Source organism: Panulirus ornatus, chromosome 36, assembly GCF_036320965.1.
Source record: "Panulirus ornatus isolate Po-2019 chromosome 36, ASM3632096v1, whole genome shotgun sequence".
Classification (NCBI taxonomy): domain Eukaryota; kingdom Metazoa; phylum Arthropoda; class Malacostraca; order Decapoda; family Palinuridae; genus Panulirus; species Panulirus ornatus.
In genome coordinates this window covers 3843031-3987209 of record NC_092259.1, presented here as the reverse complement: position 1 = coordinate 3987209, position 144179 = coordinate 3843031, and the positions used below count along the sequence as shown (strand labels likewise).

At 40.8% G+C, this 144179-nt stretch overlaps 2 protein-coding genes across 15 annotated transcripts in view; one reads left to right on the top strand and one right to left on the bottom strand.

Moving 5' to 3' along the window:
* The first annotated feature begins 32938 nt into the window (after positions 1–32938).
* LOC139760262 (uncharacterized) lies at positions 32939–89165 on the top strand. Of its 2 annotated transcripts, none has more exons than XM_071683200.1 (7): positions 32939–33040; positions 35447–36899; positions 42060–42265; positions 58515–58637; positions 69669–69893; positions 79259–79396; positions 87051–88506. In XM_071683200.1, exons 1-7 carry the CDS (start codon positions 33029–33031, stop codon positions 88338–88340), a joined length of 3447 nt encoding a protein of 1148 aa, XP_071539301.1. In that variant the 5' UTR covers positions 32939–33028; the 3' UTR covers positions 88341–88506. The 2 variants fall into 2 exon arrangements, with proteins under 2 accessions (XP_071539301.1, XP_071539302.1); XM_071683201.1 differs by lacking the exon at positions 32939–33040 and adding an exon at positions 33292–33534 and having other exon boundaries at positions 87051–89165.
* Positions 89166–117172: 28007 nt separating this feature from the next.
* LOC139760264 (uncharacterized) overlaps positions 117173–144179 on the bottom strand; it is a 229306-nt gene continuing 202299 nt past the window's right edge. For 11 of the 13 annotated variants that reach the window (XR_011715285.1, XM_071683210.1, XM_071683212.1 and 8 more), the window contains 4 exons: positions 141698–141808; positions 137793–137907; positions 137405–137622; positions 117173–128933 (listed from right to left, as the gene is read on the bottom strand). Coding sequence is in view for 1 of the 13 variants with exons in the window: in XM_071683214.1 (XP_071539315.1) it covers positions 128907–128933; positions 137405–137622; positions 137793–137907 (360 nt within the window). In the remaining 12 variants the exon portion in view is untranslated. The remainder of the gene's footprint in view (positions 128934–137404; positions 137623–137792; positions 137908–141697; positions 141809–144179) is intronic. The other 2 variants (XM_071683214.1, XM_071683205.1) reach the window with 1 other exon arrangement.

Genomic DNA, 144179 nt, shown 5'->3' with positions numbered 1-144179 from the left:
ACGTGACTCGACGCGCATTCCACAAATTTGCATCAGCTAAAACAGGAATTCCTGGCGTGCGGCCCAGTGTGCGAGATTATCTACGTGCGAGATCCGAAAACTTGTCGAGAGCCAATCACGCGCGCTCTTGCTTTCCACACCGGCGAATAAAAAGATCGTTTCCTCTTGTTACAGTACACACACACACACACACACACACACACACACACACAGTGGAATGCTGGCCCCCACTGGACATAACCCTTATTCGCCATTTCCCGCGTGCGCGAGGTAGCGTTAAGAACAGAGGACTGAGTCTTGAGATATGAAATAAGATACGTATTTCAAGGCGATCTATGAAGATGCGTAACCCATCTTAACTACATATACTAACCAATGACAATCAGACGCTAGGGGGAGCGAATCACATGACATCATTGGGTGTGAGAGGGGCCTGAATCACCTCGTTTTGCTAACTACCCATTTGGACGAAAGACCTGAGAAACCTCAGCTCAAAAAGAAAAAAATATAAACGAACAAGTCAGGAGGTGGTCAAACGCCGGAAGCGCACGCGGGACTTGCGTCAACCTCCTAAACAGTCCAACAAGATCATGACACGTCACACCATTGGGCGGGGCTTAAAGCCCCCGAGCATGTGGATCAGCCAATAAGACCCAAAGACGTCGGAGGTGTGGGCGGGGCATAAGACACCACGGCACAGCCGCCACCACCACCACCACCACCTGTTGTCATGAGTAATTCATCAGCTGAAGCCAACGCTCGTGTCCAGCTGTCGACCCGTCTACTGTCCGTTGCCAGAGGCCGCTACCAAGCCAAGTGGCGGCACAAATCCCGGAGTTAATATAACTGTGGACCGAGTCGACCAGCCGTCATCATCAGTTCATCCCTTTGGAAATCCCTTTTGGAAATCAAGCCCTGTCATTCGACGGAGGTCGGAGGCCAACCAATGGGGTAGGAGAAATTAAGGGGTTGTTGGGTCGTAAGTGCATCGGGAAGGATTATGAATTACGTAACCACATCGCTACGTTGACGTCCAGCGATTAGAAAATTTAAGTATGATACTCAAACCATTATAAAGGTAAAGAAGGATGGGAGAAAAGAAAGACATGCTTATAATACGTAGATCTTATTATGAAATACGTAGGAATTCCAAATGGTCACTGAAATGTTATTATGGAGATAAATACGAAATATGCATGTACGACACAATATGAAACGTTTCGTGCATTAGATGGATTGAGATGGAATAAGATGAGTGAATCCTGTCAATAGCAATGTCAAAATGCACGAGATGGAAAGCGATGTCCTGGTATATTACTACGTTGATTTGACTTCAAGTTCTATTGTATTGTACTGAACAGATTCTGCAACGAGACTAGTTGATATTAAGCCAGAGGGAGAGGTGTGGGTATAGAGCCCGAATGAAACGTGCGGGCTGAGCCAGAGTGAGAGGTGTGGGTTGAGGTTGAGGTAGAGAGAGAGAGAGAGAGAGAGAGAGAGAGAGAGAGAGAGAGAGAGAGAGAGAGAGAGAGGCGCATCAATGCGACTAGAGAAAGAGAGAGGCGTAGGCTACACGGCTACAGTTCCCCAACCCTGCGCCTGGGGTACGACCCGAAGCTGAGTTAAACCCTCGTCAGAAAGGCTTAACCAGGGAACCCCCAGACATATCAAACCTCGGCCCAGGGTAGCACCAGATAAATGACAACTTGGCCTAGGGTAGACCCCCAGATACATCACAACTTGGCCCAGGGTAGCACCAGATAAATGACAACTTGGCCTAGGGTAGACCCCCAGATACATCACAACTTGGCCCAGGGTAGCACCAGATAAATGACAACTTGGCCTAGGGTAGACCCCCAGATACATCACAACTTGGCCCAGGGTAGCACCAGATAAATGACAACTTGGCCTAGGGTAGACCCCCAGATACATCACAACTTGGCCCAGGGTAGACCCCCAGATACATCACAACTTAGCCCAGGGTAGACCCCCAAATACATCAAAACTTGGCCCAGGGTAGGCCCCCAGATACATCACAACTTAGCCCAGGGTAGGACCCCAAATACATCACAACTTGGCCCAGGGTAGACCCCCAAATACATCAAAACTTGGCCCAGGGTAGACCCCCAAATACATCAAAACTTGGCCCAGGGTAGGACCCCAAATACATCAAAACTTGGCCCAGGGTAGACCCCCAGATACATCACAACTTAGCCCAGGGTAGACCCCCAAATACATCACAACTTGGCCCAGGGTAGCACCAGATAAATGACAACTTGGCCCAGGGTAGACCCCAAATACATCACAACTTGGCCCAGGGTAGCTCCTAGATACATCACAACTTAGACCAGGGTACAGGACCCAAGATACATCACAACTTGCCCAGTGTAGCGCGCCCCTCCCAGATATATCAATGCTCCACAACAATAGTGTCTATGTATCGGCGTCAATACATTCCATACACTGCCAATAACCAATGTCAGACGGGGAGGGGTAGTGGGTAGTAGTAGTAGTAGGCAGGCAGGCGGGTATTGGTTAAATTATCGGGGGAGGCCCCCAGCGATGGAAGACTCAATCAAGGCGAGAGGCGCGGGCGCGGGCACAGGCGCCGGGGAAAGATACGAATCTCGAATACACGTCAGGAACTTAAATACAGAGAGTGATGACGACAGCTCACACAGAGGGAGACCCAGAGTCTTCCCTTCATGTGAGAGTCACTTGTCATCTTCGTTAACACGGGGCGGATCACACGCACAAAGGAGGCTGGAATGGTAGATGTGTGACCCATTGGTACAATGGTGGTGCTCGTCACATCGCCATGGATTGTGTGGCCGCTAGAACTTATTTTGCCTACCCTGGATTTGGCTAAGACTTCCTTGTGGGGGTTTTGGGGGGAGGGTCACCTTAGAACCTCACAGGTCAGGTCACAGTGGCTCTGGGATCGTAACCCCAGCGCGGGAGTTCACCCCACGACTCAGGTCGTGATCTCAAAACTCATCTCAACCCCAGGACCCACGTCAAGACTGGTCCTAACCAACCCCAGGACCCACGTCAAGACTGGTCCTAACCAACCCCAGGGCCCACGTTAAGAATGGTCCTAACCAACCCCAGGACCCACGTCAAGACTGGTCCTAACCAACCACAGTACCCACGTTAAGACTGGTCCTAACCAACCCCAGTACCCACGTCAAGGACGGTCCTAACCAACCCCAGCAACCACGTCAAGACTGGTCCTAACCAACCACAGTACCCACGTTAAGACTGGTCCTAACCAACCCCAAGACCCACGTTAAGACTGGTCCTAACCAGCCCTAGCAACCACGTCAAGACTGGTCCTAACCAACCCCAAGACCCACGTTAAGACTGGTCCTAACCAACCCCAGGACCCACGTCAAGACTGGTCCTAACCAACCCCAGGACCGACGTCAAGATTGATCTCAACCAGCTCTAGTAAGCACGTTAAAACTAGTCCTGCAGAACCATAGGAACCACGTCAACACTGGTCCTAGATAGCCCTAGGAACCACGTCAACACTGGTCCTAGATAGCCCTAGGAACCACGTCAAAACCCTAAGAGTTCAGCGTATAGTGTGAGCATTAGGTACGGCTACTACCACCACCACACTATACCTGAGCCACCCACACCATCAGCAACTATACTTACCATCACCACCACCTACCACCACCAACCTCCTTTACCAACACCACAACCACCCTCCACCACGAAACACCAAGACCCAACCATCGAACTACGAACCACGACAGATAACCCTGTCCTCAGAGAGTTCGGGCCCCTCCGTACACCACAGCGCCCGGCAGATCCACGAGCCCCACCAATCGCTCTACGTTGCATGCTTCATGTGTACGGCAGTGGAGTCTGGCTTGCGTATGCCTGGCGTATGGTGCACATTCTAGCTTAATGCCATGTGAGGCAGCGGTATAACAGACGTGCGGAAGCGGGCGTAAAAGGAATGGTTTTAAGGCCAGGGTGATGCACCCCACACACACACACACACACACACACACACACTACCCTCTTCTAGTGAAGAGGATGTCAAATGACGCGTCACTGCGACCCTTGAGCACGACGGAAAGCAATTCAGAGGTTGAGGGAAGTGCGAAGTGGTCTCAGCCTTACATCACCTCCATCAGCCCAAGCCAAACATCACCAACACCATTACCAACAGCCCGAACCATCCCATCCCTCATCATCACCATCACCAACCCAAACAACACATCTCTACCATCTCCAACACCAACACCAACCAGTCCAAATCAAACATCACCACCACACCAAGACTAAACCACCACACACCACACTGCTACCACCTTCCCCCCACACCACCCCCACACTGCTACCACCTTCCCTCACACCACCCCCACACTGCTACCACCTCCTCCCCACCACACAACCCCCACACCTCCCCCCGCCCACACAACACCACACCGCCACCATCCCTTAGAGAGACAATCAGTTGTTCCATCAAAGAGAACCAGACACGAAACTTCCTCCTCCAGGATGAAGTTCCTCCCTGGCCAAATATTTATCTTTCAGCCGATCACATGCGGGTCCCGACCAGGGAACTAATTATCTCGAGAACCTCGCCACCATCACTGGGGCCCCAGAGGACAATAATCCTGTCCTCCTTCCTTCCTTCATCACGAGAGAGTCGACGGCGGAAGCCCCACACACACACACACCTCAGCATATCCGGCCACGATGGTAGGAGTACCTTGGCACTCCTCGGCGACGCACTGTGGCGTCCAGTGACGAAACCTGACACTCGACGACCCAGTCTAGCACTCAACAACACAGCCTGGTACTCACAAACACAGCCTGGCACTCGTTAACACAGCCTGGCACTCATTAACACAGCCTGGCACTCACAAACACAGCCCGGCACTCATTAACACAGCCTGGCACTCGTTAACACAGCCTGGTACTCAGAAACACAGCCTGGTACTCGTTAACACAGCCTGGTACTCATTAACACAGCCTGGTACTCAGAAACACAGCCTGGCACTCGTTAACACAGCCTGGTACTCATTAACACAGCCTGGTACTAAACAACACAGCCTGGCATTCAACAACACAGCCTGGCGCTAAGCAACACAGCCTAGCACTCTGCAACACAACCTGGCACTAAACAACACAGCCTGGCACTCTGCAGCACAGCCTGGCACTCTGCAACACAGCCTGGCACTAAACAACACAGCCTGGCACTCAGCAGCACAGCCTAGCACTCTGCAACACAGCCTGGCACTAAACAACACAGCCTGGCACTAAACAACACAGCCTGGCACTAAACAACACAGCCTGGCACTAAACAACACAGCCTGGCACTCAGCAGCACAGCCTAGCACTCTGCAACACAGCCTGGCACTAAACAACACAGCCTGGCACTCAGCAGCACAGCCTGGCACTCGGAGTACATCAGCCAAACTCGGCAGACGAATCATACCAAACCTGCAGATCTCATGCGACAGAAAAACATAAACTTTATCATTATAATCATCACTACATTTAGGACTAGTGACGGGATGGAGTACACAGGCCGGCTAGTGTAGCCTCCTACACCCCTTTGTATCGTCTACAGTGGGTGGAATAGGCGGGTGTATATGTGGACTGGGATACACACATAATCAGTGATGGGAAGGAAATGTCAACAAACTTCTCCATATTCCTGGATAGAATACCAATTCGACTTAACACTCGCGTTTTACCTCATGTGATCAGCACTTCTGAGTCTATCAACAGAGCAATTCCCCTCCCCCACACACAGCACGTCCACACACCACAACGCCGCTCATAATCCGGCAAGGATAATACGGTCTATACAAATCATGCACTGATTTCTTTTCGGGTCTCAAATACACGTACCACCGAGAACCCACTCATAGCCAGAGACAACCACCTGAACTCACAGAGCCACTGGTAGACAAACACCTAAATTTACATACGTCCACAGGACAAACGAGCGACATCAAACACCGACACACACACATCATCGAATTACCGTCGTCCACGGCTGACAGATCACTGACGGAAAGAGGCGTCAGCAGTCACCAAAGGCAGATACCAACAGACAACAGGAGATGCCGACAGACTAACGCCAGGCGCTGACGAACACGGATACGTCAGACCTCACCAGCCTGCGTATTTTAAAGTCATCCCACAGGCGAAAGATATCTACAGACCATTAAATTTACGTAGGGGAAAGTTCCGGTTTATACCATCCAACATTAGACAAGATTAAATTCCGTGTTCTTTGATGCTCCAGAGATCACCACACACACACACACACACACATACACACACAAGAGGGAATAAGAAGGAAACGTAAAAGAGAGAAGAGAAGGAGGAACAGGAGAAGAAAAGAAAGCGTCGAGATAGAAGAGTGAGAAATGAAGAGAGGAAAAATAGGTCTGTGATGGAGGAAGATAAAATGGGAGGGACAACTGGGAGATCGTACGAAAAGTGGAATGGAACGAGACGGAGACGGAACAGGTAAACCCCCTGGGGAACGCCGGATGATGGATTGCCGTGGAAGATAAGGATGTGAGCGTGCTGGTGGAGAGGAGGGGCGAGGAAAGGCGTGGGGAGGAGAACGAGGGAGAAGAGATAGGGAGGAAGGAAGAGAAGGGAGAAGAGGGGAGTATGGATGATAAGAGAGAGGAAGGTGGAGATAAAAGAATAAGGAAAAAAAAGGGGGTGAGGAGAACACAAGAGAAGCAACAGCGACGATAGAGAGGAATCAAGAATGAGCTAAATTATCAATACGGTACGTCAGGTGGCCAGACAAACGCCAGAACCGTAATGAAGAATGACGAATAGACGAAGAAGACAGAAAAGAACTGAAGAAGGAAGAAAAGGAAGAATTAAGAAGCAGGAGATAAGGGAAAAAAGCAGAGGGGAAACATCAATATTCAAATTAAAACACAAAAGGAAAAATAGAAGGAAAATGGAACAAAAATGAATCAAGGAAAACGGATGCCACAGGCGAGGGTATACAATATAATGAAGAACCCTACATTCTCATCCCTGGCAGAGTATACCATCCCTACCCCAGGATAGCCAAGGATAGTCCAGAATCCTACCCATGGGGTGAGAGAAGGATCTATGGCCCTAAGCAGAATGTTCGGTTTACGTAGGAGTGAAGAGGCAGACTAAATACATACGTGAGAGAGCTATGGTAGTCATATGATCTTGTTTGGGTTAGTGTGACAAGAAGGAGGAATGGAGAACATTAAACAGGTCTTTTGGAAGAACCTGTTAAGGAGAGGTCGATCGCATACAGGAAGGCTCCTGCTGACCACGTCAGGGAATAGCGGTATGCCACCAGCACAGGAGGATGAAAAGGGTTGGGTCAGATAAGATCCCTCAGGAGGTGGGTTTTCAGGTCAAGGGTGACCCGTCTGACCCCTCCAATTTGTCAAAAGGATGTCGGGGCAGACCCCCAGGGGAAAAGGAAAAGAGGTCAAAGCATTAAAATATTCTTTCGTGAAGTAAGAAAAAGAAAAATATATTCTAATATCTCAAACGCTCTTACGCGTTTCACAGTCTCAAAACACTTATTTCTAATCTTCGACTTCACGTCTGTCTGGAGAACTTATTTCATCTTTATGGTTAGTTTGATTTCCTTATTTCACAGTCGGTTATAAATGCAGCGTCGGCTAGTAATTTGGCAACTTAATTAGTCTCTCGAGCTTGACTGACACATCTCTAATTAACTCACTTGTTTTTTCCCTTCCCGTCTCAAAGGTGCCTCAGGAATGATGTCCACCAGTACATTGAGCCCTAAATCGGTTGTATGTTATTTACAATCTATTTTTGACCATATGTATATATATATATATATATATATATATATATATATATATATATATATATATATATATATATATATATATATATATATTTTCCTATGAGTCCACGGGGAAATGAAACACAATAAGTTCCCAAGTGCACTTTCGCGTAATAATCACATCCTCAGGTGAGATACAAGGAAGAAATATAAGGTAATTGATATGCAAATGGAGCTCGGACTCCATTTGGTAAACAAGTGACTGTCCAAGAAAGTTACACACACACACACACACACACACACACACACACACACACACACACACACACATATATATGTATGTGAGAAATACTTAGAAAAGCAAATGGATTTGTATGTAGCATTTATGGATCTGGAGAAGGCATATGATAGAGTTGATAGAGATGCTCTGTGGAAGGTATTAAGAATATATGGTGTGGGAGGCAAGTTGTTAGAAGCAGTGAAAAGTTTTTATCGAGGATGTAAGGCATGTGTACGTGTAGGAAGAGAGGAAAGTGATTGGTTCTCAGTGAATGTAGGTTTGCGGCAGGGGTGTGTGATGTCTCCATGGTTGTTTAATTTGTTTATGGATGGGGTTGTTAGGGAGGTAAATGCAAGAGTCCTGGAAAGAGGGGCAAGTATGAAGTCTGTTGGGGATGAGAGAGCTTGGGAAGTGAGTCAGTTGTTGTTCGCTGATGATACAGCGCTGGTGGCTGATTCATGTGAGAAACTGCAGAAGCTGGTGACTGAGTTTGGTAAAGTGTGTGGAAGAAGAAAGTTAAGAGTAAATGTGAATAAGAGCAAGGTTATTAGGTACAGTAGGGTTGAGGGTCAAGTCAATTGGGAGGTGAGTTTGAATGGAGAAAAACTGGAGGAAGTGAAGTGTTTTAGATATCTGGGAGTGGATCTGTCAGCGGATGGAACCATGGAAGCGGAAGTGGATCATAGGGTGGGGGAGGGGGCGAAAATTTTGGGAGCCTTGAAAAATGTGTGGAAGTCGAGAACATTATCTCGGAAAGCAAAAATGGGTATGTTTGAAGGAATAGTGGTTCCAACAATGTTGTATGGTTGCGAGGCGTGGGCTATGGATAGAGTTGTGCGCAGGAGGATGGATGTGCTGGAAATGAGATGTTTGAGGACAATGTGTGGTGTGAGGTGGTTTGATCGAGTAAGTAACGTAAGGGTAAGAGAGATGTGTGGAAATAAAAAGAGCGTGGTTGAGAGAGCAGAAGAGGGTGTTTTAAAATGGTTTGGGCACATGGAGAGAATGAGTGAGGAAAGATTGACCAAGAGGATATATGTGTCGGAGGTGGAGGGAACGAGGAGAAGAGGGAGACCAAATTGGAGGTGGAAAGATGGAGTGAAAAAGATTTTGTGTGATCGGGGCCTGAACATGCAGGAGGGTGAAAGGAGGGCAAGGAATAGAGTGAATTGGAGCGATGTGGTATACCGGGGTTGACGTGCTGTCAGTGGATTGAATCAAGGCATGTGAAGCGTCTGGGGTAAACCATGGAAAGCTGTGTAGGTATGTATATTTGCGTGTGTGGACGTGTGTATGTACATGTGTATGGGGGGGGGGGGGGGGGGTTGGGCCATTTCTTTCGTCTGTTTCCTTGCGCTACCTCGCAGACGCGGGAGACAGCGACAGAGTATAAAAAAAAAAAAAAAAAAAATATATATATATATATATATATATATATATATATACTTCTCACGTATTCCCAGCGTGTCGTAGAAGGCGGCTAAAAGGGGAGGGAGTGGGGGGCTGGAAATCCTGCCCTCTCGTTTATAATTTTCCAAAAGAAGGAACAGAGAAGGGGGACAAATGAGGATATTCCCTCCAAGGCTCAGTCCTCTGTTCTTAACGCTACCTCGCTATCGCTGGAAATGGCGAATATGTATGGAAAAAAAAGAATATATATATATATATATATATATATATATATATATATATATATATATATATATATTCCTATGAGTCCACGGGGAAAATGAAACACGAAAAGTTCCCAAGAGCACTTTCGTGTAATAATCACATCATCAGGGGAGACACAAGAGAGAAATATAACAGTCAGTTGATATACATCTCTTCGATGTATATCAACTGACTGTTATATTTCTCTCTTGTGTCTCCCCTGATGATGTGATTATTACACGAAAGTGCTCTTGGGAACTTTTCGTGTTTCATTTTCCCCGTGGACTCATAGGAATATCTTGATCACGCGCAAAATTGTGATCCTTTCCAATGTATATATATATATATATTATCAGTATCTATTTTGTACCTACCTCCGTACGGGGAGGGAGTTTTACACTCGAGGGGGCGCCCACATCACCAACCTCTTAAACATTCTCTACTACGGTAAAGCTTTTCATAATTCTACATGAAGTTAGTGTGACTGGTAGTGCATTTGTCTGTTCTATCCTAAGCGAGGATATGGAGCTAATGTGGCCAACATGTCTCACAATCTCAACAGTGTCCTTAAGAATCAACAGGGAATAACAGAGATGCTGAGGAAACTTCGTGTCAATAACCAAAAGCAAAAATGATTATACTTCCTTCGGGTGCAGGGCAGGTGATGAAACGGGACCAAATGGGTATCCCAAACACAGTGGAATGGTTAGGGTATGAGGGCGAATGTGCTTGGCAAATGGAACGTAGGTCAAGCCAAGCCCTACCACTACAAAATGCGTTTCAAGTGAAAAGAGTGTTAGAGAGAGTTCGACAGTATCCTATATCGACCATGTGTGACCTTAGAAAGGTACTGTAGGATGAGCGGAAGGCAGAGGTGAGAGCATGTTGGCTACTGGATCTCCAAGCCGTACCCATATTGGTGTCCTGGTATCATTTCAAAGGTGATCTGGTACCCAGCCCAACAGGAAGTAGACAGGTGAGTATACACCAGATGGCTGCAGGATCTTGTACTCTTTTCTATCCATTGATAGCCTCTCTGATCCCCTACGATATCATGCTTGAACCCCTACTTCGATATCACGCTTGAACTACCTCCCTATCCCCTCCATTCATATCATACTTGACCCCCTTCGATTATCCCCTGCCATTAATCTTGACCCAACCCCTACAGAACCCTGCTAACAAGACCACTCCAATCACCACTACTCATCACCCTTACATAGTCACTATCCCTCCCCTCTCCCTTCCCGTTGCCCTCCCCTCTCCCTCTCTCTCACCCGTTGCCCTCCCCTCTCACTCTCCCTCCCCGTTAACCTCCCATCCCACTAACCCGGCCCAGTACTACCCCCCTCCAAGTAACACCACCCCGCTCCTCCCCTCGCCGCCACCTCATGAATCTGGCTGGATGAGAGTAGTGGTGATGAGATAGACTATCAGTTCGTGCCTGGCTGACTATCAAAGGCCCCAAGTGATGGCTCACACGGCCAGACGCGCCTTGTGAAGGCGAGGCTTCTTACATAACGGTAGACGGGCGAGTCAGGAGGCCACGGCTGACTTGAGCACCATCGTATAGTCCATTATGATGTTACCTCCTCCACTGACGGTGGTGCTACCACATCTCCCTCCCTCCGTGTGGCGGTGGTGGTGTCCCCTTCTCTGTGTTTGTGTGGTGGCGGTGGTGCCCTCTTCCCTGTGTGTGGTAGCGGCAGCGCCCCCTCGCCCCACCTCTCCTGTGTGCTGCAGCGATCATGGGCTCGCCTCTCTGTGTGTACTGTAGTGATGGTACTTCCTACGTGATGCAGTGATGGTCCTCCACTCCCCACATTGTGTTACACTAATGTTGTCTCTATACGAAAATGACCAAAAGAAAAGAAAAAGAGAGAGGAAAACGCGGTCTGGAAAGACAGCGAAAACGTAAAGCATAGATTCACATGTCAGCTATTCAGCTTGATCCTGAGACAGCTTAGAGTGAGTGACATCTATCTGTGTGAGGATTGGAACCTTGGTCAGTCATGGGTTAAGGTTGGAGCTAAGTACTCGAGACAAACCGAGGAATGGTAGAACTGTCAGGCTGTCGAATTATATATATATATATACATATATATATATATATATATATATATATATATATATATATATATATATATATATATATATATACTGCAGTAGGCCATAGTGGTGCGCGTGGATATAGTACCTGCTGATAACCACGAAGAAAGATGAAACATGTTAAGTCCCAAGTGCACTTTCGTGTAACAGCATCGTTCGAAGAGATACAGGCATGAGATAAAGGAGACTCAGAGCAGAGTCAGTACATACATAACAGAGGCTGAGCTAAGACGTCGTTGCTACAGAGGTGTTTGTGGTTTGTGGCTGACAAACACGGTACCAGACTCGAAAACCACAAACCACAAACACATGTGTACGAACGGCGTCTCATATACATAAACCGACTCGTCTGGATCTTCTGTCTCATTCTGGTATCTCCCCTGTCGATGGGACTGCACGAAACTGCACTTGGGACTCACCGTGTTTCAATTTTTCTCGTGGTTATCAGCATATATATAAAAAAAAGAATATATATATATATATATATATATATATATATATATATATATATATATATATATATATATATATATATGGGCCATTCTTTCGTCTGTTTCCTTGCGCTGCCTCGCTGGCGCGGGGGGCGGCGGCAGGGCAAAGTGAATAAATAGATAAATATATATAGGGGAGAAAGAATACTTCCCACGTATTCCCTGCATGTCGTAGAAGGCGACTAAAAGGGAAGGGAGCGGGGGGCTGGAAATCCTCCCCTCTCATTTTTTTTTTAAATTTTCCAAAAGAAGGAACAGAGAAGGGGGCCATATGAGGATATTCCCTCAAAGGCCCAGTCCTCTGTTCTTAACGCTACCTCGCTAATGCGGGAAATGGCGAATAGTATGAAAAAAAAAAAAAAAAAAAAAAAATATATATATATATATATATATATATATATATATATATATATATATATATATAATCCAGTCGTCTATACACGTCTGGTCCCTTTTGACTTCCACGCAACAGACGATATATTTCAAGGTATTACAGTTTATGCAAACAAGAAGCCAATTTACACACGTCCCTCCCTGGCGACTGAGTTTGGCAGTGGCGGAGAGAAGTCCTAAATTGTCGTGGCGCTGCTGAAATAATTAGAAATTAAAACTTGTGCAGGTTTCATTAAAAACACTACACGCCAATTCTAAAGCGGTATTCAGGGAAAATTGGCGCGAGCGATCAAGATAAATTATGCCAATAAATATTCGTGGGTGTAATCTCTGCCTACATGTCGCTTGTTCAGTATTCTGTCTGATCTTACGGTCCCCATGGACGGAGGAAATCTTAAGTTCTGATTTTGGAAATGGAGTTTTCAAGTGCAGACTGGAATTATGAACTCAGAAGCACAATACTGACCTTCAGACATGATAACTATGTATCCATTAATCTGGACTGCAACAAGTTCATATATATATATATATATATATATATATATATATATATATATATATATATATATATATATATATATTATCCCTGGGGATAGGGGAGAAAGAATACTTCCCACGTATTCCCTGCGTGTCGTAGAAGGCGACTAAAAGGGGAGGGAGCGGGGGGCTGGAAATCCTCCCCTCTCACTATTTTTTTTTAATTTTCCAAAAGAAGGAACAGAGAAGGGGGCCAGGTGAGGATATTCCCTCAAGGGCCCAGTTCTCTGTTCTTAACGCTACCTCGCTAACGCGGGAAATGGCGAACAGTTTGAAAGAAAAAAAAGAAATATATATATATATATATATATATATATATATATATATATATATATATATATATATATATATACATATATATCCTTTGGCTCTGAAAAATGCGAGTGACTCCGTCATGCGCCTTGTATAATCCCCAAACTTTCCTCTTGTTTAATCTCATATTAATTAAGGGACAAGTTTAAGGGATTATACTCAGGATGAATGACAGTGAGATTTCTCCAGAGATAAAGCTTCCAGTCAAATAACGGAAGTCCAAATTTTTCCTTAGGAAAAGAGAGATACATATGTCTACATATTCCTATCTGTTCACGGGGAAAGATGAAACACGATAAGTTCCCAAGTGCACTTTCGTGTAATAATCACATCATCAGGGGAGATACAAGAAAGAAATATAACAGTCAGTTGATATACAAAGAAGAGACGTAGCTAGGACGTCATTTGTTTACCAAATGGCGTCCTAGCTACGTCTCTTCTTTGTATATCAACTGACATATTTCTTTCTTGTATCTCCCCTGGTGATGTGATTATTACACGAAAGTGCACTTGGGAACTTATCGTGTTTCATTTTCCCCGCGGACTCAGGAATATACTTGATCACGCGCAAAATTGTGATCCCTTCCAACATGTCTACATATGTATTCTAACATCAACTAATTTTCTGCCATTTCACACACACACACACACACACACACACACACACACACTCACACACACACACACACACACACACACACACACACACACACATAGGAAAATGGGGTAAGAATATGAAAAGTTCAGCTTTTGTGACATTTACAACTGTCAGCACTCCCTTTCGTCACACGCTAAAGTATCACACAGCTTCATACATTAACCTCGTAGTCACGGAAACTTTAATTAAAAGATAATCTTTAATCAGATGAGGTTGTCATTAACATGTTCATCACATGATCATGTTACAGTATTCAACAGCATGTGTGTATTTGTGTGTGTGTGTGTGTGTGTGTGTGTGTGTGTGTGTGTGTGTGTGTGTGTGTGTTCTCAAGGATGCCATGTAGGTATAGGCCGGGCCGTCCGTGTGTACCTGTGAGTGTAGTACGGTCACGCTGGGAGACGTGTGTGTGTGTGTGTGTTGTGAGAGGTAATGGCAATGGAGAAAACATGATGAAAAGCTCTGTAATCGAATGCTCATAAGGTCGCATATAACACGCCGAAACAACTAGGCGAAACGTTCTTATGGGTGGCCGGTCTATCTATACTGAATACTTAAAGAAATGTGAATGTTTACATATACGAAGTTTCTGATAATATATTCAAAATCAACCCATTCATAATTTGATTTTTTTCTTTAAGATGGCGAGTTCTCATCGCACAAACAATCTTCTTGATAAAAAAGAATAAGGGATCTATTATCTATATCTATTCATTACCTTATGGGTCGCAGTTGGGTAGGCTCATCGACCAGTTAACATCCAGCCATTCTACCAGTCATGCTGTACTTTCTAGTTTCTTTCCCTACGACGTGGAACTCACGCAAATGGGTTTTGTGATGACAAATGAGAACTTTTACTTGTAGTTTCGTAACGTTTCTGTCATACATGAATATCCTCTCAAAATCCTCTAAGCAAGCTGTGATATCTAAGGAAATATTATTTTACTTCCTGAATTCCATTTGCTGTAAAAGGCAAGACACCAGATGTGGGGTTTTTGGCTAGTACATGTCCAGCACATTTCCATTTCCGTAATTAATCATTCACATCAGTTTCTTTTTCAGGAAACTATTATGTGATCATTCCTTGAAAAAAGTACTCATCTACATAATATTCGTAGGTTGAAAAGTATTGTTCCACATAATATTCGTAGGATGAAAAGTATTCGTCCACGTAATATTCTTACGTGATTATTGTATTGCCGCTTGAAGAAAATGGTGACGTTATGTCTTTAGAGAAAACGATAATCTTACGGGTAGGCTTGCGTAATGTCTTGTCCCTAAGTGATACATTTTCTTTCTTCGTAATTAACCTCAGTATTTAACACACATATAAGAACATGATGCGTTTTTAGTTTATTTACAACTATTCAGGAAATAATCAAAACAAAAATCAAATTACATATATACAAATCTTACGTATAATCAGCACTTGAAATTATATATTCATTCTCATCCCATTATAGACTGGTTGCCATCAATAGCGCTCACTCACATTTAATATAATATACACACCTATATTCAAGGGTCCCTTACACTAATGCAGCACATAAACCCGACCTGTGCCAGTAAGAACACCACAAGCACATAAATCCGACCTGTATCAATGATGGCACATCCAATAATATGACGTCACTGATAAAATCCCGTGCCAAGCATAGTGTTCGCAAATCTTTCCACAAAATCAAGATTCATACTTCTATATTAATAACGAGTAGTTAGTAACGATGAGAAGCATCGATTAATATTTTCAGTAGATTAAAATGCTCCACAGCTCAGTGTGTGTGTGTGTGTGTGTGTGTGTGTGTGTGTGTGTGTGTGAGATATGGAAAAACTATAATTATAATGATTCTATGCTAAAATTTCATAACCTGTCAATAAACCTAAGAACAATTCAAAACTCATCCTTCGGATATACTCTTCACAAAAATCTTTGTAGATAACTATTTTCCTTGTTTCCCTTATGTAATGTGAAAAATGGTTCAAAACTTTATAATTATTATGAAAGAATTCCTTTACATTACATACGCTTCCACTTAAAACTTAAACAATTTTCTATGAATATCAAAAGGAAATCAAACTCATTTTCTCTAATGAAATAATCAAAAAAGTAATATCTTACTAAATAAGGAATTCATTCGAAATATCTTATACAATTATCAACTCGAAATATATAAATCATGTTTGACAATAGAAAGTGGACAATTCAATACTACAATACTATTATTCAAATAGTTTGAAAACAGAATATGGTTAATTCAATATTACATTGCTATTATTTGAATACTTCTTAAATTACTCATGTCAACTATTATGTCACAGTTTTCGATCTGACTTGGGAATCATTAACCAAAGTCCATACATAAACAAATATTTTATAGAGTAAATATGTATAGTTATTTCCAATATCATTTTTGACGAAGCAATTCCTCACAGGTTGTACGAGAACTAAGTGTACCTACACTAAAATGACACACGGGCAGCCCTGTTCCAATAATGGGCGCAAAACAACGAAATATTAAACAAAAAAAGGTGTCCACTATGCAAATTGCTTGAACTGTGTTCATAAGAGCTGTAAAAACAATTTTTGGTATAAGGGGTTAAGATTTATAGCCAAAGAAATACATGTAATTTCTCCATAGTGCTCTCGCACTAAGAAGATAAGGAAGAAACACTTGATACAGGCCTTAATCTAACTCAAATATATATATATATATATATATATATATATATATATATATATATGGGAAGGGAGTTTATTCTTAAGACAGCGGTAAGGGCTAGAAAAAAACAGCACGGTGGAGGACGTGTCCCTAGGTGTTTATATGGTGATCTGATACACCTGGTCCTTATGTTTTCAATTATCAAATCACACCAGGATAACGTAATGTATATACCATCCAAATTGCCACCTCGTTTACATGGTTCGTCGACACTCTGGCCCCTATTGACAATTAGGGTCTATCCTTAATATCAATACAACCGTCAGTGAGTGAAGCTGAGACAATGATCAATATTAACATCTAACTTTCAAGTGGTCAATACACAGTCCACCTCGACTCATCCCTAATTACAAATGCTACGATGGATGATGATGTCACGATGAATGACAGCTGATGTTAGGTTCGAGATCAACATGGGGATTTGGTCAATGGAATCCTCTGGTCATAACAAGCAGACAGACGGGTTAAACAGAGTTACATAGAAAAGCAAAATAGCAACAGGACATTTGGATCCTTTCCAGCTCTTTTGAAGTGATAGACTGGCTTGTGATTTTCATTTCTACGAAGCTGCAAATTATGTAAGACGAGAACTTGTGGCATAATATTTCTTGGCCTACTCCTGTTGCATTTAACTACTCCAAGTTACAATCCTCTTGCGGAAAGAAACTAATAAGCCAAATAAGTGAAGTATGTCTGTTTTAGCTTTAAACAGTATTGTCAAAACGAGAGCTTTTGGTCTGATAATTCTGTTTGTATGTGGTCATCTCTCAACATACATTCTTCTAAGCTGAATCAATTTTGATATAAAACAGTGCCCATGGATTTAGTTCTCAATCCATATACTCCTGTACTCATATATCACCGCAAGCAACGATTGCGGTTAATTTCAACAGCAAGATACCACGACCTTAATTCCTTTTTCACTGTTGAATAAAGTGCGCTTTGTGGTTGCGTAATCGGCAAGTAAATCTACTTTAAGAATATAGTATCCAAGACTCAAATGTCAGTAAATTTCACCTGAAAATTAACGAAGCTGGTGAAATTTCTCCACAAGCATGAACACCTGACCTCTTCCTGTGACACACTCAGATAAGAGGCCACAACGCTTGTTTACATACGGGGCCGACCTGTGCCAGTAATGGCATCCCAAGAACACATTGTAACCCGACCTGTGCCAGTAATAGCACTCCCGAGAACAGGATGCCATTGACTAGAGCCCGTGCCAAGCTGAGGCTTAGCGTATAGCCACACACACACACACACACACACACACACACACACACACACACACATTTCAATCACATGCTTTCCATAGGAAAGATTATAAATCAACAGGTTCTTTGTGTTTCAATTATGTGAAATGAATGTATATCCAAATTAGAAAATAAAATCATATTAGCAAAGTTTATCCTAAAACCATTTTCTTTATCGAACAAAATCCTTGACGTTTTCTTTAATGGATTAATGACTATTTCTTTCTATATTTTAGAAAGACAAAAACACACACTTAGAATAACCATACATTAGTTTTTCTTTACAGTTCACAAACCAAATAATACTTTCATATACACTCAGGTCAAGAATATATCAAATAAACTGAATATTTCATCTAATCTACCTTTAATATCAGAGTTCTGAATTGACTGTACATTATAATCAACAAACTATCTTGCCAAAATAGTTCAGTTGTTTCATACTATGCAAAGTTTTAATCAAATCACAAGATCTCTACTTCCAGTATGTTCTCTTGGCTGCTGTTATTTGCCTCATAGAGTAGGATACTAAGCATGGAGGGTAGACTGCAGTAAATTGACACCAATGAAGTTCACGTTCTGTCAATGGTAACAAATGGAAAAGATTTCGCAATGCTATTGGCACAAGTATTATTCTTTTGGCTTAAACTTTTATTGTTTTTCTTATACAAAATATTTCATGCAACCTGAGCATATCTCTGATCAGGAGTCCATTTCCGTCTCAAATGATACTATACATGACAGGTTATTTATTTACATCACGCTAACTCATTTGGTTAATAAGTTACAAGTGACTGAAACGGCATTTCCTTCAACCTTAACTGACACTTGTAAAATCGCCTGGGTTCAGACAACGACAGTAGATGCTCAACAGTTTCGTTTCGTGTGTGTGTGTGTGTGTGTGTGTGTGCTCATCATAATTAAGTCTGTGATCATTGAACGTATGATCTCAATCAGAGTGTTATTACAGGCACAGGCCGGGGATAGGTGTTCCCGAGGTGGCCATAACTGGCACAGGTCGTCTTGTGTGACTTGGTTTATTATTTGGTTGGGCTTTGGGCTAATCAATTTAATCACGGCTGGCACTGTGAAGATATAACCACCAAGTGAAGAAAAAAAAATCTTTCAAACCACAAGCACTCTTTCTGTATCCATACATGGCTCTTACATTCGGAAGTGAGAGCTTTATTTCAGTGAACTGGCTAATAATGTGGCAAAAAAAGAGGCAAGTAAAAAATATATATCAATAATGATAATAATAATAATAATAATAATAATAATAATAATAATAATAAATATAAATATATAATATGGGAATATGAGAACGATAGATGACAGGAGACCTGATTGTCCATGATCAGGTTACCTGCTTTTCAATCTAAACTGTACGAGAAACAAGATCATAATGCAGAAGGCATCTCCCCCCACCCACCTCTCACTCCGGCCCAACAGCAGAGGGGAAAAAAATAAATGAAAAGAAATATCATGTAGTACTGGGAAAGCATACTGCCATATAAATTTTATAGGAAAGTTTGAATGGGAAAAATGTTCCTCACCAGTTCTACACACACACACACACACACACACACACACACACACTGGGGCTGTAATCTAGTAAAGAAAGACATAATTAGTTATCACTTCTTGAACAGGATTATTTGCTGATAACAGACACCACTGAAATATTTGTCTAGCTTTGACATGAAGGCACTGATGTTCTTTGCATGTACTACACCTAATGGTAGTTCAATCTTTTCTATCTACCACTCTACAGAGGATGACAAAGACTAAAATCTGCATTCAAATAAAGAGATAAGAAAACACAAGAAGTATTATCGCAATGTATGGGGAGAGTCTATAAAATTATAAGAATGTCAGAGAATACTGGTATAAGGTATGGGACTATGTGAGTGCGTGTAAGGAAGGGATCGCTAAAACTAAGCCTGGCACGGGCTGAGGCCACTGACACCCGGTTCTCTACGTATCATTTCTGGAGGAAGTCGGATGTGTGTATCATCTGGGTATCATTACAGGCAGAGATTGGTCGTGTATTCCCGGGGTGCCATTATTGGCACAGGTCAGCTGCAGCGTTCTCCAGATGTCACTGCGAGCTCTGACTCATGTGTTTCTGGTGTGCCAAGATGAGGCTGGGAGTAATATGTTACGCTGTCCTTTTGATGTAATTGAGCATTTAAGTATCACTCGAGAGAGTTTGGGTCTCCCTGTCATATGAGAAGCAATTTGAAAACATTAATTCATTGCGAAAACTTTCATATTACTTATGTTTACCCTTGAATCAAATTTTTTTTTTCTATTTTAGTTTACTAAAACAAAATTATCAATGCGTATCTTAAATCATATAATATATCTACACATACTTTAAAAACATTTATATAGGAATAATATATAAATATCATTTATTCATAAATAAAAATAATTAGATTCACAAATTAACAAATACAATCATATTTACATCATTTTCAGAAGACCGATTTTGACAACTATAAAAGTGGAATATATCTCTCCTCACTAAGTATCGTGACGATAAATTGGGTTACCGACTTAGGTCTTTTTGAGAGTAGAATTTCTACTTTAATAATACTAGGTTGATTTTAATATAGATGATATCATGGACTCAGCTGCTGAAAACCGAGAGTTGGGAGCGTGTGTTGTTGTTTGCCTCAGAAATTTTGACTCCTGGCTACGCTGGGTAAACTGAAGTATTCCTATGACCCATGGACGTTTCGTTGTATCCAAAACATCACGCAAATTGAGCTTTTTGTTATTTGCCACGTAAACTCTGGTGGTCCCACCATCGAGTGCTTCGGCTGCAAGATTTACCGTTTTTCCTCAAAGTGGAGCCCGATAATAAGTAATTGTTCTTCCACGTCACAGTCAACCCAGCTGTTCATCTATTCTTAGGGGGTGGTCGATGAAATGGGTACCTGGACCGGGATAAGGTTTATATAATACATACATACATATATATATATATTCTTTTCTTTTTTAAACTATTCGCCATTTCCCGCGTTAGCGAGGTAGCGTTAAGAACAGAGGACTGGGCCTTTTTTGGAATATCCTCACCTGGCCCCCTCTGTTCCTTCTTTTGGAAAATTAAAAAAAAAAAAAAAACGAGAGGGGAGGATTTCTAGCCCCCCGCTCACTCCCCTTTTAGTCGCCTTCTACGACACGCAGGGAATACGTGGGAAGTATTCTTAATCCCCTATCCCCAGATATATATATATATATATATATATATATATATCGTGCGGTTTTGATGCACGAGACCGGGTTATAGTGATGGGTGATTTGAATGCAAAGGTGAGTAATGTGGCAGTTGAGGGAATAATGGGTATGCATGGGGTGTTCAGTGTTGTAAATGGAAATGGTGAAGAGCTTGTAGATTTATGTGCTGAAAAAGGACTGATGATTGGGAATACCTGGTTTAAAAAGCGAGATATACATAAGTATACTTATGTAAGTAGGAGAGATGGCCAGAAAGCGTTATTGGATTACGTGTTAATTGACAGGCGTGCGAAAGAGAGACTTTTGGATGTTAATGTGCTGAGAGGTGCAACTGGAGGGATGTCTGATCATTATCTTGTGGAGGCTAAGGTGAAGATTAGTATGGGTTTTCAGAAAAGAGGAGTGAATGTTGGGGTGAAGAAGGTGGTGAGAGTAAGTGAGCTTGGGAAGGAGACCTGTGTGGGGAAGTACCAGGAGAGACTGTGTACAGAATGGAAAAAGGTGAGAACAATGGAAGTAAGGGGAGTGGGGGAGGAATGGGATGTATTTAGGGAATCAGTGATGGATTGCGCAAAAGATGCTTGTGGCATGAGAAGAGTGGGAGGTGGGCTGTTTAGAAAGGGTAGTGAGTGGTGGGATGAAGAAGTAAGAGTATTAGTGAAAGAGAAGAGAGAGGCATTTGGACGATTTTTGCAGGGAAAAAATGCAATTGAGTGGGAGAAGTATAAAAGAAAGAGACAGGAGGTCAAGAGAAAGGTGCAAGAGGTGAAAAAAAGGGCAAATGAGAGTTGGGGTGAGAGACTATCAGTAAATTTTAGGGAGAATAAAAAGATGTTCTGGAAGGAGGTAAATAGGGTGCGTAAGACAAGGGAGCAAATGGGAACTTCAGTGAAGGGCGTAAATGGGGAGGTGATAACAAGTAGCGGTGATGTGAGAAGGAGATGGAATGAGTATTTTGAAGGTTTGTTGAATGTGTCTGATGACAGAGTGGCAGATATAGGGTGTTTTGGTCGAGGTGGTGTGCAAAGTGAGAGGGTTAGGGAAAATGATTTGGTAAACAGAGAAGAGGTAGTAAAAGCTTTGCGGAAGATGAAAGCCGGCAAGGCAGCAGGTTTGGATGGTATTGCAGTGGAATTTATTAAAAAAGGGGGTGACTGTATTGTTGACTGGTTGGTAAGGTTATTTAATGTATGTATGACTCATGGTGAGGTGCCTGAGGATTGGCGGAATGCGTGCATAGTGCCATTGTACAAAGGCAAAGGGGATAAGAGTGAGTGCTCAAATTACAGAGGTATAAGTTTGTTGAGTATTCCTGGTAAATTATATGGGAGGGTATTGATTGAGAGGGTGAAGGCATGTACAGAGCATCAGATTGGGGAAGAGCAGTGCGGTTTCAGAAGTGGTAGAGGATGTGTGGATCAGGTGTTTGCTTTGAAGAATGTATGTGAGAAATACTTAGAAAAGCAAATGGATTTGTATGTAGCATTTATGGATCTGGAGAAGGCATATGATAGAGTTGATAGAGATGCTCTGTGGAAGGTATTAAGAATATATGGTGTGGGAGGCAAGTTGTTAGAAGCAGTGAAAAGTTTTTATCGAGGATGTAAGGCATGTGTACGTGTAGGAAGAGAGGAAAGTGATTGGTTCTCAGTGAATGTAGGTTTGCGGCAGGGGTGTGTGATGTCTCCATGGTTGTTTAATTTGTTTATGGATGGGGTTGTTAGGGAGGTAAATGCAAGAGTCCTGGAAAGAGGGGCAAGTATGAAGTCTGTTGGGGATGAGAGAGCTTGGGAAGTGAGTCAGTTGTTGTTCGCTGATGATACAGCACTGGTGGCTGATTCATGTGAGAAACTGCAGAAGCTGGTGACTGAGTTTGGTAAAGTGTGTGGAAGAAGAAAGTTAAGAGTAAATGGGAATAAGAGCAAGGTTATTAGGTACAGTAGGGGTGAGGGTCAAGTCAATTGGGAGGTGAGTTTGAATGGAGAAAAACTGGAGGAAGTGAAGTGTTTTAGATATCTGGGAGTGGATCTGGCAGCGGATGGAACCATGGAAGCGGAAGTGGATCATAGGGTGGGGGAGGGGGCGAAAATTTTGGGAGCCTTGAAAAATGTGTGGAAGTCGAGAACATTATCTCGGAAAGCAAAAATGGGTATGTTTGAAGGAATAGTGGTTCCAACAATGTTGTATGGTTGCGAGGCGTGGGCTATGGATAGAGATGTGCGCAGGAGGATGGATGTGCTGGAAATGAGATGTTTGAGGACAATGTGTGGTGTGAGGTGGTTTGATCGAGTAAGTAACGTAAGGGTAAGAGAGATGTGTGGAAATAAAAAGAGCGTGGTTGAGAGAGCAGAAGAGGGTGTTTTGAAATGGTTTGGGCACATGGAGAGAATGAGTGAGGAAAGATTGACCAAGAGGATATATGTGTCGGAGGTGGAGGGAACGAGGAGAAGAGGGAGACCAAATTGGAGGTGGAAAGATGGAGTGAAAAAGATTTTGTGTGATCGGGGCCTGAACATGCAGGAGGGTGAAAGGAGGGCAAGGAATAGAGTGAATTGGAGCCATGTGGTATACAGGGGTTGACGTGCTGTCAGTGGATTGAATCAAGGCATGTGAAGCGTCTGGGGTAAACCATGGAAAGCTGTGTAGGTATGTATATTTGCGTGTGTGGACGTGTGTATGTACATGTGTATGGGGGGGGGGGGGGTTGGGCCATTTCTTTCGTCTGTTTCCTTGCGCTACCTCGCAAACGCGGGAGACAGCGACAAAGTATAAAAAAAAAAAAAAAAAAAAAAAAAAAAAAATATATATATATATATATATATATATATATATATATATATATATATATATATATATATATATATATATTTCTATGAGTCTACCGGGAAAATGAAACACGATAAGTTCCCAAGTGCACTTTCGTGTAATAATCACATCATCAAGGGAAACACAAGAGAGAAATATAAGTAAGTTGATATACATCGAACAGGCGAAGCTAGGACGCCATTTGGTAAACATGTGATTGTTTATATATATATATATATATATATATATATATATATATATATATATATATATATATATATATATATATATATATATATCATACATACTCGCCATTTCTCGTATAGACGAGGTAGAGTTAAGAACAGAGGACTGAGCCTTAGAGGGGATATCCTCACTTATCCCCCTTCTCTGTTCCTTCTTTTGGAAAATGAAAAACGGGAGGGAAGGATTTCCGGCCCCCCAGCTCCCGCCCCTTTTAGTCGCCTTCTATGACACGCAGGGAATTTGTGGGAAGCATTCCTTCTCCCCTATCCCCAGCTAGCGTCAAGAAAAAAAAAATAGTCTATACGTTCTCGAATCCATATCTCTTATATAACATACATACAAGTGATATACCGTTTGTCCATCAAGCTGGAAAAAAAAAGAGAAAAAATTTCTTCCGAGATGATTTTAAAATCATACATGATCCCTATTTTGCCATTATCGGCACAGGTCAGGTGTGCCTTGTCGGTGTTGCCATTACTGGGACAAGCCAGGTGTGTGTGTGTGTGTGTGTCCGCGGGATACCCAAGCCTCCGGTCAGCGAGAGCTCTATCAACCCCTTCCCCCACTTCTGGATGTAGTCAGGCTCGTCGGAGTGGTGGGGCAGCGCCGACCCCCAACCCTAGACCCATAAGGCTGTAATACCCTCCCTGGGGAACGCACTTGCTTGGAGCACTGTCGACTCTATCTGGGTGGAGGTACATCGTCGCTGTCACGACGCTGCGCTGCGTTATGTTGGGTCTGGGTCCTCCCTGCGGACTAGTGGTGCCGCGCTATTACCGTATGGTCCTCCTCTCTAAGAGTCCAGGATCCTGACCCCCCGAGAGTGAGTGTCACTTCGCAGTAAAAGGAGGTAGTGTTCCAACGGGCCCCCCATGCTGGCTCCAGACGGCATAAACATTCAACGACGACTCGGTCGACAATCTGCCAAGTGCGGTTGCTCCCTCGTCTTGGTCGATGGAGATGGCCTTCTGTCTACCTCGACAAGGTTTCATCGGCGTATGGTGGTTAACAACGCACCTGTTACCAAAAACGGGCAGAGATAGACCCGTTGTTGAAGTTCTTCGTGCGGAGCCTTGCTACATTCCTGTGGTTCTTGTTTTGGCCTCAGGATCACTCGGAACCTGTGTGCTCCTGTTGGCGAGGAGAGTGGCTGCCTCATCCGCGATCTCCCTTCCCTCCGTGGCTGGCAAGTCAATGGAGTAACCAAAGGATCCTCAAGCTGGCACCTCTAGCGTGTCGCAGGGGGTCGAGATTATGAGTTGTCACGTCTGTGACGTGACATCTGCAGTGGGCGTATGCCTCTCCCACAGTCTGTGTGGATGGCGACATGCTGGAAGCGTTTCGTCGATCAGTCGTGGGAAACTTTGTGTATGGAATGAATCAAACGCATCATCTTTCCTAAACTCAAGTTTTGCTTGTTGGTTGTAATGACTGTTGCATGCATAGTTGCTGCGACATACGCCCTTTGCCGAAGGCCCGTTCTGTAATTCCGGGGCTAGAGTTCACAGCTCCAAATCAGACCTCCCTTTACAACAGGCGGCCGGAAGGGATGACTGGATCATCCAGCAGTCGTGTGTGTTGGTTGATCCTGCCCTGCTGTTATTCAAGAGGAAGACACAACAGACATGCAAGCGATTACGGATCCTCGTCAGGGATCGCTTACCACCGCCCCCCAACTCTTGGACGTGGTCAACCTCGGAGTGTCGCCTCCCCTGGTGTCAGAAATGCTGCATTTCTGTGAGGTTCACTTGCTGGAATCACTATTTGCCTCGGTGGAGGGTATCTCGAAACAAGTCGGAGCAGGTGCTGCTTATGACGCTCTTGGTAACGTGTGGTCCTCTTCTCTAAAAGTCCCGGAGACAGAGTCTCAGTTGGCAGTCAAGAAAATAGTGAGTGGTTCAGCAGGCTCTCAGCTGGCTCTGTCAATAAACACAATCTGACGACCGCTTCGTTAATCTAATAATATCCTCGCTGTATCTAAACAATAGTACTTAATCTGGCTCAAGGAGTTAAGCTCCATTCCTAAACTTATATGGCAAAATTTCTTATATTCAATTTGTGAAAGAGAACTTTCATATTACTCATGTTTATCCTTTATGCAATTTATTTTCCTTTCAAATGTAAAAAAAACAATTATGTTTATATCTTTAATTATCTTTTACATTTTAGTAAACAAATATAAAGGGGATAAATTGCAAATCTTAACTAAGTGAATAAAAATATAATACCAAACAGTATTGATTTAAATTTGTATTCATACTCGTTAAGAGATAGTTATCATTCTGTATTCTAATTTCATATAATTTGTATTTTCTGAACTCATGAGAAACTGGATTTACCGAATTGGATCCTTATGAGAACAGATAACTCTACTTCACCTCAAACTTAGCATCATGATCTAAGTGATGACAACGTGGCATTTCTCAAACCCCATAAAACAAGTACGTTTTCTATGATGTTGCTCTTCGTCTGAGAAAAAGGGTGAGTCTAAACTATACAAGAGGGGCTTACTTAAGTAAATCGAAAGACCACGGTCTCGTTCTACCAACAGGCACTAAAGGAAACACGTTACAGTTATGTAAATTGTATCATACAACGGTGGTTGTAAAACCTTGGAGTGTTTCGTCTGTTAACTTCACGTTTCTTCCATATCTACATATGTCCTCACAAGTCCATGTCCCTTACATATGACGTGTGAATAACAGGTGATATATGTACATCATGCTCTGTGTTTGGTTACTTAAGCCTAGACCAACAACCTACCAACGACACCAGCGGCATTCCTAGACTCCAGTGGGCTCGCCAGATCCAACATGTACAGCACCTGCTCCTGCACGTCTTAAGAAATGCTCCACCCAGCGAGTGCGCTTCCCAGAAAATGCCGTCTTCTGGCTATAGGGGAAGCGCCACTCCAAGCCTAGCTACGTCCAAGAGGTGGGGAGCGATGGTAAGCGTTCACTGATCAGCAGAGGACTGCACTCACTTGTGAACCTGTGGTGTTTTGTTTTGTTTTTCGTCATCAAGCGGGGATCAACAAACATTATCTTAGCCTGGGTTATTGAGTCGTTCTTTCCTATCTGCCTGCTGTGTCTCTATCTAAATCATCAGTTGGAGTTGGGGAGTTCCAGCCGGAGTCCACTAAAAGGGCCGTCAGAGAGAAAAGGCCCGTGTCGCACAACGATCTTCGCCAACTACAAACAACAGCTCCATTTTCTAACCAACCGGCTGAAGAACCTAAACATCACCTACAAAAGATGATTCAAAGATGATAAACGCCCATACACGCATATAAACATAGATATACACATATACTTCATACTTGCTTGCCTTCATCCATTCTTGGCGCCACCCCGCCCCACATGAAACAGCATCGCTATCCCCTGCTTCAGCGAGGTAACGCCGGGAAAAGACAAAAAAAAAAAAAAAAAAAAGGCCACATTCGTTCACACGCAGTCTACCTGTCATGTGTAATACACCGACACCACGGCTCCCCTATTCACTTCTAGGCCCCACAGACCTTTCCATGGTTTACCCCAGACGTTATACGTGCCCAGATTTAGTACAGTGACAGCAAGTCGACCCAGGTATATCACATCGTCCGAATTCACTCTATTCCATGCATGCCTCTCATCCTCCTGTATGTTCAGGCCCCGATCGTTCAAAATCTTTTTGACTCCATCCTTCACTTCCAACATGGTCCCGCTTCGCCTTGTTCCCTCCACCTCTGACACATATATCCTTTGTCAATCTTTCCCCGCTTATTCTCTCCATATTCCCAAACCATTTCAACACACCCTCTTCTGCTCTCTCAAGCTTGCCACACAATTTTCTTACCCTTTCATTACTTATATGCTGAGACAGGAAACTCGAGAGAAAAACTCTATTCCGTAGCACACACATTGTAATCATACACACAAAACAGTCCAACTCTTCCAGTACAGTACAAAACTGTAGGTAATTACACATATAATGAAAACGTGTATGGTCTTAGAACACCTGAAAGAGGCGTTCATTCTCTTCATTTCACATTGGTGGATATAGATAGCCAAAGTGACCAATCAACCATACAGCATGGTGTACATATAAATATATATACTGCTAGTTATAAATGAGATATATTAATGCCATGAAGGCCCACGAATGATGAGCATGAACTACTTCTTACCCAGGTGTTACTCTTGCATCAATAAATAAAAAGGCAGACACACAATCACGATGGTGACACAACGTACAAAGCTCAATTGTTTTAGGTCTTCTCTAGGCGGCCTCATACCTTAGAATTTACACATCAATTTCTGAAAGCTGTGAAAACCCATAACACAATGCTTTTATAGAGATTTGATTAAATCTCTCAAAAATAACATCAGCTTAAGGATTTTCAAACGTATGACCTTTAGCAAGTATAAGGTATATATGTTTATAATATATAATAAATCTGAAATCTACATATTAATATAATCATCGGTCTCATTTCAAAATTCACGTCAAACTTTTCCTTACTCTTTTTTTAAAATAATATTTACAATAACTACATTAAAACTTTATTAACATCGTGTTTTAGAGGAAGAAAAATCATCTAAAATATACAATGATAAGATAATTTTGTCATAAAAGAAAATTTTCCTTTGCTTGATATATATATAGAAAATAGTTTCAAGTTCAGGGTAAACTTAGGTAATATCACAGTTCTTTGTACATGATCCGAGCATATTCGGAATGCTTCCAGTTTCATATGAAAGAAATAAAGAATTCTTAACAATTTAAGAAAACTGAATATTGTAAGGACACTTTTTAACGGGCAGCGTTTACCGAAAATGGTTGTTTATTTAAATGAGTGTACATTCAATGAGAGTGTGTTTGGTTTGACGATGTTCAAGTTTCTTTTTCAGTACTGGTGGTTTTAGGGTGAGGTTCATGAACACAGAAGTAAAAGAATTAAAAAAAAACTTATCAACTATACACATTTGATAATGTTTATGTTCACAGGTGATTATCTTCTACGCACACAACCCACAGCTGGTAATCCCCTGGCGTCATGAACTGACCAGTATTATAGTTTACATAACGCATGAATTGAAATTCGTATCGGATGAAGCAATTTATTACACCCCACTGAGCCTCTTTGCCTGAAGGAAGCCATTACCAGAACAAGGTGGCAGGAGGCGACAAGTCCTCCTCCAGCAGTTTGCCACCAGAGTCACCGACTTCCAATCAGTTCCAAATTGATGGCAACATCGAGGAGAGGAAGTCTGTCTTTACCGTGGATATATATATATATATATATATATATATATATATATATATATATATATATATATATATATACAAAATAGCTTATGTGCACCACGCGCACATGCCATAAAGAAATAAAAGTTTGACCTTGAGCGTTTTCTTTACTGACAAGTAATTCTACCTCGTATTAACGCTTCCTTTATGAAATGCTTCATCACGAGAATTCAAAAGCGTATTCTAGGCATTCGTATTCTAACGCGGAAACACAACGCCATCAGGAATTCATAAAGAATTTACAATCTGAGCGTCAAAGAACACAAAAAAGGGGGAATGTCGGAAATCAATATACTCAAGCAAGGGATCAAAAGCCAGCACAACTTTGTGATTTACGTTACATGCAAAAACTTAAACACGTCCGACAGTACTCTTTTCGAAAACATGGGGTTGTGATCTTTCTGAAAACATTAATGAAAGATGAGACACTACTGTAATTAATCAGATAATCACAGGAAAAAAACCGATAAATTTGGGTCTGACATATACATCATGCACTTTTCATGCAAGCGAACAACATCCATTTCTTCACTCCGGTTTCAAGGACAGCCACGTATCACGGGAATGTTACAATAATTCGCATCATTTTTAGGTTAGGTTAGGTTAGCCTATAACAACTCAACAAATACATTGTAGAACACTCGTCAACTACTACATTGCAGGAGCTGCTCGGGATACAGATGGTGAGCGAGGTTAATGTGGTGGCCACCATATTAACAAGGCTCACCTGAACCTTGGAGGTTGCATCACTACCATTTTGAGGGATAATGTCTTGGCGTCATTAGTAAATAATGCGCACCCTACCAAGTAATGTACACCCTATAAAAAAAAAAATGCGTGTATTGACACTTGCCAAGGTGTCCTAACTACACATCGTGCAGACAGTACGCTGACAGTACTATAAGTAATGTCCATACCAGACATTTACTTTTGAAAGGTCAGCCGATATTTCGGCATTTTGCTCAAAAGCAAAGTAAATCATGGAACTGAACTTTCCTGAAACAACACCGGGACGTTTGTCCCTTGCCGAGCTACAAAATGGCACTTATCCGAAACAAATTAAAAAAAACACCGAATAAAATGAAAACATTTTGGACTGCACACATAGGCAGGAACCCCCTTCAAATATACACTGCAAAGTAATCTTGAAACTAGCGCACCGATTTAGGTGTGGTATATCAAAAACTACTCTCAGGGGTCAGTGTGAGGGAGATGGCTTACCTTTTCATGGTAGAAGAGATGGACTGGACGTCAAGGATCAGTTTCACAGTGGTTTGAGAGGTGGGCAGGGTAGAAATGGGTCAGTCACAGTGGCAGAGTCTTCCCAAGGCTTCGTCTGCAATAGCAAAAACAATCTAATTAAATACTCGTGAGATATTTACATTTGTACACTTACTATTTCCGTCCTTATATTCTGGATCAATGCTAATGTCAAATGCCAAGTAAAACTATATCTGGGCTGGAAGTACTTTTAATGCCAAATGCTAAGTAAAACCATCCGGACTGGAAATACACTTTTAATTACAATCTTAGCCTAACAGAACGACTTACCATTGCACTCACTAGTAACGAATAATTACACATTTTTTTTTTTCAGTAAAGAAAAAAAATCACGTTTCTCCTTATTCTTTTACTGTAAACCTACTGATTAATTTTCTACGATACTGTACAGCGTGTGGCTCTTGTGAACAAGATCCATAGGTGTTAAAACTAACTTTAAAAGCCACACAAGTCTCACTTTTGTAAGCAACATATCACCTGTATTAAGTATCTGAAGGAATTTGAATATGATGAAACCTAGAACAACAGACCAACTTCACTAGATTCAGTTGATATGGACATCTTTGTCATGTGATACTTAATCAGCTCTAAACTAGCTTTTGGTCATTTACGGTGCAAAATGTATGAATGGATCTTAACCTGCCTATTATCAGATGATGGTGGTCAGTCATATAAAAATCAGTGTAATTCCCTTCTACATGTTAAGCTGGCCATATGAAAATATTAATTCTGGTTTGTTATCTTTTTATGTGTATTTCGTATCTATCAACTGCCTTCTCTTTGGTTGTCTTGTTAATATACGATTAAAATCTACGCTACCGGCCATCATTACTCTACAGAGCAGTTTCAATTTATCCTAGTCTTTCAGTGAAGAGTCTTCCGCAATTAGAATCCTATTAGATTTTAATAGACTTCCATCACAATCAGGTTCTTGAGTATCAGTTCACAAAGGTACTCTAAATGTAAACCTTACCTCTGGTAATGATTATTCTTCAAATAATATTCCATCAAATCGTACAACATATTTTCCTCGGCTGAAGCGTCGGCTATCAACTTCGAAACTTCCTCTCGAACACAAAGTTCCGAAGCCGAGTCGAAACTTAATTGGCGAGGGAAGTGTAGGTTTATCAAGTTTGAAAGTTCCGCTCGTAAAGAGATCCGGAACAGAGTCGAAAACTCATCGTTCTGTTTTACTGAAATGATATCCATGATAGTTATGACATGGCTGACGTTACATATTTCTAACGTTTTCTTCGGTATGACCAAGACTTTGGCGGAAAAGCAAAATGTATTTTACTTACACGAGTGTTGCTGAAATCAAAGTCATTTTCACAGACATCTCTGCGAAATACCGAAAAAAAAAAATTTCAGCGAAAAATGCACAGCCACATTTGGAGGTAATGTTCTATTACTATTAGTTTTTAATGTCTTTTGAACAATTTTGACCACTTCTATCGGAAACTAGTGGATGCCCGATACGGTATGGCTACAGGGGCAGTATTATTAACGTTTCGAACATCCAGCGAATTTCATCAGGACAGATCAAGTTTGTTCAATTTGATTGAAAATGTTTAATACACCGATTCTTAATGTCCTTTGAATAATTCTGACCATCATATCTACCGCAAAACGGTGGATGTCCGAAACGGTGATTTTATCAAGTTGCATTTTCGATCCGACTAGGTATATCAGTTTCCACGTCGTGTGAGAACGAGGTAATAGATGTATCGACAATTAGGATCATAGAGTCTTCGTGCATTGATTCGATAGTGCTTTGTAGTACTCAATCCGCCGTACGGTTAGCTCCCTTAAAACAAAATCTAAACGTGACCAAAACAAGGTTTTGTTTTTCACCGACAATTTTAGTCTTATACTTTTCACCGCACGTGTTTGCCAGATTAAAAGCAGATGTTATTTATCAATTCTGATTTATTAGTGTAAATGGAATGAGTGGATGCCCGATACGGTATGGCTACAGGGGCAGTATTATTAACGTTTCGAACATCCAGCGAATTTCATCAGGACAGATTAAGTTTGTTCAATTTGATTGAAAATGTTTAATACACCGATTCTTAATATCCTTTGAATAATTCTGACCATCATATCTACCGCAAAACGGTGGATGTCCGAAACGTGATTTCATCAAGTTGCATTTTCGATCCGACTAGGTACATCAGTTTCCACGTCGTGTGAGAACGAGGTAATAGATGTATCGACAATCAGGATCATAGAGTCTTCGTGCATTGATTCGATAGTGCTTTGTAGTACTCAATCCGCCGTACGGTTAGCTCCCTTAAAACAAAATCTAAACGTGACCAAAACAAGGTTTTGTTTTTCACCAACAATTTTAGTCTTATACTTTTCACCGCACGTGTTTGCCAGAGTAAAAGCAGATGTTATTTATCAATTCTGATTTATTTGTGTAAATGGAATGAGTGCAAAATTGTTGGGTATCAACACGTAAGTATCTTGGCTATTAGCTTACATACATGAAAGTAAAAGGGTCCGAGATCCTTGATTGATTTACAATTGAAATATTTTACACCGTTTATATATATATATATATATATATATATATATATATATATATATATATATATATATATGAGGGACGGTCAGGATTTTCATGCTTATGATTTCCTTGCTTAAAAAGGCAGTTCAACATTAATGAATAAACAATTAAAAAATCAGTTCCTGTAGCAGCTTAGATTTACTTCAGATTTCTGTTATACTTAGTGTGTACCAATGGTGTTCTTAAATGTGCTTTATGAACCCACATAGTCACAACATAATCCATTAGTTTAGAGAAATACATGGCTGAAAAAGCAAGATAAAACGGGACTGATATAAAGTGAAACAGCATTGTAATTTGAGAGAAGTGATATCAACTGATGAAACCCATACATCCCGTGGGTTTCATGGCCTTCCCCACTACTGACTTTCAGTATATTTTACTGGAATTACAAAAGTGAGATTATATACATAGTTTCCTTCAGGCAGATATTCTTTTCTCTTTATGATAATAATTTGTTGTAGGACTTGTTTTATAGTTTTATGTCTTTAACCGATTATGTTTAGTGTGTGCATTTTTCAGACACACTGAATTCATTAGTACCTTTTAGTGTCAGAGCATTAATAAAATATTTAACACTACATGAGCTTTTATGAGAAGTATTTACAATTATATTTTCTTTTCTACAAATAATGGAATATTTTCTTTAATTACAATGTCACATTTCACTATCTCCCACTTCTTTAGTTTTCTACCTGCATTCAGCTAGGATTTGCAATAAATGAATGTTCTCAATTTAATGAAAGTCTAGAAAAGAGACAAACACTTATATAAGTTTGATATCTTAGTTTTTCCAGTGGAATCTTTGTTGCTACCCAAAGGAAAGATACAGGAAAGTAGGGTTTTGCAGTACTTCCTTTTAAAACTACCTTTTGATATTAACATATTGGTGACAGGGTTATAAAATATAGGGTTAATGTTGGATTAAATAATAATGTATTATTGTAAATTGTGGAAACTAAAGAATATACACTTTTAACAATTGAAAACTGCACATTTGAAGTTCTTGATATTATTATATATACTAACAAAAAACATGCACAATGCTCCACTTATCTCTGTCCTGTTTTTTTCATTTGATTGGGAATGTAAATAACGAGTTCAGATGTCAATGAATCTGGTCGTTTGAGGAAGCGATCTTGAGCATTATTCAATCCATAAATTTATGTAGGCATCTGAACTTACATGAGCATTTTTCAATCCATAAATTTATGTACACATCTGAACTGACCCAAAATATTTGTAATACTTAAAGTCATATTCAAATATTAAAAGACATGGCAGCATTTACAGAAATGTATAAGTAAAGGATAAAAGGCATTTCCATGTACTACAGGAAAGTTCCCTCTTTTCATTATGGCATCATTCACCCTGTATATAGACGTATAAAGTAAATAAACACTGAAAACTGAACAAGTATCAGATGAATGTTTTTGGTCTGCCATCCATAGAACAGTCACTTTTCTAATATCCTCACTTATAGCGCAAGGACGTCAGGAAATGATGTTGGGATGTCATAAGCATCCCCTCTGTTAGTTAACCGTTTGCAAGATTATAATGAAAATGTTACAGATGCATCACTTAAATTTTGAGTGGTATGGTTTACCCCACAATATCCCTCTTCTTCAAAACCCTGCCCACTTCACCAAACCAAAAATTCTAAATTGTTGGAGTTACAAGGGCTGCATCTAAAATCCCTCACCCTAAATCACCTCGACATATTGTAAAGATGCCCTGGTAGAAATTTTGTTGAAACAGGTTTTTGATCTTTTTAATAAAAGATGCTCAATTTTTTTTCAGATTAATAAGATGAGGTACACATGTGATGACAGTGAGTCAAACTCAAGTGAGTTTGGCAGCGAAGATGAGGAAGTGGAATGTGGTTTGTATGCTCAGCTATACTTTGAACCCCACCCAGATGTTGCAGTCAATACCACTTCAAAGGGTCTTGCAGAAATTCAGTCAGAAGCTAATATTTTTCATAAAATCAGTCAGAAAGAAGTAAATAAAAGATTTTCTTTTAATATTAATGAGAAGAATGAGACTGGATTCACAAAGGAATTTAATAAAAAAGGATCTCAGAATCATACTTCAGCATACAGTGATCTTGAAAAAGGTACTGATTGTTCTTCAAGGACAAGCTTGAGAGTTTTTGATGGTGGGACCAGTGCACTTAATGATGCAAATAAAGAAATTAATAGAAATTGTGCTCAGAAACTAAAATTGTGTCAATCTCCTTCCACCTTATCTGAGGAATACATTACAAGTAATGAAGCACATACACCACAGACAAGAAAAAGAGAGATACTGTCAAGTACGTGTAGTGAGGTTAACATTTCAGGCAGTATACCTCTCGATGGCCTTTACTGCAATAATTTACTCACAGACGATGAGATAGAAGAGGATGCTAGCAGTAGTTTGACAATACTTGATAAGGATAAACTAGGACAGAAGAAAGGAGATCAAACACAGAATAATTCCAAAAACAGGAAGAGAGAAAATGGTGCTGATTCATCTGAAGATGAACAGGATTCAAGATGTGATGGCTTAGTTTGTACAGTGTCAAAAGATACAAAATTAGATGAATCAAACAAGTGTATTTTGAAAGATATAAGTGATTGTGACAGTGAAGTGTATATAGATGTACCATTATCTCCCAAGCAGCAAGAAACAATTACCTTAGATTCAAGTTCTGACAGTGTACCGGTTCTGACAGAGAAAGGTAAAATGAGCCCTACTAATGAGACTGAGCTGAAAAAGAAGAGTTCTGCCCTACTTGCTAAGAGGACTCATACTGGTAGCCCCAAAACTGGAAGTAAAATATATGAATCTTTGAAAAAAACTAGCATTAGCATGATGAAGGAGCATAAGAAAAAGAAACGAAAGTTTGGGGCTGATGTAGATACTCGTTTTAAACCTCATGTTGGCACAGATACAGAATCAGACACAGATAGTGATATGGATATATTCCTGATAAAGGGAAAGGCTCTTACAATAAACATTGATAAACAGTTATCTCTCATGGCAGAAAAGTTCACTAAAGGTGACACTTGTGGTATCGGAAGGAATGTTAGAGGTTTTGGAAAGAATCAGGGTGAGTCAAAAACAAGGCCCAGCTTTGATTTTACAGTAGGTAGACCTGACACAAGAAAACAGCCTACATGTGACCACTGGACTCAAGAGATGGCAAACTTTTATGATTCAGATGTATCAGACGATTTAGAAATACAAGCAATACATAAACAGCAGACAAGTAAGTGAAATTTTTAATGCTTACCTAATTTTTATTTAATATTTGATACTTCTGCATATAGCAGTCAAATGAAATTTTTAATGCTTACCTATTTTGTATTTAATATTTGATAGAGTTGATAGAGATGCTCTGTGGAAGGTTTTTATCGAGGATGTAAGGCATGTGTACGTGTAGGAAGAGAGGAAAGTGACTGGTTCTCAGTGAATGTAGGTTTGCGGCAGGGGTGTGTGATGTCTCCATGGTTGTTTAATTTGTTTATGGATGGGGTTGTTAGGGAGGTGAATGCAAGAGTTTTGGAAAGAGGGGCAAGTATGAAGTCTGTTGTGGATGAGAGAGCTTGGGAAGTGAGTCAGTTGTTGTTCGCTGATGATACAGCGCTGGTGGCTGATTCATGTGAGAAACTGCAGAAGCTGGTGACTGAGTTTGGTAAAGTGTGTGAAAGAAGAAAGTTAAGAGTAAATGTGAATAAGAGCAAGGTTATTAGGTACAGTAGGGTTGAGGGTCAAGTCAATTGGGAGGTAAGTTTGAATGGAGAAAAACTGGAGGAAGTAAAGTGTTTTAGATATCTGGGAGTGGATCTGGCAGCGGATGGAACCATGGAAGCGGAAGTGAATCATAGGGTGGGGGAGGGAGCGAAAATCCTGGGAGCCTTGAAGAATGTGTGGAAGTCGAGAACATTATCTCGGAAAGCAAAAATGGGTATGTCTGAAGGAATAGTGGTTCCAACAATGTTGTATGGTTGCGAGGCGTGGGCTATGGATAGAGTTGTGTGCAGGAGGGTGGATGTGCTGGAAATGAGATGTTTGAGGACAATGTGTGGTGTGAGGTGGTTTGATCGAGTAAGTAACGTAAGGGTAAGAGAGATGTGTGGAAATAAAAAGAACGTGGTTGAGAGAGCAGAAGAGGGTGTTTTGAAATGGTTTGGGCACATGGAGAGAATGAGTGAGGAAAGATTGACCAAGAGGATATGTGTGTCGGAGGTGGAGGGAACGAGGAGAAGTGGGAGACCAAATTGGAGGTGGAAAGATGGAGTGAAAAAGATTTTGAGTGATCGGGGCCTGAACATGCAGGAGGGTGAAAGGCGGGCAAGGAATAGAGTGAATTGGATCGATGTGGTATACCGGGGTTGACGTGCTGTCAGTGGATTGAATCAGGGCATATGAAGCGTCTGGGGTAAACCATGGAAAGTTGTGTGGGGCCTGGATGTGGAAAGGGAGCTGTGGTTTCGGGCATTATTGCATGACAGCTAGAGACTGAGTGTGAACGAATGGGGCCTTTGTTGACTTTTCCTAGCGCTACCTCGCACACATTAGGGGGGAGGGGGATGGTATTCCATGTGTGGCGAGGTGGCGATGGGAATGAATAAAGGTAGACAGTGTGAATTGTGTGCATGGGTGTCTGTGTGTGTATATATATGTGTACATTGAGATGCATAGGTATGTATATTTGCGTGTGTGGACGTCTATGTATATACATGTGTATGGGGGTGGGTTGGGCCATTTCTTTCGTCTGTTTTCTTGCGCTACCTCGCAAATGCGGGAGACAGCGACAAAGCAAAATAAATAATAAATATATTTGATACTTCTGCATATAGTAATAAATTTATATGTTAATATTAGATTTTGATAATGTAACTGATTAGAAAACCCTCAACTCAGCTGGAATCCAAAAATTAGGATTTGGAGATCAGTGGACTGAGTTCTGGAAAATTAATATAGGTCAAAGTTGGAACATCCATAATCCTTGGACTTCAACAGCATTTGGATTTTTAAGTTTTACAGATTTTTGAAACATGGGCCTAAAGATTTTGTTCTGAATGTTGTGCACCTTTCCCATGTTGTGAATGGGCCTAGTATGTGTGCATTCACTCATCCACATTTTGTATACTAACACCAGTTTCAGAAAATGCATGGTTTCAAATGTGCTATAAGCAACTGAGCTGATGGAGCTGACTGCCCCAGCCCATCCTACAACCCAGCCTAACCTACAATCAGATTCTGGCAGAGACATATTTTCAGGCATTGGCACTACTTTTGATTCCAAGCCCCATAATTATCCACACTCCATCTTTCAAAATATACTGTTTTCTTCCCATCAAGATATTTCAGCTCAAGATATATTCTAATTTCATGTTTTTTCTAATACTGTCCCAGATTTCTGTTATTATCACATGTTAATTTCATTATTACATAATTTTTGGCCTCTGTTTCACATTCTAATTCTAAAGAATTATCTGCATATCCCATTGCAGCCTTTGACTTCATTGATTATGGAATGAACCAATCTGGCCCACTTAAAGCATCAGTTTCCCTAAGTCATTGTGTTTTAAAGCAGCCTCCAGTATATGCTGTACTCTTATAGGAAGTGCTTCTCTGCATATAGGAGCTTTTTTGGCCATGTTTGTTTTTTTCCCATACATATTCACCATAACATCCTTGCCTTAAAAGCTGCCCAGCAAGTAACAGACTAATTAAGAAAATTTTTTGAGAACCCAAGAAATTAGATGGAAAAGTTATTCCGTTTACGGTTGTGAAATCACCACAAATCTCCATGATAAACACAGAAACTTCCGAAAGAAGCCTTGATAAATGGCTAAAAATAGTTCAGATAAGTTTGAAATTAATAAAAGTAAAGTGATGCATTGCAGCAGAGAAAAACAGTATCATTCTTTAAGCAAGGTTAGCAGTGATTTCTGTACTCTGTCTTTCCCTGATGACAAAATATCTTTTATGATAGGTGTGCTTAACTGTCTTAGCTCTTTTAACACTTGTTATTATTCCCAACATAAGTACCTTTGAAATAAATGTTTTTTACTCCCTTTCTTCAATTGCCAACTAAGCTTAATGAAAAATGAAAATTAAGCAGCCATATCATCTATTAACACATATGCTTCATCTTTCTTAGCAATTTTCTACCTTCGAAATTCATCTAACAGTCCTGCCAATTGTCAGCTTCCATGTATCTATCCCGATAAAAAAAAAAGACCTGTTTTTGTCTGTCTGTTCAATCACATTTTCACACTCCAGCTTCTCCTCTTCAAAGAAAATCTCCTTATTTTTCCGTGCATACACATTCAATTTACTCGTCGGGAGTCCTATTCCAGACTTCTTTGGGGTGATTGTCATATACTGATTCCCTTAGCACCAAGTTCCTAAGCTTTATTCTAGCCTGAAATTCTTTAATTCTCATTACTTCACTGATGGATCAGTAAAACATTCTGGCCAATATAAAGGGTACTATTTCCATAAAATTGCCAATGTAAAGGGTCCTTTTTCCACAAAATCATTCATTTCACCACTCACTTGAATGTAAGTGCCAATGCTGATACGGAAGTGCTTCACTGCATCTGATATCTTTTCTCCCATATTATAGTCTGTCAGCTAATTCGATACTCCTTTCATATTACTACAAACACAAACTCTTTTGAAATAGATTTCTTACCTATAGTAACCAACATATCTTGGGCAATCCATGCCCCAATCAGGTCCCATCTTTGGTGAAAGAAGAAAGAAAAAGGAAATTAAGTAATGGTCTACAGATACTTGTAGACCTAGCTCTTAAAGTTATAGTGACTCATTTACTTTGGTCACCCCATTGAGGAAGTATGTGGAGGGAACAGGCATCAGACAGATAGATAGAAGCTGTAAAGGGAAGAAAGGCAAGACGAGGAGGAAGATAATTCCACGGCTTATTTGTATAAGGGAAGGAGGAGGTATCATAACAACCAGTCCTAGAATGGTTGGTGTTCACACACATACTGCAGGAAGCAGCAACAAAATGTGCCTCTGGTCCAAGCCTAGTGGGTGGGGACACCTGCAGGCATGTCTTGAAAACAATGGCAAAAATAGTACATTGAACATAGAGAGAAAGTGGAAACATCATGGCATACAGAAAGGGAAGGTTAAAAAAATGGTATGCCAGGAGAATTAATGGGATGAAATGTTCTTGATTCCACTTTGGTAGGGAGGTGAAGTTGATCCTTTTCGTTAAGAACCAAAAATATTTGTCAATGGAAGAAGTCAAATCAGCACACTTTCTTTTTATGAAGTATGCATGACTTTCTGAAAAACACTTTTGCACTGATTCTGAATAAAAATGGAATAAAAATGTAAGTGGAGTGGGTTTCACAGGAAGGGGGAAGTTTCACGGCCCAGTATGCAGTGTTCATGATGTGACAAGCATCACAGAAGGATCACTCCAATCATGACTGGTGAAAATAAGAGTTAGTAAAACATGGGTTGAAGGACTTCATCCCAACCAAGATAACCTCAGCTCAGTTTTTAGCATAACAGGGCATCCCAGCCAGAGAAGTAATACCTTGCCTAATGAAAGGCAATAAAGCTGCTGCTCAGGGTTGACCACTAAGATCTTCCAAAGTGCCAAAGTTGATATTTCAAGAGGGGGATATAGGGTGGGTGTGCTCAATAAAGATTAATAGTAATAAGAGTATGGTCAGAAGACCACTAGGTGGCAGAAGTGGTGCATGCATAGGGAGGGTTAAAAAAAAATAAAAGTGTAATCAAAGAGTGGTCATGATGGTCAGGAACTCAGGATAGAGTGTTTGATATTAGATTAGTTCTAGATTATTATGGAGGGAAAAAGAAAAGTTCCTCAAATCTACCAGGATTGTTGTGATTAGAGCCTAAAGACTCCTTGTACTGTATATTGAAATCCCTTGTGTAAAGGATCTAAGCACTTGGATGTGAAAAGAACAGGGGTTTGTGGTAAGTGGTCAAATAATTGGAGGAATAGGGGAGAATAAATGAAGCATAAAAGCCAGGAAATAATGCCAAAGTTAGGAAATTCAAATTACATGCAGCAAAGAGTGGGTGTTTTTATATTACAGCAGTCACAAACTCCACTCCTGGAGCAAAAACTGAGACTATAATTTGATAGCTCTCAGTTTTTAAGGGGGTAAAAATGAAATCTCTCGTAAGGCCCGTTCCTACCTTCTGAATTCCTAAATTACTGACATATGCAGGGTTACCTCCACATATCTTTGTGTTATTGCATTAATTCTTTACATGATTTCATAAAAGTGTGTATCAAATGCATTGTTTTCAATCATCATTGTCAGACATATTACTTGTACCTTTGTGTCCTGATAAAAAAATGTTGATTTACCAATTATTGTAACTTCATAGCCTACATTTATTTCAGATAAACGTGCTCAATGGCAAATAATTAAAGAAGACTATCCAACCCCCCATAAACGTAGGAGATACTTTGGTGTGGAGGACAGGTGCACACTATGTAGGCAGTATGGACATCAACAAAATGACTGTGATAGAGTCCCACGCTGCCATCTGTGCTCTGGGACGGACCACAGAAGACGACAGGATTGTCCACAAAACTGTTGCTTTAGGGTGAGTAACTTAATTATTTAGCAAAGTGTATATGTACCTAATCTATTTGTAGTAATTAGGGATTAATGGAAACCAAAGAGAAAGGCCCCTCTGTTGACTGTGTAGGTGTAATATAAGGATTTTTCTTATTTAAGAATTTTTGATCATCATTGTTGGGTGTTGGCATCAGTGTCATTTTCATTTTAACTGTGTCTTTCTGTTTCTCATATTTTATACTACATTTTTCCTCCTTTCACTGTTTTGCTCTTTCTGTGGATACTTGCAGACTTGTTAACTTACTTGAAAGTTCGTTTCACTATTCCAGAAGTGCTCTAAAAAATAAACCATATAGTATGATTTGTTTTTGACACTATATAATTTAACACCATGATATTTCAAATGAAATTGGTTCCATTTTATTAATATTTTATATATTCATTTTGCTTTGTCGCTGTCTCCCGCGTTAGCTAGGTAGCGCAAGAAAACAGACGAAAGAATGGCCCAACCCACCCACATACACATGTATATACATACACGTCCACACACGCAAATATACATACCTATACATCTCAACATATACATATATATACACACACAGGCATATACATATATACACATGTACATAATTCATTGTCTGCCTTTATTCATTCTCATAGCCACCCCGCCACACATGAAATAACAACCCCTTCCCCCTTCATGTGTGCGAGGTAGTGATAGGAAAAGACAACAAAGGTCACATTCGTTCACACTCAGTCTCTAGCTGTCATGCAATAATGCACCGAAACCACAGCTCCCTTTCCTTATCCAGGCCCCACAGAACTTTCCATGGTTTACCCCAGACACTTCACATGCCCTGGTTCAATCCATTGACAGCACGTTGACCCCGGTATACCACATCGTTCCAATTCACTCTATTCCTTGCACGCCTTTCACCCTCCTGCATGTTCAGGCCCCAATCACTCAAAATCTTTTTCACTCTATCTTTCCACCTCCAATTTGGTCTCCCACTTCTCCTCGTTCCCTCCACCTCTGACACATATATCCTCTTTGTCAATCTCTCGTCACTCATTCTCTCCATGTCACCAAACCATTTCAAAACACCCTCTTCTGCTCTCTCAACCACACTCTTTTTATTACCACACATCTCTCTTACCCTATTATTACTTACTCGATCAAACCACCTCACACCACATATTGCCCTCAAACATCTCATTTCCAGCACATCCACCCTCCTCCACACAACTCTATCCATAGCCCACGCCTCGCAACCATATAACATTGTTGGAACCACTATTCCTTCAAACATACCCATTTTTGCTTTCCGAGATAATGTTCTCGACTTCCACACATTCTTCAATGCACCCATTATTATTATTATTATTATTATTATTATTATTATTATTATTATTATTATTATTATTACTGCTGCTACTACTACTACTACTACTACTACTACTACTACTATTATTATTATTATTATTATATAGGGGATAGGGGAGAACGAATACTTCCTACGTATTCCCAAGTGTTGTAGAAGGCGACTAAAGGGGGCAGATGCCGGTGCTGGAAACCCTCCCTCCATGTATTTAAATTTCTAAAAGGGGATACTGAAGAAGGAGTCAAGTAGGAATGTTCATCCTCCTCAAAGGCTCAGACTGGGGTGTCTAAATGAGTGTGGATGTAACCAAGATGAGAAGAAAGGAGAGGTAGGTAGTATGTTTGAGGAAAAGAAACTGATTGTTTTGGATCTTGAGTGAAACAAAGCTCAAGGGTGAAGGGGAAGAGTGGTTTGGGAAAGTCATGGATGTAAAGTCAGGGGTTGGTGAGAGGACAAGAGCAAAGGAACGAGTAACACTTCTCCTGAAGCAGGAGTTGTGGGAGTATGTGATAGAGTGTAAGAAAGTAAATTCTAGATTGATGTGGGTAAAACTGAATGTGGATTGGGAGAGATGGGTGATTATTGGTGCCTATGCACCTGGTTATGAGAAGAAAGATCTTGAGAGGCAAGTGTTTTGGGAGCAACTGAGAGAGTACCTTAGCAGCTTTGATGAATGAGACCGGGCTGTAGTGATGGGTGATTTGAATGTGATGGTGAGTAATGTGGCAGTTGAGGGTATACTTGGTGTACATGGGGTGTTCAGTGTTGTAAATGGAAATGATGAAGAGCTTGTGGATTTGTGTGGTGAAAAAGGACTGGTGATTGGGAATACCTGGTTTAAAAAGAGAGATGTAGATAAGTATGCATATGTGAGTAGGAGAGATGGTCAAAGGGCGATATTGGATTACGTGTTAATTGATTGGCGTGTGAAATAGAGACTTTTGGATATAAATGTTCTGAGGGGCAGCTGGAGGGATGTCTCATCACTATCTTATGGAGGCGAAGGTGAAGATTTGCAGAGGTTTTCAGAAATTGGAGAGAATGTTGAGGACGAGAGTGGTGAGAGTAAGTAAGCTTGGAAAGGAGACTTGTGTTAGGAAGTACCAGGAGAGATTGAGTGTAATATGGCCAAAGGTGAGAGCAAATGATGTGAGGGGAGTGGAGGAGGAATGGGATGTATTTAGGGAAGCAGTGATAGCATGTGCAAAAGATGCATGTGGCATGAGAAAGGTGGGGGTGGGCAGATTAGAAAGGGTAGTGAGTGGTGGGATGAAGAAGTAAGGTTGTTAGGGAAAGAGGACAATTTTTGCAGGGAAGTAGTACAAATGTCTGGGAGATGTATAAAAGAAAGCAGCAGGAGGTCAAGGGAAAGGTGAAAGAGGTGAAAAAGAGGGCAGAGTTGGGGTGAGAGAGTATCATTGAATTTTAGGGAGAATCAAAAGATGTTTTGGAAGGAGGTAAATAACATGTGTAAGACAAGAGAACCAGTGGGAACTTCGGTGAAGGGGGATAATGCGGAGGTAAAAAGAAGTATGATGAAATGAGGAGATGGAGTGAGTATTTTGAAGCTCTGTTGAATGTTTGATGGAGTGGCAGATATAGGGTGTTTTGGTAGAGGTGGTGTGTGAAGTAAGAGGGTCAGGGAGAATGGTTTGGTAAACAGAGAAGAGGCAGTGAAAGCTTTGTGGAAGATGAAAGCCAGCAAGGTGGTTGGGTTGGATGGTATTGTTGTGGAATTTATTAAAAGAGGGGGTTACTGTGTTGTTGATTGGTTGGTAAGGATATTCAGTTTATGTATGGATCATGGAAAAGTGCCTCAGGCTTAGCGTAATGCATGCATAGTGCCATTGTACAAAGGCAAAGGGGATAAAGGTGAGCACTCAAATTACAGAGGCATAAGTTTGTTGAGTAGTCCTGGGAAATTATATTGGAGGATATTGACTGAGAGGGTGAAGTCATGTCCAGAGCATCAGATTGGGGAAGAGCAGTGTGGTTTCAGAAGTGGTAGAGGATGTGTGGATCAGGTGTTTGCTTTGAAGAACGTATGTGAGAAATACTTAGAAAAACAGATGGATTTGTATGTAGCATTTATGGATCTGGAGAAGGCATATGATTGGGTTGATAGAGATGCTTTGCGGAAGTTATAAGAGTATATGGAGGGGAGGAAAATTGCTAGAAGCAGTAAAAAGATTTTACCAAGGATGTAATGCATGTGTACGAGTAGGAAGAGAGGAGTGATTGGTTCCCAGTGAATGTCGATTTGCAGCAGGGGTGCGTGATGTCTCCATGGTTGTTTAATTTGTTTATGGATAGAGTGGTTAGGGAGGTGAATGCAAGAGTTTTGGAGAGAGGGGCAAGTATGAAGTCTGTTGTGGATGAAAGGGCTTGGGAAGTGAGTCAGTTGTTGTTCACTGATGATACAGCACTGGTGGCTGATATGGGTGAGAAACTGCAGAGGTTGGTGACTGAGTTTGGTAAAGTGGCAGAGGTTGGTGACTGAGTTTGGTAAAGTGTGAAAGAAGAAAGTTGAGAGTAAATGTGAATAAGAGCAAGGTTATTAGGTTCAGTAGGATTGAGGGGCAAGTTAATTTGGTGGTAAGACTGAATGGAGAAAAACTGGAGGAAGTGAAGTGTTTTAGATATATGGGAGTGGACTTAGCAGCAGATGGAACCATGAGGAAGTGAAGTGTTTTAGATATATGGGAATGGACTTTGCAGTGGATGGAACCATGGAAGTGGAAGTGAGTCACAGGGTGGGGAAGGGGGTGAAGGTTCTGGGAGCATTGAAGAATGTATTGAAGGCGAGAACGTTATCTGAGAGAGCAAAAATGGGTATGTTTGAGGGAATAGTGGTTCCAACAATGTTATATGTTTGCAAGGCATGGGCTATAGATAGGGTTGTGCAGAGGAGAGTGGATGTGTTGCAAATGAAATGTTTGAGGACAATATGTGGTGTGAGGTGGTTTGATCAAGTAAGTAATGAAAGGGTAAGAGGGAAATGTGGTAATAAAAGTGTGTGGTTGAGAAAGCAGAAGAGGGAGTGTTGAAATGGTTTGGACATATAGAGAGAATGAGTAAGGAAAGATTGACAAAGAGGATATATGTATCAGAGGTGAAGGGACAAGGAGAAGCGGGAGACCAAATTAAAGATGTATAAAAGAAAGTGGCAGGAGGTCAAGAGAAAGGTGCAAGGGGTGAAAAAGAGGGCAAATAAGAGTTGGGGTGAGAGAGTATCATTAAATTTTAGGGAGAATGAAAAATGTTTTGGAAGGAGGTAAATAAAGTGCATAAGACGAGAACAAATGAGAACATCGGTGAAGGGGGAAATGGGGAATTAATAACAAGTAGTGATGAAGTGAGGAGATGGAGTGAGTATTTTAAAGGTTTGTTGAATGTGTTTGATGATAGAGTGGCAGATATAGGGTGCTTTGGTCGGGGTAGTGTGTGAAGTGAGAGGGTCAGGGAGAATGGTTTGGTAAACAGAGAAGAGGTAGTGAAAGCTTTGTGGAAGATGAAAGCCAGCAAGGCAGTGGGTTTGGATGGTATTCCAGTGGAATTTATTAAAAAAGGAGGTCACTGTGTTGTTGATTGGTAAGGATAGTTGATGTATGTATGGATCACGGTGAAGTGCCTGAGGATTGGTGGAATGCATGCCTAGTGTCATTGTACAAAGGGGATAAAGGTGAGCATTCAAATTACAGAGGCATAAGTTTGTTGAGTATCACTGGAACATTATATGGGAGGGTATTGATTGAGAGGGTAAAGGCATGTACAGAGCATCAGATTGTTGAAGAGCAGTGTGGTGTCAGAAGTGGTAGAGGATGTGTGGATCAGGTGTTGGCTTTGAAGAATGTATGTGAGAAATACTTAGAAAAACAGATGGATTTGTATGCAGCATTTCTGGTTCTGGAGAATGCATATGATAGAGTTGATAGAAATGCTTTGTGCTAGGATTTAAGAGTATATGGTGTGAGGTAAGTTGCTAGAAGCAGTGAAAAGATTCTACCAAGGATGTAGACACGAGTAGGAAGAGAGGAAAGTGATTGGTTCTCAGTGAATGTCAGTTTGCAGCAGGGGTGTGTGGTTGTTTTTTTTTCTTATGGATGGGGAGGTAAGGGAGGTGAATTCAGGAGTTTTGGAGAGGGGCAAGTATGCAGTCTGTTGTGGATGAGAGGGCTTGGGAAGTGAGTCAGTTGTAGTCCGCGGATGATACAGCGCTGGTGACTGATTCGGTTGAGAAACTGCAGAAGTTGGTGACTAAGTTTGGTAAAGTGTGTGAAAGAAGAAAGCCGAGAGTAAATGTGAATAAGAGCAAGGTTATTAGGTTCAGTAGGGTTGAGGGACAAGTTAATTAGGAGGTAAGTTTGAATGGAGAAATACTGGAGGAATTGAAGTGTTTTAGATATCTGGGAGTGGACTTAGCAGCAGATGGAACCATGGAAGTGGAAGTGAGTCACGGTGGATTAGGGGGGGGGGGAGCTTCGAAGAATATGTGGGAGACGAGAACGTTATCTTGGAAAGCAAATATGGGTATGTTTGAAGGAATAGTGGTTCCAACAATGTTTTATGGTTGCGAGGCACGGGCTATAGATAGGGTTGTGCAGAGGAGGGTGGATCTATTGGAAATAAAATGTTTGAGGACAGTATGTGGTGTGAGGTGGTTTGATCGAGTAAGTAAGTGGAAAACTAGGTGGCACTTGTGATGAAGGGGGAACTGTTATTGAATATAAGGGAGTTCAAGATTAATGTGGGTTAGAATGAAATCAATGAAAAGTGGATGATTGTTAGTGCATATGTACTTGGTTGGATAGAAGTGGTGTTGCTGGGCTCTGCTTGCAAGAGTCTACACCACTTGTGAAAAGTCACCTTTGGTAAGGCTGTACCACTGGGAGTACAGTCATTGCCCTTTCACTGCCACCACCCTCTTTGACTTGGCCTTGGCCTTTCTTTATGTATTAGAAATTACATCACAGCTGCACCAAATTTTGTTTATGTAATCCTTGGATGAGAGAGAAATTTGGTAACAGATATTAACAGATAATTGGGAAAGCATTAGAATTGTTCTTAAGGAAAACACACTTCCAGTATCCTCCCCCCATGTACTGGTCACTCTCTTAATCATACCACCTAATCACGCTTTTTGAGTGTTTGCAGTGTAATATTTCTAATTGTATTCATATTTTTCACTACCAGTTCTGTGCCTGTGCATGCAATAAGAGTTGAGCATGAAACCAAGTTGAAAGAAACATCATGTCTGTCTCTCCTATCAGGTGTCGCTGGATGTGTCACACACATCACCCTTCCACATATCGGGCAGCTTTGAACTATGCCAACACTAAAAATGTTTTTAATCTTTTTTAAGTGGTACTCATGTAGATATATCAATCATTACTGCTGTTTAAGGGTTAAGAAGACCTGCATAAGTATTTGAAGAGTGTATCAGACTAATCAGTTGTGTTAGTTATGAAGGCTTTTAGAATGTGGCCTCCAAGAGCCATGGGAGAGTCACTGCATGTGAATGTGGCTCAACTAAAAGGAAATTGGGTTTGTTTTGGTTAGTTATGACTCACCCAGGCCTATTCCTCCCATATTTAGGATGAGGTTTTACAGCTTAGCTTGACCCAATAATCTTTTCAGAGGATATTGTAGGTATCAAGTAATTAACAGTAAACAAAGAATGGCCCATCCATTCATATACAATATGCATAAATGCCCACACATGCAGATATCAACATATATACATAAACAGACATATACATACATACACATATACATATTCATACTTGCTTGCCTTCATCCATTCCTGTCGCTACCCCACCCCATGGGAAACACCATTGCTACCCCATGCTTCAGCAAGGTAGCACCAGGAAAACAGACAAAAAAAGGCCACATGTGTAATGCACCAAAACCACAGCTCCCTATCCACATCCAGGCCCCACAGACCTTTCCATGATTTACCTTAGATGCTTCACATGTCCTGGTTCAATCCATTTACAGCATGTCGACCCCAGTATAGTACAGTGTTCCAATTAACTCCATTCCGTGCACGCCTTTCACCCTTCTGTATGTTCAGGCTCAAAATCTTTTTCACTCTATCCTTCCACCTCCAATTTGGTCTTCCAATTCTCCTCGATCCCTCTACCTCTGACACATATATCCTGTTTGTCAATCTTTCCTCACTCATTCACTCTATGTGACCAAACCACTTAAACACACCCTTTTCAGCTCTCTCAACCACACTCTTTTTATTACCACACATCTCTCTTACCCTTTCATGACTTACTCGATCAAACCCCTCACACGACATGTTCTCCTCAAACATTTCATTTCCAACACATCCACCCTCCTCCACACAAACATTGTTGGAACCACTATTCCTTCCAACATACCCATTTTTGCTCTCCGAGATAACATTCTTGTCTTCCACATATTCTTCAACACTCCCAGAACCATTGCCCCCTCCCCCACCCTGTGACTCACTTCTGCTTCCATAGTTCCATCTGCTGCCAAATCCACACCCAGATATCTACAACAGTTCAATTCCTCCAGTTTTTCTCCATTCAAACTTAACTCCCAATTAACTTGTCCCTCAACCCTACTGAACCTAATAACCTTGCTCTTATTCACATTTTCTCTCAACTTTTTTCTTTCACACACTTTACCAAACTCATTCACCAGCTTCTGCAGTTTCTCAACTGAATCAGCCACCAGCATTGTATCATCAGTGAACAACAACTGACTCACTTCCCAAGCTCTCTCATCCACAACAGACTGCATACTTGATCCTCTCTCCAAAACTCTTGCATTCACCTCCCTGACCACCACTTCAGTGCATTTTTCCATATGTTATTCTTACAAATGCTTAATAAGTAAAGTATGTATTCAAACTTTGATAATTTCAGAGTTTCATGGTTTCTAATTATTATATTACCTACTTAATTTCACAGAGTCAGTGCTCATAATTGTAGCTTTTAGTGCAAGATGATAAAACTAAATATTTGTGCTTTGTAGTGAAACTGGCATTCAGAATTCACAGTGAAAATATGGTCACCTACAATGTTCAGGAAGATTCTGTCATACTTCCCACGCATTCCCCACATGTTGTAGAAGGCGACTAAAGGGGATGGGGGTGGGGGACTAGAAACCCTCCCCTCCTTGTATTTTAACTTTCTAAAAGGGGAAACAGGAGAAGAAACAGAAGAAGGAGTCATGCAGGGAGTGCTCATCCTCCTCGAAGGCTCAGATTGGGGTGTCTAAATGTGGGTGGATGTAACCAAGATAAGAAAAAAAGGAGAGATAGGTAGTATGTTTAAGGAAAGGAACCTGGATGTTTTGGCTCTGAGTGAAACGAAGCTCAAGGGTAAGAGGGAAGAGTGGTTTGGGAATGTTTTGGGAGTAAAGTTAGGGCTTGGTGAGAGGACAAGAGCAAAGGAAGGAGAAGCACTACTCCTGAAACAGGAGTTGTGGGAGTATGTGATAGAGAGTAAGAAAGTAAACTCTAGATTGATATGGGTAAAACTGAAAGTGGATGGAGAGAGATGTGTGATTATTGATGCCTATGCACCTGGGCATGAGAGGCAAGTGTTTTGGGAGCAGCTGAGTGAGTGTGTTAGTAGTTTTGATGCACGAGACCGGGTCATAGTATGGGTGATTTGAATGCAAAGGTGAGTAATGTGGCAGTTGAGGGAATAATTGGTGTACATGGGGTGCTCAGTGTTATAAACGGAAATGGTAAAGAGCTTGTAGATTTGTGTGCTGAGAAAGGACTGGTGATTGGGAATACCTGGTTTAAAAAGAGAGATATACATAAGTACACATATGTAAGTAGGAGAGATGGCCAGAAAGCATTACTGGATTACGCATTAATTGACAGGCACATGAAAGTGAGACTTTTGGATGTTAATGTGCTGAGAGGTGCAACTGGAGGGATGTCTGATCATTATCTTGTAGAGGCGAAGGTGAAGATATGTAGAGGTTTTCAGAAAAGAAGAGAAAATGTTGGGATGAAGAGAGTGGTGAGAGTAAGAGAGCTTGGGAAGAAGAATTGTGTGAGGAAGTACCAGGAGAGACTGAGTGAAGAATGGAAAAAGGTGAGAGCAAAGGACGTAAGGGGAGTGGGGGAAGGCATGGGATGTATTTAGGGAAGCAGCGATGGCTTGCGCAAAAGATGCATGTAGCATGAGAAGCTTGGGAGGTGGGCAGATTAGAAAGGGTAGCGAATGGTGGGATGAAGAAGTAAGATTATTAGTGAAAGAGAAGACAGAGGCATTTGGACAATTTTTGAAGGGAAATAGTGCAAATGACTGCTAGATGTACAAAAGGAGGAGGCAGGAGGTCAAGAGAAAGGGGCAAGAGGTGAAAAAGATGTTTTGGAAGGAGGTAAATAAAGTACGTAAAACAAGAGAACAAATGGGAACTTCGGTGAAGGGGGCTAATCGGGAGGTAATAACAAGTATTGGTGATGTGAGAGGGAGATGGAGTGAGCATTTTGAAGATATGTTGAATGTGTTAGAGTGGCAGATTTAGGGTGTTTTCGTCGAGGTGGTGTGCGAAGTGAGAGGGTCAGGGAGAATGGTTTGGTAAACAAAGAAGAGGTAGTGAAACCTTTGCTGGACATGAAAGCTGGTAAGGCAGCAGGTTTGGATGGTACTGCAGTGGAATTTATTAAGAAAAAGGGGGTGACTGTGTTGCTGACTGGTTGGTGAGGATATTCATTGTATGTATGGCTCATGGTAAAGTGCCTGAGGATTGGCAGAATGCATGCACAGTGCCATTGTACAAAGGCAAAAGGGATAAAGGTGAGTGTTGAAATTACAGAGGTATAAGTTTGTTGAGTATTCCTGGGAAATTATATGGGAGGGTATTGAGTGAGAGGATGAAGGCATGTACAGAGTATCAGATTGGGGAAGAGCAGTGTGGTTTCAGAAGTGGTAAAGGATGTGTGGATCAGGTGTGTGCTTTGAAGAATGTATGTGAGAAATACTTAGAAAAACAAATGGGTTTGTATGTAGCATTTAAGGATCTGGAGAAGGCCATTGATAGAGGTGCTCTATGGAAGGTATTAAGAGTATATGGTGTGGGAGGCAAGTTGCTAGAAGCAGTGAAAAGTTTTTATGGAGGATGTAAGGCATGTGTACAAGTAGGAAGAGAGGAAAGTGATTGGTTCCCAGTGAATGTCAGTTTGCAGTTGGGGTGTGTGATGTCTCCATGGTTGTTTAATTTGTTTATGGATGGGGTTGTTAGGGAGGTGAATACAAGAGTTTTGGAGAGAGGGGCAAGTATGCAGTCTGTTGTGGATGAAAGGGCTTGTGGAGTGAGTCAGTTGTTGTTCGCTGACGATACAGCGCTGGTGGCTTATTTGGGTGAGAAACTGCAGAAGCTGGTGGCTGAGTTTGGTAAAGTGTGTGAAAGAAGAAAGCTAAGAGTAAATGTGAATAAGAGCAAGTTAATAGGTTCAGTGGCATTGAGGGACAAGTCAATTGGGAGGTAAGTTTGAATGGAGAAAAACTGGAGGAAGTGAAATGTTTTAGGTATCTGGGAGTGGATTTGGCAGCAGATGGAACCATGGAAGCGGAAGTGAGTCACAGGGTGGGGGAGGGGGCGAAGTTTCTGGGAGCGTTGAAAAATATGTGGAAGGCGAGAACATCATCTCGGAAAGCAAAACTGGGTATGTTTGAAGGAATAGTGGTTCCAACAATGTTATATGGTTGCGAGGCGTGGGCTATAGATAGGGTTGTGTGGAGGAGGGTGGATGTGTTGCAAATGAGATGTTTGAGGACAATATGTGGTGTGAGGTGCTTTGATCGAGTAAGTAATGAAAGGGTAAGAGATTTTTTTTTTTTTTTTTTTTTTTTTGCCGCAGAAGAGGGTGTATTGAAATGGTTTGGTCACATGGAGAGAACGAGTGAGGAAAGATTGACAAAGAGGATATCTGTGTCAGAGGTGGAGGGAACGAGGAGAAGTGGGAAACCAAATAGGAGGTGGAAGGATGGAGTGAAAAAGATTTTGAGCGATCAGGGTCTGGAGGAAGTAAAGTGTTTTAGATATCTGGGAGTGGATCTGGCAGCGGATGGAACCATGGAAGCGGAAGTGGATCATAGGGTGGGGAAGGGGGCGAAAATCCTGGGAGCCTTGAAGAGTGTGTGGAAGTCGAGAACATTATCTCGGAAAGCAAAAATGGGTATGTTTGAAGGAATAGTGGTTCCAACAATGTTGTATGGTTGCGAGGCGTGGGCTATGGATAGAGTTGTGCGCAGGAGGATGGATGTGCTGGAAATGAGATGTTTGAGGACAATGTGTGGTGTGAGGTGGTTTGATCGAGTAAGTAACGTAAGGGTAAGAGAGATGTGTGGAAATAAAAAGAGCATGGTTGAGAGAGCAGAAGAGGGTGTTTTGAAATAGTTTGGGCACATGGAGAGAATGAGTGAGGAAAGATTGACCAAGAGGATATATGTGTCGGAGGTGGAGGGAACGAGGAGAAGTGGGAGACCAAATTGGAGGTGGAAAGATGGAGTGAAAAAGATTTTGTGTGATCGGGGCTTGAACATGCAGGAGAGTGAAAGGAGGGCAAGGAATAGAGTGAATTGGATCGATGTGGTATACCGGGGTTGACGTGCTGTCAGTGGATTGAATCAGGGCATGTGAAGCGTCTGGGGTAAACCATGGAAAGCTGTGTAGGTATGTATATTTGCGTGTGTGGACGTATGTATATACATGTGTATGGGGTTGGGTTGGGCCATTTCTTTCGTCTGTTTCCTTGCGCTACCTCGCAAACGCGGGAGACAGCGACAAAGCAAAAAAAAAAAAAAATATGTTGAGATGTACAGGTATTTATATGTGCGTGTGTGGATGTGTATGTATATACATGTTTATGTGGGTGGGTTGGGCCATTCTTTCGTCTGTTTCCTTGCGCTACCTCGCTACCGCGGGAGACAGCGACAAAGTATGATAATAATAATAAAATATTTAGATTTTATTTATTTTGCTTTGTCGCTGTCTCCCGCGTTAGCGAGGTAGCGCAAGGAAACAGACGAAAGAAATGGCCCAACCCACCCACATACACAAGTATATACATACACGTCCACACACGCAAATATACATACCTATACATCTCAATGTACACATATATACACACACACAGACATATGCATATATACACATGTACATAATCCATAGTCTGCCTTTATTTATTCCCATCGCCACCTCGTCAACACTTGGAATAACAACCCTCTCCCCCCTCATGTGTGCGGGGTAGCGCTAGGAAAAGACAACAAAGGGCCCATTTGTTCACACTCAGTCTCTAGCTGTCATGTAATAATGCACCGAAACCACAGCTCCCTTTCCACATCCAGGCCCCACACAACTTTCCATGGTTTACCCCAGACGCTTCACATGCCCTGGTTCAATCCATTGACAGCACGTCCACCCCGATATACCACATCGTTCCAATTCACTCTATTCCTTGCACGCCTTTCACCCTCCTGCATGTTCAGGCCCCACTCAAAATCTTTTTCACTCCATCTTTCCACCTCCAATTTGGTCTCCCACTTCTCCTCGTTCCCTCCACCCCTGACACATACATCCTCTTGGTCAATCTTTCCTCACTCATTCTCTCCATGTCACCAAACCATTTCAAAACACCCTCTTCTGCTCTCTCAACCATACTCTTTTTATTTCCACACATCTCTCTCACCCTTACATTACTGACTCAATCAAACCACCTCACACCACATATTGTTCTTAAACATCTCATTTCCAGCACATCCACCCTCCTGCGCACAACTCTAACCATAGCCCACGCCTCGCAACCATACAACATTGTTGGAACCACTATTCCTTCAACCATACCCATTTTTGCTTTCCGAGATAATGTTCTCGACTTCCAAACATTCTTCAAGGCTCCCAGAATTTTCGCCCCCTCCCCCACCCTATGATTCACTTCCGCTTCCATGGTTCCATCCGCTGCCAGATCCACTCCCAGATATCTAAAACACTTCACTTCCTCCAGTTTCTCTCCATTCAAACTTATCTCCCGATTGACTTGACCCTCAACCCTACTGTACCTAATAACCTTGCTCTTGTTTACATTTACTCTTAACTTTCTTCTTTCACACACTTTACCAAACTCAGTCACCAGCTTCTGCAGTTTCTCACATGAATCAGCCACCAGCGCTGTATCATCAGCGAACAACAACTGACTCACTTCCCAAGCTCTCTCATCCACAACAGACTGCATACTTGCCCCTCTTTCCAAAACTCTTGCATTCACCTCCCTAACAACCCCATCCATAAACAAATTAAACAACCATGGAGACATCACACACCCCTGCCGCAAACCTACATTCACTGAGAACCAATCACTTTTCTCTCTTCCTACACGTACACATGCCTTACATCCTAGATTAAAACTTTTCACTGCTTCTAACAACTTGCCTCCCACACCATATATTCTTAATACCTTCCACAGACCATCTCTATCAACTCTATCTTATGCCTTCTCCAGATCCATAAATGCTACATACAAATCCATTTGCTTTTCTAAGTATTTCTCACATACATTCTTCAAAGCATACACCTGATCCACACATCCTCTACCACTTCTGAAACCACACTGCTCTTCCCCAATCTGATGCTCTGTACATGCCTTCACCCTCTCAATCAATACCCTCCCATATAATTTCCCAGGAATACTCAGCAAACTTATACCTCTGTAATTTGAGCATTCACCCTTATCCCCTTTGCCTTTGTACAATGGCACTATGCAAGCATTCTGCCAATCCTCAGGCACCTTACCATGAATCATACATACATTAACCTTACCAACCAGTCAACAATACAGTCACCCCTTTTTTAATAAATTCCACTGCAATACCATCCAAACTTGCTGCCTTGCCAGCTTTCATCTTCTGCAAAGATTTTAGTACCTCTTCTCTGTTTACCAAATCATTTTCCCTAACCCTCTCACTTTGCACCCCACCTCGACCAAAACACCCTATATCTGCCACTCTATCATCAAACACATTCAACAAACCTTCAAAATACTCACTCCATCTCCTTCTCACATCACCACTACTTGTTATCACCTCCCCATTAGCCCCCTTCACTGAAGTTCCCATTTGCTCCCTTGTCTTACGCACTTTATTTACCTCCTTCCAAAACATCTTTTTATTCTCCCTAAAATTTAATGATACTCTCTCACCCCAACTCTCATTTGCCCTCTTTTTCACCTCTTGCACCTTTCTCTTGACCTCCTGCCTCTTTCTTTTATACATCTCCCACTCATTTGCATTTTTTCCCTGCAAAAATCATCCAAATGCCTCTCTCTTCTCTTTCACTAATAATCTTACTTCTTCATCCCACCACTCGCTACCCTTTCTAATCAACCCACCTCCCACACTTCTCATGCCACAAGCATCTTTTGCACAAGCCATCACTGCTTCCCTAAATACATCCCATTCCTTCCCCACTCCCCTTACCTCCTTTGCTCTCACCTTTTTCCATTCTGTACTCAGTCTCTCCTGGTACTTCCTCACACAAGTCTCCTTCCCAAGCTCACTTACTCTCACCACTCTCTTCACCCCAACATTCTCTCTTCTTTTCTGAAAACCCCTACAAATCTTCACCTTTGCCTCCACAAGATAATGATCAGACATCCCTCCAGCTGCACCTCTCAGCACATTAACATCCAAAAGTCTCTCTTTCACGTGCCTATCAATTAACACATAATCCAATAACGCTCTTTGGCCATCTCTCCTACTTACATACGTATACTTATGTATATCTCGCTTTTTAAACCAGGTATTCCCAATCACCAGTCCTTTCTCAGCACACAAATCCACAAGCTCTTCACCATTTCCATTTACAACACTGAACACCCCATGTATACCAATGATTCCCTCAACTGCCACATTACTCACCTTTGCATTCAAATCACCCATCACTATAACCCGGTCTTGTGCATCAAAACCACTAACACACTCATTCAGCTGCTCCCAAAACACTTCCCTCTCATGATCTTTCTTCTCATGCCCAGGTGCATATGCACCAATAATCACCCATCTCTCTCCATCAACTTTCAGTTTTACCCATAGCAATCTAGAACTTACTTTCTTACACGCTATCACATACTCCCACAACTCCTGTTTCAGGAGTAGTGCTACTCCTTCCCTTGCTCTTGTCCTCTCATTAACCCCTGACTTTACTCCCAAGACATTCCCAAACCACTCTACCCCTTTACCCTTGAGCTTCGTTTCACTCAGAGCCAAAACATCCAGGTTCCTTTCCTCAAACATACTACCTATCTCTCCTTTTTTCTCATCTTGGTTACATCCACGCACATTTAGACACCCCAATCTGAGCCTTTGAGGAGGATGAGCACTCCCCGCGTGACTCCTTCTTCTGTTTCCTCTTTTAGAAAGTCAAAATACAAGGAGGGGAGGGTATGAATATGTACATGTGTATATATGTATTTGTGTATGTATATGTATGTATATATGTGTGTGTGGGCATGTATGTATATACATGTGTATGTGGGTGGGTGGGTTTCCTTGCGCTACCTTGCTAACGAGGGAGACAATGACAAAATATATAATAATGAAAAAAATAATAAATAAATATTCTAAAGTTGCAGACAGAACCAGAGAAATAGGCTTATATTATGATTTGGTTGAGTCATACAGCAAATGAATATATTTGAAGGATAGGCTACCCTTGTTGACTTTGATGAGGAGAGTTTCATATATTTTGCTTTGCTTATTTGCATGTATTTCCTGTTTAGTGCTTGGATGACCGTTAAGAATGTACTTTTGAATATTTGCTTATTTGAAACCTTTAATTTACTTTCAGCTAGTTGGAATGATGGAGGTTTAAACAATAATGTTCAATTCTTTTCAGTGTGGTGGATTAACCCATTGGTTTTGCCAAGACACAACTGCTTCTGTAATATGCAATTTGTGTGGATATCACGGCCATCGATCTGAGCGCTGTCCTGATCTTTGGAGAAGATTCCACCTCACAGTATGTTTTTTCAGTGTTTTGCCATTGGAAGTAAACACTTTTCAGGATTTGTTTTATATTAAGTCTATCAAGAAACCCACTTTTTATTTGTGCATTTTTATTTATGAGTTGCTTGAATAGATGAGGCATGTCTTGAACTGTTAGAATGAATTCGAAATTAGCCAAGTGCAAATGGACATTTAAATTTTTTTTCTACATGACATCCTCTTGCATGCTCTTCTTGATAAATCATCATTCATTCCATCTTTCCATCTTATCCTTGTTGTCTCCCTTCCCCCTTGTTTCCTTTACTTTTTTTTTTTTTTCTTTTCATACTATTCGCCATTTCCCGCGTTAGCGAGGTAGCTTTAGGAACAGAGGACTGAGCCTTTGAGGGAAATCCCCACTTGGGGTTTCCTTTACTATTTTCACATATATCATCTCGGTCAGTCTCTTCATTCATCCTTTCCATATGCCCATATCATTTCACCCTCTTCAACTCTTTCAGCAATACTTTTGTTACCTCCAAACCTCTCTCTTACCCTGTCATTTCTTACATATTATACCTGATCACTGTTTCCCCACATCAGTTAGGTAGCACCAGGAAACAGACAAAGAAAGAATGGCCCATCCACTCATATACATACATATTTTATTTATTTTTATTATACTTTGTCGCTGTCTCCCGTGTTAGCAAGGTAGTGCAAGGAAACAGACAAAAGAATGGCCCACCCCACCCACATGTGCATGTATATACATAAACGTCCACACACGCACATATACATACCTATACATTTGAACGTATACACACATATCCCCTGTCCCTGGGGATAGGGGAGAAAGAATACTTCCCACGCATTCCTCACGTGTTGTAGAAGGCGACTAAAGGGGACGGGAGTGGGGGGCTGGAAACACTCCCCTTGTATTTTAACTTTCTAAAAGGGTAAACAGGAGTCATGCAGGGAGTGTTCATCCTCCTCAAAGGCTCAGATTGGGGTGTCTAAATGTGTGTGGATGTAACCACGATGAGAAAAAAGGAGATATATATACACACACAGACATATACATATATACACATGTACATAATTCATACTGTCTGCCTTTATTCATTCCCATCGCCTCCCCGCCACACATGAAATAACAACCCCCTCCCCCCTCATGTGCATGAGGTAGCGCTAGGGAAGATTTTTTTTTTTTTTTGCCGCTGTCTCCCACGTTTGCGAGGTAGCGCAAGGAAACAGACGAAAGAAATGGCCCAACCCACCCCCATACACATGTATATACATACGTCCACACACGCAAATATACATACCTACACAGCTTTCCATGGTTCACCCCAGACGCTTCATATGCCCTGATTCAATCCACCGACAGCACGTCAACCTCGGTATACCACATCGATCCAATTCACTCTATTCCTTGCCCTCCTTTCACCCTCCTGCATGTTCAGGCCTCGATCACACAAAATCTTTTTCACTCCATCTTTCCACCTCCAATTTGGTCTCCCACTTCTCCTCGTTCCCTCCACCTCCGACACATATATCCTCTTGGTCAATCTTTCCTCACTCATTCTCTCCATGTGCCCAAACCATTTCAAAACACCCTCTTCTGCTCTCTCAACCACGCTCTTTTTATTTCCACACATCTCTCTTACCTTTACGTTACTTACTCGATCAAACCACCTCACACCACACATTGTCCTCAAACATCTCATTTCCAGCACATCCATCCTCCTGCGCACAACTCTATCCATAGCCCACGCCTCGCAACCATACAACATTGTTGGAACCACTGTTCCTTCAAACATACCCATTTTTGCTTTCCGAGATAATGTTCTCGACTTCCACACATTCTTCAAGGCTCCCAGGATTTTCGCCCCCTCCCCCACCCTATGATCTACTTCCGCTTCCATGGTTCCATCCGCTGCCAGATCCACTCCCAGATATCTAAAACACTTTACTTCCTCCAGTTTTTCTCCATTCAAACTTACCTCCCAATTGACTTGACCCTCAACCCTACTGTAGAGGGAAGAGGTGGAGGGAACGAGGAGAAGAGGGAGACCAAATTGGAGGTGGAAAGATGGAGTGAAAAAGATTTTGTGTGATCGGGGCCTGAACATGCAGGAGGGTGAAAGGAGGGCAAGGAATAGAGTGAATTGGAGCGATGTGGTATACCAGGGTTGACGTGCTATCAGTGGATTGATTCAAGGCATGTGAAGCGTCTGGGGTAAACCATGGAAAGCTGTGTAGGTATGTATATTTGTGTGTGTGGACGTATGTATATACATGTGTATGGGGGTGGGTTGGGCCATTTCTTTCGTCTGTTTCCTTGCGCTACCTCGCAAACGCGGGAGACGGCGACAAAGCAAAAAAAAAAAAAATATATATATATATATATATATATATATATATATATATATATATATATATATATATATATATTATCCCTGGGGATAGGGGATTAAGAGTACTTCCCACGTATGCCCTGCGTGTCGTAGAAGGCGACTAAAAGGGGAGGGAGCGGGGGCTGGAAATCCTCCCCTCTCGTTTTTTTTTTTTTTTTTTTCCCCCCCCCCCCCCAAAAAGAAGGAACAGAGAATTGGGCCAGGTGAGGGTATTCCCTCAAAGGCCCAGTCCTCTGTTCTTAACGCTACCTCGCTAATGCGGGAAATGGCGAATAGTTTGAAAAAATATATATTTTTTTTTTTTTTTCATACTATTCGCCATTTCCCGCGATAGCGAGGTAGCGTTAAGAACAGAGGACTGGGCCTTTTTTTGGAATATCCTCACCTGGCCCCCTCTGTTCCTTCTTTTGGAAAATTAAAAAAAAAAAAAAAGAGAGAGGGGAGGATTTCCAGCCCCCCGCTCCCTCCCCTTTTAGTCGCCTTCTACGACACGCAGGGAATATATATATATATATATATATATATATCCCTGGGGTTAGGGGAGAAAGAATACTTCCCACGTATTCCCTGCGTGTCCTAGAAGGCGACTAAAAGGGGAGGGAGCGGGTGGCTGGAAATCCTCCCCTCTCGTTTTTTTTTTTTTTTTTCTAATTTTCCAAAAGAAGGAACAGAGAAGGGGGCCAGGTGAGGATATTCCCTCTAAGGCCCAGTCCTCTGTTCTTAACGCTACCTCACTAATGCGGGAAATGGCGAATAGTATGAAAGAAAAAGAAAAGATATATATATATATATTTCCCTGGGGATAGGGGAGAAAGAATACTTCCCACGTATTCCCTGCGTGTCGTAGAAGGCGACTAAAAGGGAAGGGAGTGGGGGGCTGGAAATCCTCCCCTCTCATTTTTTTTTTTTTAATTTTCCAAAAGAGGGAACAGAGAAGAGGGCCAGGTGAGGATATTCCCTCAAAGGCCCAGTCCTCTGTTCTTAACGCTACCTCGCTATCGCGGGAAATAGCGAATAGTATGAAAAAAAAAAATATATATATATATATATAGAGAGAGAGAGAGAGAGAGAGAGAGAGAGAGAGAGAGAGAATAGGGGAGAGAGAATACTTCCCATGCTTTCCTCACGTATCGTAGAAAGCGACTAAAAGGGACGGGAGTGGGGGGCTAGAAACCCTCCCCTCCTTGTATTTTAACTTTCTAAAACGGGAAACAGGAGGAGTCACGTGGGGAGTGACGATGTTCCCATTTGTTCTCTTGTCTTGCACACTTTATTTACCTCCTTTCAAAACATCTTTTTATTCTCCCTAAAATATAATGATGCTCTCACCCCAACTCTCATTTGCCCTCTTTTTCACCTCTTGCACCTTTCTCTTGACCTCCTGCCTCTTTCTTTTATACATCTCCCACTCATTTGCTTTATTTCCATGCAAAACTTGTCCAAATGCCTCTCTCTTCTCTTTCACTAATAATCTTACTTCATCCCACCACTCACTACCCTTTCTAATCTGCCCACATCCCACACTTCTTATGCCACAAGCATCTTTTGTGCAAGCCGTCACTGCTTCCCTAAATACATCCCATTCCTTCCCCACTCCCTTTACATCCTTTGTTCTCACTTTTTCCATTCCGTACTCACAGTCTCCTAGTACTTCCTCACACAAGTCTCCTCCCCAAGCTCACTTACTCTCACCACTCTCTTCACCTCAACATTCTCTCTTCTTTTCTGAAAACCTCTACAAATCGTCACCTTCGCCTCCACAAGATAATGATGAGACATCCCTCCAGTTGCACCTCTCAGCACATTAACATCCAAAAGTCTCTCTTTCATGTGCCTATCAATTGACATGTAAACCGATAATGCTCTCTGGCCATCTCTCCTCCTCACATATGTATACTCATGTACATCTTTTTTTTAAATCAGGTATTCCCAATCACCAGTCCTTTTTCAGCACGCTAATCTACAAGCTCTTCACCATTTCCATTACAACACTGAACACCCCATGTACACCAATTATTCCCTCAACTGCCTTATTACTCACCTTTGCATTCAAATCACCCATCACTATAACCCGGTCTCGTGCATCAAAACTACTAACACACTCACTCAGCTGCTCCCAAAACACTTGCCTCTCATGATCTTTCTTCTCATGCCCAGGTGCATATGCATCAATAATCACCTATCTCTCTCCATCCACTTTCAGTTTTACCCATATCAATCTAGAGTTTACTTTCTTACACTATCACATACTCCCACCACTCCTGTTTCAGGAAGAGTGCTACTCCTTCCCTTGCTCTTGTCCTCTCACTAACCCCTGACTTTACTCCCAAGACATTCCCAAACTGCTCTTCCCCTTTACCCTTGAGCTTCATTTCACTCAGAGCCAAAACATCCAGGTTCCTTCTCAAACATACTACCTATCTCTCCTTTTATCTCATCTTAGTTACATCCACACACATTTAGACACCCCAATCTGAGCCTTCGAGGAGGATGAGCACTTCCCGCGTGACTCCTTCTGTTTCCCCTTTTAGAAAGTTAAAATACAAGGAGGGGAGGGTTTCTAGTTCCCGCTCCCATCCCCTTTAGTCGCTTTCTACCACATTTGAGGAATGCGGTACTTCGAAGTTTATCAATATTAACTTACTTGCAGAGTGATGAGACAGATGGCAAATGAAATTTAATGTAGACCATGTAAAGTTATGCACTTAAGTGACAAGAATATATATATCAAGTACAAACTATTTGGAAACTCTCTAAATTAAGTAAATGAAGAAGAGAACCTTGGAGTTATCATTAGGAACAATCTTAAGTACATTAAACAGTGTCAAGCAGCAAGGAAAAAAGGCAACCAAATGTTAGGTTTCAGAGCCAGGAACATAGAATACAAGACACCAGAAACAATTCTCACACTTTATAATTCTCTAGTAAGACCACACCTTGAATATGCAATCCAGTTTTGGTCCTTAAACTATAAAAAAGATGAGGAAAAATTAGAGCAGGTACAAAGATACGCGTCAAAATTGATCCCATCCCTTAGAAATCTGGCATACGAAGAGAGGCTAAAATGACTGGATCTCTTCTCCCTTAAAAAACTTAGACTGCAGTGACTTAATCCAAGTGTTCAAAATTCTGAACAGGGTCAATAAAGAAATCAAAAGCATCTTGAAGTACAAGAAAATACAGTTACTAGATCAAACAGAATAAAACTCAAAGCTAAAAGATGTATTATGGACTTGAGAAAAAGCTTCTTTTCCAATCGGTGTATTGGGCTCTGTAATATGTTACTCTCAGTAGAGTGAATGCTAAGACTATAAATACCTTCAAAAGTCATTTAGACAAATATTTTATAAATTCAGGTATACTCTTAAGAAAAACACCAGAAATAAACTGTATAAATGACAGCAGTAACAGGGACACCAGAAGGCTAGTGGGAGCATTGTGGAGTCTGTGAGGCTCAAAAAACTGCTGAGCAGAATTAAATTTTCAAGTTAAACTTTTTTTGTTTGTTTAACTAAACAACCCAGTTGTGGGCCAATCAGGCCTCCTGTTGTATGTCTTTCTCATGCAAACTCAAGTAAATACATCCACTAACATACAATTTTTTTTCATGTAGGGTCCACATCTCATCCATACAACACCATCATGATCACTACCCATCTTTTCTTTCACTCCATCTCTTTACATCATCTTTACTTCCAATCTGCTCCTCTCTATGATGCTCCCACTTGTTCTCTTAGTTTCCTCACATATTTCACCTCCCTCCAAATTATTTTCTTATTCCAATTGAAGTTTGCCAACACTCTCCCCTTCTCTCCTTTGTTTTCTTTTTCACAACTTGCACCTTCCTCTTTGACCTCTTGCAGCTTTCTCTTGTACATTTGCTAGTGATTCACACTCCTCAGCAGTTACTGCCCATACACTTCTCTTTTGTCTTTCACTAGCAGTGTAACTTCCTCACCCCACCACTTGCTATCCTTTCTCAAATGCCCACATCTCAACTTCTGCATGCCACACACTTTACCCACACATATAAGCAATGCTTTTGTGAGTACCTTCCATTCCTTTCCCACTACCTAAGTTTTGCTGACTCTCACTTAATGCCATTCTTTACCCAATCTTTCCTGGTACCTATGCACACAAGCTTCTTTTCCAAGATTACTCACTTGCACCACCCTCATCCCATACATGTCATTTCCTTTTGTAAAGCCTCTGTTAATATTCATGTTCGTCACCACCAAAAAGTGAGCAGATATACCACCAGCTGCCCCTTTCTGCACATTTACATCCAAGAGTTTTTCCTTTACACACTTGTCACTTATTATAGAATCTAATCATTCCTGTTGAGGTGTAACCCCATGCAGGTATGTACTCTTATTTAATGTCCCTTTTTTTTTAAGCTAGGTATTCCCAAACACCAATCCTTTTTTAGCACAGAGCTACAGATGTTATCTTTTCCATTCACATGAGATACCCCATAAACCATCAGTTTTACCCTTAGCTGTCACATTACCCACAGTTGCATTCAAATCATCTACCTGTATTTGATTCTTTGCATCAGAAATACTGACACACACTTATCTCTTCCCAAAACAATTGCCTCTCTTTATCTCTTCTCACTATTGAATTCATACTCTGACACTTATCCAACTCTAATCATCCATTTTCATTCTCATCCACATCATTCTGAAGCATGCTTTCTTACACTCTTTGTTACATTCCTACAACTCATCTCTCAACTCCTTTGCTATTGGTCTAATGGTAACCCCAGATTTTACTCCTTGGACATTACCTAACCATCCCCCACTCCCTCCTTTGAGCTTAGTTTATTCAGGTCCCTCTTCCCAAGCATACTGTGTTTCTCTTTCTTCGTAACATCTTGGTTACATCCAAGCACATTCAGGCTTTAATGAGGGTGAGCACCTCTCACAGGGCTCCTGTTCCCACTTTTTTTTATAAAGTGAAATACACATACATTGCACAATTCTCTAAATCAACTAAAAGGTAAAAGTAAAAAAGAAAGGGGGTACTGATCCATGGGATGAAAATAGCTTGCCTGGTTGCTGCAAGCATCTTGACAGTATGGAATCGTAGAGAATTCTGAATTGTGAGCAACAGATTTAGCCTGTAGCTGACGTCATCCTTGTAATGGTAAGTGATTAGCTGAAAAGCAGGCCCAAAATAGGCAAGATGCTGTTACCATCATTGAGTATTTCGTGAAGGGTGAGGAAGGCCAGCATTAGAAATACTGAGGATCGGAAGGTCCTAAACCTGAATTCCAATGAGAATCTCTCATGCCTGGAGGAACATACCAAATGCAAAAGTTAAGAGAAAACAATCAGAAAGTTACTTATATACCTCCATGTTGACTTGGTCCATTGCTGAGTAAAGGTTGGAGAGAGTATGACTGACACATCTGACAGTTCCTTATAAAGTTAGGACAGGAAGATGTTCCTTTATTTTTCTTGAACTACTCTACTCTTATTACATAAACCAGCACATCAGTGGTTATGAAAATGAGTATATGTAGAAATATCACACTGCACACACTAAAAATGATTGATAAGGGATAGTTACTGGCACTTGTGGAAAGGAATATTGGAGGTTTTCTTCTTTTTCTTGCATTTCGTTTCTCAGTGTACTCTTTATTTTATACATAGGCACAGCAGTGGTAGTGAATAATGTGATCAAAGATACTACACTTATCTCTGGGGACAGGAGAGAAAGAATACTTTCTATGTATTAGCTTTCACAAGAAAGAAAAGAAGAAAGAGCTGAGTAAGGATTTTTACTTTGTGGTTCATTCATTTGTTGCTGATGCTTCCTCACTCATGCAGAAAATATTGAACAGGTATGAAAGACAAGAGTCTTTAGTGTAGATAGGGAAGAAGAATACTACATATATGTATCCTGCTTGTAAAAGGTAGCCTTGAGATGCAGGAGCAGGGAGCTGGAAATCCCCCAACTTCCATTATTACCTTTGAAAAAGAGCAAAGGAATGTATCAAGCAAGGAAATTTCTTGTAAGGCTTAATTATCTGTTCCAGGCACAGCCTTGCTGTGGCGAGAAACCGAGTAGAAGCATGAAATAGAAATTATACACTTTTCATACTAAAAATGTGGGAGGATGTTGGAGGATTTTTATTTTTAGGAATAGCCTGTTATTTAGTATCATCTTTTGCCAATGTTCTCCATGACCACAGGATTACATAGTTTTACCATGTGGAGAATAGCCTTGCCAAGGATGGTGGTGATGCCTTTCATTGTTGGCCTTCTTCTTAATTACATAATCCTGATAAAACTACTGTCACACATTTCTTCATATATCTTATTTTATTCATCTTTGTCCTCACAATCATCCAACATCCAAATAGTCTCACATTTTATACATGGGATCATCATGGACATAACATGTGGTTCGACAGTGCCTCATAATAATGGTGGTTGCACTGAGGAAAGCAGAATTTTTTCCCACACCCTCTTAACAGTGGGAGAGACCCTTATTTGCTCTTGATAGTAGCATATAATAGGAATATCTGAAGGTATTTTCTTGTGTGTGTGCACTTATTTCTATACAGAAAGAGTAAGAAAATGTGGACGGTAAATAGTGTTAGGAGAATGAAAGAACAAAAGGGGTAAATGGATGGCACATCTTCCTGAAGCATTTAATTTTCAGCACTTTCATCCTCTTCCTTTCTTTTGCATTCAGGGTCCAAGATTCGCATCTACACCGTCAGGATTACTAGACCTTCAGATATGCCCTTCAAACAGTTTTCTCCAACCACTCTCTCCTTGAGCCACGTTTCTACCCTGTAACTCCCTTCAACCCCCCGTGGCTTCATGTCCACTCTGTTAAGTCCTTAAAGCATGCTTGGTCCACTATTTAAAGTTAACATCAAACCATCTTGTCTTGCACCCCTGTGGTACTTCATTACCCCATTTTTGTTTCTGTTTACTCTCAACTTTTTCGAGTTACACCCTCCAGATTCTATCTCCAGCTTTGGGATTTCTCTCTGGATTTTGCTAACAGAGCTTTATCACCTTCAAAAACAGCAATAGCTATACTTACTCCAAATATTTCTCACACATTCTTTAAATGAACATGTGGTCCACACACCTACCTCTCCTCCTGAAACTTCATCACTTATCCCCCAGTCAGCTTATAGAGTATTATAATCCTTATTTATCAGAGAATCTTTTGTATGCAAAAAAATTTCAGGCTGTTCTGGATGAGAGGGCTTGGGAAGTGAGTCAGTTGTTCACTGATACAGTACTGGTGGCTGATTCGGGTGAGAAACTGCAAAGGTTGGTGACTGAGTTTGGTAAAGTGTGTGAAAGGAGAGAGTTGAGAGTAAGTGTGAATAAGAGCAAGGTTATTAGATTCACTAGGGTGGGGGATAAGTTAATCGAAGGTAAGTTTGAATGGAGAAAACTGAAGGAAGTGAAGTGTTATAGATATCTAGGAGTGGACTTAGCAGCGGATGGAATCGTGGAAGCAGAGGGTGAGTCACAGGGTTGGGGAGGGAGCGAAGGTTGTGGGAGTGTTGAAGAATGTGTGGAAGGCGAGAACTTCATCGGAGCAAAATTGGGTATGCTTGAAGGAATAGTGGTTCCAACAATGTTATATGGTTGTCAGGCATGGGCTATAAATAGGGTTGTGGGGAGGAGGGTGGATGTGTTGGAAATGAAATGTTTGAGGACAATATGTGGTGTGAGGTGGTTTGATCGAGTAAGTAATGAAAGGGTAAGAGAGATGTGTGGTAATAAAACGTGTGTTTGAGAGAGCAGAAGAGGGTGTGTTGAAATGGTTTGGACACATGGAGAGAATGAGTGAGGAAAGATTGACAAAGAGGATATATGTTTCATAGGTGGAGGAAAGAAGAAGCGGGAGACCAAATTGGAGGTGGAAGGATGGAGTGAAAAGATTTTGAGCAATCGGGACTTGAACAGACAGTAGGAGGAATAGAGTGAACTGGAATGACATGGCATATAGGGGTTGACATGCTGTCAGTAGTTTGAACTAGGGCATGTGAAGCGTCTGGGGTAAACCATGGAAAAGTCTGTGGGTCCTGGATATGGAAACGGGGCTGTGGTTTCGGTGCATTACACATGACAGCTAGAGACTGAGTTTAAACGAATGTGGCTTTTTATTTTTGTCTGTTCCTAGCGCTGTGGCGGGGTGGCAACAGGAATGGATGAAGGCAGTAAGTATGGATATGTACATGTGTATGTATGTATATGTCTGTGTATTTACTTGTATGTATACGTTGAAATGTATATGTATGTAAATGTGCGTGTGTGGGTGTTTACATACATACATATGTGGGTGGGTTGGGCCATTCTTGTCTATTTACTTGCACTACCTCACTAACGCAGTATCAAGAAATTTTCTTTTAAGTTTATGTTTTCAGTTGAAAATGACACTCGGTGCTTTTGTATTATGCATTCAATTTTTTTTCCCCTTAAATTTTTGGTCAAACTACCTTTTTTCATCCTAATATTTCCAGTGTATCAATTGGTAAATGATAACTATACCATATGGTCCATTTAAAGCATAAGTAGTTAAGGGAAGTGTTATTTTGTTTTTAAAGTCAGGAAAATAGTACATTCCTTTTAGAAAAAGATGTAATCTTTCAAATCATCTTGTTGCAGACATCTGGTTTAATAGCCTGCACTCCTTTGGAAACCACCAGTCGACCTTTGAAGGAAAGATTTTGCTACAATTGTGCTCAGAGAGGACACTTTGGACATGATTGTCCCACTAAGCATGAGCATCATTTATACCAACAAGTTCCCCAATCCATTTTTAGTTACTCCAGTCCAGTCCTTCTAGTAAATGGATCATTTAATGTAAACACAGAAGGAACTCAGAATAAGGTGAGATGATAAGAGATTATGTTTATGATTGAAGAAAATTGTATACTTTATATATTTGTGAGGAACAAATATGCAGTCGGATGTGGATGAGAGGGCTTGGGAAGTGAGTCAGTTGTTGTTCGCTGGTGGCTGATTCGGGTGAGAAACTGCAGAAGCTGGTGACTTGAGTTTGGTAAAGTGTATGAAAGAAGAAAGCTGAGAGTAAATGTGAATAAGAGCAAGGTTATTAGGTTCAGTAGGGTTCAGGGACAACTCAGTTGGGAGGTAAGTTTGAATGGAGAAAAACTGGAGGAAGTGAAGTGTTTTAGATATCTGGGAGTGGATTTGGCAGCGGATAGAGTCATGGAAGTGGAAGCGAGTCACAGGGTGGGGGAGGGAGCGAAGGTTATGGGAGCATTGAAGAATGTGTGGAAGTCGAAATCATTATCTTGGAGAGCAAAAATGGGTATGTTTGAAGGAATAGTGGTTCCAACAATGTTACATGGTTGTGAGGCATAGGCTATAGATAGGGTTGTGCGGAGGAGGGAGGATGTGTTAGAAATGAGATGTTTGAGATCAATATGTGGCATGAGGTGATTTGATTAAGTAATGAAATGGTTAGAGAGGTGTGTAGTAATAAAAAGAGTGTGGTTGAGAGAGCAGAAGAGGGTGTATTGAAATGGTTTGGTCACATGAAGAGAATGAGTGAGGAAAGATTGACAAAGAGTACATATATGTCAGAGGTGGAGGGAACAAGGTGAATGGGAGACCAAATTGGAGGTGGAAGGATGGAATGAAAAAAGATTTTGAGTGATTGAGGCCTGAACATACAGGAGGGTGAAAGGCATGCAAGGAAGAGAGTGAATTGGAATGATGTGGTGTACCGGATCGATGTGCTGTCAGTGAAATGAACCACGGCATGTGAAGCGTCTGGCGTAAACCATGGAAAATTTTGTGGGGCCTGGATGTGGAAAGGGAGCTGTGGTTTCAGTGTGAGAGTGAGTGTGAATGGATGTGGCCTTTGTTTTCTTTTCCTTGCACTACCTCGCATGCATGTGGGGGGGAGGGGGGTGCCATTTCATGTGTGGTGGGGTGGCAGCAGGAATGGATGAAGGCAGCATGTATGATTATGAACATATGTATATATGTATATGTGTGTATGTATATGTATGTATACATTGAAATGTATAGGTATATGTGTATGTGTGTGTGTGGGCGTTTATGTATACACATGTGTATGTGGGTAGGTTGGGCCAGTCTTTCGTCTGTTTCCTTGTTCTACCTTGCTAACGCGGGAGACAGCAACAAAGTATACTAAATATGAAAATATTTTTCTTGTGTCCATATTCACACCTAATCTATTACATTCATTATGGTATAGGAGTAATTTAAATGGTGTGTCACTTTGAAAAAGTAAGAAAACATACACCAGGTCATAAAGATTATGGAAGATGTCACTGTTTACTAGGGCAAAGATGGGTATGTTCGAAGATATCTTGGTCCCAATGTGATTGTGTGGACATATAGCTTGGGCCTTAAATTCAAAAGAAATGAAGTTGGTGAATATTGTATGGCTTAAGGATGTGTGATCACTTAAGGAATAACATTGCAAGAGAGAGGTGTGATAGGAAGTGGAGTATGATTGAGAGAGCATACTGGGATTTCCTGAAGTGATTTAGATGTTTGAAAAGGAACAAAGATATTGTATAAGAGGATATATGTGTCAGAAGCGAAGGGAGCAAGAGAACAACTTGAAAAGAGATGGAAGAACTTAATGTAAAAGTCATAGTTATTGGGGCCTTAGCATTTAGAAAGGTTAGAGGTGTGTGTGCGTGATAAAATGAATTAGAGCATTGTGGTATACAGAGGTTCCTCATTTAACTTGTCACTATTCCAGATAGATCTGATTATCATAATTAATAGCATTAATAGATATTCAGTGAATTAATGCTATTTATGAAAACCCACAATGTCATAGCCCTTGTAAGGAGGTACAAATTTCTGTCATATCAACAAATGGTTTCTCATCTAGAATGTCCCCTGTCGACAATGCAAATTTTATTTCTGATGTAAAATGCTTTGGCTTTCCACTACCCCTTGAATAAAAGCTCTTAGAAGTCCTGCCTCTTGTAGAGCTAATGGAAAAGATTATCTCCCCAGCTGTTTTCAAAGACCTTTCTCCCCAGCTGTTTTCAAAGACCTTTCTGTCCAAGCCTCTTATCTCTAGGGAGTATACTGTATCTGGACAGATGCCCTATGTAGATCAGACACATTGTCAACAGAAATGCCTGTAGGGTAGAAGCAGTAAGTAGTAGCACCCTAGGTGGTTCCCTTTGTCACTAAGACCAGTGCATTATTGCTGACATGTATTTACAGTATGGGGAAATTGCAACAGATGCACTGTTCTGGGATTGGAATTTCTGGAACAAGCTATATCTTTTTCATCTAGTACATCTTATGGTTAAAAATCCTTTTGTGGTTTATTAATGATGGTAACCCAAAAGTGTACAAACAAACTTAGTACCAGAGACCCCTGCAGCTTGCCATATTCCTCAGGTTTTATAACAGAACCTTGACTTCAATTCTTGGATGCAGGAATTTATGTACACACATTTTATCAAAAGCTTTGATATGCAGAGGTTTAAAACTCATTTAATAGATGAACTTTTACATAACATTCACTCTTCCACTCAAAGACAGTATCAGTCAGCAAGGAAAGTCTTTCAGTCCTTCTTAGAAGAATGTGGTGACTGAGGCCTTGCGCTTATAGCCTTCTTTAGCCCTTTTATTGCATAGAATAGTGCTTGTAACACTATTGCCTATGTGCCTTTCAAGAAGCCACATGTTTGGGTTTTGGTATTAATCCAACAGGCCCATTTGGGGATAAACTTCTTTTATGAGAAGATTGGTTACTTCTCTATGGATTCCCAAGTGGGAGACTTCAGAAATCCTAGATATCTTACTATCTTTTGTTTTATTGGCTGTTGAGTTACTCAACATTCTCTTATAAAAACTTTTCTTTATAGGCTTCAGCTATAGAGGAATAGCAAGTGAATTACACATTATATCCAGAGACAAGAATTTTGCTCTCTTTGATGACAGTCTCTGATGAGCAAAACCAAAACTTTTGGATTAAACCAGTGATTGTTGAGGGGATCATTTATTTGTGTTCCATGCGAACTTAAACTCCTTTCAGTGAATGATACCTCTACATGAGTCAAAAAAACTCACTTTATTCAGTTACCTTGAGGTTTTAGCTAAAGCATATAATGATGAAATTATCCTATACTTTGGTCTTCTTCAGAAACCTTTCACTGGAACAAGTGAAGAAAAAGGAGTCTTTGGCACTTTTGTCGTCAGTACCTTCAGCCAGATATTATGTATCAGTCCTGCTTAGCTTTGGGATTCCAAATCACCAATGAAGATATTTCTTTTCACTTTTGGGGTTAGTATTTTATCTAAATGTTCTTTCTAAATTCTCTTCCTTCATGTGGGTATGTTCCCACATTAGAGATGTATCAGATGTCTGAATTCATATTCATGGATGCAGATATCATGCTTACGTATTTTGCAGATGCAGATATCAGTTTCTGTTAGGTGCGGATGCAGACGTCAGATTAAGACATTCTTGCTGATGTGGATGTTTTCAGGATATTTTCTCATATATTTTAATAGATTAAGAATTATTCATTCATGATAGAATATCAATAATTTTCAAAGGGCAGCTACTTTCATTACAAAGTACTATGTGATTGTAGTTTCTTCTTGTTATGAGGAGTTTCAGCCACACAATTTGTGTTATCTGGATGTGAACCCATCTCATCATGCATCACACCAACCACTTTCCAACCTTCACCCTTTTGAAAGTGGTTAACTTAACTCCTAATCTATTAACAGCTGCTCTTTCATCATTCAGTATTTAAAGTTCAAGATATGCAGGCAAGTTTTCCTCATAAACAAAAGTTTTTCTGTCTTTTCTGCTTAAAGTCACTTATATTTTGCATCATAGATCAAGCCAGAGAGCGTTATTGGATTACGTGTTAATTGACAGGCGCGCGAAAGAGAGACTTTTGGATGTTAATGTGCTGAGAGGTGCAACTGGAGGGATGTCTGATCATTATCTTGTGGAGGCTAAGGTGAAGATTTGTATGGGTTTTCAGAAAAGAAGAGTGAATGTTGGGGTGAAGAGGGTGGTGAGAGTAAGTGAGCTTGGGAAGGAGACTTGTGTGAGGAAGTACCAGGAGAGACTGAGTACAGAATGGAAAAAGGTGAGAACAATGGAAGTAAGGGGAGTGAGGGAGGAATGGGATGTATTTAGGGAATCAGTGATGGATTGCGCAAAAGATGCTTGTGGCATGAGAAGCGTGGGAGGTGGATTGATTAGAAAGGGTAATGAGTGGTGGGATGAAGAGGTAAGATTATTAGTGAAATAGAAGAGAGAGGCATTTGGACAATTTTTGCAGGGAAAAAATGCAATTGAGTGGGAGATGTATAAAAGAAAGAGACAGGAGGTCAAGAGAAAGGTGCAAGAGGTGAAAAAGAGGGCAAATGAGAGTTGGGGTGAGAGTATCATTAAATTCTAGGGAGAATAAAAAGATGTTCTGGAAGGAGGTAAATAAAGTGCGTAAGACAAGGGAGCAAATGGGAACTTCAGTGAAGGGCATTAATGGGGAGGTGATAAAAGTAGTGGTGATGTGAGAAGGAGATGGAGTGAGTATTCTGAAGGTTTGTTGAATGTGTTTGATGATAGAGTGGCAGATATAGGGTGTTTTGGTTGAGGTGGTCTGCAAAGTGAGAGGGTTAGGGAAAATGATTTGGTAAACAGAGAAGAGGTAGTAAAAGCTTTGTGGAAGATGAAAGCCGGCAAGGCAGCAGGTTTGGATGGTATTGCATTGGAATCTATTAAAAAAGGGGGTGACTGTATTGTTGACTGGTTGGTAAGGTTATTTAATGTATGTATGATTCATGGTGAGGTGCCTGAGGATTGGCGGAATGCATGCATAGTGCCATTGTACAAAGGCAAAGGGGATAAGAGTGAGTGCTCAAATTACAGAGGTATAAGTTTGTTGAGTATTCCTGGTAAATTATATGGGAGGGTATTGATTGAGAGGATGAAGGCATGTACAGAGCATCAGATTGAGGAAGAGCAGTGTGGTTTCAGAAGTAGTAGAGGATGTGTGGATCAGGTGTTTGCTTTGAAGAATGTATGTGAGAAATACTTAGAAAAGCAAATGGATTTGTATGTAGCATTTATGGATCTGGAGAAGGCATATGATAGAGTTGATAGAGATGCTCTGTGGAAGGTATTAAGAATATATGGTGTGGGAGGCAAGTTGTTAGAAGCAGTGAAAAGTTTTTATCGAGGATGTAAGGCATGTGTACGTGTAGGAAGAGAGGAAAGTGATTGGTTCTCAGTGAATGTAGGTTTGCGGCAGGGGTGTGTGATATCTCCATGGTTGTTTAATTTGTTTATGGATGGGGTTGTTAGGGAGGTGAATGCAAGAGTTTTGGAAGGAGGGGCAAGTATGAAGTCTGTTGTGGATGAGAGAGCTTGGGAAGTGAGTCAGTTGTTGTTCGCTGATGATACAGCGCTGGTGGCTGATTCATGTGAGAAACTGAGAAGCTGGTGACTGAGTTTGGTAAAGTGTGTGAAAGAAGAAAGTTAAGAGTAAATGTGAATAAGAGCAATTTTATTAGGTACAGTAGGGTTGAGGGTCATATCAATTGGGAGGTAAGTTTGATTGGAGGAAAACTGGAGGTAGTAAAGTGTTTTAGATATCTGGGAGTGGATCTGGCAGCGGATGGAACCATGGAAGCGGAAGTGAATCATAGGGTGGGGGTGGGGGCGAAAATCCTGGGAGCCTTGAAGAATGTGTGGAAGTCGAGAACATTATCTCGGAAAGCAAAAATGGGTATGTTTGAAGGAATAGTGGTTCCAACAATGTTGTATGGTTGCGAGGCGAGGGCTATGGATGGAGTTGTGTGCAGGAGGGTGGTTGTGCTGGAAATGAGATGTTTAAGGACAATATGTGGTGTGAGGTGGTTTGATCGAGTAAGTAATGTAAGGGTAAGAGAGATGTGTGGAAATAAATAGAGTGTGGTTGAGAGAGCAAAAGAGGGTGTTTTGAAATGGTTTGGGCACATGGAGAGAATGAGTGAGGAAAGATTGACCAAGAGGATATATGTGTCGGAGGTGGAGGGAACGAGGAGAAGTGGGAGACCAAATTGGAGGTGGAAAGATGGAGTGAAAAAGATTTTGAGTGATCGGGGCCTGAACATGCAGGAGGGTGAAAGGCAGGCATGGAATAGAGTGAATTGGATCGATGTGGTATACCGGGGTTGACGTGCTGTCAGTGGATTGAATCAGGGCATGTGAAGCGTCTGGGGTAAACCATGGAAAGTTGTGTGGGGCCTGGATGTGGAAAGGGAGCTGTGGTTTCGGGCATTGTTGCATGACAGCTAGAGACTGAGTGTGAACGAATGGGGCCTTTGTTGTCTTTTCCTAGCGCTACCTCGCACACATGAGGGGGGAGGGGGATGGTATTCCATGTGTGGCGAGGTGGCGATGGGAATGAATAAAGGCAGACAGTGTGAATTATGTGCATGGGTATATATGTATGTGTCTGTGTGTGTATATATATGTGTACATTGAAATGTATAGGTATGTATATTTGCGTGTGTGGACGTGTGTGTATATACATGTGTATGGGGGTGGGTTGGGCCATTTCTTTTGTCTGTTTCCTTGCGCTACCTCGCAAACGCGGGAGACAGCGACAAAGCAAAATAAATAAATAAATAAAGATCAAGCCAGCACCACAGAATAGCTGCTCACTAGGAATGCTGCTCGGAGGACAGCAAAGATAGCAAGTGACCTTTGCCAAATTAGGGTAGATTCTCATCTTTTCTTTCCACAATCACAAACTGTCTTCACTTGTTCCATTGTCTCTCTTTTCCTTTTGATACCTCTTAGTATCTTCCATTGCACTCTTCCTTCCTGCACATGTTTTATAGGTGGGTGTTGGTTGTGTTAATTGTTTGTGTTTTGTCATCTCCGTTTTCTGGTTGGTTTTTCATTTTCATTTGCCGTGGTGCTCTGCTGAGTCAGCTCCTCACATAGTCTAGCAACTGATGATTTCACTTGATCAGTGATGTGAGAAGAGGAAAAGAATTTACTTTTATATCTTGGATCAAGATATGTTGCACCTGTGTACAGATTTTCATTTTCAAACCAGGAAAATCTTTTTTCAACATCAGCTCGCATTGTTTGTTTCATGATGTTTACTGTGTTGATTTTTTATCTTGAAGTGACTCAATCATTGATTCGATATCCGAGTCAGAGCCCAAAACTCAATCTTTTTGCGATATATTCATAAGGTTCTAGAGCATTTGCTTATTTGGACATTATTAACCATTCATTGGTGGTGACTTGCTTTTTTGGAATTGGTAACAGCATACAAACATAGTGACTCCTCTATTTCTAGTGTTCTTTTCCACATGTGCGAGGTGCTGTTTCACCTTGTGGGTGTATCATGGACTACACATAGCTTGGCTTCTTGCTTAGGCTGTCCTGAATTGTTTTTCAGTTCATCTTGTGCCATCACTGAGTGATGAAAATGAGTAGCAGTGTTGTGACATTTCTGAATTATCTTGTCTATTTCATCTTGTGATGATATTCCAGTTTTAACAACTTGGTGTGTTTTAAGCACAGCACAATCCAAATCATTGACACCTGACAGGAATAAAGCTATTTTCATATTTGCTGCAGCATCACACAAAACACATTGCACATTTATAATAAAAATGTCCCACTTCTTCAACAAATCAAACTTTCTAGAAATATACTCTCCTGTGTGCTGTTCTTGTAGTGGTTCAGCACCTAACACAAAGTTCATTCTTTCAAAGTCCTTATTGATAGCACGTGCAGTTAGACTCAGCAGTGAAACACCTGCTGAGGTATTTGACCACACATCCGTTGTGAGGAAATCTTGCCGTCCTACTTCACTACATCAATGAGTCCTTTTATTTCATTGAAAACATATTCATACATGTTATTACATATCATTGAGGAATAAAGTTTCTCTGCTTTAGCCTGTATTGTGGAGCAGCTTCTGCCACCATGTCCTCAACATGACTGATTGGTAAATCATCCATTTCTAATATTTCTGCCGCACACTTATCCAGTTTCTTTGATTTAAAGTTAGAAGCATCCCACAGTTTTCCACTCATAAAAATTCTTCAACATTTCTTTGCTTAATGTCGGACCACTTTTTGTAAAGGAGTTTTTTCTGTCTTTAGTTTCTCATCTAACATTTCTTTCTTTCTTATGCTTAACTCTTCAAACTGTTCTTTGTGCATTGATTTCAAATGATTTTTCAAAGGTATAGTTCCACATCCCTTTCGAGAATAATCTTTTGTGCACAAGACAGTGCACTAAGTTATTTGGTTGTTCCACAAGTACTTCCACACTCGACAGTTTCTTGATGCCATTGTACATAAAAAAGAGAGCCAGTAAGGCTTAGTAACTTGATTATTTCACTTCAAGCAGTGTGACTGAGTGACACACTGCCTATCTGAGGCAAGCTCCTCTACACTGCGGTCAGTGCATGGTGACTCATGTGACTCACGCCAGCTCCCCATAATACTTTATCACGGAGTTATGAGAAATGCTCAACACTGCCAGATCTTGTTTTTCAGTCTTCTTTTGTATATCAACCTCATCCTCTTTGTGTGTTGTAAGGATGCAGATGTTTCTTAGATCGTACATGCGGATATTTATTGTCAAAAACACGGATGCAGATTTAAAAAATGATGCGGATGTTCCACATATGCAAATGTGGATGCAGATTTCTGATACATCTCATCCCACATTAGTGGAACAGACTACAGAGGAGAGAAATTAGTTATAAAAATAGAAAACCTTTTATCTCCTAAGCTGTGTCCCTTGAGCATTTTTCATGGGTTTCTTACCCAACCCTGTCTTTCCTTCTCTATTCTTATAAAAGCTTTTCATGAACCCAGTGACCACTTTTGGCATGACACTCACACTCTGTCTATTCTAAGCTGCTTGCTTAGTGGTTCACTGATTTCACCTTGTAATTTGTATGTGATTGTTCCAGGGCAGGTCCAAAATAACAAACTGCCAGAGTCTGTGCTGAGTGATAATCAAAGGATGAAGAAGGCCATTGGTTCCTTACGAAAGTACAGAGTTGAATAGTTTTAACCCAAATTTCATGAAGATATACAATAGAATGTCCTTCATGCTTGTGAGACTCCACTTTGGAGAGAAAGAGTTTTTCAGATTCTTCATTTTATGTTATTAAGTTACTTATATCTGATTAAATGTAAACTTGCTTATCTTATCACTTTCTCTTTTTACTGCAAACCAGAATCCAGATATACAATTGATTCCAGTAAAGAATAATGAGATTGGGAAAATTATTGGACCAAAAGGATTGATTATCAAGGAAATACAGAGGTTCTCTGGTGCAGTTATGCGGATAGTCACCAACAACGGTCAGTCCAAGGTACGTAATTATATACGGAGGAAAAGGAGTTTCTCATTCTCAGGTATGTAATTATATTCAGAGGAAAAGGAGTTTCTGTTATTCATTAATTCAGCTACTGTCTTTTTGTGGCCTTTTGGTTTCTTCCAAGACAATGTGGACAAATCTCAATACTGCAGTAAACTATTGATGTAGAAGCAATTAAATTGCTTTTTAGCTCTTGGATGATGTGTTCTGGATGTTTAAAGGATGGATACAGTATAAATAGTAGAAAATCTTCAGAAATTTTTAAAAAATATTAAGATGTGGAAAAAAATATCATTCTGTGATGGCTGACCTCCTAATACATATGACTGTACTGTACACCTAGGCAGGTGTAATATGCAGATTTAGAGTCCCCTATGAACATACACACATCTCCCTTTCCACTACCTGTAATTTGCTGCACTTTATGAATCAGTGTGGGAAGTAACAAAAATTAGTGTCTCAGCGAATGGGTAATGGATGATTAGTCAAAAACTCTACATCTTTCTCATTATTATAAGCAGTGAACTAAAAGATATATTTAAATACCTGTATAAAGGTGTCCTTAATGGAAAAGTACAGAAGTTGGATGTGTTGGAAATTAAATACTTGAGGACAATATGTGGTGTGAGGAGTGTTGATTCTGTAAGGAATGACAGTATAAGAGAGCGGAGTGGTTATAAGCTGACGTTTGATAAGAGCTGAGCAGAGTGTGCTGAATTGGTTTGGACATATGGAAAGGATGAATGAGGAAGACTGACTAAGCAGATATCTGCATGAGAAGTAGAGGGAATAAGGAGGAGGGGGAGACCATGGACGAGTTGGGAGGTTGGAGTGAAAGATGATACGAGTTATATGGGCTGGGACATGCAGGAGCGTTAGAGGCTTGCATGGGATAGAGCAGATTGGTGTGATGTACACAATGGTTGATATGTCAGGATGAAGAACCTGGGTATGTGAAGTGGTCAGGGGAAACCACTGTTAGGTTTCTAGAGACTGGCTGTGGAAGGTGGAGCATTGATTTTGATGGATTATACATGACAGCTGGAGAGTGGATATGAGCAAACAGAATGCTGTTTCTTCATCTGTTTCTGGTGCTATCTCGTTTATGTTGGGAAACAACAAATAAGCATCAAAAGAAACTTTCATGTACTTCTACCAAAAAAGATGAAAGAGGCAAAACCTCTAGTTTTATATAAACCCTGAAAATAAATTACAGAGGTATAAGTTTGTTGAGTATTCCTGGCAAATTGTATGGGAGGGTATTGATTGAGAGGGTGAAGGCATGTACAGAGCATCAGATTGGGGAAGAGCAGTGTGGTTTCAGAAGTGGTAGAGGATGTGTGGATCAGGTGTTTGCTTTGAAGAATGTATGTGAGAAATACTTAGAAAAGCAAATGGATTTGTATGTAGCATTTATGGATCTGGAGAAGGCATATGATAGAGTTGATAGAGATGCTCTGTGGAAGGTATTAAGAATATATGGTGTGGGAGGCAAGTTGTTAGAAGCAGTGAAAAGTTTTTATCGAGGATGTAAGGCATGTGTACGTGTAGGAAGAGAGGAAAGTGATTGGTTCTCAGTGAATGTAGGTTTGCGGCAGGGGTGTGTGATGTCTCCATGGTTGTTTAATTTGTTTATGGATGGGGTTGTTAGGGAGGTGAATGCAAGAGTTTTGGAAAGAGGGGCAAGGATGAAGTCTGTTGGGGATGAGAGAGCTTGGGAAGTGAGTCAGTTGTTATTCGCTGATGATACAGCGCTGGTGGCTGATTCATGTGAGAAACTGCAGAAGCTGGTGACTGAGTTTGGTAAAGTGTGTGAAAGAAGAAAGTTAAGAGTAAATGTGAATAAGAGCAAGGTTATTAGGTACAGTAGGGTTGAGGGTCAAGTCAATTGGGAGGTGAGTTTGAATGGAGAAAAACTGGAGGAAGTGAAGTGTTTTAGATATCTGGGAGTGGATCTGGCAGCGGATGGAAACATGGAAGCGGAAGTGGATCATAGGGTGGGGGAGGGGGCGAAAATTCTGGGAGCCTTGAAGAATGTGTGGAAGTCGAGAACATTATCTCGGAAAGCAAAAATGGGTATGTTTGAAGGAATAGTGGTTCCAACAATGTTGTATGGTTGCGAGGCGTGGACTATGGATAGAGTTGTGCGCAGGAGGATGGATGTGCTGGAAATGAGATGTTTGAGGACAATGTGTGGTGTGAGGTGGTTTGATCGAGTAAGTAACGTAAGGGTAAGAGAGATGTGTGGAAATAAAAAGAGCGTGGTTGAGAGAGCAGAAGAGGGTGTTTTGAAATGGTTTGGTCACATGGAGAGAATGAGTGAGGAAAGATTGACCAAGAGGATATATGTGTCGGAGGTGGAGGGAACGAGGAGAAGAGGGAGACCAAATTGGAGGTGGAAAGATGGAGTGAAAAAGATTTTGTGTGATCGGGGCCTGAACATGCAGGAGGGTGAAAGGAGGGCAAGGAATAGAGTGAATTGGAGCGATGTGGTATACCGGGGTTGATGTGCTGTCAGTGGATTGAATCAAGGCATGTGAAGCGTCTGGGGTAAACCATGGAAAGCTGTGTAGGTATGTATATTTGCGTGTGTGGACGTATGTATATACATGTGTATGGGGGTGGGTTGGGCCATTTCTTTCGTCTGTTTCCTTGCGCTACCTAGCAAACGCGGGAGACAGCGACAAAAAAAAAAAAAAAAAAAAAAAAAAATAAGATAATCAACCAATAAAGGCCTCATCCAGTTCTAGAAATTCAAAGCATAAGAATTGTGCTCTTCCCAGTAACTCTATAACCTCAGTCTACACAGAGGTCATGCTAACTTAATTATCCCATATAAAATATGTATATTGTTGAATGACTTCAGTCCTTTGGAGGATATTTTTTTATTTATTATACTTTGTCGCTGTCTCCTGCGTCAATGAGGTAGCACAAGGAAACACGAAAGAATGGCCCAACCCATCCACATATACATGTATATTCATACACGTCCACACACGTACACATATATACATACACAGACATATACATATATACACATGTACATAATTCATACTCGCTGCCTTTATTCATTCCCGTTGCCACCCCACCACACATGAAATGACAATCCCCTCCCCCCACACACATGCAAACATGCGAAGTAGCACTAGGAAAAGACAACAAAGGCCACATTCGTTCACACTGTCTCTAGCTGTCATGCATAATGCACTGAAACCACAGCTCCCTTTCCACATCCAGGCCCCACAAAACTTTCCATGGTTTACCCCAGACGCTTCACATGCCCTTGTTCAATCCACTGACAGCACGTCAACCCTGGTATACCACATCGTTCCAATTCACTCTATTCCTTTCACGTCTTTCACCCTCCTGCATGTTCAGGCCCCGATAGCTCAAAATCTTTTTCACTCCATCCTTCCACCTCCAATTTGGTCTCCCACTTCTCCTCGTTCCCTCCACCTCTGACACATATATCCTCTTTGCCAATCTTTCCTCACTCATTCTCTCCATGTGACCAAACCATTTCAATATACCCTCTTCTGCTCTCTTAACCACACTCTTTATTACCACATATCTCTCTTAACTTTTCATTACTTACTGAATCAAACCACCTCACACCACTTATTGTCCTCAAACATATCATTTCCAACACATCCACCCTCCTCCACATAACCCTATCTATAGCCCACACCTTGCAACCATATAACATTGTTGGAACCACTATTCCTTCAAACATACCCATTTTTGCTTTCTAAGCTAATGTTCTCGCCTTCCACCCTTAATATTAGTTGGTGATTAAAGTGAAGAACAATGAAACATGAGAAATAAATATCGTAATGGGATTACATGGGGAAGGAGGCACATTGAACTCACTCTTGTAGAAGAAATTACATAATAACTGCATCTAGTTCTCTTTTTCTAATCCTGGGGTTGTGAAATACTTGAGGAACAGATGATCGCTACAGCACACAAAACATTTCCAAAGAAAAAAGCATTATCCTCCTCATTTTCCAGCCATTCATGTATTCACATTTATTTATTGGTTAAAGATGTTGCATTTCTACTTGTATTTATGTTATTTACTACCTGTGCTGTGCCTTTTTATGAAGTATCGTTTATGCAATTAAAGTCTTTTGTGTAAAGAAAGAAGCAAACATTTCAATATCTTCCCCACACTTGCCACACAATCTCCCTCACCTTGAATGTTAGGATAAAAGATATAATAATTCTAAATCTTTTCCTTTTCTTTTGTACTTAATTGCTGTTTCCTGGATCAGCAAAATTGTGCTAGGAGCAGTCATTCATAATGCTCCAAAACTACAGTCCCCTCTCCAGCATTATACTTGCATATAAAATGAGAATACATTTGGAATACAAGCACAATAGAAAGAAAGAAACTATCTACACATTTTCATGTCTTACCTGGAGTGTCTTGCACATCACTCACATCCACTCTGTGCGCACACTTGGCATTTGGCATTGGAACAGGCCAGCACAAAGGTAATAATATAACTTTTTGAGTATTTTTTAGTTTCCTCTGAATACCAATCTATCATTTCGTAGATGATAGATCCCTCTTACTGCTTGATGGAGTTTCTAGACTGTGCCTGCTGTTTAAGCAATAAAAGCCTTTAGTTTAAGGATGTATTCTAAAACTTTTAAATTCTTGTGGGTTCATATATTTTGTATAAAACAGCAAGAGCTCTCTGCATTGGATAATGTAAATAAGATGTAAGAATGGCAAAAATGCACCACTTTGTTAAGCTGTGACTACCTAGAACAAAGTTGTGCACCTTGGAGAAAAAAATTACATGCAAATTTTTGTAAATAATGTGCAGTGTATGTAATAGATAAGTTTCATCCATAAGAGTGTACTGTCCATAAGACTTTGAAAGTAAAGTTCTCACCACCTCCACCACTGCTCTCAGATACAATGGACTATCGGTATAATTGCAGGAGTATCCCCACAATTTGTCCGTTACTATATTACATCTTCATATTTCCCACCTGGATGCCTTTGAGCAAATGAGAGAGCACTTGGCTTCAATGGGATCAGAACCCATAAATCTCTTATCTGTTTGGCTGGATGCCTGTGTGAAATTTTGTTGTGGCTTAAGGAAGGAAGAAATGACATGTTGGGAAGGGAAGTGGTCACAGTGAGCAATCTTCAAGAAGAGGTCCGTGTACAGAGTACCAAGTAAAGTAAAGAGTAAATGAAACGAGTGAATAAGGTGTAGAAGGTATTTCAGGAAGCAGTGTTTTCATCTTTGGAGGATGTGTGTGGTATGTAGAAGGTGGATATGTATGAGAAATTGTAGTAAGTGGATCATGAAGTTAAATTGCTTGTGGAAGAGAAAAGAGCTGTATGGACAGTACCTGCATGGAGTTGTTGTGAGTGATTGGAGGGTGTTCAAAAGATAGTGAAAGAATTCAGGAGGAAGGTACAGAAGCTGAAAAGTTGCCAAGTGAGAGATGGGGTGAGAGAGTATCAGCAGACTTCTGGAAGAATACAAGAATGTTTTAGGAGATTAATAGTTTGAGGAGAACAAGAGAACAAATGGCAGTGTCAGTGAGGGAGAGTAGATGGAGAAGTGGTAGCAGGCAAATTGGTGAAGAAGAGATGGAGCGATTTTTTTGAAGGACTTGAATAACTTGATTAGGGTGATGAATGTGGTATGTTTGAAGGTGATATGTGGAGCAAGAGTCAAGGTGGATGATTTGGTGAAAAAAATAGGGAGTGGTGTATGCTACATAAGATGAAGTAATAAAGGGCAGCAGGAGTGGATGGGAATGCAGTTTCATTTCTCAAGAAAGAGGGAGATATAATGTTAATTGATTAACCAGGATTTCATTGTTTGTTGGCCCAAATTGAAGTACCTGAGAATGGCAGAGTGCATGTATAGTGCCTTCATATAAAGTCAAGGGAGCAGAAGTGATTGCTCAAATTACAGAGGTATAAGTATGTTGAATATACTTGTTAGGGTGTATTGGGAGTGTTGATTGAGAGGTTGGTGGCATGCATAGAGCATCAGATTACAGAGGAGTAAGGTGGCTTCAGGGGAGGAAGAGAATATGTGGACTAGGTGTTTGCTGTGAGAAATTCCCAGAGAAAGAGAGGAATTGTGTATGGTATGTATGGACCTGGAGAAGCATATGATAGGGTTGACACAGACTTCTTGTGTAGGAATTTATAAATTTATGGTGTGGGAGGAAAGCTATAAAATGCAGTGAAGAATTTTTACAGGGAGAATAAGGCATGTACACAAGTAGGTAAGGAGAAGGGTAAATAGTTCAAGGTCAAGATAGGTCTGCAGGATGTTGGTGTGGGGCTAGGAGGTAAATTTTTAAGTTTGCAGATGATGTGCTTTTAGCAGAACTGAGAAAGTTCCATAAGCAGGTGTCTGGAGTTTGGGAGAATGTGTGATAGTATAAAGATGAGAGGAATGATGTGTTGCAGGGGTAAGATGATTTAAGTGTAAATTTGAAATAGAAGGATGTACATTAAGTGCAGTCCTTAAGTACCTGGGGGGAAACATAGCAATGAATGGGTCTGTAAGGGCTGAAGTATGTCACAGAGTAGAGGTCCTGGGTACATTGAAAGTGTTTGCAAGATGTCAGTGTCTGTCTGGGCAAAGATGGTTGCATTGAAAGGCACAGGAGCCCCTATGATGTTGTCAGGATGAGAGTTTCAGACTTAGAATGGAAGATATATGAGGCAGATACACTTTGTAAGGAATGAGAGTGTAAGAAAGAGGTATAGTAGTAGTAGTAAACATAGTTTGACAGACAGCTGACCTGGAAGTGCTGAATGGTTTAGATATGTGAAGATGATATGTAAGGGGAGATTGTCTTAGAGGTTATAAGGTGTTGGGACTAAAGGGTACAAGGAAAGGGGGAAACTGGGGAAATGGAAGGAGTGAGCAAGAGAGGTTTTTATATACCAGGGCTTGAACATTTAGGATGGTAAGAGATTTGTATTGAATAGAACAGACAGGAGCCATCAAACATATAACATAGTGTGTTTAATGATAATGTATTAGATGTGGAATAGCTAGGTGAAATAAGCAGATTTTATAGGAAAAATATATATTAAGGATAAACCTCTTTTGATACTCATATATATCCTGGATTGTATTCAGATTGTTGTTGTTAAATCAGTTAAAAGAGGAATTTGTGTGGTTATAAGTATATATGCTGTTATTTGAAATATGAAATATGGCTTCTTAAAAGAATGACTAACAATATACTTATACTTTTACAAGAAATACATTAACAACGATTGGAAATATATGGGGAGGAGGTCAGCGCAAGAAAGTATCTTCTCTGCATTGAAGATGTGCATGTTTACCAAATTGATCCCTAAAACACAGGTTAAATCAAGTTTTTTATCTTCTTTCATAGCACAGTTGATAATTTTAGGATATAATGATTTATCAGGTGACTGGTCGTATACTGTAAGTTTCAGTCTTGATGCTGATATATCTATCAAAGTAAGGCAACTGAAAAGGGAGTGGATTTGGAAATAGGGATTTAGGCATGAATGATACTATTGCATCCCCCTTCCCTGTAAGTATTCTTGTACTTGATCCTCCCCATTCTCTTGGGAAAGACTTGCAGTAAATAAGATAATGATTTGTGAAATATATTTCAGGTCATGATGCTTGGAAACAGTGAAGCTAAGTCTGCAGCTCAAGATATAGTTGAAATTCTCCTGCGACGTAAAAGTGTTGAGGGATATGAAGAATTCTTCAAGCAATTATCCAGAATCAGAAAGGGGTTCAGTTTCAGTATCATAGGGTCTCTGGACACATTTTCAAAAGAAAACAACCAGGATTTGAATTTGAAGACAAATGATATGAGAATGCCTCCTGACACATTTTCAAAAGAAAATAACAGCAGTGCTGATAATCAGATTGCTTCCTCAGACTGGAGTTTTAAGTTCCTGAATAAACTAGGCAGAAAGAAGACGACTGTTATAAAGAATTTAAGACGTAATATCAGACGGCTAGATCTTTACCAAGAAACTATAAATGATAGTGTATCTAAGCTTAAAACCTATCAGAAAAAGTTAAAAAGATATCATTTAGGTATCTCAGAGACACGTATTGCAAAGAAAAATTTGAGGAGAGTAGCTCGTGTTGTTATTGGCCGAGAAAGGTATGGACCAGGAAAATATATCTATGAACACCTACATAAGCTAGAATTGGATATACAGTTAAGTCAGAAAAATCATAAAGTTCCTGAAACAGTGTGTCAAAATATTATGCATACTCTTGCTCAGGTCTATGATCCTCCTTTGGAGAAACTTGACGAGATCTTGAAATTTGCCAAACAATATCGGAATTCATGTCTTAAGAGTTTGAAAAATACAGAAACAGTAAATCAGAATGATGGAACAGAATCAAAAAAAGGAACAAAAAAAAATTGGCAAGCATCTAACCTTCAGGAAAAAAACATAGCTCAGAATGAAGATATTATATCTGAAGATATGAAGGCAACCCAGAAAGAGAAAGGAAATAAGTTGCAGTTAGAAAAGGATGTGAAAAAAATTTTACTCCAAAAAGATAACACCAGAAAAACTTCAAAGGAAACAAAGAAGAAGGCAACAAAGAACACCAGAAAAACTGGAAAGGAAACAAAGAACACCAGAAAAACTGGAAAGGAAACAAAGAACACCAGAAAAACTGGAAAGGAAACAAAGAACACCAGAAAAACTGGAAGGGAAACAAAGAAGATGGAAACAAAGAATAAAGTGAAGCAGCAGTGTAAATTGTGTAAAAAGATCAGAAAGCAGTGTAGTAAGTGTTTGAAGCAAAAACTGTTAAAAGATTCCGGTTCAAACATTTTGCATCCTCATAAGCAGGTGGATGCCTCCCAGCTTAAGAAAGTTAATAAAGCTGAGACTTCTAAAATTGGAGAGAATAAAGACTATGAAAAGTAAAGGCAATAAATCACAAAAGTTAAAGGTAAGTAAAAAAAAGGCAATAAATCACAAAAGTTAAAGGTAAGTAAAAAAGTGAAGGAAAGGGTAATTAAGAATAACACAAAGAAAATACCTGATAACTGTTAACCAAATTTGTAAGATGATTATAGTATAAGGGTGACAAGCCTTTTTTTTAATACCTAATTGCCTCTCTTGCCTTAGTGAGATATCCTTAGGAACCAATGAGAAGTGGACTTGGCTGCATAAATCCACTCTCTAGCTGTTAAGTATAATATACCAAAAGCAGAGCCTCTGATGTGGGATGTTTAAACAAAATTAAATGTTTTTATAACATTTCATACTGAAGATTAAAAGAAAAATAATTTGCTCAACATTTTGTGCATTAGGTATGAAATACATGAAAAATGTGTTCTTTTCCAGTGCTTCCTTTCTAGTAGATCATTCAAATGTCAGGGTATCCAAAAGATTTTCTAAACTGTGGTGAGAACCAAATGGTAATACGTACTTTCCAGCAGAGATAAGCTTATTCTTTAGAGACAGAGTAAATTAGATACTACTGTATTCATTTTTGTATGCCTAGGATTGATGGTCATTTTGTCAAGACTATGGACTAGCCAACATGCTTTTGTAAAGACTGGGAAACTGTGGAAAATGTTGGTTGGTTCCCATACACAGACATTAATAATAAATCACAAAATGACTGTATTTGTATGCTTTCTGTCAACTCTTGGTGTAGGATTCACTTCCCACAGTGTACTCTGCTGAAAATATCGGGTCTGTAGACACAGTGTATCACTACACGATTAAAATCTCTCCCATTCATTTATGCTTTCACTCTGCCCATTCTGTCTTGCCTTTACCTTTGATGACATCTAATGGAACTTACTCAAGTAATTTATTTTGCATGTCATTTTAGGTTTTTATTTGGTTCCTTATGTTCATCAGGGTCATTTTTAATTATTTCCATTCTCATTTATTTTGTAAAAAAGATCAGAAAGCAAAATTCTGTCAAGTATATATGTACTCATAAAGCTATAATGAAAATTCTGCTAATGAAAAAGATCAGAAAGCAAAATTCTGTCAAGTATATATCTTCTTTTTTTCTTTTTTGCTTTGTCGCTGTCTCCCGCTTTTGCGAGGTAGCGCAAGGAAACAGACGAAAGAAATGGCCCAACCCACCCCCATACACATGTATATACATACGTCCACACATGCAAATATACATACCTACACAGCTTTCCATGGTTTACCCCAGACGCTTCACATGCCCTGATTCAATCCACTGACAGCACGTCAACCCCGGTATACCACATCGATCCAATTCATTCTATTCATTGCCCTCCTTTCACCCTCCTGCATGTTCAGGCCCCGATCACACAAAATCTTTTTCACTCCATCTTTCCACCTCCAATTTGGTCTCCCACTTCTCCTCGTTCCCTCCACCTCCGACACATATATCCTCTTGGTCAATCTTTCCTCACTCATTCTCTCCATGTGCCCAAACCATTTCAAAACACCCTCTTCTGCTCTCTCAACCACGCTCTTTTTATTTCCACACATCTCTCTTACCCTTACGTTACTTACTCAATCAAACCACCTCACACCACACATTGTCCTCAAACATCTCATTTCCAGCACATCCATCCTCCTGCGCACAACTCTATCCATAGCCCACGCCTTGCAATCATACAACATTGTTGGAACCACTATTCCTTCAAACATACCCATTTTTGCTTTCCGAGATAATGCTCTCGACTTCCACACATTCTTCAAGGCTCCCAGGATTTTCGCCCCCTCCCCCACCCTATGATCCACTTCCGCTTCCATGGTTCCATCCGCTGCCAGATCCACTCCCAGATATTTAAAACACTTTACTTCCTCCAGTTTTTCTCCATTCAAACTTACCTCCCAATTGACTTGACCCTCAACCCTACTGTACCTAATAACCTTGCTCTTATTCATATTTACTCTTAACTTCCTTCTTTCACACACTTTACCAAACTCAGTCACCAGCTTCTGCAGTTTCTCACATGAATCAGCCACCAGCGCTGTATCATCAGCGAACAACAACTGACTCACTTCCCAAGCTCTCTCATCCCCAACAGACTTCATACTTGCCCCTCTTTCCAAAACTCTTGCATTTACTTCCCTAACAACCCTATCCATAAACAAATTAAACAACCATGGAGACATCACACACCCCTGCCGCAAACCTACATTCACTGAGAACCAATCACTTTCCTCTCTTCCTACACGTACACATGCCTTACATCCTCGATAAAAACTTTTCACTGCTTCTAACAACTTGCCTCCCACACCATATATTCTTAATACCTTCCACAGAGCATCTCTATCAACTCTATCATATGCCTTCTCCAGATCCATAAATGCTACATACAAATCCATTTGCTTTTCTAAGTATTTCTCACATACATTCTTCAAAGCAAACACCTGATCCACACATCCTCTACCACTTCTGAAACCACACTGCTCTTCCCCAGTCTGATGCTCTGTACATGCCTTCACCCTCTCAATTAATACCCTCCCATATAATTTACCAGGAATACTCAACAAACTTATACCTCTGTAATTTGAGCACTCACTCTTATCCCCTTTGCCTTTGTACAATGGCACTATGCACGCATTCCGCCAATCCTCAGGCACCTCACCATAAGTCATACATACATTAAATAACCTTACCAACCAGTCAATAATACAGTCACCCCCGTTTTTAATAAATTCCACTGCAATACCATCCAAACCTGCTGCCTTGCCGGCTTTCATCTTTCGCAAAGCTTTTACTACCTCTTCTCTGTTTACCAAATCATTTTCCCTAACCCTCTCACTTTGCAGACCACCTCGACCAAAACACCCTATATCTGCCACTCTATCATCAAACACGTTCAACAAACCTTCAAAATACTCACTCCATCTCCTTCTCACATCACCACTACTTGTTACCACCTCCCCATTTGCGCCCTTCGCTGAAGTTCCCATTTGCTCCCTTGTCTTACGCACTTTATTTACCTCCTTCCAGAACATCTTTTTATTCTCCCTAAAATTTAATGATACTCTCTCACCCCAACTCTCATTTGCCCTCTTTTTCACCTCTTGCACCTTTCTCTTGACCTCCTGTCTCTTTCTTTTATACATCTCCCACTCAATTGCATTTTTTCCCTGCAAAAATCGTCCAAATGCCTCTCTTCTCTCTAACTAATAATCTTACTTCTTCATCCCACCACTCACTACCCTTTCTAATCAATCCACCTCCCACGCTTCTCATGCCACAAGCATCTTTTGCGCAATCCATCACTGATTCCCTAAATACATCCCATTCCTCCCTCACTCCCCTTACTTCCATTGTTCTCACCTTTTTCCATTCTGTACTCAGTCTCTCCTGGTACTTCCTCACACAAGTCTCCTTCCCAAGCTCACTTACTCTCACCACCCTCTTCACCCCAACATTCACTCTTCTTTTCTGAACCCCCATACAAATCTTCACCTTAGCCTCCACAAGATAGTGATCAGACATCCCTCCAGTTGCACCTCTCAGCACATTAACATCCAAAAGTCTCTCTCGCGCGCCTGTCAATTAACACGTAATCCAATAATGCTCTCTGGCCATCTCTCCTGCTTACATACGTATACTTATGTATATCTCGCTTTTTAAACCAGGTATTCCCAATCACCAGTCCTTTTTCAGCACATAAATCTACAAGCTCTTCACCATTTCCATTTACAACACTGAACACCCCATGTATACCAATTATTCCCTCAACTGCCACATTACTCACCTTTGCATTCAAATCACCCATCACTATAACCCGGTCTCGTGCATCAAAACCACTAACACACTCATTCAGCTGCTCCCAAAACACTTGCCTCTTATGATCTTTCTTCTCATGCCCAGGTGCATATGCACCAATAATCACCCATCTCTCTCCATCAACTTTCAGTTTTACCCATATTAATCGAGAATTTACTTTCTTACATTCTATCACATACTCCCACAACTGTTTCAGGAGTACTGCTACTCCTTCCCTTGCTCTTGTCCTCTCACTAACCCCTGACTTTACTCCCAAGACATTTCCAAACCACTCTTCCCCTTTACCCTTGAGCTTCGTTTCACTCAGAGCCAAAACATCCAGGTTCCTTTCCTCAAACATACTACCTATCTCTCCTTTTTTCACATCTTGGTTACATCCACACACATTTAGGCACCCCAATCTGAGCCTTCGAGGAGGATGAGCACTCCCCGCGTGACTCCTTCTTCTGTTTCCCATTTTAGAAAGTTAAAAAAATACAAGGAGGGGAGGATTTCTGGCCCCCCGCTCCCGTCCCCTCTAGTATTATGAATGGAAATTGTGAAAACCTTGTGGAATAAATGTGATTTGGGGCATGGGATATTTAGTATTATGAATGGAAATTGTGAAAACCTTGTGGAATAATGTGATTGGGAATACCTGGTTTAAAAAGAGGAACATACACAAGTATACATATGTCAGCAGGAGATGCTTAGCAGGCATTACTGGATTATCTATTAACTGATAGGCATGTAAAAGAGATGCTTCTGAATGAAATATGCTGAGAGGGTAGCTAGTGGGATGTCTGACCATCATCTTGAGGAGGCAAGGCTGAAGATTTGTATAGATTTGGGGGAAAAAAAACAATACTGGTGAGAAAAGAGTGGTGAAAGTAAGTGAGCCTGGTAGACTTGTGTTAAGAAATATCAGGAGAGATTGAGTGTAGACTGGCAAAAGGTGTGAGTAAATGAAGCAAGGGGAGTGGGTTAGGAATGGGAGGTATTTAAGGGAGCAGTGTGTACTGTCCACCAATAGTGAGCTCATGCCACCTATAGGTCTTAGCTGCCAAAAGTATGTCTTGATTAGACCAGACATGCCTCCCCTCCCTCCATCTCATTGCATCAAGACGTATCAACCCTTTATCAACTCCTCGGAGCACACATATGGTCAGTGGATCACAACCACTAACTGGAGGCAGGTAATGAGTATGGTAGATATGGATGGGGCAGCTGGACACTAGGAGGACACTAAGGCAGCAGTATGAGACCTGCTTTCCACAAGAGACAGCAATTACAGAGGGGCAACAAACCATGAATCACCAATAAGATATTAAACGTTATGAATAAACAGAGGCATGGGTGCAGCAGAGGCAAAATGAACCTGTAGAGACATCTTCATTTCAGAGAAACAAAAAAGCGAAGTGTGTGAAACTGAACAAAGTAACATTAATTCAACAAAAATTTTTGAGTGGACTGATATGAATTTTAGAAAAGTAGAAAAAGGACAAAATTACAGTTTTCAAATCAATCAAGCCATGAAGAAATTAGTGAACAGATAAAAAAATCACTTTACTAGCATGTGCACAGAAATCTCCTGGATTGACCCTACATCATTTCATCACTTTTTACCTTCAATTTTTTTTTTTTTTTTTTATACTTTGTCGCTGTCTCCCGCGTTTGCGAGGTAGCGCAAGGAAACAGACGAAAGAAATGGCCCAACCCCCCCCCATACACATGTATATACATACGTCCACACACGCAAATATACATACCTACACAGCTTTCCATGGTTTACCCCAGACGCTTCACATGCCTTGATTCAATCCACTGACAATACGTCAACCCCGGTATACCACATCGCTCCAATTCACTCTATTCCTTGCCCTCCTTTCACCCTCATGCATGTTCAGGCCCCGATCACACAAAATCTTTTTCACTCCATCTTTCCACCTCCAATTTGGTCTCCCTCTTCTCCTCGTTCCCTCCACCTCCGACACATATATCCTCTTGGTCAATCTTTCCTCACTCATTCTCTCCATGTGCCCAAACCACTTCAAAACACCCTCTTCTGCTCTCTCAACCACGCTCTTTTTATTTCCACACATCTCTCTTACCCTTACGTTACTCACTCGATCAAACCACCTCACACCACACATTGTCCTCAAACATCTCGTTTCCAGCACATCCATCCTCCTGCGCACAACTCTATCCATAGCCCACGCCTCGCAACCATACAACATTGTTGGAACCACTATTCCTTCAAAAATACCCATTTTTGCTTTCCGAGATAATGTTCTCGACTTCCACACATTCTTCAAGGCCCCCAGAATTTTCGCCCCCTCCCCCACCCTATGATCCACTTCCGCTTCCATGGTTCCATCCGCTGCCAGATCCACTCCCAGATATTTAAAACACTTTACTTCCTCCAGTTTTTCTCCATTCAAACTTACCTCCCAATTGACTTGACCCTCAACCCTACTGTACCTAATAACCTTGCTCTTATTCATATTTACTCTTAACTTCCTTCTTTCACACACTTTACCAAACTCAGTCACCAGCTTCTGCAGTTTCTCACATGAATCAGCCACCAGCGCTGTATCATCAGCGAACAACAACTGACTCACTTCCCAAGCTCTCTCATCCCCAACAGACTTCATACTTGCCCCTCTTTCCAAAACTCTTGCATTTACTTCCCTAACAACCCTATCCATAAACAAATTAAACAACCATGGAGACATCACACACCCCTGCCGCAAACCTACATTCACTGAGAACCAATCACTTTCCTCTCTTCCTACACGTACACATGCCTTACATCCTCGATAAAAACTTTTCACTGCTTCTAACAACTTGCCTCCCACACCATATATTCTTAATACCTTCCACAGAGCATTCTATCAACTCTATCATATGCCTTCTCCAGATCCATAAATGCTACATACAAATCCATTTGCTTTTCTAAGTATTTCTCACATACATTCTTCAAAGCAAACACCTGATCCACACATCCTCTACCACTTCTGAAACCACACTGCTCTTCCCCAATCTGATGCTCTGTACATGCCTTCACCCTCTCAATTAATACCCTCCCATATAATTTACCAGGAATACTCAACAAACTTATACCTCTGTAATTTGAGCACTCACTCTTATCCCCTTTGCCTTTGTACAATGGCACTATGCACGCATTCCGCCAATCCTCAGGCACCTCACCATAAGTCATACATACATTAAATAACCTTACCAACCAGTCAATAATACAGTCACCCCCGTTTTTAATAAATTCCACTGCAATACCATCCAAACCTGCTGCCTTGCCGGCTTTCATCTTTCGCAAAGCTTTTACTACCTCTTCTCTGTTTACCAAATCATTTTCCCTAACCCTCTCACTTTGCAGACCACCTCGACCAAAACACCCTATATCTGCCACTCTATCATCAAACACGTTCAACAAACCTTCAAAATACTCACTCCATCTCCTTCTCACATCACCACTACTTGTTACCACCTCCCCATTTGCGCCCTTCGCTGAAGTTCCCATTTGCTCCCTTGTCTTACGCACTTTATTTACCTCCTTCCAGAACATCTTTTTATTCTCCCTAAAATTTAATGATACTCTCTCACCCCAACTCTCATTTGCCCTCTTTTTCACCTCTTGCACCTTTCTCTTGACCTCCTGTCTCTTCTTTTATACATCTCCCACTCAATTGCATTTTTTCCCTGCAAAAATCGTCCAAATGCCTCTCTTCTCTCTAACTAATAATCTTACTTCTTCATCCCACCACTCACTACCCTTTCTAATCAATCCACCTCCCACGCTTCTCATGCCACAAGCATCTTTTGCGCAATCCATCACTGATTCCCTAAATACATCCCATTCCTCCCTCACTCCCCTTACTTCCATTGTTCTCACCTTTTTCCATTCTGTACTCAGTCTCTCCTGGTACTTCCTCACACAAGTCTCCTTCCCAAGCTCACTTACTCTCACCACCCTCTTCACCCCAACATTCACTCTTCTTTTCTGAACCCCCATACAAATCTTCACCTTAGCCTCCACAAGATAGTGATCAGACATCCCTCCAGTTGCACCTCTCAGCACATTAACATCCAAAAGTCTCTCTCGCGCGCCTGTCAATTAACACGTAATCCAATAATGCTCTCTGGCCATCTCTCCTGCTTACATACGTATACTTATGTATATCTCGCTTTTTAAACCAGGTATTCCCAATCACCAGTCCTTTTTCAGCACATAAATCTACAAGCTCTTCACCATTTCCATTTACAACACTGAACACCCCATGTATACCAATTATTCCCTCAACTGCCACATTACTCACCTTTGCATTCAAATCACCCATCACTATAACCCGGTCTCGTGCATCAAAACCACTAACACACTCATTCAGCTGCTCCCAAAACACTTGCCTCTTATGATCTTTCTTCTCATGCCCAGGTGCATATGCACCAATAATCACCCATCTCTCTCCATCAACTTTCAGTTTTACCCATATTAATCGAGAATTTACTTTCTTACATTCTATCACATACTCCCACAACTGTTTCAGGAGTACTGCTACTCCTTCCCTTGCTCTTGTCCTCTCACTAACCCCTGACTTTACTCCCAAGACATTTCCAAACCACTCTTCCCCTTTACCCTTGAGCTTCGTTTCACTCAGAGCCAAAACATCCAGGTTCCTTTCCTCAAACATACTACCTATCTCTCCTTTTTTCACATCTTGGTTACATCCACACACATTTAGGCACCCCAATCTGAGCCTTCGAGGAGGATGAGCACTCCCCGCGTGACTCCTTCTTCTGTTTCCCATTTTAGAAAGTTAAAAAAATACAAGGAGGGGAGGATTTCTGGCCCCCCGCTCCCGTCCCCTCTAGTATTATGAATGGAAATTGTGAAAACCTTGTGGAATAAATGTGATTTGGGGCATGGGATATTTAGTATTATGAATGGAAATTGTGAAAACCTTGTGGAATAATGTGATTGGGAATACCTGGTTTAAAAAGAGGAACATACACAAGTATACATATGTCAGCAGGAGATGCTTAGCAGGCATTACTGGATTATCTATTAACTGATAGGCATGTAAAAGAGATGCTTCTGAATGAAATATGCTGAGAGGGTAGCTAGTGGGATGTCTGACCATCATCTTGAGGAGGCAAGGCTGAAGATTTGTATAGATTTGGGGGAAAAAAAACAATACTGGTGAGAAAAGAGTGGTGAAAGTAAGTGAGCCTGGTAGACTTGTGTTAAGAAATATCAGGAGAGATTGAGTGTAGACTGGCAAAAGGTGTGAGTAAATGAAGCAAGGGGAGTGGGTTAGGAATGGGAGGTATTTAAGGGAGCAGTGTGTACTGTCCACCAATAGTGAGCTCATGCCACCTATAGGTCTTAGCTGCCAAAAGTATGTCTTGATTAGACCAGACATGCCTCCCCTCCCTCCATCTCATTGCATCAAGACGTATCAACCCTTTATCAACTCCTCGGAGCACACATATGGTCAGTGGATCACAACCACTAACTGGAGGCAGGTAATGAGTATGGTAGATATGGATGGGGCAGCTGGACACTAGGAGGACACTAAGGCAGCAGTATGAGACCTGCTTTCCACAAGAGACAGCAATTACAGAGGGGCAACAAACCATGAATCACCAATAAGATATTAAACGTTATGAATAAACAGAGGCATGGGTGCAGCAGAGGCAAAATGAACCTGTAGAGACATCTTCATTTCAGAAAAACAAAAAAGCGAAGTGTGTGAAACTGAACAAAGTAACATTAATTCAACAAAAATTTTTGAGTGGACTGATATGAATTTTAGAAAAGTAGAAAAAGGACAAAATTACAGTTTTCAAATCAATCAAGCCATGAAGAAATTAGTGAACAGATAAAAAAATCACTTTACTAGCATGTGCACAGAAATCTCCTGGATTGACCCTACATCATTTCATCACTTTTTACCTTCAATTTTTTTTCTTTTTTTTATACTTTGTCGCTGTCTCCCGCGTTTGCGAGGCAGCGCAAGGAAACAGACGAAAGAAATGGCCCAACCCCCCCCCATACACATGTATATACATACGTCCACACACGCAAATATACATACCTACACAGCTTTCCATGGTTTACCCCAGACGCTTCACATGCCTTGATTCAATCCACTGACAGCACGTCAACCCCGGTATACCACATCGCTCCAATTCACTCTATTCCTTGCCCTCCTTTCACCCTCATGCATGTTCAGGCCCCGATCACACAAAATCTTTTTCACTCCATCTTTCCACCTCCAATTTGGTCTCCCTCTTCTCCTCGTTCCCTCCACCTCCGACACATATATCCTCTTGGTCAATCTTTCCTCACTCATTCTCTCCATGTGCCCAAACCACTTCAAAACACCCTCTTCTGCTCTCTCAACCACGCTCTTTTTATTTCCACACATCTCTCTTACCCTTACGTTACTCACTCGATCAAACCACCTCACACCACACATTGTCCTCAAACATCTCGTTTCCAGCACATCCATCCTCCTGCGCACAACTCTATCCATAGCCCACGCCTCGCAACCATACAACATTGTTGGAACCACTATTCCTTCAAAAATACCCATTTTTGCTTTCCGAGATAATGTTCTCGACTTCCACACATTCTTCAAGGCCCCCAGAATTTTCGCCCCCTCCCCCACCCTATGATCCACTTCCGCTTCCATGGTTCCATCCGCTGCCAGATCCACTCCCAGATATCTAAAACACTTCACTTCCTCCAGTTTTTCTCCATTCAAACTCACAGACATATACATATATACACATGTACATAATGCATACTGTCTGCCTTTATTCATTCCCATGTACATACATATATATATATAAACTTCTAAGTTCATACCTAACATTTGTTATAAGGTACAAGAATTTATAGGTATATACCTATGACCTTCAATAGATAAAGGCAGTAGACACAATTTGCAAATCTCAAAGTATGAAACGTTACCTTTTTTAAAATGACCTTGAAACCAAGGCGCGAAACATTGCATAAATATCTGTTTAGAGGCAGTGCTTAGCTCACATAAGCATCTGTCTGGAGACATTAACGAGTTAATTAGCCCTAAGCAGAGTGAGCACTCAATAAGGAAGTTAGTCGAAAGCCATAGACCTCCTTCCTGAACTCAACAATGAGATTCCTAAAGAATGCCACTAAAGGAGCCCCTTCACTTGCACCAATGGCTTTAAAAGACAACATTGGTTGTAAAAGGAATATCAGCTCCCTGATCCAACTTGATTTTCTTTTTCTTTTTGAAAAAGCATAAAGGAGTTGGATGAACAAACACACTTTCTTCAACATAATTTTCTGTAATGCTAATAAAACCTCTAAGTGAACTAACTGGACACAAAGAATTATGTTCCCAAGGATAAAATAATTTTAGGGCTATTAATAAAGGAATAATCTCAGAATTTTAGCAAGAAACCTTAGGTTTGGATCTTTAACCAATAAAAAAAAGAAATTCAAAAGATTCTGTCTCATCACTGCACAAGTTTCACCATCTGTACTTCCTGATCCCAAAGCTAGTTCTCACTTGAAGAAAATGCCAAATGATATTACCTTTAAGACCAAAGGACTGTAAAAGGTCCAAAACCTTCAAAAGCTCCCATCAAGGCTAGAAACATATGTTTCCTTGAGAGAAAGGATTCTGAAAGTACATTCCAAACTGGGCTACAAAATCAATTCCCATGAAGAAAAAAAAAAGGCATTTATCAAGCACATCTATATCACATGATTCTGCAAGTTTTAGATTTGATTCTTATATATAAAAAGAATAGAAAAACTAAAGACATGAATCTTATTATGGTTCCTTCAGGCTCTCCCCAACACAGGAGAGAGAGTTTATATCACAGACACTTATTCTTTCACTTCACATGCTATTATTCCTAATATCATTAAGACTGTGAAAGAAATTTCCTTAAGTAATAACAAAGAGGGGCAAGTATGAAGTCTGTTAGGGATGAGAGAGCTTGGGAAGTGAGTCAGTTGTTGTTCGCTGATGACACAGCGCTGGTGGCTGATTCATGTGAGAAACTGCAGAAGCTGGTGACTGAGTTTGGTAAAGTGTGTGGAAGAAGAAAGTTAAGAGTAAATGTGAATAAGAGCAAGGTTATTAGGTACAGTAGGGTTGAGGGTCAAGTCAATTGGGAGGTGAGTTTGAATGGAGAAAAACTGGAGGAAGTGAAGTGTTTTAGATATCTGGGAGTGGATCTGGCAGCGGATGGAACCATGGAAGCGGAAGTGGATCATAGGGTGGGGGAGGGGGCGAAAATTCTGGGGGCCTTGAAGAATGTGTGGAAGTCGAGAACATTATCTCGGAAAGCAAAAATGGGTATGTTTGAAGGAATAGTGGTTCCAACAATGTTGTATGGTTGCGAGGCGTGGGCTATGGATAGAGTTGTGCGCAGGAGGATGGATGTGCTGGAAATGAGATGTTTGAGGACAATGTGTGGTGTGAGGTGGTTTGATCGAGTGAGTAACGTAAGGGTAAGAGAGATGTGTGGAAATAAAAAGAGCATGGTTGAGAGAGCAGAAGAGGGTGTTTTGAAGTGGTTTGGGCACATGGAGAGGATGAGTGAGGAAAGATTGACCAAGAGGATATATATGTCGGAGGTGGAGGGAACAAGGAGAAGAGGGAGACCAAATTGGAGGTGGAAAGATGTTGTGAAAAAGATTTTGTGTGATCGGGGCCTGAACATGCAGGAGGGTGAAAGGAGGGCAAGGATTAGAGTGAATTGGAGCGATGTGGTATACCGGGGCTGACGTGCTGTCAGTGGATTGAATCAAGGCATGTGAAGCGTCTGGGGTAAACCATGGAAAGCTGTGTAGGTATGTATATTTGCGTGTGTGGACGTATGTATATACATGTGTATGGGGGGGGTTGGGCCATTTCTTTCGTCTGTTTCCTTGCGCTACCTCGCAAACTCGGGAGACAGCGAAAAAAAAAAAAAAAAAAAAATATATATATGCTGCTATAAACATGAATTTCAACTGTGAATATGAAAGATATCTACTCTGATTACAAATTTTTTAAAAATTCATTATTTATACTCGGCTAATTATAAATACTATCATGTGAAAGAAAATCATAATTTCAGCTTATACCACCCATATAATATTTTCTGACATCATAACCATCTTACTCAAAATCACTAAGGATAGCTAGATAATACAACCCTAGATAATACAACCCTGAGATGTTCTAGCTGCCAAAAACTGCAAGAAATTGCAGTTCAACCAGTAACTGTTGACACATGATAATTCTATAATACAAAGTGCAAGTATTAAAAGCACTACACTAATAATCTAACTGACATGCTTTCATGCCATAAAGGTTATATAAAATTCCTTTTAAACCCTTGGAGATAAACAAATAACATTTGTAGCTTTACAGGCAGACACCCAGAAACCTTACTGATTTTAAAAAAACTAGGAACAAAATAATGCCAAGTTTATCGCTCAATGGATGAAACTACTTAGCCTTCCACCCAAAGTATGATGGTAGTAAAGTGACAATCATCAGTGATGCTCATAACTGATAACTATGAGGTAAAATATATATATATATATATATATATATATATATATATATATATATATATATATATATATATATGCATATGCACCTGGGCATGAGAAGAAAGATCATGAGAGGCAAGTGTTTTGGGAGCAGCTGAATGAGTGTGTTAGTGGTTTTGATGCACGAGACCGAGTTATAGTGATGGGTGATTTGAATGCAAAGGTGAGTAATGTGGCAGTTGAGGGAATAATTGGTATACATGGGGTGTTCAGTGTTGTAAATGGAAATGGTGAAGAGCTTGTAGATTTATGTGCTGAAAAAGGACTGGTGATTGGGAATACCTGGTTTAAAAAGCGAGATATACGTAAGTATACTTATGTAAGTAGGAGAGATGGCCAGAGAGCGTTATTGGATTACGTGTTAATTGACAGGCGCGCGAGAGAGACTTTTGGATGTTAATGTGCTGAGAGGTGCAACTGGAGGGATGTCTGATCATTATCTTGTGGAGGCTAAGGTGAAGATTTGTATGGGGGTTCAGAAAAGAAGAGTGAATGTTGGGGTGAAGAGGGTGGTGAGAGTAAGTGAGCTTGGGAAGGAGACTTGTGTGAGGAAGTACCAGGAGAGACTGAGTACAGAATGGAAAAAGGTGAGAACAATGGAAGTAAGGGGAGTGGGGGAGGAATGGGATGTATTTAGGGAATCAGTGATGGATTGCGCAAAAGATGCTGGTCGCATGAGAAGAGTGGGAGGTGGGTTGATTAGAAAGGGTAGTGAGTGGTGGGATGAAGAAGTAAGATTATTAGTGAAAGAGAAGAGAGAGGCATTTGGACGATTTTTGCAGGGAAAAAATGCAATTGAATGGGAGATGTATAAAAGAAAGAGACAGGAGGTCAAGAGAAAGGTGCAAGAGGTGAAAACGAGGGCAAATGAGAGTTGGGGTGAGAGAGTATCATTAAATTTTAGGGAGAATAAAAAGATGTTCTGGAAGGAGGTAAATAAAGTGCGTAAGACAAGGGAGCAAATGGGAACTTCAGTGAAGGGCACAAATGGGGAGGTGATAACAAGTAGTGGTGATGTGAGAAGGAGATGGAGTGAGTATTTTGAAGGTTTGTTGAATGTGTTTGATGATAGAGTGGCAGATATAGGGTGTTTTGGTCGAGGTGGGGTGCAAAGTGAGAGGGTTAGGGAAAATGATTTGGTAAACAGAGAAGAGGTAGTAAAAGCTTTGCGAAAGATGAAAGCCAGCAAGGCAGCAGGTTTGGATGGTATTGCAGTGGAATTTATTAAAAAAGGGGGTGACTGTATTATTGACTAGTTGGTAAGGTTATTTAATGTATGCATGACTCATGGTGAGGTGCCTGAGGATTGGCGGAATGCGTGCATATTGCCATTGTACAAAGGCAAAGGGGATAAGAGTGAGTGCTCAAATTACAGAGGTATAAGTTTGTTGAGTACTCCTGGTAAATTATATGGGAGGGTATTGATTGAGAGGGTGAAGGCATGTACAGAGCATCAGATTGGGGAAGAGCAGTGTGGTTTCAGAAGTGGTAGAGGATGTGTGGATCAGGTGTTTGCTTTGAAGAATGTATGTGAGAAATACTTAGAAAAGCAAATGGATGTGTATGTAGCATTTATGGATCTGGAGAAGGCATATGATAGAGTTGATAGAGATGCTCTGTGGAAGGTATTAAGAATATATGGTGTGGGAGGCAAGTTGTTAGAAGCAGTGAAAAGTTTTTATCGAGGATGTAAGGCATGTGTACATGTAGGAAGAGAGGAAAGTGATTGGTTCTCAGTGAATGTAGGTTTGCAGCAGGGGTGTGTGATGTCTCCATGGTTGTTTAATTTGTTTATGGATGAGGTTGTTAGGGAGGTAAATGCAAGAGTTTTGGAAAGAGGGGCAAGTATGAAGTCTGTTGGGGATGAGAGAGCTTGGGAAGTGAGTCAGTTGTTGTTTGCTGATGATACAGCGCTGGTGGCTGATTCATGCGAGAAACTGCAGAAGCTGGTGACGGAGTTTGGTAAAGTGTGTGAAAGAAGAAAGTTAAGAGTAAATGTGAATAAGAGCAAGGTAATTAGGTACAGTAGGGTTGAGGGTCAAGTCAATTGGGAGGTAAGTTTGAATGGAGAAAAACTGGAGGAAGTAAAGTGTTTTAGATATCTGGGAGTGGATCTGGCAGCGGATGGAACCATGGAAGTGGAAGTGGATCATAGGGTGGGGGAGGGGGCGAAAATCCTGGGAGCCTTGAAGAATGTGTGGAAGTCGAGAACATTATCTCGGAAAGCAAAAATGGGTATGTTTGAAGGAATAGTGGTTCCAACAATGTTGTATGGTTGCGAGGTGTGGGCTATGGATAGAGTTGTGCGCAGGAGGGTGGATGTGCTGGAAATGAGATGTTTGAGGACAATGTGTGGTTTGAGGACAATGTGTGGTGTGAGGTGGTTTGATCGAGTAAGTAATGTAAGGGTAATAGAGATGTGTGGAAATAAAAAAAAGCATGGTTGAGAAAGCAGAAGAGGGTGTTTTGAAATGGTTTGAGCACATGGATAGAATGAGTGAGGAAAGATTGACCAAGAGGATATATGTGTCGGAGGTGGAGGGAACGAGGAGAAGTGGGAGACCAAATTGGAGGTGGAAAGATGGAGTGAAAAAGATTTTGAGTGATCGGGGCCTGAACATGCAGGAGGGTGAAAGGCGGGCAAGGAATAGAGTGAACTGGATCGATGTGGTATATCGGGGTTGACGTGCTGTCAGTGGATTGAATCAGGGCATGTGAAATGTCTGGGGTAAACCATGGAAAGCTGTGCGGGGCCTGGATGTGGAAAGGGAGCTGTGGTTTCGGGCATTATTTGCATGACAGCTAGAGACTGAGTGTGAACGAATGAGGCCTCTGTTGTCTTTTCCTAGCGATACCCCGCACACATGAGGGGGGAGGGGGATGGTATTCCATGTGTGGCAAGGTGGCGATGGGAATAAATAAAGGCAGACAGTGTGAATTGTGTGCATGGGTATATATGTATGTGTCTGTGTGTGTATATATATGTGTACATTGAGATGTATAGGTATGTATATTTGCATGTGTGGATGTGTGTGTATATACATGTGTATGGGGGTGGGTTGGGCCATTTCTTTTGTCTGTTTCCTTGCACTACCTCGCAAACGCGGGAGACAGCGACAAAGCAAAATAAATATAAAATATATGTATATATATATTTTTTTTTTATTATTTTTTTATTATACTTTGTCGCTGTCTCCCGCGTTTGCGAGGTAGCGCAAGGAAACAGACGAAAGAAATGGCCCAACCCCGCCCCATACACATGTATATACATACGTCCTGGTAAATTATATGGGAGGGTATTGATTGAGAGGGTGAAGGCATGTACAGAGCATCAGATTGGGGAAGAGCAGTGTGGTTTCAGAAGTGGTAGAGGATGTGTGGATCAGGTGTTTGCTCTGAAGAATGTATGTGAGAAATACTTAGAAAAGCAAATGGATTTGTATGTAGCATTTATGGATCTGGAGAAGGCATATGATAGAGTTGATAGAGATGCTCTGTGGAAGGTATTAAGAATATATGGTGTGGGAGGCAAGTTGTTAGAAGCAGTGAAAAGTTTTTATCGAGGATGTAAGGCATGTGTACGTGTAGGAAGAGAGGAAAGTGATTGGTTCTCAGTGAATGTAGGTTTGCGGCAGGGGTGTGTGATGTCTCCATGGTAGTTTAATTTGTTTATGGATGGGGTTGTTAGGGAGGTAAATGCAAGAGTTTTGGAAAGAGGGGCAAGTATGAAGTCTGTTGGGGATGAGAGAGCTTGGGAAGTGAGTCAGTTGTTGTTCGCTGATGATACAGCGCTGGTGGCTGATTCATGTGAGAAACTGCAGAAGCTGGTGACGGAGTTTGGTAAAGTGTGTGGAAGAAGAAAGTTAAGAGTAAATGTGAATAAGAGCAAGGTTATTAGGTACAGTAGGGTTGAGGGTCAAGTCAATTGGGAGGTGAGTTTGAATGGAGAAAAACTGGAGGAAGTGAAGTGTTTTAGATATCTGGGAGTGGATCTGTCAGCGGATGGAACCATGGAAGCGGAAGTGGATCATAGGGTGGGGGAGGGGGCGAAAATTTTGGGAGCCTTGAAAAATGTGTGGAAGTCGAGAACATTATCCCGGAAAGCAAAAATGGGTATGTTTGAAGGAATAGTGGTTCCAACAATGTTGTATGGTTGCGAGGCGTGGGCTATGGATAGAGTTGTGCGCAGGAGGATGGATGTGCTGGAAATGAGATGTTTGAGGACAATGTGTGGTGTGAGGTGGTTTGATCGAGTAAGTAACGTAAGGGTAAGAGAGATGTGTGGAAATAAAAAGAGCGTGGTTGAGAGAGCAGAAGAGGGTGTTTTGAAGTGGTTTGGGCACATGGAGAGAATGAGTGAGGAAAGATTGACCAAGAGGATATATGTGTCGGAGGTGGAGGGAACGAGGAGAAGAGGGAGACCAAATTGGAGGTGGAAAGATGGAGTGAAAAGATTTTGTGTGATCGGGGCCTGAACATGCAGGAGGGTGAAAGGAGGGCAAGAAATAGAGTGAATTGGAGCGATGTGGTATACAGGGGTTGACGTGCTGTCAGTGGATTGAATCAAGGCATGTGAAGCGTCCTGGGGTAAACATGGAAAGCTGTGTAGGTATGTATATTTGCGTGTGTGGACGTGTGTATGTACATGTGTATGGGGGGGGGGGGGGGGTTGGGCCATTTCTTTCGTCTGTTTCCTTGCGCTACCTCGCAAACGCGGGAGACAGCGACAAAGTATAAAAAAAAAAAAAAAAAATATATATATATATATATATATATATATATATATATATATATATATATATATTGATTTTGAAATGGTTTGGTCACATGGAGAGAATGAGTGAGGAAAGATTGACCAAGAGGATAAATGTGTCAGAGGTGGAGGGAACGAGAAGTGGGAGACCAAATTGGAGGTGGAAAGATGGAGTGAAAAAGATTTTGAGTGATCGGGGCCTTAACATGCAGGAGGGTGAAAGGCGTGCAAGGAATAGAGTGAATTGGAACGATGTGGTATAACGGGGTGGACGTGCTGTCAATGGACTGAACCAGGGCATGTGAAGCGTCTGGGGTAAACCTGGAAAGTTCTGTGGGGCCTGGAGGTGGAAAGAGAGCTGTGGTTTCAGTGCATTATTACATGACAGCTAGAGACTGAGTGTGAATGAATGGGGCCTTTGTTGTCTTTTCCTAACGCTACCTCGCACACAAGAGGGGGGAAGGGGGTTGTTAGTTCATGTGTGGCGAGGTGGCAATGGAAATGAATAAAGGCAGACAGTATGAATTATGTGCACGTGTATATATGTATATGTCTGTGTGTGTATATATATATGTATACAATGAGATGTATAGGTATGTATATTTGGGTGTGTGGACGTGTATGTATATACAAGTGATGTGGGTGGGTTGGGCCATTCTTTCGTCTGTTTCCTTGCGCTACCTCGCTAACGCGGTAGACAGTGACAAAGCAAAATAATAAAATAATAAATATATATATCCCTGGAGATAGGGGAGAAAGAATACTTCCCACGCATTACTCAAGTATCGTAGAAGGTGACTAAAGGGGACGGGAGCAGGGGGCTAGAAACCCTCCCCTCCTTGTATTTTAACTTTCTAAAAGGGGAAACAGAAGAAGGAGTCCCGCAGGGAATGCTCATCCTCCTCGAAGGCTCAGATTGGGGTGTCTAAATGTGTGTGGATGTAACCAAAATGAGAAAAAAGGAGATAGGTAGTATGTTTGAGGAAAGGAACCTGCATATTTTGGCTCTGAGTGAAACGAAGCTCAAGGGTAAAGGGGAAGAGTGGTTTGGGAATGTCTTGGGAGTAAAGCCAGGGGTTAGTGAGAGGACAAGAGCAAGGGAAGGAGTAGCACTATTCCTGAAACAGGAGTAGTGGGATTATGTGATAAGAGTGTAAGAAAGTAAACTCTAGATTGATATGGGTAAAACTGAAAGTTGATGGAGAGAGATGGGTGATTATTGGTGCATATGCACCTGGGCATGAGAAGAAAGATCATGAGAAGCAAGTGTTTTGGGAGCAGCTGAATGAGTGTGTTTGTGGTTTTGATGCACGAGACCGGGTTATAGTGTTGGGTGATTTGAATGCAAAGGTGATTAAAGTGGCAGTTGAGGGAATAATTGGTATACATGGGGTGTTCAGTGTTGTAAATGGAAATGGTGAAGAGCTTGTAGATTTGTGTGCTGAAAAAGGAATGGTGCTTGGGAATACCTGGTTTAAAAATCATCTTCCACAAAGCTTTCACTAACTCTTCTCTGCTTACCAAACTATTCTCCCTGACCCCTCTCACTTCGTACACCACCTCAACCAAAACACCCTATATCTGCCACTCTATCATCAAACATTCAACAAACCTTCAAAATACTCACTCCATCTCCTTCTGACTACACCACCACTTGTTATTACCTCCCTATTAGCCCCCTTCACCGATGTTCCCATTTGTTCTCTTGTCTTATGCACTTTATTTACCTCCTTCCAAAACATCTTTTTAGTCTCCCTAAAATTTAATGATACTCTCTCACCCTAGCTCTCATTTGCCCTCTTTTTCACCTCTTGCACCTCTCTTGACCTCCTGCCTCTTTCTTTTATTCATCTCCCAGTCATTCGCACTGTTTACCTGCAAAAATACGTAATTGCTGTTTCCTGCGTTAGCAAGGTAGCACCAGAAAATAGATGAAGATTGGCCCATCCACTCACATACATATACATAAACGACCACATATGCACATATACATACTTATACATTCCTAAGAGTCCACGGGGAAAATGAAACACGATAAGTTCCCAAGTGCACTTTCATGTAATAATCACATCATCAGGGGAGACACAAGAGAGAAATATAACAGTCAGTTGATATACATCGAAGAGACGAAGCTAGGATAACAATAAAGTTATCTAATTTGTATAGACCATCACTAATATTGAGATTACAATTCTTTGTGTATTCAATAATAGAAGATTCAATGATATTTCTCATGGTAATAAGAGTTAATAACTGAGATGGCATTACTCCAGTTAATACACTACATACATACACATGTACATATTCATACTGCTTGTCTTCATCCATTCCTGTCACGACCCCACCCCACAGGAAAACAGCATCGCTATCCCCTGCTTCAGCGAGTTAGGGCCAGAAATACAGACAAAGAGGACACATTTGTTCACACTCAGTCTCTAGCTGTCATGTATAATGCACCAAAACCACAGTTGCCTATCCACATCCAGGTAGCACAGACCTTTCCATGGTTTACCCCAGACGCTTCACATGCCCTGGTTCAGTCCATTGACAGCACGTCGACCCCAGTATACCACCTCTTTCCAATTCACTCTATTTCTTGCACACCTTTCACCCTCCTGTAAGTTCAGGCCTTGATTGCTCAAAATCTTTTTCACTCCACCCTTCCACCTCCAATTTGGTCTCCCACTTCTCCTTGTTTCCTCCGTACAACCCTATCTATAGCCCATGCCTCGCAGCCATATAACAATGCTGAAACTACTTTTCCTTCAAACATACCCATTTTTGCTCTCCGAGATAATGTTCTCTCTCTCCACACATTCTTCAATGCTCCCAGAACCTTTGCCCTCTCCCCCACCCTGTGACTAACTTCTGCTTCCACTGTTCCAACTGCTGCTAAGTCCACTCCCAGATATCTAAAACACTTCATGTCCTCCAATTTTTCTCCATTCCAACTTACCTCCCAATTAACTTGTCCCACAATCCTACTGAGCCTAATAACCTTGGTCTTATTCACATTTACTCTCAACTTTCTCCTTTCACACACTTTTCCAAACTCAGTCAACAACCTCTACAGTTTCTCACACAAATCAGCCACTAGTGTTGTATCATTGGCGAACAACAACTGACTGACTTCCCAGGCCCTCTCATCCACAACAGACTGCACACTCACCCCTCTCTTCAAAACTCTTGCATTTACCTCCCTAACCACCCCATTAAACAACCATGGAGACATCACATACCCCTGCCACATACTAACATTCACTGGGAAATCACTCTCCTCTCTTCCTACTCATACATATGCCTTACATCCTTGGTAAAAACATTTCACTACTTCTAGCAACTTACCTCCCACACCATATACTCTTAAAACCTTCCACAAAGCATCTCTATCAACCCTATCATATGCCTTCTCCAGATCCATAAATGCTACATACAAATCCATTTGTTTTTCTAAGTATTTCTCACACACATTCTTCAAAGCAAACACCTGATTCACACATCCCACCACTTCTGAAACCACACTGATCTTACCCAGTCTGATGCTCTGTACATGCCTTCACACTCTCAATCAATACTCTCCCATATAATTTCCCAGGAATAATCAACAAACTTATGCAACTTTAGTTTGAACACACCTTTATCCCCTTTGCCTTTGTCCAATGGCACTACTCATGCTTTCCACCAATCCTCAGGCACTTCACCATGGTCCATACATACATTGAATATCCTTACCAACCAATCAACACAGTCACCCCTTTTTTTAATAAATTCCACTGCAACACCATCCAAACCTACCACCTTGCCAGACTTCATATTCCACAAAGCTCTCACTACCTCTTCTCTCTTTATCAAATCATTCTCCCTGACCCTCTCACTTCGTATACCACCCCAACCTAGACACCTACATCTGCCACTCTATCATCAAGCACATTCAACATACCTTCAAAATACTCACTCCATCTTCTCACTCCTTCACTATCTGTTATCACTTCCCCACTTGCTCCCTTTACTGACATTCTCATTTGTTCTCTTGTCTTACACATGTTATTTACCTCCTTCCAAAACATCTTTTAATTCTCCCTAAAATTTAATGTTACTCTCTCACCCCAACTCTCATTTGCACTCTTTTTCAACTCTTCCACCTTAATCTTGACCTCTTGCTGCTTTCTGTTATACATCTCCCGGTGTTTGCACTACTTCCTTGCAAATATCGTCCAAATGCCTCTCTTTTCTCTTTCACTATTAATCTTACTTCTTCATCCCACCACTCACTACCCTTTCTAATATGCCCACATCCCATCTTTCTCATACCACATGCATCTTTTGTGCAAGCCATCACTGCTTCCCTAAATACATCCCATTCCTCACCCACTCCCCTCACATCATTTGCTCTCATCTTTTGCCATTCTACACTCAATCTCGCCTGATACTTCCTCACACAAGTCTCCTTTCCGAACTCACTTACTCTCACCACCCTCTTATCCCCAACATTCTCTCTTCTTTTCTGAAAGCCTCTACAAGTCTTCACCTTTGCCTCCTCAAGATAGTGATCAGACATCCCTCCAGCTGCCCCTGTCAGCACATTAATATCCAAAAGTCTCTCTTTAACATGCCTATCAATTAACACGTAATCCAATAATGCCCTCTGACCATCTCTCCTACTCACATACGTATATTTATGTATATCTCTCTTTTTAAACCAGGTATTCCCAATCACCAGTCTTTCTTCAGCACACAAATCCACAAGCTTTTCACCACTTTCATTTACAACACTGAACACCCTATGTACACCAATTATACCCTCAACTACCACATTACTCACCTTCACATTTATATCACCCAGTCTTGTGTATCAAAGCTGCTAATACACTCACTCAACTGCTCCTAAAGCACTTGCCTCTTATGATCTTTCTTCTCATGACCAGGTGCATAGGCACCAATAATCATCCATTTCTCTCCACCCACTTTCAGTTTTATCCACAACAATCTAGAATTTACTTTCTTACACTCTATCACATACTCCCACACCTACCGCTTCAGGAGTATTGCTACTCCTCTCGCCAATCCCTGACTTTACTCCCAATACTTTCCCAAACCACTCTTTCCCTATACCCTTTAGCTTCGTTTCACTCAGATCCAGAACATCCAGGTTTCTTTCCTCATACATACTACCTATCTCTCCTTTCTTCTCATCCTTGTTACATCCACACACCCCAATCTGAGCCTTTGAGGAGGATGAGCACTCCCCTGTTTGACTCCTTCTTCTGTTTCCCCTTTTAGAAATTTAAATACGGGGGGGGGGTCCAGTCCCCTTTAGTCGCCTTCTACAACACACGGGGAATACGTGAGAAGTATTATTATTATCATCATCATTAGATGTATATGGCATGCAAAAGGTGGGAAGTAGGAGATTAGCAAGGTTAGTGAGTGGTGGGATGAAGAAATAAAGTTGCCAGTTAAAGACAAAAGGGAGGCATTCAAATGATTGGGTGATGTACAAGAGAAAGCAACAAGAGGTCAAGAGAAAGGTGCAGGGACTAAAAAGTGGGCAAATGAGATTTGTGGTGAGCAATTATTAGTAAACTTTAGGGAAAATAAGATATTTGAAAGCAGGTTAATAATGTGTGAAAAACAAGAGAACATACAGGAACATCAGTGAAGAGGACATAAGGGGCAGTGGGAACAAGTAAATAGGAGATGGTGTAGCATTCTGAAGGTCTGCTGCATGTGTTTGATGATGGGGTTGCAGATGTAGGGTGTTTGGGTCAGGGTGGTATGCAAAGTGAGAAAGTCATGGAGAGTGATTTGGTGAAGAGAGAAGAGGTGACGAAATCCATATATAGAATGAAATGTGGCAAGGCAGGTGGAAAAGATGGTACTGCTGGTGAATTTACTAAGAAAGGGGATGACTGTGTTGTTGATTGATTAATTAGAACTTCAAATTTATGTAATATCATGGTGAGATGCCTGTGGACTGGTAGAATGTATATATAGTGCCAATGTATAATGGCAAGGCATACAAAGGTTGAGTACTCAGACTAAAGTGTTCATCAAGAGTACCTGATAAGTTGTATGAGAGGGTAGTGATTGAGAAAGTGAAGGCACATAAAGAGCAACTGACTGAGGAGGAACAGTGTGTTTTCAGAAGTAGAAGAAGATATGTGGATCAGGTGTTTGCTTTGAAGAATATGCAAGAGAAATACTGAAAGAAATGGATAGATTTGTATGTAACATTTATGGATCTGCATAAAGCAAATACTCGGGTTAATAAAGGTGCCCTGTGTAAGGTCTTAATATATACAGTTTGGGAGGAAAGCTGTTAGTAGCAGTGAGTTTTTATCAGGAGTGTAAACCATGTGTACAAATAGGAAGAGAGGAGAGTGAATGGTTCCAAACGAAGGTTGGTCTGTGGCAGGGGTGTGATGTCACCATGGTTGCTTTATTTTGTTTATGGATGGAATGGTGAGGGAGGTAAATGCCAGAGTCTTAGAGATATGGACAAGTATGCAGTCTGTAAGGGATAAAAGGGCCTGGGAAGTGCGTCAGCTGTTTGCTGACAATACTGCACACTTGGCAGATTCAAGCATGAAACTGCAGAAGTCAGTGACTGAGTTTGGAATAGTGTGTGAAAGGAGGACGTTGAAAGAAAATATGAATAAAGGCAAGGTTATTAGGTTTAGCAAAGTTGAGGAACAGGGTGGTGGGGGAATGAGTTTGAATGGAGAAAAATTGGAGAAAGTGAAGCGATTCAGATACCTGTAGGAGCAAGCATGGAAGCAAATGGGACCATGAAATGGAAGTAAATCGTGGGGTGGGTGAGGGGCAAAGATTCTGGGAGCACTGAAGATTGTGTGGAAAGAGAGATCATTATTTGAGAGGGCACAAAATGGGTAAGTTTGCAGGTATAGTAATCCTAACATTATCATGTGGATGTGAACCACTGGCTATAGATAAATAGAATGAGGATAAAAACAAAGTTATTAAGTTTAAAGGGAGAGAGACAGGTTAGTTGGGGTGTTGGTTTGAATGGAGTGGGATTGGATACGGAAGCAAATGGAACCATGGAAGCAGATGTGAGTCATGGGGTGGATCAGGCTGAAGGTTCTGAGAGCAAAGAAGAATGTGTGGAAAGAGACTGTTATCTAGGAGGGCAAAAATAGGTATGTTTGAAAGTTTAGTAGTCCAAACATTGTTATAAGGATATGAGGCATGAACTAAAGATAAGACTATATGGAGAAGGGTGGGTTCGTTGGAAGTGAAATGTGATGACAATATGTGGTGTAAGGTAGTTTGATCGAGTAAATAGCGAATGGGTAAGAGAGAAGTGGAGTAATAAAAAGAGTGTGATTGAGAGACCTGAAGAGGTTGTGCTGAAGTGGTTTGGACATATGGACAGATTTCATGAGAAAAGGTTGATGAAGAGGATATATGTGTCAGAAGTGGGGGAACTAGGAGAACGGGCATACCAAACTGGAGATGGAAGGATAGTGTGAAAAAGATTTTGTGTGATCAGGGCCTGAGCATGCAAGAAGGTGCAAGGGATAGAATGAACTGGAACAATGTGGTATACAGGAGTTAACATGCTGTCAATGGACTGAACTAGGGCATTTAAAGCATCCACGGTAAACCATGGAAAGGTGTGAGGCATGCTGTTGGATAGGGAGCTGTGGTTTTGGTGTATTACATATGACAGCAAGAAACTGGATGCGAGTGGATGCGGCCTTTCTTCACCCGTTCCTGGCACTGTCTCACTGATGTGGGAAATGGTGATCAAATATATAAAAAAAAATCCAAAGGTAATTATTTTTCATTATACATCCATAAAGATACGAGCTTAGTGCTCCTTACCATGATTCATGCAAGGGCCTGCCAAGGTTTAAATCCTTGACATAGCAGTTAGTCCACAGTAAATTCATTAATAAATGAGTAACTGGCTCAAAAGTATAAACATGGTACATATAAACAAGAAAAGGTAACACAAGTGTAAGATCTCTCTCTCTCTGTGATAGGATAACACAAGTGTAAAATTTCTGTTCCTGTAACACACAAATAGTAATTACACACTGCACCTAAGGAAGCATAAGGAACTAATAGAGACCGAAAAATGATAAAGCCAAAGTGAAAAAAAAACAAAGTTACATGAAAAGGTAGAGGTATAAATTTACTTATCACAGAAGAGAGGAAACGGGTGACCTGATCATAACCTTCAAGTTATTAAAGCCAGATTATAACGTAAACAGCGAACAGGTCTTCGAAAGATGAAGAAGTAGAACAACTAGAGAACATAATACGAAATTAAGCAAGACAATAAGTGTGGCCATTGGCAACTCAAGAGTGGGCTGTTTTGATAAATGTTTCCACACCACTCAAAGCTTTGGAACTCTATCCTTTCATCTTTCCTAGTAACTATAACTTGGTGCATTTGAAAAGGAAGGCTTTTTACTTTCCCAAAAATTTATAAATACTTTCCCTTGTCTCATCTTCTTCCCTTTCATTAACCTCTCTATACTTCAGTTAAGCTCCAGCCTTGATGGAAACTTTTGTCCATGACCGGAGCCTCCAACATACAGAAAAAAAAATAGAGCATGAGTGGTAGATGAATGGAATAGATTGAATAAGGAAACTGCGAATGTAGACAACATAGAGAAGATGAGAAGTTTTAAAAATTGTATAACAGCATAAAAGATTCAAGAAATGGAGGCCCCGTACGTGTAAAACATCCTGTAGAGCAAAAGCAGGTATGAACATTTTTTTTAGACAAAAATCCACATCAAGGCCTAACATTAACTGAAATACAAAGTGTTAATGAAAGGAAGAAAGACACACAGAGAAACAGTATTTCAAGAATTTTGGAGTATGTGGAAAACCTGAATTAAAAAGGGCCAGGCCATATTTCCTAAAAAAAACATGAAGGGATGTAAAGTTCCACAGCTTGAAAGAGTAGGAAAAGAAACCCTTATCAGACAGGCCATCTTTGAGTTGCCAATAGCCAAACAGTAGCTAAACAAGGATCATGTTATCTAACTAATGGTGGGGGCAACTCTGGCAGCCAGCTAATTGGAGCAAAAACCAAAGTATTACCTTTAAGAGGTGGGTGATTCAATGATGCAGGACAATGCAAGTGGGTCAATTTGTGACATTAGCCTTGGTGGGTTTGATAAGTCTAAGTGCCTTACTCAGCTTGTTGAACAGGGGTGTAAAGCAATATTCCATACAAGGAAATATCAATCATTTGTAGAAATGGTAAAACATTTAAGAAAAAAATAAAAAATTTCAGCAGGATTCCCAATTTCTTAGGGGCAAGCTTAACCATTTGTGTAATGTGTGGTTTTCAGGATAGGTTAGATATTACAGTAATACCAGGTATGTTCATTGTGGTAAGTGGTGATATTACAGATCCACCAAAAGAGAGGTAAAATGTGGGGGATTTTTGAGAGAGGTGGGCTAAACTGGGTTCTGCAGGCATTGAAATTATCCATGTTTCATCTGCCCCACAGATTTATCCTATTGAAGTTCATGAAGTTATGTTTAGATGAAATGTTGATCTAGCAAATGAGGATTAAGGAGAATTTCTGCATGTGAGTGCATTTTTGTTACAAGTTGAAGAAAGGGGGGCAACAAAAATAGTACCATACGGGATAGGGGAGAAAGAATACTTCCCATGTATTCCCTGCGTGTTGTAGAAGGCGACTTAAAGGGAAGGGAGCGGGGGGCTGGAAATCCTTCCCTCTCTTCTTTTTTTTTTTTATTTCCAAAAGAAGGAACATAGATGGGGGCCAGGTGAGGATATTCCCTCAAAGGTCCAGTCCTCTGTTCTTAATGCTACCTCGCTAACGCGGGAAATGGCGAATAGTATGAAAGAAAGAAGTCAGGGAGGTGATTTATTGTCAATGGTAATGCATCACCATACTGGTTATAACAGATATTGGCAAAGTATTTGAGGGTCCCCAATACATCTTCACCCAAAAAAATACTTTTACACCATCCTCTAAAATAAAAAATGTTAACCCAATTCCATAGCTGGCTGAGAAGCCAGACTAATTCACTAAGGCTTCACTCCAAAAGGCCTCAAACTTTACGGTAAGGCTCTCCAAGGAGCACTTGTTTCTCCAACCCTCTTAAATCTTTCTTACTTGACCTTAAATTACCTCCTGCACGGCACACGGTGAGTTTTAGGACTCAAGAGCTGACGATCTCACAACATTACGACACCCAGACTGCTCAAGCAATACCTACCATGCAACATTTCATCGCGCAGTAAGAAAACGGCTCCACACAAATTATGTTCTTAACACCAGACAGAAATGACTAACCTGCACCCTCCCATAACCACTTTCACTCAGCAGAACTTCACCCATGGGTATCACACACACACACACACAGCATCAACAAAGAGGCCTGAACCACTCAGCAGAACTTCACCCATGGGTATCACACACACAGCATCAACAAAGAGGCCTGAAATAAATCAAATACCCACAGAACATTACCAGCACTCTTCAGGAGACATAACACCATAGAATACACTGGTCTGCATGATTTTAAAGGTCAAGAATATGTTTGTTGTTCTTAAATTAGTTTCTTATGCTGATTCCGAAAAACCCATTTTTCTCAGGTAAAATTTTCAATATAAATAATTAAAAAAAAAATTCATTTCTAGTTTTATTGGCAGAGTGGATTCATCTAGTGGAATAATGTAACTACTATATACATGCAGGCCTTGCAGGTTGTTCTTATAGATCTAAAGAAAGATACAAAATATGAAAATAGGCTAATCAGGGATGAGTGGCCTCTTTAAAGACTTTTCGCCTGTGCTTGCCAGACACCACATTCCTTAATTAAAGACACCAGCAGTGGTCGGCTAGTTAAATGATGTCCCATCGGCCTTGACAGCGTTCCTACGTTACTTGGATGTCCTTGTGAAAACGTTCCCCCAGCTCTTCACCACAATTCTTTGGAAAATAGTCCAGATGAGATCTGAAGTGCATTTTTACTGACATGCGTGCACCTAGTCTGGAGACTTCTACTCAACGAATCAATGCAGTCTCCGTTCAGTGGAGTCGTACTTCAAACCCATTGCTTTATCAGGTCAACAATTTTGTTGCAGTAGACCAGCAAAGATGCCTCATCAAATGAAAAGAATTTTCGGAACTTTCTCGCGGTTTCTATACCAAAAGTTGTTTCCGGTGCCAGCAGATGTTTCTCACGAAGGCGAGAACCTAATAGCTGAGCAGACTCCTTGGACAGGTTCAAGTCTCGTGTAAGATCATTGAGCTCAGCTTGGCTCAGTGGCAATGGTTGGTCCTCCTCTCCTGGCTCGAGTGTACCAGACTTATTTTCATCAGTCGCATCTCCGGCCTCTGATTCGGACGATGATTTCATGTTAACAACAGGAACAGGAACACCTGGGCTATGGGGGACTGGTCTTATTGCTGATGGAACATTTGGATAATGAAGATGACGCTTACTCTTGCGAATGATGCTCTGTAGATCTGTCATGCAGAAAAAAAGTCAGTGGCATGATCTTTCCCTTCCCTCCACACCATCGAAACACCAAATGGCATACTCTTTTGTTTCTCCGATTCCGCAGGTTTTTGAACACATGTTTTCCATATATAACCATATGTGCCAAAGATGTGTACAGATGCACTAAGCAAACTATTTGAATTACTGTACATGGATGATACCCAACGGTTTCGTTAATGTAATGTCGTTACTCTCATCATTTAAAAGACTAAACTTCTTAATGTCTATATTACTGTTCAAGTCACTTAAAATGCGGGGCAATCACACTGCACTACACTTCGACCTTTATAACTTGAAATTCTTGCATCCTTTACTGTCAGCAAATCGTGCTTGGCACAGTTCACCGAGATGATCAACAACACGTAATGAGTAGTGTTCTGCAATGAATAATGATAAATTTCCTTCAGTCTCTCGCGAATCATCACTCACTTTTTCAAACGGAATTGTGGTTTGAGTACTGAGTGGCTCAGCTCTTCAGCTTTCTTGAGTTCAGCTGTTTTGCTGTGTCTTTCAATGTCACTAAGTTTGGCAGACAATGGACAATGGCAGTACTTGCAAAGACTTCTGTCTCATTTCCCTCTATTTTTCTTAACCATTTTTCATATCTGGGGTCTTACAACCACTCTGCTCTAAAATGTTGAGTATATATCTTACTCATTGTTGTGATCCTTAAATGTACTGGCCTGCACACACACACACACACACACAACAATGTTACTGTCCTTCATGGCCCACGGATACTTCTGTCAACACCGAGAGTCCAACTGAACCTGAACTGAACTTGAACAGGGGGACTTAAGGAGGGGGAGCCCTCGCAATACATCCAAACCTAACTCGCTCAAAGAAATTTCGAACATGTTCATATCGATGACATTTTATTATGTACAATATTGGTATTGTTTCCCTTGTTATTTCAATAGGTTTCGATTAAACTTCCAAAATCACTATGCTTGAATTTCCTTGTATACTGAAATAACACTAAGTTTGGCAAAAAAAAAGAAAAAAAAAAGCACTAATGCGCCAAATACGAAATTTAAGCTGCTACATCTCTATATACAGCTCTAGATATAACGCCATAAGCGCCAAGTTGGCAACTCAGCATCAGGCAAACAACTCACTGTATTGAGGCATACTGGCATAAAAAGACGCATATTTTGCGAGCCATTTTTCAATAATATCATCAGAACAAACTATTCATATGGATGAGAGAAATGGGACATCACAAAAAAAAGAAAAAAAAAAAAATCAGTGACAGAGAGACGGCCAGCATTGAAACGACGGTAATAAGAGTTGACATCAATCTTGCGATCACTCAAACAAGAACCTACCATTAATTTCTGAAACCAACTCCATTTTCATCTCATCTAGTACCCGTGCATTCAACATACTAAAGACTATTTCCAAAATATGGAGCTGAGTCTTGCCTTAACACAAATGACCCATAAAGTTCTACAACAGTTTATTTCAAAGTCGGGAGCAGTTCAACTCGCCCCTGCAGCAGTTATTTTATCATTTCTGTGTCCCACAAATGAGCAAGCACTAACCTTGACCGTCAGGTTTTCTTGCCTATCCGATGTATACACAGTGTTAAATATGGATGTATAAAAAGTACTAAATATGGATGTATACAAAGCATCAAACATGGATGTAAACAAAGTTATTCAATGTATACAAAGTAATCAACATGGATGCCGGGGAATGACTATAGCCAACCCAGTTACCTCTGATATATGAAAATCTGCTTGTAAATACGCTTTAATGACAAACAACAAACAACTGTGCTTGTAACAGATATACCTATAAACATGTATACATCTATAAACATCCTTGGTGATCACATTCTCAAGAAACGTTAAACACATGTACTTACTTCCATCAATAGGGTAGGTTGTTTAAATCCTGCTACTTTCACTACGGTTTTCCTCTAAGTCACTGCAGTGTGTTAACCTCACGACCATCCATAGGCTGCTCTTCTTCCACTGATTAATAAATACAATCCAATTCGCGTACTTGCACAACCACTGGAAAGCATTCCAGCGACATGCGGTTCTGCCCACAATCTACCCTGAACTACCAAGGAAAGGTAAGTTCCACACAATAGTTATCGACGGACACGTATGTAGCGCCATCTGAAGTCGAGCGACCCTAACTAAGAACTGTATCAGACTTAACACTTATAACGAATTTTAGGGAGTTACTTATAGGTTGTAGGTCAGCAAAATATGATGACACCTTCGGGCACTATAATACGGCGGTGGCCAAAGATTCTCAGGATTCGTACGAGAAGCGCCTTCGCTACCATACTAGGTCAGGCCATCCCGCCATACATTGAGTGTATGGGTGGTGGATGTACCTATATATCAATAATTTATATCATAGATAAGCTACACATCTTATCCATCAGGCGCGTACCAATGACGATCAGGGAGGGTGGGCATGAATTTCAAACTCACCATTATAATGACAACCGATGAAGTGAATGCACATCATTTTCCCAGCGAATATAATATACTGTAGCAGGTTTATGGTAATCGCTTTAGCATAAATGAATCTTAGGCAATTTAACGCCAAGTTACTTGGATGTTAAAATCAAATCGAAATTGAATATAGCTATTACACACAAGTTAATTATGAGACCGGCAATAATTAAAGAAGTGTTGTTCAATGAACAAAATTAATATAAAGTTGCACAGAAAAAATTGTTTATTAACGTGGTAGTGGTGAAACAACATAAAGTCTACATGCATTTCATTTAGAACACATGCATATAATTATGCTTTCGTTTCAATAAATAGGCACTATATCAAATATTTAATTGACTACAGTTTCCAGACCGCCTTTCTCTTCTTATTGTGTATAAACATGATATGCCTCCAAGGGCAGTCCTGTATCATTCTACTGAGGTCGATTATACATCCCTTGACCAAGAAAAAGCCCTTGAGGAAGACTATACAACCCATGAGCATGTCTTTTTCTCTAAAATATTATCATCTAAAATATTAGGCTAATTTTGAATAGTCTGAACAACTCTTACAACAAAGGAACATGACGTACCCTAACAAAAGCTCTTTTTCATAAAGTCATCAGGTTTCGAAACTGTATTCTTGATTATAAAACTACAATGGAATTTTTTTATATTCACATGAGTTCACAATGGCCATCAGTCAGGTACTTTTCATAAATCTATGCATTTCTGGAGACAACAGAACATACCTAACAACAAGAATTTACACCTAAAAGATGCCTGTCTCACAGAATATGTATTCTTTTGAATGAAAACATTAAGCAATTTTTCTTCTGTAAATGTAATATACAAAGGACAGCCAACATGGCAAGTTTTCAATCTTCACGGCAAATCCAATTAGAAAAGAACTCAAATTCTCTTTTAACGACATATTCTTACCAAAAAAGTATCAATTTGGTGATCACTACATTCTAAATGATAAAATATGCACTACTAGACATTTTTTATCACAAAATGAAACTAACAGCCAACATACGTATAATAGGCTTTGACACTAAAATAGACTAAGAATCACTCACAAAAGCAGATATACAAAAATATAGTAAAAGCACTTTTAAGTGGTATTACAAAATTTGAGACAAAGGTTCACAAAGAGTTCCAATACATTACATTAGATAAGCACTGAATTGGCAAACAATATGATCTTGATTACCAACACAGCACACACTAATCTTTCTATCTATACCTCTGCTACCCTTTCCCTCAGGAAAATCCTTCAAGGGTGATGGCCACAACAAGTCTCCTTGACATGAACTCCTGTGCCTCTTAGTCTCACTCAAAGTCTAATAACCTTTAATGACTGAATCAGCATCACTCTGATCACTTTCATAACTCATATTGTCACTGTCTCGGATATCTTCATTTATGAGCTCAATGAAGCATGAGTAATAGGTCTTGAACATGCAAAATGTAGTGCAGTAAAATTTCCACCTCTTGCGCCTACATAATTTTCTACTACATGTTCCACAGTTGTAAGCTATGACCTTCATTAATGCAGATGAGGTTTCTGCACTACAGAAAGAGTTGGTAGCCATCTCCAAAGCTCTAGAAAACGTAGCCACCATGCACTCAAAGCCCATGACAATACACTCTGACTCCGTGTCATCAGTGCAAGCTCTGCAACACAGCCTCCCAAAGGCCAACATTAAGCTTGTCACCTCGATCCTCACTCAACTTCAAGAGCTACAGCAACAGATACATCCCGTCACCATACACTGGATCCCCAGTGAAGTGGGGATCAAAGGGAATGAAACAGCAGACGAGGCAGCTAAAGCAGCTAAAGCAGCTAAACCCTTTAACAATATCCAGGTGCATGTTCCAGTTAGCCTGAAACAAATCAAGCACCAGCTACAGAAAGCAGCAAGGCCCCGGACCAAGAGGAATCTCCTGGACGCCTACAATGCCAGATCCCCGTCAGCCAAGCGATATATGGTGGCCGCATCATTGGAGTCACCATATATCGTCAGAGGCATGAGCAGGAAAACCCTAGTCAATCTACACCATCTACAACTGGGGTAGCAATGTAGCTGGCAAAAATTTGACAGCATCATCAAAGACTGCACCAACTGTCAGGAGCTGTCAACATACCTACTGGAACACTACATGCTGGACTGTGAAGTGACACAAAGTCTCCGCACAAGAGTCCCTGAGTTCGGTGAGGAAGACCAAGTACTTTTAGTGGCCTCACTACTTTATAAGAAACAAAGGAACCATATGGAACACCTGCTCCGGACCATAGCTGAATACCCACCTCCAGATGAAAACAGCGTCCCCAATACCATCTCCATAAGAAGTTGCCTGCATTTCAGAAGACCATGCATAAAAGTCAGGGAATGGGCTGCCAGTAGGCAAAGCCTTGTGTCAGACCAAGCAGAGGTCCGACAATCTCACAAAAAAAATGCTCAATCTGTAATTTGAAGACAAGTAACCTCTTCCTTCATGTACCATCCAAGCCTTTCTACATCAACATCTGGAGACAGGACTATTCAGTATATTGCTATAGCATGGCCTGCATAGGAGTTCTTTTCAAGTTGTTGATCAATACACTGTCTGTAAGAGGCAAGAATTTTTTATTTCTGCAGATGTCTTCTTTGCAGTAAAAACTGTACCTAAGCTGGTTCATAGTAAGCAATTCCTTGGGTCCATACAATAAGCTGAACAGGCGACAACCAGCCTTGTACAATTACTCTGTTGTACTGGGGTTGCCCATTACACCAAGCCTTTAATTTGCATGCTGCATTATTAGGTCAGTGGTGAGCACCTTTTATCTGCTATAATGTTACAAGATTATGTCAGCTTTTCTCACAAAAAATTTGGCAGTCGAGTTAATATCAATGATCTTGCCATCCATTTTCTTTAATGTAATATCCTGTCTTGGTGGTGCTAGAATGAATCACTTAAAAGAATCATGAGATAACATCAACATGTAGCTGATCATATCCACATCTGCCTCAGTGTCCAAACAGTTGGTTGTCTAGACCCATCCTTTGTGGATAAGTATCATGATCATTCAGCGTCAGCTTGAACAGACTTTAAATGAACTGGAACATTTTGCCTAAAACACAATAAGCTGGCACATATTTCTAAGCATATGATTACCAGATCAGTTATAACACTTCTATATTTGAAAACAAATTGCTGATGCAAAACATATTTTACATCAGGGTGGAACTTGTTTTACCTTGAGTACATCATATGCCTTGGTTCATCCCTTTGAAAGTATGCAGTTCTAAACATATCACATTACTCCAATTCATTATATCCCTTGAAAGCCTCTCAACTTCCTAAATATTAAAACCCCGATACCCTAAATGCTCCTTTGCTCTATCCTTCTGTTTCGTCCTTGGTCTCCCCCCCTCCACCTTCTTCCCGCCACTTGCGACCCATACCCTCTCACCTTTAGTTCATCTTTCTTCTGTCATGCTCTTCATATGTTCAAACTACTTCAGCACATCCTAGTCAATTCTCTAAATCAATCAAACTTATGACCAAATCTCTCTCTTACACTCATTCCTTACACCTCACACCACATATTGCCCCAGAGTATTTCATTTCCAACATGTCGTCAGTCTTTCCTTCGTTTTCATTCGAGATCCAAGACTCACAAACATAAATCATCACAAGGACAACCATAATACCTTCAAACATACAAATCTGTGCCCAAATTAACACTGCCCTCTCCTTCCACATGCTCTTTCAGGAATCCACGATGATGATCCCTCCTCCACCCTATAACTCAGTTCAACTCCATCCTCAGACCTCCCCACTCAAGTTTACACACAAATTATCCTATTTCATCCCTTGCTACATCTCATTACCTTACTTCTTATTTTCTTCCAAATTCCACCTTTCACATGCTCCCAAACCCTGTTGCTGTTTGCATGTGGCAGTGCCATCTGCAGACAGCAAATGATTCACATTCCATTCCTTCCCACAATCCCCACATGCTGTAACACCTTTGTGTTCACCACTTTCACCACTCTAACCACATACATAACATACAACATATCCCTGATACAGATCCACCTTCATCTGGAACCACTCTTTCTCCTCCCTTCCTAATCAAATGTCTTACTATCCTGGTAAAAACTCGTTGCATTTCGTAATTTCCATTAATCTCGCACATTCTATGCACCTTCCACAAAGCCTCTTTGCTAACCCTATTATATGCTTTCTCCAGACCCAAAGATGCTACATACAGTTAATTCTCACTATCCAGGTATATCTCGTAACTTCTTCTAAGCAAACACTTTATCTCTCCTGAAGCTATGCTGCTCCTTCAAAGTCAGGTCTATGCAAACTACCACTATCTCCATCACCACTTTCCTATATACTAACTTATCAAGGTCCACTGAAAAAATTTCTGTCTCTGACATTTGAGCATTCTCTTTTGTCTCCTTTGCCTCTTCCTAAGAGCACTATGCATGCATTCCAACAGTTCAAAGGCACATTAGGGCATAAAAATGATGAATACCCAGATTAACAAATCAACAACACCATTACCCCTTAACTTGAGAAACTGGACAATCCCATCCATTCCAGCAATCTTAACACAATCTTAAAAAGAGCACATGTCATTCACCAGCAATCTCTCATTCTGCATACTAACTAGCCCCAACTACAATGTATCTGCCAACTATCAACTAACATTCATCTATCCATAAAAATACTCAGTCCACCTTTTTTTGCCTTTTTCCACTTCCCCATCTGATCTTATCACTATCAAAGTATTCCATCAGTGCCCTTGCTCTCCATACTCTACTCACCTATTTAAAAAACATTTAAATGTATACTATCAAAACCTTTTACTCTTTTGGTCACAAATAACAATTAAAGTCGTAATATGCAATATTCCCTCTCAGCGAAACATGACCATAGTCCACAGTGGCCAAAAAAAATTCCTCCTGCAGTGGCTGGCTAAACATCACATATAAAGAGTGACTCAGTCAGATGATGGCCATCATCCACTTAATGATTCACTTTTCTCTTATTACTTTATTTTCACCATCATTTTGGTAATTTATAGATGTTATAATGTCAAGATATGCTGTGTGTGTTATATATAATAATGCATAAATAATGATAATGTATAATTTTTTGATGAGTGCTCACAGGGGAACAACACTGGTCTGTTCAGTATCCTTTCACACTCCGCAATCTAATTTTTCTATGCCTTTTACAGAAAGTTCAAAGTTACGAATGCGAATCATGTATTATAATACATAAATATAGATATCATTGATAACACGCGGTTTTTGACAAGTACTCATGAGGTGGCATTATGGTGCTGCTTAGCATCACTGTAAATCTAGTTATATGATTTTTTCATGCCTTTTACACTCACTTATCAGTATAAGTGTAAGGAACAAGAAACCTATTAAACTTGAAGAAGTTTATGCCATCTGTAGGCCTCACTCATATATGCTTTACCTTCATTTTTTTCCCCCAACCTCTCTTACTAGATAGTATTTTAAAGAAATACTAGTGTCCAATATGTAAACTTTATGGTTCTAACTTCCAATATGGAAACTTTATGGTTCTAACTGGATTAGAAATAATAAGAAAAAGGACCAATTACCATTTTCGTTTTAATGGAGAAATTAAACTTTTTGGAATGCAGCTGTAAATTCACTGCACAAGCTAAGTAATTACCCAAAATTCTTTCTTGTTTCCTCTCCCAAAAAGTATTATGTAGACTAAGGTAGAAGTTGGCAGTTACACAAAAACTGATTTGCTTGGGGTGGTATCAGGCACAGATGAAGTTGACCATGGTGGGTGACCAAAGATAAGATGTGACTTAGCAGTATCATGTACAAGTAATGAGTCTGATGAAAGTACATTTTGAAGCCTAGTTAAACAGCTCTTGATAACTCATTTACTTTAAAAAGTTCTATATTCTTGATAAGTTTCACTTGGATATGGTACAAAGTCATTATTTCATGCTTGGTAAATAAACTCCTTTGTTCCAAGAACCTTAAGGACTTTTTCTCTATTGTTATCCCACAATCCATGGTGATCTTTGGTTCTTCACTATCACTGTCAGTTACCTCATGGCCATTTTCTGTGGAATGCATAACCCAGCTAATGATCTCTTCATATGCCATTTAGGAGACAACAGGTGCTTCCTTGTCATAGTTCATTCATTCCACAATGTCGTCATGCAAATTCTTTGTCATCTCACTGTTCATACCTTCAGTATACTGAAACAATTCTGCCTGTTGTGTCTTTCATTTGAAATTCTGAAGCCTTCAAAGTTCTTGTCACTCTCACGTTCACTAAATTGTACCAGTGGCCATAATCTATACCATGCAATTTTTAATGTTGACTGTGTCACCAACTCCCATGCCTTTACAAGTAAATGAATGTAATTCTATACACTGAATGTACACAGTACATCAGCAAATGAGTCAGATTTAATCACAGTGCATGAATTCACTCCTGTAATTGCACTTCATGCTACAAATCATTCCTTGATCTGTGGGCTGGATCAATAAACTGCAATTCAGGGGAAGAAATGTTGCAAAAACATTTCTAGAAAGTAACACACAAGAATTAGGATGCACAGAACATTTACCCAGAAGAACAATATTGCAATCCTCCAGTAACCCAACCTTACAACAGTGTTGCTAAGCCTCCACTACAAAGTTATTTCCAAACCAATCAGTGGTCACATGATATTGTGTGGCCATTGGCAACTCAAGGGTGGGTCATTTTGATACCTGCCTCTTTCCCTACACCTCGAAGCTTTGGAACTCTCTACCATCTCATGTCCTTCCCAGCAACTATGACCTGGCATATTTCAAATGGAAGGTCTTCCACTTTCTCAAAAATTTGTAAATTTTCCCTTGTCTCTTCTTTTTGTTTCATAATTTTCTCTATATTTCACTTAAGTCCCAGCCTTGATGTGCTTTTGTCCATGACTGGAGTCTTCAACATAAAAAAACACAGGCAACTTTTATACCCCTTTTAGGGTGTGAGAATAATCACTCTTGCCTGCCATAAACAAATTACATGTGTGAGCCAGCCACATTTACAAATGTGAGCACAGATACTGTGTCCTTTGTTTCCATCTGGCCAAACACTGAAGTTCATCTCAATTAGCAAGCATGTTTCTTGGAAAGCAATGCCGGAAGAGCCCAGTGTCATATGCATTACAAATATGTTCTGGAGTAAGGTTTTCATCTTCCTCTAACTCAGAAAATCTATTAACAAGCTTTTCAGCAGTCTGTTCATCTACTAAGCATTCCTCACCACACTCTCTGAAGTAGCTAATCCTCAACACACTCTCTGGAATAACCAATGTTGTGTCACAACTCAAATTATGCAACCATCCAGCTGTAAAGTTACAAGGCTTTATAATTCTTAGTTTTTGATGATACGGTTTCACCTTTTCACACAAAAGCGGCCCAGAAATAGAGACACCTTCACTATGACGTTACTTGAACCATTCATATAAAAAGAGTATCAAGGTAAGCCAATTTAGTTTCATACTCGACTAACAAATAGCAATGCCCTTATTAGATTAATTTTCAGAGTTTAATTCTAACAGCTTTTCACACTGCTCCTAATATCATATATAGTTGAGCTACCAACACCATAAGACTGAAAAAGTGGAAAGTACTTCCTCTTTGCAACACAACATCCAGCACTATCCCTCTGATGCTTTGTAGATGGCATTACACAAGACTTTATGAAAATGTTACACAAATAACTGTAAAAAAGCAAAAAGCTTTACAGCCACACATTCAGACAGTAAGAACAATGATTAGGTGGTCATATGCGCAAAGGCAGCACAACATACACGGAATGATCAACTCTAAAAAACCATGCTGCACGTTAGTGGTAATCTTGAATATGCTGGGAATTTGGAAAATTTATGATTTTCAGAGACAAGGATCTTTTATATTCTATCTGTAATGGGCATCATTTTCATATAAATCTGAAAGTGCATCAAACATTCTCCTGTGAACTTCTTTGTCTCACTTAAAATAGCCACAACCTACAAGGCCACTCTCCATGAAGGAAAACCTTAATTTTGACAATGTCCAGCATTGCAATACTTGATGTTATTGCTACAGATGTCTAGGGTTTAAGGTTAAACACTCACAACTACAGAAAAGACTTTTGTTTTATGAACTAAATGGTCTGATTTCAGACCTTTTTATAAGTGTCTACATCTCTTACATCTGAGAAAGGTTCAGAAACACATGATCTACTGCATTTAACTACTACTTTTTAGACTACTCTAAAGTTTTGTATGTCATCTCCCTGTTTACCTGGAATTGTAAAGCTTTCAATGTTTTGGATTGGCTTCATTCACTTCTTCTGTGACATTACACTTGAAGATGCAATGCGGTAACCTGAAAAGCAGAAATTGCGATACTGAAGACAAAGACCCTAATTGACAGTTCTTAATTCACAAAAAAGTAATAAAGGTCCAGGATATAATTCTGTTAGTTTTAAATTTCAAAATATCAGGAATACAAGAGATCATATACCACAAGAAAATGGCACAAATGCATGCACCAGTAAAGTATTCACCCCTCAACAGTGCTGCACCTCATTCAAAATATGTTCATACTGATGTTAACAAAAGAACACATTCTGCTTTGAACACAAGACTGAGAAGAAAAATTCTCAAAAATTATCACCACTATTTATCATAATGAATTGCTTAATTTTTTTGTAAAAGGTAGCCATTTCTATATAAAGTAATGAAATGCTGCCATCTGTTTCTAAAACATAAGTGGTATACTATGTAAAGGTGAATGTAGTGCCATTACTCATCTCCTACTGCAACCTGAAATAAAGTGCACAACTGAGACAATAATAATAATAATAATATAAAAATGACTAATCAAAGAACCTAAAGCGTGTTTTCTGTACCTCAACTCAGCCTTTAATAACAAAAGAAGAATGGGTGGAAATACTGTCTGGAATATATCAACAGAAATCAAACTGGTTATGAGTCTTTATTTATACATCATTATACTTTGTCACTGTTTCCCGCATTAGAGAGGTAGCACAAGGAAACAGACGAAAGAATGGCCCAACCCACCCACATAAACATGTATATACATACATGTCCACACATGCAAATATACATACCTATACATCTCAATGTATACATATATATATACACACACAGACATATACATATATACACATGTACATAATTCATACTGTCTGCCCTTATTCATTCCCATCGCCATCCCTCCACACATGAAATGACAACCCTCTCCCCCCTGCATGTGCGCAAGGTAGCACTAGGAATCTTATACCATTCAATTCTTTCAGTGCTGGAAAACAACTTCATAGAGTTTCACGGCCAAATGTGAAAGTTTCCTTAAGTTATGAGCCAGGTTAAATTCCAAATTAAACCCTTTCATACTGGGCATGAAAAAAAAATTCTTGACCAAAGGTGGAATTTTCTTGATATTATTTTAAGATCCAGGTTAAATCTTTTTATATGAAGATAAAAATTAAACTAAAAGTTATGGGTCTTACACCACTCAATTCATTTTATGCTGGAAAAAAAAAAACCAGTAAGGGTCTCCAACACGTCCCAGGAATTGCACTGAGCCCTTGGACTGGCCTTGTTTGGCCCTCACAGAAAAAATAAACTAATTGCATATGCATTTACTTACAACTGTGATCCTTCTAATTTTTCTAATAAAAAGAATCATTTACTGAGGTCAGGAGAATTTTTAGTGTTTCAAATCTTGCACATCATTTTCTATTAAAATACAAGAGATTTTACCTTTAAAAGAGATTCTAGCTTAGTGAAGTCTAAGAGATTCTATACCTCAAAGCAAAAGAGATTCTAACCTATTAAAACCCATTATATTCTAGCCTATTAAAATCCATTATATTCTAGCCTATTATAATTAGAGATTCTAGCCCGTTCAATCACAGAAGCACCTCCTCTGTTCAAAGACAAGACATTCTAGCCTTTCAACGTACAGAAATTCTGGCCCGTCACATCTTATTATTCCAAATGGCAGCTCTGCTACACTTGGTTTATACTTCTTATCTGAAGTCAATATTGTAGTCATCTTGAGGGGCTTGTATGTCAACAATGTCTACACATACTACATGGCTGGTTCAAGTCTGTAATAGTCTGTGTATGACCTCAATATTGTTACTTTCGTCCAAAATTTACATATCAGAGCTTGAAAAGGTGGTTCACTGCTTAAGCAATCTCATAAATTTGATATTTCTCCCTCAGGCATTAGTCTTTAAAAAATTAATTCATGTATCACAGATAATACTGTGATTATGAAATATCAATTCTTTACACTTGAGAATGGTTCCATTCCATGTGTAACTTCACACCGGCAAAAAAGGAAACTGAAGAATGGTCTCAGTAAGATTGGTGAAGTCTGAAGAATGGTCTCAGTAAACCTAAAAAGTCAAAGAAATTATCTCAGTAGGCCTGATTAAGTCTGAAGAAATATATACAAGAATTATATTACATACTGGAGTCCACCTGTTATGGAGCCTCTACTGCTGTGCCCACCCCCTTGAGGGAGTTCCAGTTGGAACAGGCAGGAGGAAGTGAAGTGATTTAGATATCTGGGAGTGGACTTAGCAGCAACTGGAACCATGGACGTGGATGTGAGCCACAAGAAATGGGGGAGGGGGCGAAGGTTCTGGGAATGATGAAGAATGTGTGGAAGGAGGGAACGCTACGTTATCTTGGAGAGCAAAAATGGTAAGTTTGAAGGAGCAGTAGTTCCAACAATGTTATATGGTTACGAGGCATGGTCTACAGATAGGGTTGTATGGAAATGGTTGGATGCGTTAGAAATAAAATGTATGAGGACAATATGTGGTGTGAGGTGGCTTGATCGAATAAGTAATGAAAGGGTGAGAGATGTGTGGAAATAAAAAGAGTGTGGTTCAGGAAGCAGAGAGATTGTGTTGGAATGGTTTGGACATATGGAGAGAATGAGTGAGGGAATATTGACAAAGAGGATATGTGTGTCAGAGGTGGAGGGAACAAGGAGGAGTGGGAAACCAAATTGGAGGTGGAAGGATGGAGTGAAAAAATTCTTGAGCAATCAGAGTCTGAACATACAGAGGGGTGAGAGGTGTGCAAGGAATAGACTGAATTAGAATGATGTGGTATACCAGGGTTGATATGCTGTCAATGGACTGAATCAGGGAATGTGAAATGTCTGGGGTAAACCATGGAAAGGTCTGTGGGGCCTGGATGTGGATAGGGAGCTGTGGTATCAGTGCATTACACATGACAGCTAGTGCTACCTTGCTGAACCAGGGGGTAGCAATGCTGTTTCCTGAGGGGTGGGGAAGTGCCAGGAATGGATGAAGGCAAGCATGAATATGTACATGTATATATATGTATATGTCTGTGTATGTGCATGTATATGTGTATATGTTGATATGTATATGAAAACATACTTATATGTGCGTGTATAGGCATATATATATATATATATATATATATATATATATTTTTTTCATACTATTCGCTATTTCCCGCGACAGCGAGGTAGCGTTAAGAACAGAGGACTGGGCCTTTGAGGGAATATCCTCACCTGGACCTCTTCTCTGTTCCTTCTTTTGGAAAATTAGAAAAAAAAAAAAAAAAAAAAAAAAAAAAATATATATATATATATATATATATATATATATATATATATATATATATATATGAATAAGAGCAAGGTTATTAGGTACAGTAGGGTTGAGGGTCAAGTCAATTGGGAGGTGAGTTTGAATGGAGAAAAACTGGAGGAAGTGAAGTGTTTTAGATATCTGGGAGTGGATCTGGCAGCGGATGGAACCATGGAAGCGGAAGTGGATCATAGGGTGGGGGAGGGGGCGAAAATTCTGGGAGCCTTGAAGAATGTGTGGAAGTCGAGAACATTATCTCGAAAAGCAAAAATGGGTATGTTTGAAGGAATAGTGGTTCCAACAATGTTGTATGGTTGCGAGGCGTGGGCTATGGATAGAGTTGTGCGCAGGAGGATGGATGTGCTGGAAATGAGATGTTTGAGGACAATGTGTGGTGTGAGGTGGTTTGATCGAGTAAGTAACGTAAGGGTAAGAGAGATGTGTGGAAATAAAAAGAGCGTGGTTGAGAGAGCAGAAGAGGGTGTTTTGAAATGGTTTGGGCACATGGAGAGAATGAGTGAGGAAAGATTGACCAAGAGGATATATGTGTCAGAGGTGGAGGGAACGAGGAGAAGAGGGAGACCAAATTGGAGGTGGAAAGATGGAGTGAAAAAGATTTTGTGTGATCGGGGCCTGAACATGCAGGAGGGTGAAAGGAGGGCAAGGAATAGAGTGAATTGGAGCGATGTGGTATACCGGGGTTGACGTGCTGTCAGTGGATTGAATCAAGGCATGTGAGGCGTCGGGGGTAAACCATGGAAAGCTGTGTAGGTATGTATATTTGCGTGTGTGGACGTATGTATATACATGTATATGGGGGGGGGGTTGGGCCATTTCTTTCGTCTGTTTCCCTGCGCTACCTCGCAAACGCGGGAGACAGTGACAAAGTATAAAAAAAAAAGAAAAAAAAATATATATTTTTGCTTTGTCGCTGTCTCCCGCGTTTGCGAGGTAGCGCAAGGAAACAGACGAGGAAATGGCCCAACCCACCCCCATACACATGTATATACATACGTCCACACACGCAAAATATACATACCTACACAGCTTTCCATGGTTTACCCCAGATGCTTCATATGCCCTGATTCAATTCACTGACAGCACGTCAACCCCGGTATACCACATCGAGCCAAATCACGCTATTCCTTGCCCTCCTTTCACCCTCCTGCATGTTCAGGCCCCGATCACACAAAATCTTTTTCACTCCATCTTTCCACCTCCAATTTGGTCTCTCACTTCTCCTCGTTCCCTCCACCTCCGACACATATATCCTCTTGGTCAACCTTTCCTCACTCATTCTCTCCGTGTGCCCAAACCATTTCAAAACACCCTCTTCTGCTCTCTCAACCACGTTCTTTTTATTTCCACACATCTCTCTTACCCTTACGTTACTCACTCGATCAAACCACCTCACACCACACATTGTCCTCAAACATCTCATTTCCAGCACATCCATCCTCCTGCGCACAACTCTATCCATAGCCCACGCCTCACAACCATACAACATTGTTGGAACCACTATTCCTTCAAACATACCCATTTTTGCTTTCCGAGATAATGTTCTCGACTTCCACACATTCTTCAAGGCTCCCAGAATTTTCGCCCCCTCACCCACCCTATGATCCACTTCCGCTTCCATGGTTCCATCCGCTGCCAGATCCACTCCCAGATATCTAAAACACTTTACTTCCTCCAGTTTTTCTCCATTCAAACTTACCTCCCAATTGACTTGACCCTCAACCCTACTGTACCTAATAACCTTGCTCTTATTCACATTTACTCTTAACTTTCTTCTTTCACACACTTTACCAAACTCAGTCACCAGCTTCTGCAGTTTCTCACATGAATCAGCCACCAGCGCTGTATCATCAGCGAACAACAACTGACTCACTTCCCAAGCTCTCTCATCCCCAACAGACTTCATACTTGCCCCTCTTTCCAAAACTCTTGCATTCACCTCCCTAACAACCCCATCCATAAACAAATTAAACAACCATGGAGACATCACACACCCCTGCCACAAACCTACATTCACTGAGAACCAATCACTTTCCTCTCTTCCTACACGTACACATGCCTTACATCCTTGATAAAAACTTTTCACTGCTTCTAACAACTTGCCTCCCACACCATATATTCTTAATACCTTCCACAGAGCATCTCTATCAACTGAAGTGCACAGTGGCAAAATGTTTAAAGAACAACTAAATGGGCGATGGACCTTGGGTGAAAGATACTCGAGGGTAATTAGCATGCTTGTGAGCAATGGAATGATAAATACCACTGTTTTCACTGTGGTGGACACTAATGCATCAGCATTATCAAGGAGGGAGGAGGATGAAGTCTTAGGAAGTACAGAAATAATATTGGAAGGCAATTACAATGGCTTGACTCGTACAAGGTCTATGGTTCTCATGAAGTCTACCCCTACATGCTCAAGGAATATGCACATACACTTGCTTGCCAACTTGAAAAACTGGTCAGTAGGCTACTTGAGGAATGGGTAGTTCCAAAGATGTTGAAGGGGACAAATGTTGTGCCTGAATCTCATAAAGTTTAGAAAATCTTGACTACAATTTGGACTCAATAACAAGCTTGAATGTGAAAGACTGGAAAAGGTAATTAAAGCAAAAGAAAGATTACTTGCAAAGATATAGCTTTAACAGATTCAATGCTATCATAGGGAAAGGAATTCATGCATAACAACCAACCTTCTATTTTTTTATATTTTTTTTATTATACTTTGTCGCTGTCTCCCGCGTTTGCGAGGTAGCGCAAGGAAACAGACGAAAGAAATGGCCCAACCCCCCCCCATACACATGTATATACATACGTCCACACACGCAAATATACATACCTACACAGCTTTCCGTGGTTTACCCCAGACGCTTCACATGCCTTGATTCAATCCACTGACAGCACGTCAACCCCGGTATACCACATCGATCCAATTCACTCTATTCCTTGCCCTCCTTTCACCCTCCTGCATGTTCAGGCCCCGATCACACAAAATCTTTTTCACTCCATCTTTCCACCTCCAATTTGGTCTCCCTCTTCTCCTCGTTCCCTCCACCTCCGACACATATATCCTCTTGGTCAATCTTTCCTCACTCATTCTCTCCATGTGCCCAAACCACTTCAAAACACCCTCTTCTGCTCTTTCAACCACGCTCTTTTTATTTCCACACATCTCTCTTACCCTTACGTTACTCACTCGATCAAACCACCTCACACCACACATTGTCCTCAAACATCTCATTTCCAGCACATCCATCCTCCTGCGCACAACTCTATCCATAGCCCACGCCTCGCAGCCATACAACATTGTTGGAACCACTATTCCTTCAAACATACCCATTTTTGCTTTCCGAGATAATGTTCTCGACTTCCACACATTCTTCAAGGCCCCCAGAATTTTCGCCCCCTCCCCCACCCTATGATCCACTTCCGCTTCCATGGTTCCATCCGCTGCCAGATCCACTCCCAGATATCTAAAACACTTCACTTCCTCCAGTTTTTCTCCATTCAAACTCACCTCCCAATTGACTTGACCCTCAACCCTACTGTACCTAATAACCTTGCTCTTATTCACATTTACTCTTAACTTTCTTCTTCCACACACTTTAACCAAACTCAGTCACCAGCTTCTGCAGTTTCTCACATGAATCAGCCACCAGCGCTGTATCATCAGCGAACAACAACTGACTCACTTCCCAAGCTCTCTCATCCCCAACAGACTTCATACTTGCCCCTCTTTCCAACCTTCTAGACCCATAAAAAAAAGTGAACTCCACCCAATTTCAATGATAGTGATAGGAAGAATGTGATCCTGGCCAGAAAGCCTCCAACAATGTACTCAATCTGAATTGATAAAGACAAACAAGCAGGAATAATAGATGGGCTCCTTCACTGGATAGAAAATTACCTTGGTGGAAGGGATCAAAAGATACAATTAAGTGGCAAATCTTTGGAGTGGGCTGGGATCACAAGTGGCATGTTATAGGGCTCAGTCTTGGGCCTGCTGCTGTTCTTTGCATACCATATGTAAAAGATTAGCCTGATGGACTGGAATCTTGCCTAAACATGTTTGCATATGATATTACGAGTCACAAGAGAAACAAGCAAAGATGGTGAGTGAATAATCCTGCACGGTGACGTGTATAAACTTGCAACTTAGACATGGATGATAAGATAAAATTCAAGTATGTGCAAGACAGGATGGAACAGGGTGAAAGGTTTCCATGCAATTATTACCTAATTGAAAATAACAAGTCTACGTGTAAAAGAGAGTTAAGGACCATTGTAGTCTCAGAGGTACTAAAAAGAATTGTGAAAAGGGCAAAACATTTGCTAGCAAATGTAATTATCACATTCAGGTATGTATATGGTTAAAGACTAGTTTGGTAAATTATTCACAAGATATATGTCATACCTAAAGTACATTATGCCTTTAATATCTGGTGACTGCATCAAGAAGCACAAATATCTGATAAAAATAAAAAAGAGAGATGATCAAACTACAATATGAAGCTCAGGACTGCAAACCTGTATGTCATGGAGGTATGGACAGAGAAGGGGGATTTTGATAATTGCATTCAGGTTTCTAAATTAACTTGATACTGACAATGAACAAATCACACATGCAACATCAAGGCAATAACAGAAAGCTTGGCATAAAGTTTATAAAGGATGTTATGTGGAGCTGGTTTACTATTAGGATGGTTGAAATAAAATAACAAAGGTGACTAAATGCCAGCAGATTACAAAGGTCTAAAAGGCTACTCAATGACATAGGAAGTTCAGGAGACAGACCCCATGAATATAGAACTCCAGTCCATCCTGTGCAAATAGGTTTTGTTTGCCAGATATTAACTTTTGTCTACAGAAAGTCCCTTTTCATATATTTAACCCATTTTCCCTTTTAATAATGTTTAGTACTTCTTAAAGCTATATCTCAGAGGGCCATTAATGAATACTTGTGTAATTATCATGCATACTAACCTTTTTATAAGGTACTGATTATACCACTTAAAAAACAACCTAATCATGGTGTAATAGTGCCCAATAACCTATGCATGTCCACAAAATCCGATTATATCTCACATCAGTATTAAGGACAAACCTGCTTCCAGGTTTAACTTGCATGGGTAAAATTGGGTCAGTTCAGTACTAAAACACCTGAAATAGTTACCACAGCAGCCTCGATGATGGCATTCTGGTCTACCCTGACTAGAGTCCGATTGAGTTCCATGAAGTCAAGCCCATTTACTGTTGCAGCAAGGATGTCTCCAGCAATGTGAATGCCACCATGGAGGACCTTCTCACCAGAAATCACCTGGTGCTGGCTGCCATACTTCAATATGAGGTCCAATACAGAAACATTGTTGATTTTATCCACTTCCAGATCACCTGCAAAACCAAAAGTTGTATCCACAGCAATTCAGTCATTGTACATTCATATTACAAAATTCTTATAGTACAGCATATGATCAATTTCTGGAAATTCTATAAAATGCCATACAGTAGATGAAGTACACAGAATACTTTATATAAATTTCTATGTTAAACAAGTTGCTTACCCTCCACTCTGATTGCTTCAAATATGTAAGATGCAGATAATGTTTGGATTCCATCCAGTGTGACCCTGGTAGAAAACTGGTGATCCACATCTTGGCCATCCACTAGTCCAGACACCTGGAACGATGTGGATCTTAAAGAAAAGTAAACTTGTAAAGGTGTAACCTCAATCATAATTTAAGGGTGAATTCTCATAATCCAAAAAAAAAAACTTTTTGCAGCCATTCTACTTTGTTTCACCGTCTGCATAGCGTGGCAGACACCACAGGATTGTTTTGTCCATTGTTGTCATCCCCCAGGAGTCACATTTTAACCTTCAATGTAACTGATAACTTAAGTAAATTTCCTTTAAATTCCCGAATGCTATTTCCTACATTAGCAAAGTGGAGCCAGAAAAATATTTAGAAAGGCTGCATCCAGTCACACCTGCTCTCTTGTTGTCATGTGTTATGCACCGAAGCCACAGCTCCCTATCCATAGCCAGGCCACACAGACTTTCCACAGTTTACCCTAGATGCTGGGGTTTAGTCAACCAACTGCAAAACATTGTTCCAAATCACACTATCCAAAGCATGCTTTTCACCCTCCAGCATGTTCAAGCCCTAGTCACTCAAAATCTTTTTACTCCATCCTCTGATCTCCAGTTTAGTTTCCCCCCATCCGAGAGGTAGCACCAGGAAACAAAGATGGGCCCATCCACATACATAAATACACATACATGTACATATACATACACAGACACATACACACGTACATTTTCATACTTGTTTGCCTTCATCCATTCCTAGCACTACACCACATTTGTTCACACTCAGTCTCAAGCAGATTTCTTTCAGTCTCTAAAGAACTGAATAGCATATGACAAACAACCTTCTTAAATTTTCTTGATCTGCAGCTTTACGTATCAATCAAATTCAGTCTTTGGTCATTAAATTTTACAGTTTTCCAGGACTAAAAGAACCAGGTTTGAGTTTAATTCCACCAATAAAATCTTTTAGCAAGGAATTTGACCTTATTTCTAAAGATAACTAACTTGGACATGAAACTTTCTATTTTTGACATTATTTCCAAACAACTTTTCGAACCACTCTTATTTCACTTGGTAACTACAATGCATTCTTAGCAAAAACTTTCTTGGCTCATTCTTCAAATGCACTCAACCATTTAATTTAGTGTATAGTCAGACTGCTTGAGTAATAATACTTAGTGTATTGAGAGTACAATTATCAAAACATTTCAGTTTACCAATCAAGTGATTTAATTTTGCAATATTGGTAATCTCCAATTACAGAGGTATAAGTTTGTTGAGTATTCCTGGTAAATTATATGGGAGGGTATTGATTGAGAGGGTGAAGGCATGTACAGAGCATCAGATTGGGGAAGAGCAGTGTGGTTTCAGAAGTGGTAGAGGATGTGTGGATCAGGTGTTTGCTTTGAAGAATGTATGTGAGAAATACTTAGAAAAGCAAATGGATTTGTATGTAGCATTTATGGATCTGGAGAAGGCATATGATAGAGTTGATAGAGATGCTCTGTGGAAGGTATTAAGAATATATGGTGTGGGAGGCAAGTTGTTAGAAGCAGTGAAAAGTTTTTATCGAGGATGTAAGGCATGTGTACGTGTAGGAAGAGAGGAAAGTGACTGGTTCTCAGTGAATGTAGGTTTGCGGCAGGGGTGTGTGATGTCTCCATGGTTGTTTAATTTGTTTATGGATGGGGTTGTTAGGGAGGTAAATGCAAGAGTTTTGGAAAGAGGGGCAAGTATGAAGTCTGTTGGGGATGAGAGAGCTTGGGAAGTGAGTCAGTTGTTGTTCGCTGATGATACAGCGCTGGTGGCTGATTCATGTGAGAAACTGCAGAAGCTGGTGACTGAGTTTGGTAAAGTGTGTGGAAGAAGAAAGTTAAGAGTAAATGTGAATAAGAGCAAGGTTATTAGGTACAGTAGGGTTGAGGGTCAAGTCAATTGGGAGGTGAGTTTGAATGGAGAAAAACTGGAGGAAGTGAAGTGTTTTAGATATCTGGGAGTGGATCTGGCAGCGGATGGAACCATGGAAGCGGAAGTGGATCATAGGGTGGGGGAGGGGGCGAAAATTTTGGGAGCCTTGAAGAATGTGTGGAAGTCGAGAACATTATCTCGGAAAGCAAAAATGGGTATGTTTGAAGGAATAGTGGTTCCAACAATGTTGTATGGTTGCGAGGCGTGGGCTATGGATAGAGTTGTGCGCAGGAGGATGGATGTGCTGGAAATGAGATGTTTGAGGACAATGTGTGGTGTGAGGTGGTTTGATCGAGTAAGTAACGTAAGGGTAAGAGAGATGTGTGGAAATAAAAAAGAGCGTGGTTGAGAGAGCAGAAGAGGGTGTTTTGAAATGGTTTGGGCACATGGAGAGAATGAGTGAGGAAAGATTGACCAAGAGGATATATGTGTCGGAGGTGGAGGGAACGAGGAGAAGAGGGAGACCAAATTGGAGGTGGAAAGATGGAGTGAAAAAGATTTTGTGTGATCGGGGCCTGAACATGCAGGAGGGTGAAAGGAGGGCAAGGAATAGAGTGAATTGGAGCGATGTGGTATACAGGGGTTGACGTGCTGTCAGTGGATTGAATCAAGGCATGTGAAGTGTCTGCGGTAAACCATGGAAAGCTGTGTAGGTATGTATATTTGCGTGTGTGGACGTGTGTATGTACATGTGTATGGGAGGGGGTTGGGCCATTTCTTTCGTTTGTTTCCTTGCGCTACCTTGCAAACGCGGGAGACAGCGACAAAGTATAAAAAAAAAAAAAAAATGGTAATCTCCATGAGAAAAAAGTAATTTCATAAAGCTATACAAATAATTTTCATAACTGCTGTATTTTACTAATCACAATCTAAGCAAATCTTTTATAGTTTTTTTCAAAAGAAAATGTGGCACAGAAATAACATGCCCCAATTGAAGGCAATCTTGTATGGAAGAAATAAAGTACAAGGAAAAGTAAATAGAAGTTGAATAGGGCTCTACAAGTGTTTGTAGACCTGACTTTTAAAGGTTTAAATTTTCTGTCGTGAAGAAGGCAAGACAAAGGAGGAAGAGCCATTTGTAAGACGTAGGTATTTTAACACTTACCAAGCGAACAGTCTGTACACATACACTATGGGAAGGAATGGCCTGCTGTGTAGCTTTTATCCAAGCATTTGGAGCAGGAACACATGCAGACTGTTCATGAGAACTGTCACCAAAATAATTCCTGTATCTGTAGGAGAGTGAGAATAGCAACAAAGTGATGGCTGTGAAGAGAGTCAAAGCCAGACAAGTTAATAACACTGAAGGCTTTTAATTCTTCCTCTGTACTAAACAGGTGGAGGAAGAGCCACTAGAGATGTGTATATGAAACCCTTGTAGATGTGATAACTGCTCACAAGAAAAACAATTAGGGCGCCTATACAACATTCCCAGCTTTAGGGAAGCAGAATTTGCCATGTTGATTATGTGGGATTTCTAGGAAAGAGTGGAGTATAAGGCTATTCTCAACATCTTTTTGTTACTCTAGAGTTGAATGGTGGAAGAAATTGCATTAGAAGCACCATTTAATTAACTAGGGTGCTGCTTCTTATCTCTAAGATGCTGCAAAGGTCCAAAATAAGTAGATATATTTTCAGTACGAGAAAGGGAATGAGCATAAGGAGTAGTACATAGGAAGGGTTGAAGTACTGAAAGAGTAAATTAGGTTTGGAATAGATGAAATATTTACCATCATAGAACCTAGATAATTTTTAAAACCATATACAGAAACTTGGGCGGTTATTGCTACTACACACCAGAGTTGTTTCTGCAGATTTTTCAAGTGCCATCTTTATACTAACCTTTCCACCTTACCTTTGTCATTCCCACAAAATATAGAAATATGAAGCTTAGTAAACATGAAATCTCACCAAAAGATCACCAAATATGAAGATGGGGGGCCGTGTAAACGAGGTTGTCTGCTATGATATCATCTCTGGTCTCAACTACCAAGTCACGCACCGTCACGCCACCCACCGACACTAGGTAAAGTAAATTAATTTGGACGATGTAAATTTACAAAATACCACAACTAATATTCAAAAAGTGCTAAAAGTAAAGTTACACCACTTATGGATTTGCTCTCATAAGATACACCTCCCCTATATGGGTGAAGATACTTACTTTAAGTGTTTTGGCAACCAAATGCTACATGAAAAAAGGAATGACCATTCACAGACTTAGTACTTTATATTTTTTTATATTTTTTTTATTATACTTTGTCGCTGTCTCCCGCGTTTGCGAGGTAGCGCAAGGAAACAGACAAAAGAAATGGCCCAACCCCCCCCCCCCATACATACGACCACACACGCAAATATACATACCTACACAGCTTTCCATGGTTTACCCCAGACGCTTCACATGCCTTGCTTCAATCCACTGACAGCACGTCAACCCCGGTATACCACATCGCTCCAATTCACTCTATTCCTTGCCCTCCTTTCACCCTCCTGCATGTTCAGGCCCCGATCCCCCAAAATCATTTTCACTCCATCTTTCCACCTCCAATTTGGTCTCCCTCTTCTCCTTGTTCCCTCCAACTCCGACACATATATCCTCTTGGTCAATCTTTCCTCACTCATCCTCTCCATGTGCCCAAACCACTTCAAAACACCCTCTTCTGCTCTCTCAACCACGCTCTTTTTATTTCCACACATCTCTCTTACCCTTACGTTACTCACTCGATCAAACCACCTCACACCACACATTGTCCTCAAACATCTCATTTCCAGCACATCCATCCTCCTGCGCACAACTCTATCCATAGCCCACGCCTCGCAGCCATACAACATTGTTGGAACCACTATTCCTTCAAACATACCCATTTTTGCTTTCCGAGATAATGTTCTCGACTTCCACACATTCTTCAAGGCCCCCAGGATTTTCGCCCCCTCCCCACCCTATGATCCACTTCCGCTTCCATGGTTCCATCCGCTGCCAGATCCACTCCCAGATATCTAAAACACTTTACTTCCTCCAGTTTTTCTCCATTCAAACTCACCTCCCAATTGACTTGACCCTCAACCCTACTGTACCTAATAACCTTGCTCTTATTCACATTTACTCTTAACTTTCTTCTTCCACACACTTTACCAAACTCAGTCACCAGCTTCTGCAGTTTCTCACATGAATCAGCCACCAGCGCTGTATCATCAGCGAACAACAACTGACTCACTTCCCAAGCTCTCTCATCCCCAACAGACTTCATACTTGCCCCTCTTTCCAAAACTCTTGCATTTACCTCCCTAACCACCCCATCCATAAACAAATTAAACAACCATGGAGACATCACACACCCCTGCCGCAAACCTACATTCACTGAGAACCAATCACTTTCCTCTCTTCCTACACGTACACATGCCTTACATCCTCGATAAAAACTTTTCACTGCTTCTAACAACTTGCCTCCCACACCATATATTCTTAATACCTTCCACACAGCATCTCTATCAACTCTATCATATGCCTTCTCCAGATCCATAAATGCTACATACAAATCCATTTGCTTTTCTAAGTATTTCTCACATACATTCTTCAAAGCAAACACCTGATCCACACATCCTCTACCACTTCTGAAACCACACTGCTCTTCCCCAATCTGATGCTCTGTACATGCCTTCACCCTCTCAATCAATACCCTCCCATATAATTTACCAGGAATACTCAACAAACTTATACCTCTGTAATTTGAGCACTCACTCTTATCCCCTTTGCCTTTGTACAATGGCACTATGCACGCATTCCGCCAATCCTCAGGCACCTCACCATGAGTCATACATACATTAAATAACCTTACCAACCAGTCAACAATACAGTCACCCCCTTTTTTAATAAATTCCACTGCAATACCATCCAAACCTGCTGCCTTGCCGGCTTTCATCTTCCGCAAAGCTTTCACTACCTCTTCTCTGTTTACCAAATCATTTTCCCTAACCCTCTCACTTTGCACACCACCTCGACCAAAACACCCTATATCTGCCACTCTATCATCAAACACATTCAACAAACCTTCAAAATACTCACTCCATCTCCTTCTCACATCACCACTACTTGTTATCACCTCCCCATTTGCACCCTTCACTGAAGTTCCCATTTGCTCCCTTGTCTTACGCACTTTATTTACCTCCTTCCAGAACATCTTTTTATTCTCCCTAAAATTTAATGATACTCTCTCACCCCAACTCTCATTTGCCCTTTTTTTCACCTCTTGCACCTTTCTCTTGACCTCCTGTCTCTTTCTTTTATACATCTCCCACTCAATTGCATTTTTTCCCTGCAAAAATCGTCCAAATGCCTCTCTCTTCTCTTTCACTAATACTCTTACTTCTTCATCCCACCACTCACTACCCTTTC

Excerpts from the sequence above, each read along its gene's own strand:
- LOC139760262 (XM_071683200.1), top strand. Across the intron at positions 42,266-58,514 it reads CACAAAACTGTTGCTTTAGG|TGTGGTGGATTAACCCATTG; the intron begins GTGAGTAACTTA and ends AATTCTTTTCAG. Across the intron at positions 58,638-69,668 it reads GGAGAAGATTCCACCTCACA|ACATCTGGTTTAATAGCCTG; the intron begins GTATGTTTTTTC and ends ATCTTGTTGCAG.